The sequence below is a fragment of the Spea bombifrons genome, chromosome 5 (genome assembly GCF_027358695.1).
Source record: "Spea bombifrons isolate aSpeBom1 chromosome 5, aSpeBom1.2.pri, whole genome shotgun sequence".
In the NCBI taxonomy this organism is placed as follows: domain Eukaryota; kingdom Metazoa; phylum Chordata; class Amphibia; order Anura; family Pelobatidae; genus Spea; species Spea bombifrons.
This window is the reverse complement of record NC_071091.1, coordinates 31,238,461-31,371,378: the sequence shown is the minus strand read 5'-3', so window position 1 is coordinate 31,371,378 and position 132,918 is coordinate 31,238,461. Positions and strand designations below refer to the sequence as shown.

The window sequence follows — 132,918 nt, the reverse complement described above, 5'->3', positions numbered from 1 at the left end:
CAGAGTCAAAAACATATAAAAAATACATAGAAATCTTAATATATGCACCCCAGAAGAGTGAAGGAAAAAGATGTGTGATAGAACTATTCAAATATGTAAATGGATTAAATAAAGTCCAAGAGAGAAGCACTTTTAATAAAAAGAGGATTGCCATAGCTTACAGGCAGTTAGAGGGTAAGAAAATTACAGTATATTTTACAGGAAGGGTATTAGATATATGGAAGCATAAAAGCTTGGGATATATATATTAACAAAAACAGTAAGGTGGTTGTGATGTCATTCCCCTGCTCATTCCCACATAACTTCGGGAGCCTACATATGATGTATACTTGTAAGTGTCATGTTATAGGGACACCATTATGTCTAACTAAAGGGACGCGCTATAATGCCTATCATGGTTGAGTGTCCCCTTTCATTTTTCGTGTGTGCCCCCTTAAAAATGCAAGCAAAGATTCATGCCTCGTTCCTCACGCCAGCTTCTAGGCTTGGCTGAGATGTGCTCACATTTATCCTGCTAAGCTATAGCGCCTTCTGACTTCTGTCAAGCCTGCCTAGTCATCCCCATGCCTGCCTCAAGAGAGTTGGATTACTGGCAGGAGAACAGGGCCAAGGTGATGCATTCCTCTGGAGCTGCAGCTTTTCCTAAAGATAAGTGATTTTTTTCTACAGGTCAATGCATGTTATACTGCTTACAGGGTAATTTAATGCAATGTATTCTTCATAGGTGCATGGGGCATTTGAGTGTCTCTTTAATGTTGTCACAATGTTGTGAAATAGTGCTACCAATTCCACATAAATAAACTTACTGGCTCCCAAGCTGGTGGAGGGGGGTCCAGCCATGAAGTTATTCCATCTGTTGACAAGCAAGTATGTGCAGGAGGGGGACACTAGAAGAAGGCACTTTAGAAACAGCTTGAAATCATAGGCTGCCCTTCAGTGGAAATTGTTATTTTAATAGACTGGCAGTCAGTAGGAAACTGGTACCATAAAATGCACTTCAATATTTCTGGTCCCTTTATGTGATTTATGGATGCTATATGATGGACCTCAATTATATCTTAAAATTATTGGCCATACTGTTGATTTTTACAGAGCATATATTCTTTATTGGCTTACTAAGAAGGTAGCTGGTCAGTAATCCTTCTTCAAAGCTCGGTTTATATATTGTTTTGCCAACTACTTTACGTGATGAAGGCAGACATTTGTGCTATAATTCAAACCAGCTGTTTGGCTTGATGACTGCCTTTGCCCTATATAACATCAATCATTCACAAGCAATTCTGCAAATGACAAGCAAGGGTGATATTTCCTGAAAGCATTAAGAGAGTTAGCTTCCAAAACTGACGGGTTCCACACAAGTATCATATACAAAGTTATTTTGAATACACTTACATAGGGCCATAACTAGGTCTCTCAGCACCTAAAGCAGGCTTGAGGGTTCTGCTTAATGTTGATGTCACATCTGCTTTGGGATGACGAAAGAAGCAGGGGCTTTGCAGTTGGGCAGTTCAAGAGGTGCCTGGTGCAGCTACCCATCTTGCCCCATGGAAGTTGTGGTCCTGCACTTACATTTGTCATAGGAACAGATATGTTTACCTGACTGTGGTGACAAGGCAAACTAAAGTTTATACTTTGTGGCAGCAACAACGTTACTTTTAATCAATTGTGTAGACTACTCACCGTGTTAGATTATTCATTTTTTTCTGAACAAGACCCCCTAAAATAAACTTTTATATTTCAACCACATTTCTTTTGTGGTCCTTTTTCACTCATCATAGTAAATGTAAAAATCCAAGCTGTTAAATGTCCCCATGTATTTTCACCCCCTTCATAATCTTAATTTTAGATTTATGGGGAAAAATGTCTTTTGAAGCAGTCGGAAAGAAAATTATTTTTACGTTACCATTTTTTTTAAAACTCATTTTATTTTATTTTTTCATATTTTTCATAGTGATTAGAAAGCTGGGCTCCAATGACTTGCATGGTTGAATGCAGTATATGGAGCCAGAGTTCTCAGGAGGGTCTGGAGAGACCCTCATCAAAACTTTTTCAACTCTTTCATTTTTTGAAAACTATCGCTATCGAGGCATTTCAGCATCACCATTAAAGTTTAGGAGGTGATCGTGGTTTGCCTCCTAAACTCTTTTTAAACGGGCGTCTGCCGCTATACGCTATTGACGATCACAGTGTTGCTGAATGCCATTTGGGTACAGAAGGCCAGTCAATTGTCACTAACTGGATGTCACTAGCGCATGACGTGCCCGGACCGGCAATTGTCATTAAGGGGTTAATATTTACTAGGAAAACTTGTTTTCTATAGGGTAGTCTTATATTCAGGTTTTTTCTTTTTTTCTACATTAATATTCAAATTTAGTAAGGAATAACTCCCACAGGTTGTTGGACCCATCAAACATAACCATCCCATGATGATGAATGGATGAATCATGACACATTTTCACTGCAGAGGACAGGAGCTGATGCCAAAGATCTAGAGGGTCCTTCCAAACAGAACAACAAAAACCAAAAGAACCCACATTGGACCCTTGTGTGCGAGATCTTCTGTTGCTTTTTGGTTGTTATATCTATTGTACCATAGTATATTCATTTTATTGATAAAGTTTTCATAGCACTCATTGATAGTGGGAAATCACCTCTACACTTATTCAGTTATTTAATTGACACTGACCTCACTCTTGTTTGTTTGAGGTGTTTTAGTAGGTGCTCATCCATAGGTTGAGCCCATAATAAAACCTACCAGTAGGTCACATACTGACCAAGTCACATACTGATTTGTCCCCTCACACACGAACATATTTAAACACACACTAATATACCCAAAGACTCACATACTAACATAGCCAAACACACAGACATGCACTAACATACCTAGACACACAGACTAACTAACGTACACCGACAGACACACGTACATACATACATACATAGACACACATTAACATACCCAGACAGACACACTTAAATACATACATATAAAGACACACACACAACTTACCTGTGAAGCCTCAGCCCGTCTTTCATGTAGCTCGCCTGGGAAGCTGCCATGCTACTCCCGCTGGGTCAAGCAATGCAACGTTACATAAGCCTGCGCAACAGTGTTCCCTCTAAGCTGTGCGCTTGTGAGCGGGCACAAAGCTTTCAAAGGGAGCGCACATGTCAAAAAATTGTGCGCACAACCAGTAGCGTACCTAGCGGGGGGGGCTTGAGTGGGGCGGTCCGCTACTGGTTGTGCGCACAATTTTCTGACATGTGCGCTCCCTTTGAAAGCTTTGTGCGTGCTCACAAGCACCCCTCAAGAGACGGACAGTAATGTTCCACGCTAGAGGAGCAGGGTCGGTTGGGGAGATCATGGATCTCCCTCTAACCGGCTTACAAACAATCATGGGAGCGGGAGGTCTGTCAATGCAGACCTCCGATCCTGCTCCCTTGCGATGCGTGCGGCAACTGATGCTGTGCGTCGGGATTTGATGTCATATCCCAGCGCACAATACTGAAGCCAAGCCCACCGCCTTCACTGACTGTACCGGAAGGACAAGACACAGAAGAAGAAGAATGAAGAGGAGGAGGAAAAGTGACAGTGACAGAGAAAAGGTAGGAAAACATTCAGTGAAGGTGGATTAGTAAGTGTGTGAGAGTGATGGGTGCTGTAGTTTATGCTGAATGTTTGTGATTGAGGGCATGTGTGATAGCATGGATGTGTAAGTGGGGGGGATAGCATGGCATAGGGAGGCTGTAATCACATTTCTATCATGCCCAGGTTCCAGCATGTACTACCTGCCTAGGCATGATAGGAGTGTGATTGCTGTTAGCAATAATATATATATATATAATATTGTTGTTGATTTTTTTGTCCAATTTTGTTGTGTTAACCACACTTTATATTAATATATATATGATTGCTAACAGCAATCACACTCCTATCATGCCCAGGCAACCAGAACATGCTAGAACCTGGGCATGATAGGAGTGTGATTGCTGTTAACAATTATATATATATATATATATATTGTTATTGATTTTTTTCTCTAATTTTGGTGTGTTACTTACTTTTAATAAAAGTGTTTTTTTGTGGGGTGTCATTTTCGGTTTTGGTCCAGTGAATGCTATATTTTTGGTTGCGGTCCAGAATTTTCATTTCAGTGCATCCCTAATATATTCTAGGTCTGACACTGAAGTGGTAGGCCTACACCACATCAATGTTTGGCTTAGTCTATAGTGATAGGGGTTATGCTACATTATTGTCAATGGCTGGCTCAATGTATGTGCCTCTGTATACAGTGATAGGTGTTAAGCTGTAACCCCGTCAATGTTTGCCTCAGTATATAATGATAGTTCTGCTGTACCACACCCAATGTTTGCCTCAGTATATAATGATAGCAGTTATGCTGTACCACCGTCAATGTTTGCCTCAGTATATAATGATAGTTATGCTGTGCCACAGTCAATGTTTGCCTCAGTATATAATGATAGCAGTTATGCTGTACCACCACCAATGTTTGCCTCAGTATATAATGATAACAGTTATGCTGCACCACCGTGAATGTTTGTCTCAGTATATAGTCATAGGTGTTATGCTGTACCCCTCTCAATGTTTGACTAATGATAGATGTCATGCAGTTTAAAAGTGTGTGTGTGTGGGGGGGCCACATACAGGATCCACCCCAGGTGCCAAATACTCCAGGTGCGCCCCTGCGCACAACAGTTTTTCCCAATTAATAATTTACATATGCAGTGAGAATTTTACCTTTAAAAAAAATTACAGTAAGTAATACTGTTGTGTAACTAATACTATATTATCACACTATAATGTAGTTGTATTAATATTAACCATGAGCATGCTATACCAAAAATATAGAATAACAATTTAAATTTAACATTTGCAGAAGCATATTGTGCGCACAAAATTTTGGCTCTGGGAAAATGTTTGCACAAGAGACATTTTCTCTGCACACCACCTAAGAAAAAATAGAGGGAACATTGCCACTAAACCCTGCCTCCTCCTGGAAATTAGGGTGATAAATAGGTGAGTCCAGGTCAGGATTTAGCTCTTTATCCCTACTCCCAGAGCATGCCTCTGTCTCTCTCTTGGGAGGGCAATTTGGTTGGTAGTTCACTAGTACAATAGTTACCACTGTAGATCTCATGCAAGTGGCAATTCTATGTCCCGTGGACTTCATTTGGCCCGTGGGCGACATGTTGTGTTCTGCATTATAAGAAGCTTGTTTAAATTATACTGTTGAAATCATTTTGCTACTTATTGTGCATACTGATGCTGATTCAATGAATGCACTATTGCAATCTCTTCTCTAATCCCTGCATTCACCGTGAGCTCCTCCCTGCTTCTGTGCATATAGTCACACACAGAGAGAAGGAGGGGGTAGGGAAAGACTGCTGAATGTAAGAGGTGATGATGGAGACCGTATATCTGCAAGGTTTATGCAGCATCATAATCCAAGGCCTTCTGCTTATCCTGAGCACTGTAAATGTAAGAGGGGGTTTTGTGCCGGTGACCCCATGCCAGGCACCTCTGCAGTGGGAAGGCAGGATTGTAGTATATGATCATAATACAGGCATAAGCACTAGAGCTTTAATCACTTATGATTCCAAACTGCAACGTATCCGGACCTTGGATGAAAGAAGGAGCTTGGTACCCTGCAAGAGGTAGGTTTGATTAGACATTTAGCTCATGAAAGCTGAGTTGTGCATTTTCTACCAATACATTTTAGATTTATTTGATAACCCTATGCTGTGTCATGGAACTGATCACTATTCCCTTAGGAACTAAGCAACAAACCAGTTAAAATGATGACTGCCATTTGTTCTGGGCATAATCACCCTGTGAATTCTCCTGACCGATATATGACCGTACTATGAGTTCTCATTTCTTTAACCCTTCTTGTTTTGCATGTATCAGGTGCTTAATAACTAAATGATTGTTGTACTGTGTTTACCAATTCACTTAAACAAGACAAAATTCACAAGTTTAGTGTTTGGCAGGATTACCAGACTTCAGAAGACGTTTTACTGGTGTGAGCCTTGGAGATCTAAGGGTCGGTATAGTTTGTTTAATTAATAAAAGCATGAAAGGCAGCTGTTTTGGGCCTTCAATGGTTTAAGGGGCCACTTAGAGATTGGAGAAAGACATACAAGAGTGGCGCAGATTCTTCATCAAGCTTCTATAACTGCATAGCGCTGATTTTTTGGGCACTGCACAACCGTCCCGCTTTTGAAGCACAAATGTCAATCACAGCTTTCACATTGTGTGCACTGCAGTTGTGTGCCAGGCTTGGAGGTTCGCTTTCAATGTATAACAAGGAGTTATAAAAACTGCCAGGTGCTGCTCCCCGGCCCCGGCCCCAGCCCTGGCCCTAACCACGCCCATATCCATCTTTAATCATGACTCAACAGTGGTGTCCCATTTGGATATTTGAAATGTTGGGGAGTATGTAACTGTAAAGTATTCTTTTTTTGTGAACATAAATTTGGTTAGGTTATACATAATTACTTACTCTATCATTCATGTTAAATAAGATAATTAGGGATGTTTACAAGAGGATGGGAGCCACAAGCATAATTTCTTTAAGATAAAGATAGGCCCTGGCCAAAGCCCATCTGCAGAGAGAAAACCCAAGAGTTACATCTCAGACTCTGCGGGCCTCAGTTAGCGTGTTATATGTTACAGTTCAGGATAGTACAATTAGAAAAAGACTGAACAAGCATGGTTTGTTTGGAGAAAACCCTCGTCTCTATAAAAAAGAACATAGCAGCATGACTTAAGTTTGCAAAGTCGCATCTGAACACACTATATAAGACTTTTGGTACAATGTCCTTTGGACAGACAAGATCAGAGTTGAGGTGTTTGGCCATAATGCACAGCGCCACGATTGGGCTTGTTTTGCAGCCACTGGACCTGGGAACAATGCAATCATTGAGTCGACCATAAACTACGTATACCAAAGTATCCTAGAGTCAAATGTGTGGCCATCTGTCCTACTGCACATATACATATTAAAATCCAAGAAATTAAATACACTCACGGGACTTCCAAGAGAGGGAAAAAATCCAATCGTTATTCACGAATTACACTGACTTTTCGGGCTCTAACCAAGACCCATTGATGCCATTGATGTGACAACACTGAAGAAATGACTCTCTGCTACAATGTAAAGTAGTGAGTATACAGCCTGTGTAACAGTGTAAATTTGCCGTCCCTTCAAAATAACTCAACACACAGCCATTAATGTCTAAACCTTGGCAACAAAAGTGAGTACACCCCTAAGTGGAAATGTCCAAATTTGGCCCAATTAGCCATTTTCTCTCCCCGGTGTCATGTGATTTGTTAGTGTTACAAGGTCTCGTGATAGAATGGGGAGCAGGTGTGTTAAATTTGCAGAGCTTTATTTAGAGTTTAATCGTCTCTCAAAAGAAAATAAACAATCCCCTTTAAGAGAAACTACAGAGAAGCTTACAAATATTACAAATTTAATTAATGCTCACCATATGTCTAAAATAAAGGAAAATCTTAAAAAATTAAACCAACAGTGGTATTATAAGAATAATAAAACAGATAGATTTCTTACAGCAAAACTAAAGAAAAAAGTAGCCTCTCAACGTATTTATAAAATAATAGATGAGGGTAAGTCTTTTTATAAACCACAGGATATAGGGGTGGTTTTTAGAAAATTCTATCAAGCTTTATATAATATCCCAGATCAGACAGAAAGTACCACTATATATAATTATTTAAAGAAATCAAATATGCCTAAACTCTCTAAGGAACAGTTAGAAGAATTAAATTGTCCAATTAATCCAGAAGAGGTGAGACAGATAATTGATAAACTGAAGAAGAATGTAGCCCCTGGCCCAGATGGATTTACGAATTTGTTTTTTAAAATATTAAAGGAGAAACTGGCCCAGAGGCTAAGTAGGATCTATAATTCAATAGGAAATCAGACTTACTTTCCACGGGAAATGATGCAAGCAAATATAGTTCCCATTCTAAAACAGGATAAGGATCCGGAAAAGATCTCCAATTATAGACCAATTTCCCTGACTAATACGGACACAAAAATATTTGCATCAGTGTTAGCAGCTAGATTAAAAAATATAATTCCCTTTCTAGTACATAAAGACCAGGTGGGTTTTGTTGATGGAAGATTTTCTAGTAGTAATATAAGACGATTGATCCATATTCAGGATATTAATCAAAAGAGTGGTGAATACATGATGACTATGTTTTTAGACGCTGAGAAAGCTTTTGATAGGGTTAACTGGAAATTTATGAAAGCATCATTGGAAGAATATGGATTTATTGGTGATATACTAGACAAGATAATGGCTCTGTATGTCTCCCCTACTGCTAGAATTATTAGTCAGGGAATATCATCCCAATGGTTCTCGATCAAGAACGGAACTAGGCAAGGGTGCCCATTATCTCCCCTTCTATATATTCTTTCTTTGGAGCCACTTGCTCAAAATATAAGAGATCATCCCTTTATTAGAGGCTGTTTAAATGAGGGTAAGGAAGGGAAAATAATGCTATATGCCGATGACATTGTGATTACGGTTCAGGACCCAGTTAGGTCAGTTGAATATTTACTAAAAGAAATAAAAACGTATAGCAATATCTCAAATTATAAATTGAATATATCAAAAACGAGTGCAATTTTGGGAAATTTACCAGACCCTATTATCCAGACCCTAAGAAATGATTATACATTTGAGTGGGTAACTAAAGAAATAATATATTTAGGGATAAAAATAACAGTAAACCCTAATAAACTATTAGAAACCAATTTTAAATCCCTATTAGCTTATACCTCAGCTACCTTAAGGTCTTGGGCAAATTTAGAGATCTCTTGGTGGGGAAGGCTAAATACTCTTAAATCTTATATCCTTCCTAAATGGCTATATTTGTTTAGATCGGTTCCTCTCTCGTTTTCTAAGTTATGGCTAAAAGAGATACAAAGGGTTTTTACCAAATTTATATGGGGGGACAAACCCCCGAGAATATCTATGAAGTCATTGAAGAAAAATATAGCTCAGGGTGGAATAGCTTTTCCGGACATTAAAAAATATCATGATGCAGCAATGATCTATCACTGTTCAAAATGGCTAATAGATACAACTAAAGATGAGGCATGGTATAAAACAGAGTCTTTAATATTAAAAACGAAAGACTTAAGTTTTTTATTGTCGTCTAACTCCCAAATACAAAATGCTGAAACTAATTTAATATTATCAAATTTGTTGAAATTTTGGAAAGGCTATAGAAAATCAAAAAAGTTAGGCTGCGTTATGTTACCAACTGCTTCCTTACAGTTTCTCCAGATGAATATTAGGGATCTGGATATAACCAATTGGTATGCAAAGGGTCTAAAGAAATACAACCAGCTGGTTCGAAAAAATAAGGTTAGACCTTTTGAGGAGCTAATAGAAGAATTTAATCTACCTTGGCAAGATAGTTTTACTTACTTACGTATCAAGAATTATATAGAGTCCCAGAAGAGATTATACAACGAGACCAATGGTAGGATAATATCTTTGATGGAACAGGAAATAAGCATAAGAAAAGTGATCCAAAGTAAGTTATGTGAGGAAGAGGATACTCGAGAAAAACCAAGAGCATATGTAAAATGGCAAAATGATATAGGACAACAAATTGACTGGGAGGAGTGGTGTAGACCATTCTCCCAGTTAAGAAAAAATATACACTGTTTAAGCTTGATCGAACTACAATATAAAATAATGAATAGATGGCATTTAGTCCCAGAAAGGTTGAATAAGATGTTTCCTCGGGTCTCTAATTTATGCTGGAGATGTAATCAGGGGAAGGGATCTTATGTCCATATATGGTGGAGCTGTTATAAACTTGATAAATTTTGGCTTATGGTTAGTTCAGTTTTTGATCTGTTAGAGATCACTGGAATACATTTTTCAATGGAGAGCTTTATTCTCCATTTACTATGGAAGAATGAAAATAATATACAAAAATACTTAGCTTTTCATATTTTAATGGCAGCCAAAATTCTTTTGGCTCGTAATTGGAAAAATCAAGAAGTTCCATACTGGGAAAAACTGAAATTTCAAATAAACTTTCAATTACAGATGGAAAAGGGTCTTTTGGAAGGTAAACAAGAATTAATAGCTTCTCAGGCATTGAATAAATGGTCTTTGGTGTTTTCTAAGGATATATTAGAATAAATTTTGCCCTTGAGCGTTCTTTTCTGTGAGTAAGAGTAATAGATAGCCCCTGGAATCTTGAATTTTTGTTTTTCTGGATTTTCCTGTGTATGGCGATTTCCAACATGTTTGTATATTGACTATAGAACGGTATGTTTATATATTTTCCTTTTTGTCTTGTCTCTATGTGATGTTATTGTAATATGTTGATATGTATAAGTGACGTGGATTTTTTTGTTAAAAAGAACAATAAAAAAAAAGGAGGAAAAAAAAAAAAGAATGGGGAGCAGGTGTGTTAAATTTGGTGCTATTGCTCTCACACTGGTCACTGGAAGTTCAACATGGCACCTCATGGCAAAGAACTCTCTGAGGATCTGAAAAAAAGAATTGTTGCTCTACATAAAGATGGCCTATGCTATCAGAAGTTTGCCAAGACCCTGAAACTGAGCTTCAGCACGGTGGGCAAGACTATACAGTGGTTTCACAGGACAGGTTCCACTCAGAGCAGGCCTCGCCATGGTCGACCAAAGAAGTTGAGTGCACGTGCTTAGCGTCATATCCAGAGGTTGTCTTTGGGGAAATAGACGTATGACTGTTGACTGCCAGCATTGCTGCAGAGGTTGAAGGGGTCAGCCTTTCAGTGCTCAGACTATACGCCGCACACTGCATCAAAGTGGTCTGCATGGCTGTCGTCCCAGAAGGAAGCCTCTTCTAAAGATGATGCACAAGAAAGCCCGCTAACAGTTTGCTGAAGACAAGCAGACTAAGGACATGGATTACTGGAACCATGTCCTGTGGTCCAATGAGACTAAGATAAACGTATTTGGTTCAGATGGTGTCAAGCGTGTGTGGCAGCAACCAGGTGAGGAATTCAAAGACAACTGTGTCTTGCCTACAGTCAAGCATGGTGTTGGGATCGTCATGGTCTGGGCCTGCATAAGTGCTGCCAGCACTGAGGAGCTACAGTTCATTGAGGGAACCATGAATGCCAACATGTACTGTGACATACTGAAGCAGAGCCTGATCCCCTCCCTTCGGAGACCGGGCCGCAGAGCAGTATTCCAACATGATAAGGACCCTAAACACACCTCCAAGACGACCACTGTGTTGCTAAAGAAGCTGAGGGTAAAGGTGATGGACTGGCCAAGCATGTCTCCAGACCTAAACCCTATTGAGCATCTGTGGGGCATCCTCAAATGGAAGGGGGGAGCGCAAAGTCTCTAACATCCACCAGCTCCGTGATGTTGTCATGGAGGAGTGAAGGAGGACTCCAGTGGCAACCTGGTGAACTCCATGCACAAGAGGGTTAAGGCAGTGCTGGAAAATAATGTTGGCCACACAAAATATTGACACTTTGAGCATTTCCACTTAGGGGTGTACTCACATTTGTTGCCAATGTGTTAGACATTAATGTCTATGTGTTGAGTTATTTTGAGGGGACAGTACATTTACACTGTTATACAGGCTGTACACTCACTACTTTACATTGTAGCAGAGTGTCATTTCTTCATTGTTGTCACATGAAAAGATATATAAAATATTTACAAAAATGTGAGGGGTGTACTCCCTTTTTTGAGATACTGTATGTATTAGAAACTTACCATGTATGGATCTCATGGTAGCAGCCATCTTCCTTTTCTCAGAATCCACATTAAGTTATTTCTTCCCTATTGTTTAGTTCCACTTTAGCAACCTTTGGAATGGGAGAACGAGGAAAAGGATATGATTTGAAGACAGGACATTCATTAGATAAGCTAGTTTTGCCACCATTTGTTAAGCTGTTAAGAGTGAAGGATTTCCTTTAAATATATAAATATTTATACTGGATTTGAAAAGGCCACCTTATAGATTAAAGTCATTGGCACACCAAAACCTGAAACAATAAACATAGGCGAGTTAACAAAGAGAATGCCCCCAAAACACAAAACATGTAAATATATACAACAAAAACCAAACAAGTTGGCCAAGTTATCCGGGTACCAGGGCCAAACACCAAATGTTCAGTTTTCTTCATTCCTGAATGTGCTTAACATTTTATTCTTGCAAGGATGATTATTTATTTTGCCAGGAATCCTTTGACCAAAACAGTGTCCATGTCCAATACTCAAATAAAAACAAGTAAAAAGGAATTATATAAAGTATCTTTAGTGTGGGAATGAAGAGGATGTCAAGTGGGTATCCCCTCCAAGATCAGGCAGAGACCAGACTGTCTGGATTCCTAGGATAATTTCTTAAAAGGGTTTGGGAGGATGAAGTGAGGTTGCTAAAAATAAATAAATAAGTGCACCATGGAAAAAAATTACAAAGATTTAGAAAATCACCCAGTTCAATAAAAGGACACTCTTCCTAAATTAATGTGGTTGATATATCAAGGAAAATTGGCCTATATCCTCTACTTCCTAAGAACTAAGAAGAAGACCTGCTATTATGTTCCTGAAACCACAGAACAAAATCATATCCTGATATATTAATCTTGAAATATTCACATAATTTAATATAAAACATGATGAGAAGTGATTGCTCTGGCACAACAAAACTAGAGCATTTTCATATTTTCTGTCTTTGAAAATGACAGAGCTCTAACAGGGCTTCCTGAATTTGATTAGCCTCACGAGAAGTCATCAGTGGTGCTCACCTAAATACCATAGAGCTTGGGGTGGGAAATTTTTAAAACAGGACCCAAAGCCAATTTCTGATGGGTGGAACAGCATCCTGCCACATAATCATAGATTAGCTCCTACTCGTCACTTTTAGCTTTCAGCAATGCTGCCTAAATCCTAAATGACCATTTGGGGTAAACATTAGAAGCACATTCCCAAAGGTAATTTAAAAATAGCTATTAGTTTAGGGCAGCATACTTCAAAGATGCATTATCATCCCAATGAGAAGAATAATCAGTTTCCGTTTAGGAAACAGTAACCTCTAGGGTACCCTTGTCTCCATAACTTCAGTCCCTTAGCCTGGTGCCCTGGGCTTATACTGAAGGTAGGCTGCAAAAGATAACAAATATGACATAGTACAAACTGGTGTGACTAGATACATTGTATTATTTTCAAAATGTCGCAAAGAATATTAAGCAAAACATAACACACAAAAAACATGTAGCGCTCAGACTGTTGAATAAAATAAAACCTATTAGACTTTACTTTAAGAAAACAATTAAGCAAATCATACTTATCTTAAAAGTATAGTTTGCAGAATTCTGGCCTTACTTATTTGCTGATGATGACTTTCATCTGCAGACATATCACTAGTCTTCACTGCAGATCCTCGTTTAACTAGTGGGGGACCAAATCTGCTTTTTGGACGCAGCCAACAAATCAATAACAGTACTCTCTAGTATGTTAAGCAAAGAAAGCATACAGTGGGGCAAAAAAGTATTTAGTCAGCCACCAATTGTGCAAGTTCTCCCACTTAAAAAGATGAGAGAGGCCTGTAATTTTCACCATAGGTACACTTCAACTATGAGAGACAGAATGGGGGGAAAGAATACAGGAAATCACATTTGGTCACCTACAAACAAGCAAGATATCTGGCTCTCACAGACCTGTAACATCTTCTTTAAGAGTCTCCTCTGTCCTCCACTCGTTACCTGTATTAATGGCACCTGTTTGAACTTGTTATCAGTATAAAAGATACCTGTCCACAACCTCAAACAGTTACACTCCAAACCCCACTATGGCCAAGACCAAAGAGCTGTCGAAGGACACCAGAAACAAAATTGTAGACCTGCACCAGGCTGGGAAAACTGACTCTGCAATAGGTAAGCAGCTTGGTGTGAAGGAATCAGCTGTGGGAGCAATTATTCGAAAATGGAAGACATACAGGACCACTGATAATCTCCCTCGATCTGGGGCTCCACGCAGGATCTCACCCCGTGGTGTCAAAATGATCACAAGAACGGTGAGCAAAAATCCCAGAACCAACACGGGGGGGCCTAGTGAATGACCTGCAGAGAGCTGGGACCAAAGTAACAAAGGCTACCATCAGTAACACACTACGGCACCAGGGACTCAAATCATGCAGTGCCAGGCGTGTCCCCCAGTACATGTCCGGGCCCGTCTGAAGTTTGCTAGAGAGCATGTGGATGATCCAGAAGAGGATTGGGCGAATGTCATATGGTCAGATGAAACCAAGGTAGAACTTTTTGGTATTTTTTTTTGTCATTGCCAACAAAGGGTATATAACAAAGCATTGATATGAACTTTTGTTATTGACCAAATACTTATTTTCCACCATAATTTGCAAATAAATTCTTTAAAAATCAGACACTGTGATTTATGGACTTTGTTGTCTCATTCTGTCTCTCATAGTTGAAGTGTACCTATGGTGAAAATTACAGGCCTCTCTCATCTTTGTAAGTGGGAGAACTTGCACAATTGGTGGCTGACTAAATACTTTTTTGCCCCACTGTATCTTGTCATTTCTTATTTCCTTTGAAAGTTCAATGGCGTAAAAAAAAACAAACCAGAAGCTGTTTTAGTACCTATTGCAACAACAACATCAGTGCCTGTTGTGTCACATAACAACTAAGTGTTTACAGCAAAATCTATGAATAGAACAACATTTTACTTCATTAAAGCATTACTTTTTGAAAGGATTTACACATTGACCATACCAGGAATTATGTTTTCAATGCAGGATTTACAAAAAAGTGAAATTCAACCGAGTAGCTGGAACTGCATCCTTAACATTACTTGATATATAATAGTATAAAATGTACTTCATGCGCCTGTATAAGACATTCAAACTGAATGCCTGTGCATTTATGAATTCGGATATCTATAGCAATAATGTATTTATATAACACCTTTGCAGTTAATGTATATTAAGGAACACATCTCGCCGTCAGCTTGTTCATGATTAAAAGTTTGTCCCTAAGACCTTATATATGTGTATTGAAATATTACATCCATATGAAATGTATTCAACAAAAACACTTTTGTGACTTTTGGTACATTTAGGGCAAAATAAATATTTCACCGACAAGTTCATCCTTCTGTTCTTTTTCCCATCTGCATTTTTTTACATCGGGTGCTGACGTGTCACATGAACCTTGGTAGAGCGCTATACAATTCCCTCTGTGCCCTGCTGAAATAGTTTGGATAAATGGACAAAACCCAGATGCCTAAATTCATGTAATAATACCAAACCGTTAAATGCTTGCTTAGAAATACGATTATATTGAATTTTTTGCAAAAGCTAATTTATTCCAATTCCTATAAATCAGTTTAACCTTTCCAAAAAAGGGAAATAATGCAATTAATAGAAACGCATAGGGAAACTATTTCTGTACTCCATTCCTTAACTTTCAAATTAAAGCCAAACATGGATAGCAAAATGGTTTTGTCATGTAACAGCAAACTACCTTCTAAACTTGGTTAACCCTGCGTGCACACAAGCTGAACAACTGATTATTATAAAGAACATTAACAACATCTATGAGCCTTAAAAATGATCATTTATTAATATATGTATTTTGGAAAATGAACTGGTGAGTGCTTTTTAAAAAAAAAAAAAATAATAATTCTGAATTCTGAAAATGAATTTCCTGAAAGATCCATAGGGTTTAGGTAGTAAAGGTAATTAGTTTGGGATAGGGTTATTTTGATGAACATTTAAAGTGAAAATGATAATTTTGTGGTCCACTTTAGCCAATTAGACTATTAGTGAATGAATAAAAGGTTTCATGGGGTATCAGTTTCTGTGTCTCTCTCTTTATATTGTTACGTCCGGGCCTTCAACTCCTTTATCCACAGATTTGGCTGAGAATTTGTGCATCGGTATACACATAGTTTTTATTTTAAGTATCCCCAGGTAAGCACGTTCGGTGAAGCAAATATGGGGGGAGATAGGTCAATATGGGTGATTTGAAAGGTTTTCAGATTTAACAGTAATTAAATGTGTAAATGTGTTACCCTAGGGTATACGAATACATCTACCTGTACAAAGAGGCTGTGATGTTTAAGATTGAGCATGTTACACAATCCTGCTCAAAAAAGACTTTGACCGAACCATGGGATCCTTATGATATACCTGAAAACTCAACGTTTGAAGATCACTTTTACATTGGTGGCCCTGGTGACCAAATCACAGTTCAGGAATGGTCTGACCGAAAACCAGCCAGAAAATGTAAGTATCCACTATTATCATTGTTAGCTTAATTTAAATCCATAAATCTATTTAAACTCACCAATAATTCCTTAAAGTGATACATATGCAATTATCCCTAGAAAAAAGAAGCCCAACTACAATAATCCGCAAGAAATGTCATAAGTAATAAGTCATAAGTAATATACAGTATACAAGAAACAAGGCTACAACAATCCTGGTATTTTCCTGATAAATGAAAACTTTAAAAAAAAAACCTCTGTCATTACCAAAAGTGGAACTCGGATGAAAAAAGCGCATATGTTGGTGATCTTAGCTTTGGGAACAGAACGTTCCTTAGTTACGAGTTGTGATTTACAAGTTGCTACCGTAAACAGAGTCTGTTCATGTACTTCTAAAGGCTGTTGACCCATGGGTATACCTTAATGTTACAGTTACGGCTGCTGTGAAATCTCATATACTGAAAGGCAGGCAGTATGGATCCCATGGGGTCTTCATTGTGAGGAGGTCCATATGTTATTCAGAATAACGGGCAGATAGAAAAAAGTTCATGAAGATCCTCTCTATAATACTTAATATGTTTTTTTAGATTCTATTTCCTTTGGTACAAAGTATAAATTAATAAAAGTTGGGAAGTTGGTTGTATTGTCCATCTATTAAAAAGTTTGGAAATTTAGGCAACACTTTTACGTAACAAGATGGGTCATTAAATGAATAAATAACATTGCAGACAAGCTTTTCCTACCACTATCAAAATCTCTATCGGTCCATCCATACTTTACTAAGCATCATTCAAAAACCCTTAAATCAAGCCCACATGACTTAAGTGTATGATGAAAATACAACTACTCAGAAGGATACTATAATTATAAATTAAAATATTGAGAGCTTTTTATGGTAAAAAAACAGTAATAATTACAGGAAAAATCATATACAGATATGTATATGCTTGTGTGTGTAAAGGAATAATAAAGGTTACAGGAGACCTTCATTTAGATGGAGAAATTGTTGATATAAATATCTTTGGTCATAATTTGCTTCTTTCATCTTCATCATCAATAGGCTATAGCTCACAACATCTACACATTATTTTCCTTGTTACAGCTGAAACATGGGTTGGAATTTATACAGACAAGGATTGCTACCCAGTGCAAGAAATCTACACAAAGAATGGCTCCATGACAGCGTCTACACGTTTCTTCGATATACAGTTAGGTATAAAGGATCCCTCTGTGTTCAATCCACCAGACATCTGCCATATGGCACATCCCATATCCCTGGGGGATGACTGTTAAATCCGACAACTGCCTTCCTGCAAATATATATACATATTAAAAAGCTTATTATAAATATCAGATTTTCAATGATAAATAATGTCCAAATTAATGAGTTGCTTACCTTTTGGAGCTCTCCACAACTTTGAGACCTGCCATGGTATTGAGTTATTGTCCCATTTAAAAAATAGACTTTTGCTGAATATGAAGATCATGTGTTAAAATTATACTCTCAAGTAAGTAACTAATCTGCAAGGGCACAAATCCAAAAAAAACTAAAACTATTGCTAACTGCTCAACTGCATGCATGAATATTTGCTGATGTTTGCAGATATTTGTTCTGATGTCTGTTTACCACCGGCATACATTAATTATCTACTCTGTACATACTGTTCAGAGTATTTAATTAAGGTCCGCAATGTACATCTATCTATCTATCTATCTATCTATCTATCCCTCCCTCTCTTTTATCTATCCGTCTTTAAATAAAAATAGACAATCAAATATGAGTGTAAATGGAAATCGTGTGAAATAACTACTTACCACCATCTGAGGAATACATGCTGTGTGACATCCATAGCAGATTTGCTAATAACGTTTGTGTTGTACCATTATAGAATAAAAACAATGTAATCATAGTACAACATGGAAGTAGTTAAGTCAAGTAGCAAAACAATATAAAACGATATTTAAAAATGTTTAATTAAACAATACACAAATCACTGTAACTCAATATCAACATTTAAAAAGCAAGTGTGATACACCATGGTATCTTTATATTAGGCCACTATAGAAATAGGAATACATTAGTTTTCAGCAGTGTTCAGGGTAAGCATGTTCATCAGTGCTGTACAATACAACAATATTGTACCAACAGTTTAGAAGTAGGTACAAGAAAGTGTTGACAGCTAGACCTCCTAATCCACACGATGCTGGGCAAAACCAGTGGTGTAATCTGGTTTAGGTTGATTATACCTATGGCAGCAGGTCTGGGGGGGCTGCCTCTTTATGGCCCATTTACACTATGGTGACTATGGAGACTCTGAAGAGCTTTGTACCTGGTGCTGTGCATCTTCATGAGCTCAATAGAATCTACTGTGTCTTTTATAAGACTTTTAAATATTTGGTTGTGGTTATACCATCTTGTTTCTTCCATTAACTAATAGTAAACAAACACATGATACCTTTCACACCATTTGAACAAGTAGCTGGTTGACTTTGTATGACTTTAAGTTTCTAAAATACTTAATCATATTGTATGTTACTTACTAAAAGAAAATTATACAAATGCATCTACACCATGTTTTATTTTTCTAATTTAATGTAGAATATTAACTTATTGAACCTATAATGCACAATGATAAAAAAACAACAACTCTATAACTGTGTGAATTATTAGTGACAAAACAATGTACTTTGGAACCCATGCAAAGAACCTAGCTCAATAAATGATTCAATATTTCATTATTCTTGTTTTATTTATGGATGTTATGGAGCTACAATTACATGTGAATTAGTTTTTATGGTAAATACTAAAATATGTGTGTATCCCATCCTGGGATGACCCTAATTAAAGTGTGGCCATCCCAGAATGCCTCTATAGCTTCAATCCAGGTCACCACAATAAAAGCTGAAATTGCTTATCAACTGCATGAACATGTTCCTGCTAGGTTATGTGAAGGCGAAAGAATTGCTGGCTGTTGTCACATGATTGCATACACACAATGGGAGTGGAAAGTTTTTGAAGAGGTCTTATTACCATAGAAACCAATGGTATGTCTCCCCTGATAATATAATCGTAAGCCTTTTTTTCAAACTTTACACCAGAATGACTTTTTAATCATACACCACCCACAGCACTGCTTACTCTTCACCATATTACACCACACTTTATCAAGTTACCATGGGGATGCCGGGCATGAGACTGCACAGTGGCTGAGAACCCATTCCTCTTACATTACCAAAAGATCCCCAGTGACTATGGTTTACGATTTACCCCCATTACCCATTTAGTTTTGCTCCCATCAATCAATATGCACTCATTTTGTTAATTAAAAAAATATAATACTATTGAAAAATATAAAACGTTTGTTATATTAAATAATTGATATTGCCTGCATTCACACAAGCAAAACAGAGATTCAGTGTACAATTGTAATACATTACTTTTTGTCAGTCCTGTTTTATTTAATTCTCACTTTCTGAAGAAACAAATCTGTAGATCGCATTGCATTCAGACGAAGCCCTCTGTTAGCAATTACAGTGAGCTGCGATTTCTATACAGCAGTAAATTTACTTTAATAACCAAAAACTGTTAAGCACCATGAAGTAGCAGCATGAAGATTTGACCTGAGTGCTTAGACAAGCAATTTATCTACCATTTTGAGAAGAATGTAACATTTAAATGGATTTTAGGTATCATCTTTTGAGAAATACAGCAAAACTAGGTTTGCATGCGGGTTTTAAACTAGAAAAGACAAAGCTCAGCACAATTTTTGATATATTATTACACAGTGTTTTCTGGGTTTGTGACATTCAAAGCCTGTTTCTATAAAAGTCTGGGAGTAATTTACATTACATGCTTATATGTTATAAAAGGAACAGTGTTCAATTCCTAGCTCCATTATCCAAAACCAAGATCCCTTACTTAACATACATATAGAGGTATTGTTGTGTGTATTGGCACCCCTATAAGATACACTATATGGACAAATGCATTGGGACACCTGACCATTAATACCAGTGGTGTAACTACAGAGGTCACAACTGCGAAGGGGCTCATGCGTCTGTGGGCATGTGAGCATGAATGTCTATACATTATATGTGAGCATGATTGTCTATGTATAAGTGTATTTGAGCATCAATGTTTATGTATAAGTGTGTGAGCACGGATGTCTATGTATAAGTGTGTATGAGTTTGGATGTGTAAGTGTGTGTGAGCATGGATGTGTGAGTAGTGTAAGAGGGAGTGTGTGTTAGAAAGAATGGGTATGTGTGTGTTAGTGAGTATGAGTAAGTGTGTGTTAGGATGTGTAATTTGTGTGAGTTTGCATATGTGTGTCTAAGTGTAGGTTGGCAGGGACAAGGGGCAAAGAAGGCACAGACAAGTTGTTTGGGGGCAATGATGGCACAGACAAGCTGGTTGAGGGCAATGATGGCACAGACCAGCAAATGGAGCAAATATAGCACAGATAAACTGTTTGGGGGCACTGACACGCTGGGGCAAATATGGTGCAGACAGGCTGTTTGGGGTTAGGATAGCAATGGTAAGCTGCTTGGGGCAAAGGTGGCAAGCACAGACTACTTAGGACAAAGGTGTCACTTTGGGACATGTTAGGTGAAGTTGGGGGGCCCCAGGGAAAAGGGCTCTGTGGGAGCCAGTCAGGTTCACCCGTGCAAGCTTCAAAGACGGACACTGATTGGACAATTTATATTTGAGTAAATCCTACAAGATATATATATTAGTTTGTACTTGAAGAGCAACACTGTTTCTTCCTTTGTTCCTTGGATCCACAGAGTATCTTTTGGTAGGTGCTATTTCAGGGTATCTGTCAGTGAATAATATTGCACTGTTCTGATAATTGTTTTTCCGTTATATGTATTTCATAGCCACACGTACAGCAGAAAGTTGGCCATGAAGTCTATGTCATCACACAAGACTCTGATTTCTAAGAAAACTAGCCTAATCTTGCCAGGCCTTTAATGATGAAAAGATTTGTTACATCTAACCATAGAATAACAGAAAATTACAGTCACACAAAACAACTTGATTTAATGTGTTGGAAATCAATACTGAGTAAGCTGGATTTCCCTCGTGGTGAAAAAGTCTACAGTTCAAATACATGTAAGCAGAACTTTTACAATCTTTGATTTTCTTGGGTGGTGTGAGTGGTTGATGCGGTAACCCGACTGGAAAACTGTGGTTTTCCAACAATAGCTAATATTTACACATTTTGCTTTTTCTGGTTGTTTCCAGACATTTTATAAACTCTTACACAAAATAAGTATGGCATTTTCCTCAGAACACCCTATTTTTTCTTTTTGGGTACACCTATAAACAATTTTTTTAAATGTAGATCAACAGATTTATTAAATATGCAAAAGTTTTTTTTACCTAGTTTTATGAGGAAAAAACAAATAATTTGAAAATGTATGTTGTTTGTATGTATTTTCCTTGATGATATAAAACTACAATTTGTTAAATAAGACTTCCCATTCTATCTGAGACATCCAAGGTCCCAGACGATTATGCGTCTTTAAGTTTAAATCTTACTTGTTGGCCCAATAAGGTGTGAACTTCAACTAAAGACTCTTGGGCCAATACTACGAAATACATTTTTTTCTTTCTTGAATAAGACTAAATTTAGCTAGCACATACACAACTAAAGCCTTATATAGAAGACCATGTTCCAAGTGTATCTTGCAAGATGTGATGTGCTCAGTATCTTCATACAGGATGCTATGGCATCTAATAAAACATGTTTTTCTTTTCTTTGGAAAATACTATTAGAACTTATACTTTAAAGAAAACGTTATAAAAATAGGTTGATGTTACTGTGATGTGTATTTTATTTCTGCATGTTCCTGGGCTCCATATACTACCACCACCAATAGGTTGTAATTACAAGCTTAATAACTGTAACATTTACCTACTTCTAGAATTCAGAGCCTTCTAAAGAGTGAATCGTATTGACAAGGTCCTCTAATAGCGAGTACACCAGGCAAAACCATATACCATTCAGAAAAGGTCTAACATTTTACAGAACCCACTTTGTAGTAATTAATTGGCTTGGGGTTTTCTCACTGGATACATATTTTGGCCTTTCTTTTGCATGTCTGTAAATGCCACTTACAGTGTTATGCACTGCCACCTACAATACCAAATAGTTACTGACAACACACACTAGCTTCCACTATACTGTTTTTAGGAGGGAGAAACAAGAATGGGGCTCGTTTGAAAATACCCAACATTTTTTATGTTAAAGCGCTGATCTAAGCAGGTTTTCAGGAAACTTGTTGATCAAAATTCCCGTCCTGAGAACATACCCATAAGTAGGAATCTCAGTGCCTTGGACAATCACATATATTCCAACATTGCTGTGATATCTCTGTGCTCCACATCAATGAGTTATTAGGTGACATTGTTGATTTGCTTGTCCCCTATATTTTTGAGGAACATAGCTAATATAAACATTTGTAAATATATTTTGTAAAGTGTACTAATCTTTATTATAAGACAGGCTTTAGTGACTAAGGGAGTAAAGCAGTATGTTATGGCAACAGAAGAGCTTAGTAACTGCTTTATCGACGTTTTAAAGCTAAATTAAAGACACCCACTTACCTTCAACGTAAAATACACTGTTGAATATGATTCATTGTTAACCAGTGTCACGCCCTAGAGCCATTTAACTGCCCTTAAGTCTTTAAGATAATGTTACTGGCATTATATCACGGTTAGTCCTTTATGCCGAAAAAAGGTTTGGTTGTAAGTATATTCCGTGCATTGTCAGGTAATCTAACTGATACAAAACCTGTGGACGGTGACACTGGATACCATGTCGATTTGGCAGATTTTCCTTTCATCTTGAAACAAAGGCCATTTTCATTACATTTAAGTTTTGCAATGAGCATAAACAAAAGTCAAGGTTAGACTTTTAAGGTTGGAGTATATTTGCCTCAACCCGTATTTAGTCATGGCCAATTGTATGTCTGTTTTTCTAGAGCTACAGCTAAAAAGACAGTAGAGGTAAACATTCTTTATACTCTCACTCATAGTTGCTTGGTACCCTCAAGTAAATGCTGAGAGTCATTCTACTTTCTGGAAAACTATGAAATGGATAGTTAAATGGATATTTTTGTGTGTGTGAATTAGCAGTTAAGAATGAATCAGTAAACAATAGAAGAAAGGGAAAAGTGGTGACCGGTGAAATGGTGGGGTTGCAACATATCTTGGACCAGTAAAAGAGAGAGACTACAGCATTGACTACGTTTTCTCTGTTCACTTCTCCATCATCTCTTTTTCTTCCTTTGCTTCTCAGCTAAAGCATACCCCGAGAATTGGATGAGAGTTAAATCTGTAGAGTGGAGGAATGAGGGAGAGGGAAATAAAGAAGAAAAATGTAGACAAGGATAAATAGGAAAATAAAATTACAGAATGAAAGAGTGGAAAGGATACTGAAAAAATAGCTGATGAGCCTACATTTTTTCTGGCTATCCACAGACGCTATTATATCTTAAGTTAGTATTTCAGCATTTAACCCATTTCAAGAAAATATTTTCTAATAAAAATAAGTTTCCTTTTAAGATGGCTCTTCTTCCTGTTCCACATTTTACACGCTTTCATTTCTTGCTACATTTTGTGTGTGTTTTTATACATTATAGATTGTATTAGTATTGTGCAACTAAAAATTGAACACACATTTGCATGGACACAAGCAGACACCACAGGATACAGAATAGGTATAAGTAAAACAATTTAATCACAGTCTTCATGCCACAATGTAACAGCAAAACATGTGATCAACTGAAATTGGCCATAAGGCTTGTAACTATATTTATGTGGTTTCTGACCGCTTCTGAGAAATATGTTCAACATTAGTAAACGGAAATTTTGGATGGTTTGCAAGCCAATTGTCTTTCCCTTACCTTGGCTTAACCCCTATAAGATTGGAATAATAAAGGGAAGCAGTGAGTGATGCACACAACCACATTTGTGTGGACTAAACTGTGGTAAACTGAAAGGAAACCCTGTGGATGCCAAAACACAGAGGGTCACACAGAATTTTCGGATCCAAACAAATATGATTAAATAAAGTTCTCACAGAAGGAGGGGGCATCATCAGTATGGGCTTTAATGTGCAGTGTTGACTTAAACTGCCACAACTCTGTATGTTCTATGTATAAATTTCACATCCACCATCACATAATGAGCACTCACCCCACACATTCTTCAGCCTAGCAAGGATTGGGGCCCCTAAGCTAAGCGGACAGGGATTTAGATGATCGTAACAGAGAGGAGGCTCAGGTGTAGGAAGGTAACGTTCGGTACTTAGTGTAGTAGACAATGCACAGACAGATCCAGAAACTTGTATAGGTAAGCTACACGCTAGAGTCAATGATTGGTGATCCAAAATACCAGCGAATAATGCAGCCAGGTTCGGTACACTAAATGGGTAGCCATACAAGCCAGAGGTTGGTACACAGCGCAGGTAGTCAGACAAGCCAGGTGTGGTACACAGGTAGGGCAATGCAGGATCAGAATCACTAGGCAGAAGAGTAGTCAGGCAAGCCAAGGATCAATAACAGCAAACACGAATTCCAAGTTCAATATACAGAACAACAGGGTACCTGTGCTGAACAGTTCTGTATTTTAAAATTGGGCACCCAGCAAGCTCCACCTTCAGCCAAGTGTCATGGGCGCGCCTCCTGCTGATCGCCAAGGCCTGAAGTGTTTCCTCACATATGTTTACAATGCACCCCTCCCTAGTCATGGCATCGAGTTCTTAATGATTTTTCAATAGTTGGAGTGGTTTGAGAGCCTGAGGTTGAGGCCATTCTTAAATGGCTGACAATTTCTGACAATCCCAGAAGCGGATACCTGAGAGACCTTGAATGGACACTTCTGCAACTTGGCATATAAATGATTTTGACGTAACCGCTAAAGGATGACAAACAATTACAAATTATAGAGCTATATCACGCAAAGTGAGAATACAATAATCAGGAATCAGGAGCCAGGAGAGAAGTCAGATAAATCCAGGTCATACGCAGGAACATAAAATAACGCACTTGGATGCTGGAAAAGGCACAAGGGCAAAGAAGAAATGGGACTATGGGTAAATATGGTAATTGTGAGGCAGTCCGTTAGACATTAACTAAGTCAGTCTTGACACAGGGAATACAAGACAGCTGACCTGACATTTTCACTGTCCTTACACAAGCCTGTCCACACACACACATGTATACACACACCATCTTACAAACACACACTGCTCTTACGCCCCTTTCTCCCCATCTCTTACGTTCCTCATCTTTTATCTTTCATCTTCCATCATCTTCCTTCATCTTCCATCATCTTCCATCCAGTTGTGGGAGCGTGAGGTCTGTCCATAGTGATTAGGGAGCATAGAAGCCGAGGTCTAAAGTTACAGGGGAATTGTGATCCCCCCAAGCAGCCCTGCTCATCAGGCGCTGGGGAGATCAATATCTTGCAGCTGCCTCGGCACAGCCCTGATGACCGGCCCAGGGGAGACAGCCTCTCCACTCGCCTCCTCCATTATAGATCTGCTACTGTTTTAGGGGCTTTGAGGTGAATCACTTTGCTGGCAGCAATGTGATTCACCATGAGGCCCCAGAATATGGGGCCCTTGGGCAACTGCCCAGTGTGCCTAAACGTTAAGATGGCACTGTGCCATTTGGTACTGCAGCTGGAGGGGGGGTTCAAAACTCGGAAGGGGGGGCAAGGAATATCAGTTATTATTATTATTGCTCCCCTGCCCCCCCTGTAGTGATGCCTACATCTATAACATATTAGTTGATAGGTATCGAAACAGTTTGGTGAGCCATAAAGCGTACTTATTCATACTTTACCATAGTACAAAAGCATACATTATTTTTTTTAATGCGCAAACTAACCTTTACTTCCAGACCCTGGAAACAAAAAATCTCTTATTTATTGCCTGGTTCACCTTTTCCAGGAATACAGTCTATTTTTTTTCCACCTTATGTTCTTCTGTAACTTCTTTATGCAAAATTATATTGCCCTTAGGACTTGCGTGAAACATTTTCACTGTTACAGATGTTGCAGGATGGATCTGACAGGAAACATAACTAAATGGAAGAACTAGGTATGATGCTTTAAACATGGCACTAGTGTTCAACACCTGTGACTTAAACAAAGAGGACACTAGAGTTTCAATTAAGTTAGAACGCATCAAACGAACAGTGAGAAAATAGTATATTGCTGTCCTAAACAAGCCCGGCCACCAGTACAGACAGAACTGATGAAACAAATTGTCTCCTGGGACATCTTCCTTTTGACAAGCAGAAGGAAAAGTTGGATAGTGCTGCCTCCAAAACAGGTCAGCCATGTAAAAAGAACGACAAAGCAATCTTTCCAATAAAAATATTTATCTAAGATGCTTCCTGAAATGTTCCTTTCTTTCCATAGCAGCTGGTATACATGCTGTTCTAAGGTTTTCCATCACCTTATAAGGATAAGCTGAGAACAAACACTCCATTAGATGTTTCAGGTAATCCTCTAGGTTCCATTTTCACAATTAACAGTTGTTCGCAATTGTTTATAACGTTGGTTGCAAATTGAGAATAGGATATAATGACGATACAATATCCTCATGAAAAAAATGGGTAACTTTATAGATCAATCAACTAAATTCTGAGATAATAAGATTTTTATGTTGTATCTCCATTGTTAATAGGGCCCTTGGGAGTTTCCCACTCCTGAAAGAATCTTCTTGCTCTACCCTTCCCACCACCGTCGCAATTTCTCCCCACTAAATCTAAGCTCCCATCCTCCTACTTAACATGCTCCTCTATAAGGAGAAAACATTTGTTCAAAAAGTGCATCTCCCAACGGCTAGGGAATGCTATTACACCAGATTATATATATATACACTCTCCCGTGCGCCAAGGGAAATCATTTATTTTAACACCGACACACCCCACTGGGCATAAGAACCCTAGCATACCACTGCACACAACCTTTACTGAACCTTGCCTCATAGTGATGAAAGATGATGGTGTGAGCTGCTTCGCAAGTTGTATCATATACAGTAAGTGCATGCCACTTAAGCCAAGTCAGTTGAGTTAAGGGTTAGCAACTTCAATTTTTTGTGAATGACCCTTCACGCGCACACACCACTTACAAATGACACTGTTCTTTTTGCATGATCACTATTTTATTCACTGAACAGTCTAGTAGATGGAAATGTTCTAGCATGGACCCTCTACAATTTGGTAAGTCATTACCTATGCAACATTATATCTTATTATTTCAAGGCAGATCTTAAACAAATAGTAAGCATTATATGAAATTGCATTGAATGTTTTTTCACTATTGTTGCCTTTGTCACATTTCCGTGAAACAGATGGAGTTGACAACTGTAGACATAAAATTAGCATTTATTCACCCTGGTGTTTGAAGCATGCCATAGATGTACCATCTATTTTAAATGAAGCGGTAATAACGCTTTAAAGTTCCACATACATTATGGCTATTTTAAACACAGGACATATATTAAAAACCAAGTATCAATCGTGCCTTTCTTATTTTCTTAATAGCTTTGATTTTACGATTTAACTCTTTTTTTATTCTTCATCAAGATAGAATACTTTTAACAGAAATTAAGGTAAATGTGTATTCTCACAAGGAACTTGTTAAATACTGCATTTTTTCATATATACTGACTTCATGACCCACCATTAACTTTGGGTGTTTTGATCAACTAATCTTCAGAGCTGAATTTTATCAGCTGTTGGTCTGTTGTTGGCGTTTTTGGATTTAGAACATAATATAGTGTCTGTCTATAAATCATCAAGTTGTGCATGTGACATCAGCTGCAAATTTAGAATTAAAAAGCTAGATTCTCAAGGGGTAATAGAGAATGTAGTGCATTAGTATTCAGACCAGTGCATTCTATAGCAGGGAAATTATGCCTTAATTTTAGTACATATAAATAGAATTTTATGGCATTTTTAAATGTTCAGACAAACCTTATAACTATATTAAAATGTAGTATTTTAGTAAATGTTTTGGAACAAATGGTTGAAGGTTTTCCCATTCATGTAGCTATGATTTATGGGTAGCCAGTGAACCACAAAAATACGTCAAGAGCAACTTATCCTCATCACTTCTTAATAAAAATGCAGTGACAATGCATTACAGCGAGGAAGAAAAAACATACTACATGCATGTTCTAATTTATGTTGCATTTATTAGTTTATACATGTATACATTAGTTTATACACTTAGTAAGGTTTTTGTACCATCTGTACAGACTGCAGGAGATGTAGAGATACCAGCTTTTTTTTCTTCTGCTGTGCTAGAACTGTATGAGAAGAACTAGAATCAGCCCATGAAGTGTAGGCTTCTTCTAGTAGTACTGAAGCATGTCAATAGTGTTAAAGAAACTTTACCCAATGTGCTGTAGCTTATCAGCCTCATTCCTTAATGTAGTCTGCCCATTTTTCTGATGTAAGGGGTTTAAATCCCTATAAATCTTTGGTCCTATAGTATAGCTTTATGTCTAATCCCATGCCTGTTTAATTTCCCTCACTATATTAGCCTCCGTCACTTCTGCTGGGAGACTGTTTCATCCACCATCCTCTCACTAAAGTAGAACTTCCTTACGTTATCTAAACCTCTGATCCTGTAGTTTTAGTCCATGACCCCTTGTTCTAACATTGCTCCTCCTTGACTGTTGTAGCCTCGACCTCCGGACTAGGCTTATCCCCCCTTTAACCCCCAATAATGACAACACACAATTACAGTTGGAAAAGAAAAGGCTACAGCCAATGTTTATTAGAGTCATTGTCACACCAAAACCTCATACATTAAACATAGGTGTGTTAACAAGACCGATGACTCAAACCCCATTAAGCTTGCCAAGTACTCCAGGTACCAGAGACAAATACCACATAGGGAAGGGACGTACTTGGATGCCCACCTAGACCTGAGGTCCCCAGCACTGACAGGTAACAACCTCCCACCGGTTGTTACCAACAGTTCTCTTCCCACCATATTAACCCCCTGGATACCTGGCAAGCTGCCGCCCAGTAGACTGTGACATACTCCACAAACTCACAGAGCTAGAAATTATTGGGGGAGGGAGACGCAACCAAAACATTGTCTCCCAAGCCCGGGAAACCAATAGCTTAAATAATCTACCCCCAGCTTCCCCCCTCCAAAATACCTGCCAAAAAGCATACTCCTCCTCTACACAACAGTCAAGGCCTACTATAGCCAATTCTGGCCCCTCCGTGGGCATCATTCAAATAAGCTTGCCTTTAAGTATTTAAATGTTTCTATTGCGCCCCCCCCAAGCTATACTTATACTTATGAAGATCTGTTAATCTTTCCTGATAAATTCTGTCCTGCAAAGCACTTACCATTTTTGGAACTCTCTTCTGAACTTTCTCCAATGTATCAATATCCTTCTGGAAATGGGGTCTTGTCTAATGGGGGCTTAAAGAAAAAAAATAAAGACTTCCCCAACCAATAACGAGATTAACACATTCTTTTGTTGAAGAAAAAGTTTGTCCACAGCTTTATTATAACAATGAATAACATAATAAACATACCATTGTCCAAACAGCAAACTGTAACAATGCCACCCCTTATACATTCCACCATCATACCAATAACACATAGACAATGACACCACAGATGAATTAACATAACAATAAACCATCCCACACCTAAAAAGTGCTAATAACTTCTCCAAAACCGAAAAGTAGGGGCATACCACGACACCCCTAGACCCCCTAGGTTCTGAGCCTCAGGCCTGCTCAAAACCTACCACACCAACCAACAACACCAATTATTTAACCGTATCCAACAGAAAAATACCAAAAGCTTCGAGAGGGAGGGACAAAAACAGGTCTGCAGAACTAAGTTAATAATGACAGTCCCTAAAATCACTGCTCTATATTTAGAGACTAAACCCCGCCTATACCAACCTCATCCAATCACCAACCTCACACCTAAAGCCCTTATCCTAGCTCTGTCAAGACCCCTTCTGCTAAGCTGCGCTGCTCTATGGGCTACAACAGAACCGTACACTATACATTAGGTGAGGCCTGACCACCTCCATCTATCTGCTACTAATGCCTCTCCCTATGCAACCCAGAATCCTGCTTGCTTTTTCCAATGCTTTGTTGCATTTGCTGCTTACCTTTAAGTAAGTCCTTCTCTTCCTTTGTAACTGACAGAACAGTGACCCCAATGCAATATTCCATTCAGAATGTCTACTGTGTTAAAGACATTTGTATCATCTGCAAAAAACCCAAACCATACCATTAAGACCTTTTGTAATATTGCTAATAAAAATATTCAAAAGTATGGTCCCAATGTTGATACCTGAGGTTCTTCCTCCAAATATAGGCCATTAACTACAACCTTCTGCATCCTATTACTCAACCATTGCCTTATCTACTCAACTATTCTTACATCCAAACCCAAAGACTGCAATTTATTTATAAGTCTGGGGGACAGTGCTGAATGCCTCACTGAAATCTGGATAGGCTATATCAACAGCTCCATCCAGGTCCATTATCTTAGTTATCCCGTTAAAAATATATAAATTAAGTCAGTTTGACAGGATCTTCCTATAGTAAACCCATGCAGTATTATACAAACCATTTACTTCTGGCAGATGACAGGAACATACAGCCCCATGGAGCCGGACTGAATTTCCCCTATATCATAGATTTATGAGTAAAAAAAAGGTTCCCACAGTGTACGGACAGCCAAAGAGGTGCATCAGTAGCAGTAGTAGTGTTAGGGCACTGGGTCTGGGCAGGCAGACACTGGAAGATCATAGGAATATGCAGCCCCATGGAGCAGGACAGAATTTCCCCAATAGTATATGTTATACATATTATATTGTCACCAATATTTATTGCCACATATCAATAATAATTATGTGATTATAAAACCAATTAACTTGTCCACAAATTACAGGTTTGACTAGTAGCTTAAATGGGCAACTGTTTGAATCAACTAAACTCTACTCAGGAACAGGGGAAAATGTCTGCTGCAGACCCTGTAATACCCTACAGTAGTCACTACAGCTTCTCCACTCCACCCCACAACAGTACATTTTCTGCACTAAAATAAACTATTACTCTTGGTAGGTGAGCAATGAGCATTAATCTCAGCTTCTGGTAAACCAACTATCACTGTCTTACACTCCAACTCTCATCAATCTGTAACTGCTGCTACTGACAAGGTAAAACCTTTACTTTTCCTCTCACTGATTTATGGGCCTAGAAAGTTTTGTCCTCTAAAGTGACTACAAATTGAAGAGGGTGTTTTATCTCTGGATAAGTAAAAAATAAATAGTTTGAGTAAGTAAAGTGCCAGGAAACAGATGATCAAAAACACACACCAGGAAAGACTCTGCCACACCAACACCCAAACACACCAGGGCAGACTCTGACACACCGACATCCAAGCACACACACTAGGACAGGCTCTACCAGGTTCTTCAAATATTAACCCTTTAAAGTGCATTACACAGATTTGTTTGTGGAGACACATTAATGTTGGAAACCAATTTAACTCATGTAACACTGGATAAGAAATCAAAAAATGGCATACCTTGTGTATGTATCTGCACCTGTCTACCTAGAATTCCTAGAGCATGCTGTAAATGTTTCACTCTTAAAACTCAGATCAAGATCGTTATAGGTATGCCCAAACCAGCATTAGTCTATTTTTTTGTCATTACATTGCACAGGATGGGTTCTTTTCACTAAGAAGTCAAGTGGTCAGTTTGGTTGAGTTGCATGATTCCAGCCTTAAATAGAGGTAGTTTCAGACGAAGACATGCAAGTTCAATTATATTTACATATTGATGAGATTTAACAATGCTGAAACAATTGATGTTAGTAAGCCTAAACCTAACCCAGTTGGGTTAAGAGTTGAATGACTCAATTTTTATTCAGTTAAAATTAGGGAAGGAAGGGGTACAATCACCCTTAAAGTCATGGACCACCAAAAGGCAAAAACTGGGGACTTTGTGGTCCACTAATGCTCTCCTCTGTGGCACACATATCTTGTTCCATGTTTTCAGAAAGACCTGGAAAGAGGAGAGGGGAAAAACAAATTAAAAAAAAAGGGGTAAAGGGACGATTCGCAGTGGGTAAGCCTCAGAGCCTCAGCTAGCCGAACAAAAGACATCAGCCGTAGATCAGATCCATGAAATTGCCGCAGGGGACATCCTGAACTTCTCCAGCCACGGCCCCCAGGTGAGAAGAAAATGATGGGACTTGTCATGCAGGTAAGCCGTGATTTTTTCCATCTTCAGCATATGCCAAATTTTAGCTTCAACGGCGGGTATCTCAGGAGTGCCCGACTTCCACACTTGGGCAATGGTAAGACAGACCGCTGTGCAAACTCGAAATATGAGACGGTGTGCTGGTTTAGTCAGAGCGTCCGAGGGATAGCATCTACAGAGAAAAACTCTGACACTTTAATATTTGAGCTCCTGCTGTTCTGGCAGTGTTTGTGGTTGCTAAACTCACACGATTGAGTAAGAGGATTTAGCACCTGTGAGATATTATCAGCTTCAAATTTTTGCTCAGTAGTGTGCTCCATTGTATAGCAGTACTAATAAATATGGTATTAGTGTTTGTCTGTAAAACAAAACATATTACAGTTTTGCAAACCATTGTGAGAAGTGTGGGCATATGGTGACCAGACCCTGGTACCAGGGCCAGCCCAAGACATAGTGCCGCCTGAGGTGAAGTTTGAAATGCCGCCCCCCCCGCCAACGCCCCCCCTGTTCATTATCTACCCTTCCTCTCCCTACCTTCTCATTATCTACCCCACTTTGTACTTCACTTACCTTCCAGCAGTCTTGCGTGGAGTCTCCCTGCTCTGCCGCGGTGCGCACTGCTTCACTGCTGAGTGCCGGAAAAGATATCATATTCCGGCGCTCAGCATTATAATCCGGCACCGAGATCGAGCTAGAGGGCTCGCAGAGGAGAGGGGCACCGAGCGGGTACTGACAACTTGATACGCAAAAACTAGTCGGCGCCCCTCTCCCCTCTGCTTCAAAAAAAAGGCGATTGGGGCAGCAAAGGGCCACCTCTTCAAAAGTGCCGTCTGGGGCAATTGCTCCACTCTGCTCCCGGCCCTGCCTGGTACCATGTGATCAGGCCCATGAGTCCCTATTGGAAGAACAGAAGGCCAGAGAGGAGACTACTCAGCCACTGAGTAACTTTTCACACAAGTGCAACAAGTGAGTGGTCATTACCTGCGGTCCTACATATTTCCATCACATCTTCCAGTCAGTGTTCAGTTGTTTGATGCCTTTACTCCAGCATTTTATTACTAATGCCTTTGCTCTGTTAAAAACTTTGCTGTACGTTTAGACTTTCACCACTGGCTCATCTCATGTTATCGCTGCTTGTCACATACCTCGAATCTACTGTTTCATTTACCCACTCCTAGATCTACATTTCCGGTACTGACATTTTATTGCCATAATTCTTTTTTTTTGTCTGTTCCCTTGTTTTTTTTATAAACCATGGACTGTATTTGATGTTCATGTCTAAGTGGTTCCTTCATTACTGAATATTCTGGTTATCAACCCAGCGGCAGCCCTGTGCCCTTGCGTTCCAGAACCCCAACCCCTTACACAATGTTATATGATTATATGGTAATAACGCAGTTACTCGCACAGTGTGCTGATGTGTCATGTGATTAGTAGAGTTAGATGTATAGAGTATATTTTGATTGTAAAATGTGTATTAGAGTGAGTGTGTATGGTTGTGTGTGTTTGAGTGAGTGTATATGTGTCTTTTTTAGAGTGTTTGTATGCGTTATAGGCAGTCTAAGTGTAAGTGTGTCTGTGCTAATGTGTATGTTATGGGGGAGTTGAAGCAAGGGGCTAGGAAGCCACTCAACTGTACATGGGCACTGGGCCAGAACCTAACCTATCTGCAAGGTAAGGTAGTGAATGGTGAACATACTTATTATTATCTGAAGCAAAAAAAAAAGATAAGACAGACTCTTTTCTAATTGACTGGTGTTCAAACAGTGACACCTAGTGAAAGCTGAGCATTTGTAAAATGACCCAAAGTAGTTGTTTAATACAGTTCTAAACACTAAAATAACATTCTTAATGAATACAATTGCATTAAATGAACCAATACATACATGATAGAAACCAATAAGATGTGCAACCATCTTCATTTTTTGTTAAATTATATCTGACCTTTTGTTAAATTGCTAATTGTTGTTGATTGGTTCAGGCAGCCTTAGCGAGGGTGGGGTGAGGACAAGGGACTTCAATATAAGAAATATTGTTACGGGAGATATAGATTGATAGATTGCTACAGGAGTTAAACTTTTAAACTCAATATCTCTGTATGAACTACTCTGATTGTCAAACAAAAAGCAGAAGCTATAGGACATTTTAATGAATGAATATAGCTATGCTAAAATTTGATAAGCAACAGGTCCCTTAAATGCTTCATTTTTCCATTTTTACAAAAATGATCACATTTCATAATATTTTATCTATAGAGCAGAACAAAGCTTTATGATGGGCATTGTATGAGTGCCACGAAGGTGCACAAGGATATTCACTCTTCAGTTTCCTCCCTCCTGGCACCCAATGGGTTCCTGGATGGTCCGCTTGGGGTAGGTAGAGCTTTTTTTAATTTCATTTTCAAACAATACTCCTCCATCCCAATGGCTCGAGCATGTCTGGCACAATCACATAGATGACGTTAAACCCTCATCTCAAATGAGTAGGAAACAGGTGTGGAATGAGGGAAGGCGATTGTAAACCTACTCCCTGGTTTATAGTTTCATTGTCTTTTACATGTTTTAATTTTTAAATGTTTCTTTAAATATGTATTTGTACGCCCTCACCTGCCTCACACAAAATGTAAAGCTTCATGTACTCACAAACAACTTGTTTATTAATGAATATGTTTTTTGGAAACGTTAGCATTAAGGAATGTGTGACTTAAGTTGAGTCTGGTCAATCACGTTAACCCAATAATTTATAATAACATTAAACAAGGGAGAGTCCAACCATCAAATCTATCATGCAGGAAGCTCTAAATTATCCCTGAATGTAAACCAAAGAAGTCAAAACCAAAAATATGTTTGCTTACAGGAAAACCACAATTGAATTTTTTGTGACAAATTGATACTGTTCTGGAAACCGTTTCTTGTGTGGATATATATGAAAAACAAATGTGTTGCAGTGAATATGTTTTTACTACATTAGGGATTTTTACATGTAGATAATTTTAAAATATATCTATGGTAATTTTAGTAAAATGGACCAGATTTTTCACTAAAGTTCGAATATCTGGTTTTGTTTATGCAAAAGTGCTGATATATTTGTGTTTTGAGTAAGAGTAATAGTAGATAATATATAAACGATACAATATATCAAAGTGTTTGATTTCTAAATAAAGTCTCAGCATCCAGCAAATAAGGGGTTAGCAGATTTATTAACATATTAACTAGTTGTTATATACAACTTTAAAATTTTAAAAATGTAATTCATATTTTATTACAAAATGTAATGGGATATATATATATATATATATATATAACCCATTACATTTTGTAATAATATATATATATATATATTCTATGAGTTAACATATTAGGACAAAATAACATCATCTGTTCCTTAGCAGGTCTAAAAATTAGGTAAATACAACACATGGCATATTACACCATGTAATGATTTATGCAACAAATAATGAAGCCAAAATGGAGAAGTCATGTGTGAAAATGTGCTTCCATAGAAATGAAGATGTTAAGTAGCAGACATGTTCTGCTAATTATATGCCCTTGATTAACTGATCATCAGCATGTGTGACCACCTCTAAAAAAGATGAAGTTTGCTGATCTTGAGCATTCAGGTATGTGTGAGAGAGTGTTAATGAGAGTGAAATTTAATTTCCCAATGGAAAACCAAAAGCACAGGAAACTGAAAATATTGTATCCTACACTTAAAGCCAATTGTTTAATCTGCCAGGTTTTTGTGCAGACTATCCAGAAATCTTTAATGATGAAAGTGTCTTTCCTGTATAGTCAGAGTAACCAGAGTTACCAATATGACATTTTATTCTGATTTCTGAGAAAGAGAGTCACTTGAGGCAAAGGTTATTCACACAAAAGGATGCTCTAACCAAAATCCACATGCATTACTTTAATGGCAAGAATTTTGTGGTATATTTGATATTCTGGTTGAATTTTACTTTGTGTAAACAATCCTATTTCATCATGTGGCTTTCTAGTTCAGAATTATTCAATTTTCTTTAAGAAACCAAAACACACTAAACCACATCAGAGATCAGTTGCAGAAGACCACAACTTTAAAAATGCGCAATAGACATGATGGGGTCAAGGATGAATACAACAGGTGGGAAATCTTGTCACAAAGACTCTTTCCAAAGCCTACACTGACTGATTTATATAAATCACTGTTGTGTTTTGAAGAATGAGCCTTGTGTGAGTCTCTAGTGATCCCGTTTGCACTGCGTGCTTTGTGGCCCTGATCTCAACATTATCAAGTCTGTCTGGGATTACATGAAGGGAGAGAAGCAACTGAGGCTGCCTAAATCCAAAGAGGAACTGTGGTAAGTTCCCCAAGATGGTTGGAACAACCTAACTACCGAGTTCCTTAAAAACCTATGTGCGTAGAAAGATTGATGCTGTTTGTATGGCAAAGGGTGGTCACGTCAAATGTTAAGTTGATTTTCAGTCCATCGCCACAAGTATATATGGCCCATTTGTTTTCGGGTAACACATTTTGTTCCATGCCCATTCAATTCAGCCAACAATTCGGGGGCATTTTTTATTCGGGAACAAAGCTCTTTGCCCAGTGCCCACACTGAGCGTGTGAGTGAATGTGGGCCTACAAATTTCAGACAAAAATTCTAAAATTCTGAGCTTTTTGCGCTTTTTTGGGACTTGTTACAAATTAGAAAATTAGAAAATTTACCAAATCTACTGTATATGTGTGTGTTGAATCCTACTCTAAAAGCCAATTGTTAAATCTGAAAGGCGATTGTGGGCAGACAATTCTGAATTATTTCTAAACTGGAACATGTGACTGTGTATATTTTAATTTCTCAGTTGGATTTACAGTTGGATGTATATAAATCACTGTTGTGTTTTGAAGAATGAGCCTTGTGTAAATCTCTAATGATCCTATTTAGAAAGCCTGCTTCGTCTCACACATGACCTCCTATCAGTTTGAGGTGTGTCATAAGGACTGGGGTCACTGAACTCAAATTCTTATCCCCTTCGTATAACCCCAATTTTAAAACATTTTTACATTACATTATATGTAACTATGCCTAATACTGTATGTCACGGAAGCCTCTGTACCATGGGCTCCTGGAGGGGACTGAGTGATAGCCTCCTTCCTACAGACTATGGGCTCAGGTATAGAGTGCCACGTTTCCCAAAGTACAAGAGACTCTTAAGACTGTGGAGCTTGGACACAGATTTTGGGCACCTGCATTTTGGGAGGGGGTTTATGTGTGTGGTGTTACTCTCCATCGGGTCAGTAGTTACAGGACAGAGACCTCCATGGCCAGTATGTGTACCTGAATTTGATATCTAGCAAGTTTCAGCCAGAAGTAAGGGAAACGCCCGTGGTTACCATCCTCCGCACAGATTACAATAGCGACCCCCTACTGGGCTGAGGTGGGCTGAGTGCAAATACTGACCCGTGTGCAAAGGAGGACCTGATGAAGAACTTTGTGTGGTTTGTTGTGTCTATTGTATGTAAATTACTCCTTGTACTATTTAAATACCCCTGTGTTTCCAAATAAACTGAGTCCTGTTTTCACCTCAACATTAGTGTTGTCTGATGCTTGGGGTGGGCTGCTATGATCCTTTATTGTCCTTTTTAGGACAATAGCCACACTGTGTAGCTAAGCTTCGGCTAGCCACAGTGCCAGCGCAGCTCCGATGCAATGGCGTCCCCCCCTTCTCTCTACAACGGTGGTTCTGTCTGGTGGTGAAGGGGTTAATTGTTAGTGTCCCAGCAGGAGGAAGCAACATTTGGCAGGAGTACCCAGTCGGGGTACAGGGCGTCCCGTCACACTGTAAGCTCTAGAGGGCAAGAACCCTTTATATGTTCTTTGGTCTATGTTTAACCCCTTGTTGACAATTGACGTCACGGAAATACATACCATTAACAATTGACGTGCCTGGCACATCATGAGGTTAAACAGGTTTAGAAGTGATCAAAGATCACTTTCTTCTCCCAAACGGTATTGCTGGAATGCCTCAATGTCAAGCATTTGAAAAACCTTGGGAAGTCTAGTTTCCAAAAAAAAGGGGAAAGTTTAATTGGCCAGCTTCAAAGATGTCCCAAATAGGACATTGGATAGAATGAACACATGTCAAAATTCTAATTTGAAAAATGTTCAGCTCCTAAATGTGGTCTTTTAGCCCCCAAATAACCTGACATGAGATGTTGATGAACACATATTGGGGTGTTTGGCAGTGAAACACACCAGGAGATGTAAATTCATACCTAAAGTAGAAAAAAAACCACAGTAAAATATTACTGCAAAATTTGACAGACAAAGGCTGGTGGTAAAATGTTTGCATGGAAAGAGTTAAAATGCATTTAAGATACCCTGGGGTGTCTAGTTTTCAAAAATATATGATTTGATTGGGTAAATTAAAATGCCTGGCTTTAAAGATGTCCCAATTAACTCATTTGGGCAGTATGACCCAAATGCCAAAATGAAAAAAAAGAAAGAAATAAAAAAGCACACCTCCCAAATGTGGCCATTTAGCCCTCAAACAACCTGACAAATCCATGCTTAAGTGGTATCACCATACTCAGGAGATGATGCTGAAAACATATTTGGGTGTCCAGTGACATACCAAAACATACCAAAAGCATAATCATATCATAAGTATAATGTGTATGTAAAAAAAAATGCAAAAAAATACTACCACAAAGCTTGACAAAAGCTGGTAGTTGAATAAGTGCATGGAAAGAGCATTTAAAATACACTGGGCTGTCTAGTTTTCAAGCATGGTTTTATGTGGGAAAAGTGAATTAGTGTAATAGGTGAAAGGTACAGGCAGTGGCGGAACTACCGGGGTCGCGACTGCGACCGGGCCCTGGAGTTCTGCCAGTCAGGGGGGTCCAAGGGGTGGCGAGTGGTCGTTTTCTGTAACCGCTCGGCGCCCTTCTGTCGCCTCTCCTCCCTGCCGCCACCCGCCTCAGCGCTGCCCCAACTGCAGTGGTGGGAGCATGAGGCATCTGTCTTGGATGTCGTCGCTGAGCGCCGGCATATGGCGTCATATGCCGGCGTTCAGCTGTGAAGCCGTGTGCACTGCGGCAGATTAATGGCTTAGGATAATAGGGCTTAGAGTTCATAGAAGAGTGGGTTGTTATAAGTTTTTTTTATAATTTTTTAATGGCTTACTAATTTATTTCAGTTTTTGAGATGGTGACAAAATGTTACATTTCATTATGATTTTTATTTAATTAATCACAGGCATATCACTTTTTGGGTGTTTTTAAACATTTTGAAATAATGGAATCATTATATACAAAATGCTTATCTTTACAGCAAGTTCAATACTATTTTTGTTTGGGCCCTTTTAAAGGGGTTGAGTGATGGCCGCATGGAGGTTTACTGAGGGGTTTTCAATTTGTATTATCCCGAGCATAAAAACATAAGAGAAAAACTGAACAATGTTTGAGGTTCTTACAGCAAAAAAATGGATATTTCCTTCTACTCAGAACCCAATACTGGCCAAGCAACATGGAAGCTATATTTATTTCTACAAAGGCTAGATGACTATCTTTTGGCTTCCCTTTCTTATTTTTAAATAGGCCAAAAATTATCCTGTCTGTGCACTCCATGACCGGAACTGTTCATTCTGTATTATGCTTCCTTTATTGATTTCACTGTATTTTAAACTTACTCTTCCATCAAACTGCTTGTAAAACTGAACATTTATTTGTAAGCATTGAATTCTACATAAAAGCACTGACATACCATACTTCAAAGAATTGACATTCATATTAAAATGTTTCCGAGCAATGCTACCTAAATGTCCACTATACTCAAGCAATATCCTTTGATGGATTAATAGTAGCTAATAAAAATATATCCAATGACACTTATTAGCGTTTCCTCTACACTGTAAAAATGTGAAACCTCCATTGTTTACTGTGCATTGTAAATAAAAGTTAAACTTTTTATTTTCTGCATATACAGAGAAGATTTCTCAGCACAGGTGGTTCTAACATACAGGTTCTGAATGGCTGCAAGACAAGGGATCTGTCATGCCACTGGGACGCGCTGCTGGCAGATAGACTGCTGCCAGCTTTCCCGGAGGTGCCAAGCGGTGTGTACCCACCCACTGTGCGTTCCAGGTCATTTGCGCATTCCTGCCTACAGGGCAACACTATAGGCGCGCTGGTGACGCGCAGCAGGAGATGCACCCATGTTGTGCGTCTGGAGGCAGGTAAGCTGGGCCCTAGGTCAAAAAATCTGGAACTGCTCAGCACAAGTACCCTTGTGTGGTCCTGCTGTGGATTTGTGTAAGCAGTTTTTGATCCTTGGCTTGCCTGACTATTCTCCCGACTAGTGATTCTGCAACATATCTGGCTTGTCTGACTACCTGCCCAGTAAACTGACCTCTGGCTTGTCTGACTACCCATATTGCGTATGGACCTGGGCTCTGTCTGACCATCCATTATGTATTAATCATTGGTGCTCTGCATTACTTGCCTACAACTTCTGCGCTGCCTAAAACACTCAGTGCTGAATATTATCTGCCTAAACCTGAACCTCTTCGCTATTGGGATTGTCTAAGCATCCATGTCCTCTTAGCTTGGGACCCAACTCTTTGCAAGATGAATTAGGGCTAAAGAACTTCTGTGGTGAGTGCTTTTTGGCCACCAAGACACGTTCTGTAGTAAAATTAGTTTTACCAGTACCTGCAGCCTTCTCCTGGGAACCAGCACCTTCAGGGGTTCCAGGTATGAGTTCTATATTTGCAGCAGGGCTTAGGACTGAACCTCTGCTTCCTATATGAACAACAGTTCCTATCTGCCAAAATTACATGCTGAAGACAATTACATGCTGTTTTGGGTTGTGTGATGAGGCATGAAGTGGTCAGACCATTACAAAAAAGGGCATGGTTGGAGGAGGCCCATGGCCCACCTTATAAGAAGGGATACCCCACAGTAGACAGAAATGGAAGTAAGCCATGTGCAGGGCCAGATTAACCTAGGGGCTGATGGAGCTGCAGCTCCAGGCCCCTACCTCAAAATAGGCCCACAGACCAACTTTCAAATCTGCCGCCCGGTCGCAAAGTTAAAAGCAGCCGTCGTGCGGCTGTAAGACCGCTTTGAACTCCGTGGCTGGGCTGCCGCTTTGAAGACGTGGCGTTCGAGGAGGCGGGGCTCACAGAAGAGTTCCTGGTGACAAGAAGAGGATCTTCACATCGGAGAGCAGGAAAAAAGAAGAAAAAATGTAAGTATTACCAAAAAATTAGGGGACCCATATTCAAGGGAGGGGGTGGCTGGGTTTTGGCAATACAAAATCAATATAAACAGAAGTGGAATGTGACTGGGGGGAATGAATGTTTGTAAATGAGTGTGTGTGATAGCATGGATGTGTAAGTGTAGGGGGGTAGCATGGCATAGAGACCAAACTCACATTCCTATCATGCTCAGGTTCCAGCATGTACTGGCTGCCTGTGCATCATAGGAGTGTGATTGCTGTTAGCAATATATATATATATATATATATATATATATATATATTAATATTGTTATTTATTTTTTCTGTCCAATTTTGGCGTGTTACTTACTTTTAATAAAGGTGTGGTTACATATATATATGTTTTTTTGGTCTAATTTTAGTGTGTAATTGCTAAACATTAATCAATAGTAAAGGGGGCCTGTCTGGGACATCAATACACAAGGGGCAACAATACAAAAGGGGCAGTTAATATTTTGTATGCTTCAGTGTGGCAGAGCCTGTCCTGATGTGTTTGTGTTTGGTGTCGGTGTGGCAGAGCCTGTCCCGGTGTGTATGTTTGGGTGTCAATGTGGCAGAGCCTGTCCTGGTGTGTGTGTGTCTGGATGTCGGTGTGACAGAGCCTGTCCTGGTGTGTGGGGGGAGTCAAAGTGGCAGAGCCTGTCCTGGTGTGTGTGTTTGGGTGTCTGTGTGGCAGAGTTTGTCCTGGTGTATGTGTGTGTATTTGGGCGTCTGTGTGGCAGAGCCTGTTTTGGTGTGTGTATTTGGGCGTCTGTGTAGCAGAGCCTGTCACACTGTGTATGTGTTTGGGTGTCGGTGTGGCAGAGCCTCTCCTGGTGTGTGTGTTTGGCAGTCAGTTGTAAGAACGGATTTCATTATTCCCGTTGATGTCACAGTCCTTCCCCCATAAGAGAGGATCTTTTGCATAAACATACTGGCAGACCACTTTGCACCATGAACTGCGTGCATTTAAAAAATAAATAAATTATGTATCTGGGATGAGGTATTCATTGGATGATGTTTTGATTCCGTTATGTCTAATGTATTTAATTTATTAGGGCTTTTTAACACTTTTGCTTTCTGGCATTTGAATACAAATAATGTGATAAAAAGAATGTTTTTTTATCAACCACGAGATACAATATATGGGGCTGGTCTCCAAATGTTTCCAGGGCTGTTTTTCATTCCCAGTCCGGCCCTGGTATATACCTAATTTTTAGACCTCATAAGGAACAGGTGACTACACCCCAGGAAGTCAGAAGCACCAGCAGCGGAGGTTACCAGACAGGATGATCCAGGTCCTCTGCAGCGCTGCGGGGGATCATAGCGAGTGTCATAGTCAGACCTCTATTGGAAATCTGATTGTTAGATGACCCCGATTATAAGACGAGGGTTATTTTTCAGAGAATTTGTTCTGAAAAAAACCTTGTCTTATAATCAAGCAAATACGGTAAATGTAATGTAACAAAATCTCAATCACTCAGACAGCAGTGACCTTTCAGCCCAGGCGTTAGGGAGAGACAGCACTAGTTTGATGCTGTTCTGAACACGAATGTTAGTCAGAAAAAAAGCAAGGTTGGTGAGAACATACTAAAATCTGGAAATCCCCATTTAAATTGATGTTGGTAGTTTCCGTATGGCACTGCCAGTTCAGGAAATCTGCGCTGCTGAATCACATCAATAATACAGAAAAAATAATGTGCTTGAAGACTTGCATCAGTACATCTTACATCTGAATACATATTTCATAATTATTATTGAAAGATAACACAAATATTAAAGAAGAATGCCGATATCCTTTTTTATTGGAATAGTTATTATGTAAGTATGTCGAAATTAAGGAAAAGGAAATTACACAAAGGTTTGCATGCTTAGTTCCAGCTTTTCCTAGTGAGAAAACCCTATAATAAATCCATTGTTTGCTACACTTCAGTGCACCATTCCAATCAGTGTTCCAAAAGAATAGATTTGCAAGATGCAGGGAATTTTCAGTGGGTGAATACTCAAATGAAACATAAAGGTAAATGATGAAGTTACTATTTATAGAGGTTTAAACAAAATTGTAATAAAGTAATAAAAGAAATAACAGAAGTTCTTCATGAGAATGTGTTTATTTTCTGAAATGCTAACAAAGTGTATATTATTTTTAAAAAAATATTAATTTCATATATTATTATGTATTGTATGCAATACACATTTACATTATTACTCATTTATCAATATGGGCATGGCAAATTCTTTAAAATGTAAATTGTTACCAGCAGTGGTGAGTAATTAAATGGTTTAAAAAAAATGAAGCCCCCCAAAATTACATAAAATCATAGTTTAACAAATTACAGACAAAAATCTTTGCAAAATTCAGTCATCTCCTCCTTTATTTTAAATAAAGGCAAGTCATTGTCACGCTTCTATCACATTTTTGCAGAGAGCAGCTTTGATTGTTCCAACAATTCCATCTTGGCAATGGCTGAGAGATGAACTTCATCAGGACCATCTGCTATGCGGAGAGTTCGAACAGCCGCGTACCTGCAAAACATTCATGCTGATGAAGAATATTTGGACACTGTTCTCTTATAAAATTAGACAAACTGCTGACAAAAATGCAAATTTGCACTCCAGAAAATATATTATTGCCACTGCTACTGCATATCAGGAATGGAATGGTATATCTTTGTTACATTTTTGTAACAAATATTAATTAACGCAACAGTAATATGACATAGAACTGGTTTTCCTGACTGGGACATCACAAATCTCTGATGAGTTGAATGTTCTAGCCATATTTCCTATGGAAACAGAATGTTAAATTTTGAACATATTTGTCTAATCATTTAAAGAATAAAAATACTCATTTTATACTGACATGCACAACACAGTATTTTTTATTTTATTACAACTCTAAATCCAATTTTTTATGACAATTGGCCACTTGAAACAGGCCACCTTTGCATCTGTGCTGCTTGTCTTTGGCAAGTATTGTCCAGAAGTACAGAAACTCTTTGCACTTTAATTATGCATGTATATAAATTGAACTTACTATTGCTCAGTATGGAGAGAAACACTGACTTAGATTTACTTAATACAATCTGTATTGCAGATTATCGTATGTGTGAAGATTGTTTGTTGTGTATTACTGGTGGAATTATTGTATAAACAACTTAGTTTGAACAGGAAAATAAATATCAATTATGAAAATGTAAATTAATAGCAAAGTATGCACAGTGACACCTGATGATCATAAAGTAAATACTTCTACTTACATAAATGCCAGAGGATAGTCTTGGGAAACCCCCGCTCCTCCGAAAACTTGGATTGCACGGTCTGCAACCTCACATGCCATTCTTGGAGCAACTACCTTGATCATAGCAATCTGCAAAGACCATTACATTTTTTCTCAGTTTTGCAATAATGTATAGAAATCATGCAGAATTGTGTTAATTTAGCTACAGTATGTAAGGAGATGAAAGCTCTTATACTATTTAAATCTTGGTTAAAGCCTAAATAAATCTGTAGCCACTATAGGATGGTTAACGCATTGGTTAAGCAGGTGAGTTTCTGGGTTTCAACAAACTGGCTGCAAAAGTAATTCAGACACTACGGGACCATCTGTGTGACAAATTTGTTTTTATAGGAGAAGTATGGGTTGAGACAAAAGGAATGGGTTGATGTCTTAAAAAAACTAACACCTATTGAAATGATGCTTATCTGAACGTGTGGAAGTTGAATTGGCTACCATTTTAACCATAAATCATGGATCTGCAAAACCTGAGGAGAATTGGAGGCCCAAGACAAATACTATGGTCTGGCAGTTTTATAAAAATCTACTTATTCCACCAAGAGCAATGAATTCTAAACCTTCAAAAAACTGTTTTAGAAGACAAGACAGTGGGGAGAAAGCTGTATCTCGCAAGTCGCTATCACATTCCACATACATTTACTAAATACGTATTGTTCTCCACTGTGTAATATGTTACTGCACTATTATTTAAAATAATAAAGAAACATCTTCTTTTCATTTGTTTGTACCAGCATCCTTCTTACACCATAAAACCATTTGGTTCACTGTTATGTGTGTGTTAGTGGACATACTATTTGGCAGAAATTAGCCAAAGGATTTTGCTAACAGTACCAAGTATTTGTCTGGTAGGTACCCAAATATTAGTGATTGTTTAAAGTACCTCTTTCCTGGCCCGTGCACTCCCAACCGTGTCTATGGCTTTGGCTGCTCTGAGAGTGAGCAATCTGGCCTGTTCAATAGCAATGCGGCTTTCAGCAATCCAGTGCGCGACCACTTCCTGCGTGGAAAAAAACATTCGCTCCAAACATGTTTACTTCACTGTGTTCTTGTGTACAGTAGTTTCGAAGTTTGAATGTTAACAACAGCAGAATAAATAACCAAATGGCTAAATTTGGTTGTCTCAGCCTTATCTTTCCATAATCTTAAAAAGATGTTGGAAGATAACTATCTACTAAACAAAATCAATCACAATCATCAAATGAGAAAGCTGGAATGTTTAAAGGGACGGTCTAATGTCTCTGACACCCCTATTATAGAAAAATGCACATTAAAGTCTTCTGAGTTATTCAATATATTTTCTTCCAAAATTAAAAAAATAAAAAAATTTACCCACCCAAAATTTGCAGCCATAAAATCAATAAAATCAATTGAAGTATGTCCTGTCACTGATTGGCACCATAAGCAGAAAATCAATGGGAAGAATTTACACATGCGCACTGGAGCTGACTGGAGGTGAGTAAATCTTGTGCAGGAAGATGCATTCGGCTGAATGCATCTCCTGCAGGGCACTTAGCTGGAGTTGGGGAAAAGGGGCAAATGCATTCGGGGGGAGGGATTCTGCAGAATCCCCACATGCATTTGCAAAATGGACCACATAAACATTTTAAGGGACCACACACACACACCTATCATATGCATTAAAGTTTAAATGCAGGCTGGAATATCTTTTTAAAGGTCGTAACAAATATTTATGCTTACTGGGGTATAACGAAACTACGATTTATTTGTACATAAACATAAAAGAAACTTGATAGCCTTATTCCAATCCCTTGTATTAACCACTTTTGCTGGGAGGATGTTCCATTTATCTACCAGCCTCTCTATATGAATTCCAATTGTTAACGTGTTTACAAAAGAAAGTCTACCATCCAGGGCAATGTGAATGGATAGTAAGTTGCATTTCCTACTATTTACCAGTATCCCATTTACTATTGTCCACCAGTTGTATTTTTTTTTTTTTTGCTTACATGTTGGTAGAGTTTTTTCCCAAATGTCTTCCTACTGGCAGCTCTGGCACACATTAGCTGGAGGGCAGTTTCAGCTGCACCTATGGTCCTCATACAGTGGTGTATACGACCAGGGCCCAGACGCCCCTGTGCTATCTCAAACCCTCTTCCTTCACCTAAAAAAAAAAATATTAAGTTGACCACATTTTTGTCATACTATTTTTTTTATCTTCTAAGAATTTTATGAGCTGGGTAGAACTTGTGTTGTTTTTATGTTTTTCAGAGATAACACTAGCAATTACCCAGGTAGAAATAATAATATGTAATTAGTTCATGAAAAGTCTATTCCAAAGAAGCCTAGATTGGATGCAGCTTGTATGACAAGACAACATTTTCTCTGTTAAATACTACTTGATGGGGAAGGCGACTAAATCCTAAATAGTCTTCTTTATAAACCATGGACCAATGAAACTATAAAGTGATTTTGTTAAAATCTACAGAACCCCTATGCTGGTCATCATGCTCATAGAACACGACTGAGGTTTTCAAAGTGAGGAACATTTGGTTCTTGATGAAACACCTTACAAGTAAACATATCAGTCACCTGGATTCCCTCACTTTAATTCAGCTAGGTTGGATGGTGGCTTAAGCTGTCCCCATTATCTTTTCTTTCACACAACTGATCAGATGTTTTAGGGATTCTGAAATGAATGAAAGCCTACTTATACATACCCAGTATTAAATTAGAAACAGGAACTCTAACATCATTGAAGTGCACCTCAAAATGTCCTCCATGAGGGGTATCTGAAAACAAAATGCGTAACTATTTGTGCATATAAACAATTGAAAAAAACTAAATAGTAGATCATGAAATAAATCATGGTTATAATAATCACGTAACATTATATATAGTTATTTCATTCCGTTGGATAGAAGGCAGCCCCGAGAAATACATGTGTTATACCCAATTCTTCAGGTATGCAGGTCAATCCTACTGTATGCATACTACTAATAATAAACTATATAATAAACAGTCACTATACTATATTCACTATATTCATTTTTACTTCAGGAAAAAACAACAGACTAGATTGGCAAATGGTTAATATCTACCATTATATATTGTTATTAATAAAAATATATAGGCATACCAATTAATTATGCCTACCTTCATATCCGAAAACTTTCAGGGCCCTCACAACTTCTACACCTTTAGAGTCCATGGGTACTATAATCATACTATGCTGCTTGTACCTTCAATAAAATAGAATTGCAATAAAAGGTTGTTTTCAGTGACAGAGTTTTAATTATTAGCAAGGATATACAGTATGAATCTTAAATTAACAGAAAGCATTAGCAAATGGTTGCTGAGAATCGTGGGGGCGAGGACACTTAAAAGTTCTTCTTACCGAGATAAGGCTGAGTTTTCAGTTTTCCCCATTACAATTGCTACTTTACAATTTGGATTGCCAGCACCTGGAAATATAGAAAGAAAAGGAATTATTATGGAAAGGGAAGTACAATATTCTTTTGTTAATGCATATGACAGCCGAGTGGGACCTTTAAAAGGCATATCATGGGGCACAGTGGCATATAGGGGGTATAAGGCATTTCTGAGGCAGATGTGCATAAGGGGGGGGCAGGTTGGAAAATAGAAGGAAATAAAACCAAAATATTTTTCTCAATCATAGCTTTTATATATAAAAAAAATAATTTACATGAATTAACATTTACTGGTAAAACTTTTTTCCTATAGGGTCGTCTTATATTAAGGCTTTTTCTTTTTTTCTTAAATTAATATTCAGATTTGGGGGGTCGTCTTATAATCGAGCAAATACGGTATATTATTTTTCCCTATATGTATTTGCGCCCCAATCATGTGTTTATTGGCATATTTACACCCTGAGGAAGAGTGTCTTCTTGGACTGCTGCAGTCATTTGGGAAGTACAATTGAATTATATTATTATTACCTTTCACTTTTTGGTTTTCAATAGTTTCCTCTTTTCATATGTTGGCTCAATAAAAAGTATCAACTTCAACTAAAGACTCTAGTCAAGGCTTCTAAGTCATCCTAGACAAATTAGATAAAAACAGGATGCCTTGTGTCTGGTGAACTTCTAGGGACTTTATCACATTGATAATTTTTGGTAGGAAACAAGTAGCAGGAAAAATACAGACGCCCAAAACATGACATATTTTTTCTTTTTTTGTATTATGTCAGTTAGCACACATTGCAAAATAGCTGTAAAAACAAATAATGAAAGGAAATATAGATAATAAAGATATGTAGTAGATGCATTAATATGTTGTTCACATGAATTCACACACCATGTTTAAGTTGTTTCACATAGAGAAATACCTTGTGTTCTAGTGGATTAGAAAAATGTATATTTGCATGGGTTTTTCTTATTTTCTGTTTTTTTTTCTGATTTACTGGCAGCATATTCAATGTTGACTATTGTTGTGTTGACCACAGCTGTCTGTTGCCTTTTTTAGCAGGACCTCAGACATCAAGAGGTGGTACTGGCCTGAGCTGATGCACTGTGCACTGTCTAGAGCGCAGCGTTTTTGTCATACTTCTCAACTTGGTCAGGCCTATCTGCCAGCGGCCCCTATGACTGCTAGAAAATGTATACAATGCAAATGGGTTGTGCACTCAACACACCTAAAGTGCATTTAATAAACTTTATTAGGGTGAGAAGCGCAGACAGTTTTTGTTTTTTGAATAAATGCATGGCACCTTTATATGCAGGGTTGCTAAGATATGAAATACAAAAGAAATATATAATATAATGCAATATGTAGTGTATATATATATATACACACACACATACACTGTATATATAATATAAAGGTGCCAATTATTATCATATACACTTTAGGTGTACTGAGTGCACAACCCATTTGCTTTCTGGTTGATGCACCAGAGAGGGGCTGCAGCTATTGTGATTAAGGGAGCAATGCACACATCCAGATTTTGCAATTGTATGGTCACAAATCAGGTTCTGTGTATGTGCAAAACAGGGTGAAACAGATGCATTATCTGTGTGAATCTGAGATTTTTAGAGGCATGTCTTAAATTTTGTATTAAAAAAACTGTATTGCGAAAATACTTGTATTGCAAGTATATTTACACTTTGAGAGTATATGCTTGATATGTTTGACAGCTAGAAGTCAAGTCCATTTGTTAAAAAAACATAATTATCCCCTTGATGACCATTGACGGTCCGAGCATGTCATGCACTAACATCCAGTTAGTGACAATTGACGTGCCAGGACCGTCATGGCTTTAAATGGGTGCAGAAAGCAATCTGCTTTCGCTTTCTGCACCCAAACGGTGTTGCTGTAATGCCTCGATGACAAGGCATTCAGCAACACGGAGATCGGCATCAGCGACCAATTTTGGCCTCTCACCAGAGTGTCAATGTCCTGTCTGTATGGACCGCTGTATGGCGGCAGACACAAGTTTTAAGAGAGTTTAGGAGGGGATTGTTGATGGTGATAGCGAGGCATTCAGTGACAATGAACACCCACCCCAAGGTGTTCTGTGACCAATCCAGAGGGCGGTCACAAAGGCCACTGCGAGATGTTGCCACTCACAAGAAGGAGGCGCGTCCTTTAAAAAAAAAAAATACAACGTAGTTTCAGTTTCAATCTTAGCTGTATTTGTTTTGGTAGCTTGACATTTTTCTGGCTGTTTCATCCTCTTCCAATATTAATACAAGTGTTCACATTTTTTTTTTTACTTCTAAAGAATCATACAGACATACAGTAAGTATCATATTTGACGTGGAATTTCCTAAGAAGAAAACAAAATTATTCTGCTTTTATTTCCAGCAAGTTGGTCTGTGAACTTTGGTGTATGTCTGACTCATCCTTGTCTAGGGGAAAAAATATATAAAAAGCTGCCAATAATAAAGGGAGAGGTCTTGGATTCTTAACCAAACCTTTTGCATCATTTTAATCTGAGGCATAGAAGATTCTGTGAATATGGAAATTGAGGCTGCTTCGGAAATAAGGTTGGTGTCCTCCTCTTATGCTATACTATGCTTGTTTTAAATACAATTGTAAATGCACAAACTCTTTTGCAAAGTAATTCCTAAACATTTACTTATGTTGCTGCCCCACTCGTACTGTACACAGTAGCTTGAGAATGAGAAGCGAAATCCCTTTTGTGCTAATTCTTTTGACAATTTAAAACAAATTGAACGGACAGTAAATGGTTTAGGAAACCAGCCAACAAACATTCATTTAGTTGGAACACATACAATAAAGTTCTACTGTCTGTGACTTTATTATTAACATTGTTCCATTTCTTTCTTTTGAGAGTACCGTAATTAACAATGTCAAACGGGACAGAAGAAAACTCTTTAGAGCTGTCCACGATTGTACAAGTCCAGAAAAGCTTGAGCCAGTCTTACCCTCTACAAACCCGGATCCTTTTTTTAAATCCGGATTTATACAGTAAATAAATCAAAATACACATATTGCCTTTTAAGGTGCTGTTTACACAAAAAATATAAAAACAAAAAAATAGTTAAGAAGCATTTTTGGTTTCTATGATAACCTGCCTGTACCGGTATTATTGTAAAATGCCAGGTGTTCCAAGGAATAAAGTATGAATGGAGCAACATTTGATATTATTCTATGATTATATATTATCATCATATTCTGCAGCACAGGACATAAAAAGTAATGAATAACATAACAATTAGACTCATAGAAACAGGTGGTAAGGGGGGGCTCTACTCAAAGGAGTTTACAATCTAGAAGGGGTTAGGGTATTAAGTGCTACTCTTAGGGACAGACCAGATACACTTATATAAGTATTGTCCAAAGGCAGGACAAAGACTAAGAAAGGTGAGCTCAAAGAAGGTGGAGGAAGGGTATTGTTAAATTAAATAATTATTTCTGGGAATTGTTTAAGCATTCACCAGTACTAGGGAATATGTTTCTAATACTATTTCATTTCATTCAGCAGAGTAAATGGAATAATACCATCAATACAGAGGCTCCTTAGTTATGCGTTTACAATGCCTCTTTATGAACAAAATACTTTATTTAATTTTTTATTGCATTAATGTGCTAACTTCTTTGGAATTAAAATACATACATTTTTCTCCACAATTTAATAACATGTATCATCTAGAATTATTCAAACAAGGCCCTTTTAACCTTATACTGCAATCAGTTTTTCAAAGCATGATATACCAAATGCAATATGTAAATAATTTTGGCTTAATAATAATAATTTTATGTATTCACCTCCGCTAAATCGGCTCCCATCACTGTCAGAAAGTTATGTAAATATCCACGGTTATCTGTCTAAGCCTGTATAAATATTTTTCTATTGCGAAAGAAACTGGAACACTGACAGAAGAATATTTCTAAAAGATGGTTTACATTTTTACCGTTGGTGGACACAGCACAACTCTTTGGCCGGCGTTTATGAACTGATAAGCCGCGCCTAGCATTATCTGCATTTTACATTGATACAGACTTCCTAGAACCTCACAGGAGTAGGCAAAGAACCAACAAATATATATTCCAGTTTGATCATTGCACAACTTCCACTTACTTTGTTGGGTGTGTAAAGTGTGTAAAGTGGTCTGGGTAAATCTAATCCATATAAAATAGGCTTTGTGATTGAGAAGGTTTTTACAGGGCAGTCTTTCACATGCACAAAAAGAGGCAGCTGCGCTGGGCCCACAATGCCTTGGGACACAATGGAGCTATCCCCTGGGCCCCTTCGACAGTCTCCATAGTCTGGTGGAGGTCCATACTCCTGCTGGTGTAGAACCCTCCCAACGCTTCCTCGTTTACACCCTTTGCACTGGGATCCAACGTTGTGTCCCATGCCCAGCAGCAGCCCAGTAGCTACACAGAGCGCTACTTTGGTAAAATTGGGCCAACAGGGAGCTTGCCCTAGGTGCCATTTAAATACGGCTCTGGTCTTTTGTACTGGGAGCCAGAAACATTTGGTATGATGTCCATTCTATGGTAAAATGAAGCTATAAGTATCCAACAACAGTTTTGCGTTTCTATGATCTGTGCTAATATACTATATTGATAAAAATTATAAAGGAAGTCAGAGCAATCAAAACTATTTTATTGTAGTAAAATTATTTATCTTGATTTTGTTATGTAATAAATGATTAGACCACCAATATTCTGCCACAGTAAATGTCATTCAAAATCTAGATTGTGCCAAACAGACTTATTTTCTTTAATTGTATGTCACAATTATTACACCGCTTATTTAGGACAATATGAATATTACATGAAATAGGTAATTGTATGACAATTTCTCATTCTTCAACATAGCGAGCTAGTAGTAAGATGAATTATTTGTTTTTTCCTATTCAAAAGGAACATGTCTACCCAGACAAATATAACTTTAACAGCATCGACTGAGAACTATGATGACTACGCAGACACAACATTTGATTATAACAATTACGAAGAGCGTTGCGAAAAAAGTGATGTCCGAATGTTTGCCCAGATTTTTCTTCCTGCCTTCTACAGTGTGGCGTTCGTGCTTGGAACGGCAGGCAATTCCTTGGTTGTCGCTATCTATGCATGTCACAAGAAAACGAAAACCAAGACTGATGTTTACATTTTGAACTTGGCAATAGCGGATTTGTTGCTACTCTTTACTCTTCCCTTCTGGGCAGTGGATTCTGCCGTAGGGTGGCTATTTGGAACAGGAATGTGCAAGATAACCTCAGCGTTGTACACTGTAAATTTTGGCTCTGGTATGCAATTCTTGGCCTGCATTAGTCTGGATAGATACTTTACTGTAAACAAAGCGTCAAGTCATCGAAATTTTGCAAAAAGGTGCCGGGCAATTTGCCTCTTTGTCTGGGCCACTTCCATTTTGTTGAGTATCCCAGATTTCTACTTTAGCACTGTGAAAGAACACAATGGTAGACGCACATGTCTTCCAGAATACCCCAAGGACTCTGTAAAGGTGATGACAGTCCTAATCCAGATTCTGGATATAGTATTTTGTTTTGTGTTGCCTTTTTTTATTATGTTATACTGTTACTCTGCAATGGCCAAAGTATTACTAAAAAAAGACAATATCAAGAGATCAAGGTCTCTAAAGGTTTTATTATCTGTGGTGGCAATCTTTCTTATAACTCAGTTACCATACAATATAATTAAGTTCTGGAGAGCAATTGATTTAATATATGCCCTTATTACAATATGCAACACTAGTAGGACCATTGACATAATGATCCAGGTGACTAAAAGCATTGCTTTGTTTCACTGCTGTCTTAATCCAGTACTATATGCCTTTATGGGGGCAACATTTCAATCCTATATTACCAAAACTATCAAAAAGTGTGGTTTTTGGCAAAAACAAACATCAAGTGCTGAAGAGTATTCCATGCACTCAGAAAATCATGTGGAAGAAACAATTAGTCTCTCTCTCTAGCAATGCATGGGACTTTATACAGGACAGACGATGTTTGAGATATTATCTTAAACATTATGAAGATGGAACCTTTTAAAAAGCTCACATTATAAGTTAACAAGCAGATGTAGCTGGGGCAAGTATTTAAAGGGGCGGCCTAAATGAAGGCTTGGGTTGACATATTCCAGGAGGTAGGAAGCAATGGTACCATAAATTTTATGGCTGGTGCACAGCTTAACTCAGTATTTCACATTGGAGATGAGAGACATCCTTACAAAATTATGTGGATTGTCTCATAAACCAAAAAGATCTAAAAGTAAACATTAGCTTCCTCCAAGCACATGAACTGTCCCACCAATCTCATTTCTACACTCAGACTTGCTCCTCTAGCTGATCCCCAGGCTCTCCTCACACTGCATATCCTTTGTTAAAAGTAATAGTACATAACTTTATGCCCCCACACTTCACTGTGGAAGTGTGCTATGGAGCTGTACTATCTAGGCATAGATCACTGCAATGCACAAGGGCCAGGAGATCTCTCATCTTATTGGGTAATCAGCTCCCTAGTTAACAGAATGTTTTTTTCTGACATTGGGAAAATGTGTTCCAGAGCAAAGGACACAAGGTTTAGGAAAGAGGAGGGAAATAGGAAGAACAGAAGGTGAGAGTGCATAAGAAAGATGGAGATGAAAAGGGCAGCAACATGGAAGACTAGTGAGATTGATAATGGAGTAGGTCAATGACAAGTATATAAAACATGCATATTTTAATATTGCTAGAGGTCACACCATGATTGGCATGAACCATTGCAATGGAAAGTGGTCTTATAAGGACACTTCCCTTAGCTATGCTCATATAGTTTATATATCCTATAGTATAATTTATCAAGTATATTGTATACATGGTATTTACACAAACCAACTGGATATACAGTCTGTATTCAAGCACTAAACATTGTAGCACATTTATAAACACAAAACATCTTTATCTAATTGTTCACAAGTTTGTTTTATCAAAGGAGAAAATACAATCTTAACTGCGTGTGTCCCAATCCATTTACAATTTTACTCATTCAAGAAAATCGTATGCATGTTTTCTGATTTGTTTTTTTTTCTTAAGATTAAATAAAGTAAAAAAAACTGTCATTTGCATGTGTGTGTGTTGGAAAAAAAAATCTTCCCCATTGTACTGGTAGCATTTAACGAAACTAACGATGTTTATAAAAAAAATAATATATATATATATATATATATATATATATATATATATATATACATACATACATACATACATATATATTATATATTATACACAGTATATATAAAATAAAGTACACCCTCTTTAAATTCTACGGTTTTACATATCAGAATATAATGGCAATCAATCCAAAGGACATCGTTCCAAAAGTCTTGTGATTTGTTCAGATACAAGTTTGCAAACCTTGCTGCCATGCTCTTTTTTGAGAGAAGAGGCTTTCTCCTGGCAACGCTTCCATACTTGTTCAGTCTTTTTCTAATTGTACTTTCATGAACGTTAACATTAACATGCTAACTGAGGGCTGTAGAGTCTGAGATGTAACTCCTGGGTTTTCTTTGCAATTTCCCTGCATTGCACGGTCTGACCTTGAAGTGAATTTGCCGAGAGGGTGTACTTTCTTTTTCACGTGACTGTATATATTAGGCAAAAAGGCATTCTGTGATGCCGTGCAGAACAAAGACAGCATAAAAAGTGCATACAGGCATAACACGTAAAGTCAATATCACAAACAGTATACATACAAACATCAAAAACACTCATACATAATATATATGGTACTGTGATAGTAGAACAGCCCCAAGAGTCAAGCATACACTGACAAAATGCAGTATATAATACATAGATGCATCATAAACGCTGCAGGTACAGAGCTGTAAAGGAATCCCCCTTCAGCTTTCCGCGATTCAACAGGAACTGGGGGTGGCACGAAAACATGCCAAATGTATAAAGACTATTCTGAGGAATCCCTTAATGCATTAGGATGAAAAAGAAAAAAACCCACATCTTTACAAGTATACAAGTAACAGCTGCCATATGCATTAAGGTGCATATAAGGAGTGAAGTGTACCTTAAAATGTGATTGGCCAGTTTTAAATGTTTTTTTCTAATCTTTTTAACCAATGACACTTTAACACCTTCACATCTAGAAGGGCATGCTTTATATCCAATACTGACAACCTAGATAAAGTCCTGGGCTACTGCGTCAGCTTGAAAACAATAGTAAAATACTATCCCCACAGTAGGAAGCCGGTACCTTCTGCATGTTGCGGACCCTAAACCTTTCATACAATGAAAAACATAACTTAATAGTTTTGGCTTTGCATTGGTTGAGGGCCCCTATAAAAAAAATCTACTCAGAAATCACCTTATACCCTTTAATAGCTTTGATTTATACATATTTAGCCCAGTTTACAGTAAACGCTACATTTATTTTACTGCTCTAAAATGTCAGCATCAAAATGCTAGATGTGTCTGTAATAGCTATATTTTTGCCCTACTGTTCTAGCCGCTTGCAAGGGATATCACATCCCAGTGTGATGGAGCAAGCGAGAAAAGCTTTTTTAAAAAATGCTTGAATCTTTCTCACCTCGTAAAAGAAGTTAGAAGTGAGGTGCTGTCTAGAGGATACCTTAAATCCTCTGTGACAGATACTCACAACTCTAGCCGAAATCAACATTATTTTACATGACTGGACCCGAGATGGACTGGGAAAATAAGAAACACAACCTCAGCTGCAAGAAGTTGACTGTAATACTAAAATGTAGGTGATATGACGCATACATATACACACTGGCTAATAAGATTGTGTTTAAATAGTATCTCACAAGAACTGAAGGCATTAGGGTTTATTCACTAAAGGCAGAGCTTGAAGGACAGTTTGCGGGAGAGTTGTCATTTCAACCCTGTCACTTCACTATTTATCATGACGGGGCGAACGCTGCTTCAGCGTGAAGAGCTGAGCTGCCACTGTATAATGTATAACCTCTTCAGGCCCGGCGTTTGCAAACTGCGTCTTCCCTTGAAGACTGCAGTTTTTTTAAAAAAATATTTAAATCCTGTGCTCGTGATTCTCTGCAAAGCGAGGGGGAGTGGCTGCTACGGATCGCTGGGGACACCCAGCGGTCAGTAGCAGCCGCATCATCGATGACGTACCTGGTACGTCCCGGTCTGCAAGGGGATAATTTAACTATACATGATACAGCAGAAGCCTATCATATATTATAGTGAAAGGAAGGGGCTGAGACATAGAGTTAGTCTCATGCAAACCCTCATGTTAACTATGCTTTCGGTGAATAAACCTCTTTGTCTTTTGGGGAACAGAAATCCTTACACTGTCATTACAAGTGACCTTTTCAGGTGTGGGTATATTCACTCACCACTGCTCCACCACTTTTTCCCGCTGATCACGTAGCTGTCGTGGTCACGTTGTATTCTGCATTCCATGTTGGTGGCATCACTGGAAGCTACATCAGGCTCTAGCATAAAGAAGGTTAATGTTAGCTTAAGTGTTAAATTCTAGTTTACACGTTGAAGTCCAATACTGACAACCTAGATAAACTCCTGGGCTACTGCATTAGCTGGAAAGCAAGAGTAAAATATTATCCCATCAGTAGGAAGACGGTTCCTGCTCCATATTGTGCTCCGTTAATACCAGTTAGTAAATTCAAATATAGAAGAAAACAGGTTTGGCACTTACTTTCAATAATCTATCAGTCTGTGATAAAAAAAAACTAACAGCACTGAAACATTGTGGAAGGTGTTTCTCAGCTACACAAAAGTTGTATGTGTTTTGCACACAAGGCGCTTAATCATAAGTTTCTTGTGTAGTGTATAGTTTTTGTGTAGCTGAGATACACCTTCCACAATGTTACAGTGCTGTTTTTGGTTTTGGTTTTTATCATCAACTAATGGATTATTTGATGGAATAAAGCAAAAAGTGAGTGCCAGACACCCTTTTCTTTCAATACTACCAACTCTCTGAGGTTTTGTTCACTATCCAGAGACTTGCTTTTGAACTCAGCAGTCCAAATGATTATTTACCGTAGGAACAGTACAGAGGTAGTGATATCAAATACAAAACATACATTCAATAAAAGGCATTTGGCCTTTTCAATAACAGTTAAAGTGATACTACAATGTCCCTAACATACCATGTAAAGGAGAACGCAATAAAGAATTGTCTTAGCTTGGGTTAGTATTTTTACACTGCAATATAGTCTGGAATATCTAACATTATTTTAATAATGGCACTGTATACACTGAAACATACATGCTGTAGATATATGAGATGGTATGCAACAGTTGGCAAGGACAGAGCCTGATCACATCTCCCACTGTGGCGTATGTAATTTGGCAGGAAAAAATAAATTAACTCAAATTGGTAGACAACAAATAAAACAAAAAGTACAAAAAATGTCCTAGTGTACAAAATGTAAATTGCTCTTCTATCTAAAGGCGAGTTAGAGTTGATGATGCAGGGTGAGGCACGTTTACTGAAATATACTTTAAAAATATTTGATCCTTTATCAGTTGTACCTGCATCATTCTGACATTCACTAAAAAATGCAAATATACCATGTATAAAAAACTTAAAGCTAGAAACCAGAACTGGGCTCACCTGTCATACAGAAACAAGACTGAATTTCCCCAGAAAGGAGAGGCTCGAGCCACTGCTTCTTCTGTTCCTTTGTACCATACATATGAAGGACCTCCATGTTTCCAGTGTCTGAATAAATATAAGAAAATATTTATGACCACTTACTCAAAATTAAAACCCAAATAAACCGGTTTTATGTATAGTATAAGGTGCCCCTTTAGTTTAATAACTTATACAAATAAGGCCAAGGGCAGTACCTGAGGTACAAACACCAATGGAATGCTAGTGAAGGGCATACAAATAAGTATGCACATTAAGGCCCCGGGGGGGATTTTGGTACTTAGTGGTATTATGTCCTTTGAGGAAAACTTGTATCGTCACAAATAATTAGGAAGAACAAGAAAAAGTGTTCTTCCACAATAAGCAAATAAAATGTATTTAAGCGGTATTGCAAAGACATCTTGAAATGTAAAATGCATGTAAAAAATAACCATTTATATTATGTATTGATTTTTTGGTCTTTTTTTGAGCAAATAATGTTATGTCACAAAAAAGTCTCACTATATTAGTAATAGGTATTGAGCACAAACTCACAGGGAAAAATAATTACAAATGTGCATTGCAACACTTAATGTGGACATTATTACCTGGCGCTTGGCAATTAAATATTTCAGGAGCAAAAAACAATTTCCCTGTTTCTTCTGCAATGAATGCATAGTCAGTCTGGCTTAGGCCGCTGACAGCCGGCAGGAAAAGGTTCCATAATCCCTCATCTTTAGCCTTTTCCTACCGACACAAAGATAAAATTATAAAATCAATTTTGTGAACGTACTTACATTGCAGCATATATAACTGGTTTCTCCAAAAGAGTTGCTCAGTAATGAATGAGGCAGTATTTTTTTTAATCATTCTTTTTTTTTACCCTATGCATTATCATGTTTTCATACAGTGATTCCATTAATGCACTCTACACATTAATCATCCATACAACACTTGTATAATATTATACAGAAATGCACATAGCCCATCATCCCCAGAGTAGTAAGAGTAGTACTGATACAGACAATAGGCAAGCAGAAGGCAGTGTGGACAGCCCTGGTGATTCCACTCTAGATTATGAGAGATTATTGGACTCGGTTTACCTTCAGCTTCTCAATCACTGATGGTTTCTTCCATCTCAGAGGCGAGTTTTCATTTTTGATGTAATATTCCAAAACCTCCTGAAAACATGCCAAAGCAGGTTCACTAAGTGAAGTGAAATTCTACTAATAATGATTTTATTTTAACATCAAACAGCACTTTAAGTTGTATCTGCGATGCTATTTTATATAATTCCCCAAGAAGGCACCCTTTAGGTGTCAGAAGTTTATGTTAACTGCACCAAACCAGTTGTATTTCTCGTACATTAAAGAAACTATTTTGAAAGCAAAAAATGAATTTATCACCATTATAATAATATTGTAAAATGGACTGTAATTTCTCATCTCTTCCCACTGACCTCCTGAGCTGGATACACATGCTGTTGCATGAAGTTCTTCACATGCTGCAACACCCTTCGACCTTTGGTACTCTGTAAGAACAACTCTCCTGACATGCTGGGGTCTTCGTTGGCTGTATGGTTCCCTCTGAAAATATATACATTATATATATATATATATATATATCATAGACTTAAAAAAAAGACACTATACTTTGCGTGAAAAAACTCTCCATATGCTCTAAAGAACATAGAACTAAAATCAAAATGGCCATTCAAACGCACATAACTCAATAACTCAAATAAAAATAATAGAATACTACCGTTTCGCTAATTTAAGCCCATGTTCTGCCATTGGTTTTATCACCTCAGCAAAAGTGCTGGCATTTTCTGCACTGGCATTCCCAATAAGATATCGTGCATAGATGCCCTGTGTTAAACAAAAAGAGCAGTTACTTGCTTAATTACATATAAATGTTTGAGCTATTTTGTCCATTATTTCCTTAAACTGATAATCTAGCAGTGACTAGTTGAGCTAGCCTAGTCTAACCCAACCCCATAAGGCCATTTTAGTTTATCAAAACATGTGGCTTAAATCTACATTATACCTTTACCTGGGATATTCCCGCTAATTTAAAAAAGGTAAGTGCAAGAAAGAAGTTCCAGTCTGGGATTGGCAAAGGGATATTTCGACAACGACTGTAGATGTTCATCAAATCCTCAAAGGCTGGCATTCCTGCCGAACAGTAAATACACTAATGTAACCATGTTGTCTTCTTGGACATCTACCTTTAGATCATCAGTAAAAACAAAAACAAAAAAAAACACAAAAAAAAGAAAATACATTTATATGTACCTTTTATTTCGCCTAAGCTTTTGTCACTTTGATTACCAAATAACATAACATTGGCAGGCAAAAAATAGGTTGACAAGAAGTAAGCCAAATCTGACATAGAATGGCCAATTGTTGACAGTTCCCAGTCCAGGACAGCAATCACACGAGTCTAAAACATTGAAAAAGGCAATGATTAGGTATGGAAGGATAACATGACTCATGTCATATTACAAAAAGCATGCATGTTTCAGAACGTGTGCCTCTTAGACTACATCTGAAACTGACTACAGTTTTGGAATACAGAGCATAGTACATGAGCAGACTGGGCAATATTAAGTAAAGTTGAAGTGCCCATGGACTAGGAGTGCAGAGAATACCATCACAAACAACAACATTAAATGAGCTTATTATATATTTCTGATATGGCAAATAACAGAGATATGGGTTGAGCAACACACCTCTGTTGGGTGAAAGATTATGTTATCAATTCTGAAATCCCCATGGATCAAACACTCTTCATTATCGTTGCTTGGCAAGTTGTCCATTAACCACTGGGCCAGCTGGTCCATCGCTGGAATATCAGAATGCGCAGCCCTTTCATATTGCTTTTTCCAGGTAACTACCTGTGAAACATATAATACTGTTTAATGATTAAAGCAGGCAAGATATACAGTATTGTGCAGTTGTGAAAAATGATGTAATGTAAGGATGCTTTCAAAATAGACATGTTAATAGTTTTTTTTATCATTTAACAAAATGCAAATCGAGTGGACAGAAGAAAAATCTAAATCAATATTTAGTGTGGCAATCATTTGGCTACAAAACAGAATCATTTCTTCTTGATACATTGGCACTTCATGTAATCCTAGACAAACTCGAAGATGTTGAGATCAGGGCTCGGTGGGTGCCATATCATCGCTTCAAGGACTCCTTGTAGCTTTTTATGCTGAAGATAGCTTTTAATGAATAATGCTTTATGTTTGGGATTATTATTATCCAGAATAAACGTGGAGCTAATTAGATGCCTCCCTGCATTTCCTTGGCCAACAGATGTGTCTATGGTCCGCAATATGTGGGCCTCTTCAAAAGAGCTTGGACAGAACATCTAGAAACCCCTGTGTTCCTTGAAATGTCTGCCTGTGAGAGCCCTTGCTGATGCAGTATAACGATCTTGTGTCTTGTTGCTTTGCTCCGTCTTACAAAACAGTCGACTAGACTAGACTGACTGTAGAGCCTGTTCAAACCTCAGGGTCGCAGGTTCAAATCCTGGCAGGGTCAACTCAGGCCTTCATCCTTCTGAGGTGAATAAACAAGCACCATTGATTGGGCAATAACAACATCTATTACTCAGCTGCTGATTAGGTTAATTATGGGCGCGTTGGGAGAAAGGTGCATTATAAATACCAGTTAACTGGCTTCAGCAACTTTACCCTAGTGAGTTTGGCTGTTCCTCACCCAGTTTTGGAAAGCAATCAAAATAAAATTGTGCTAGTAAATTAAAAAAAAAAAAAAAACTTCTAATGGAACAAAGTGCCATTTTTATTACCGCTACCATTAATCATAGTAGAGGCAGTAACAACCACTCCTAAGACCTGGTACCCTGTTCTGTCATTACTGAAAACCCCTTTCATTTAACACCGTAATACAACATCATCAGATTCATAAAAAAATAGATTCTCTCTAAAATATGTGTTTCTGGGTTCTAAATATTAACAATGGCTTATGTCTGCTCTAGAGAACTCAATTTACCCAAAGGTCGGTTGTACAGGATTCACCATATACCTCAAACGGTTTTACTATATAGAAGCAATACTTTTATAATTTGTGCTTCTACGCAGAATTGTAACACTTTGTCCATTGGAAATACAAAAATAAAAACAGGAAACCAATGGCTGGTAAAAAGAGAGCGTAATCCAGCGGCAGTTGCGTAGCTATTGCTTCCAATATCCTCCTCCAGCAATGACTGAATGCCCACCTCGAGGGTTTTCAGAACTTTACCTGTCTCTTGCAATATCCTTTGCCTCTGCCATATTCAGTAAGTTTCAATGCACGTATGTCAAATGAATGGAGACAAGCCAGGGTTTCGACGAGAGCCACATACAATGCACCTCTCTCAGCAGGACTGGCTTCTGGAAGAGTTATATCTCTGAAAATGCGGCCCTGGCAAGAAAAAATAAATAAATAAATTATATATATATTATATATATATATATATATTGGCGTTCATGACTTCACATTTCACTAATATATCAGGTATAGAGACTTGAACAATGGACTCTGTGCTGCTAATTATCTTATCTCCATGTCTGATAATCGGGAATTCAACCACGGATCTGTTCCAGCACTGGATTTGAGATGTTTCCTGTAATAGCACTAGCGAGCCTAAATGGGAGGGTCTTTAGGGCAAGTTATTCAAGTGATTCTTGGCTGAGCTACCTTTGCTCCATTTTTCATTGTTTATGGAATGATAAGATCTTAACTGTTTTAAAAGGCTCATTATATTTTTACCAGAAAGAATAGAAAGAAAATTAGACAAACCTGCACATGCTCCATCACATAGAATTCAGTTCCAACCACTGATACATCGTTACAGTACAGCAGGGGCTTCGGGACAGGAAAGCCAGCTGCGAACAATGCCTTCTCAACCTGATATTCACGGTCAACCTAATATTATCCAGAAATAGTAATACTTATATAAAAACACATAAGACAAACACACACACATAAGCATATATATCTATACATGTGTATCTCAAGGTGATCTGAATGTATAATGTATCAGTATAGCACCGTCAACAGTGGATCGTAAAGTTCTCGAGCATATCTGTAAAGTGCACTTTACCCTGTGAGCTCCAGGCAGAAGCGGACCATGAGGTTTCTTCCTGAGAACATATTTATTTGAGCCCTTCTTAATGAAATATGTTGCATTAGATTGACCGGATCTGCAAAAGAAAAAATGCATTGTGTTGTCAGTTTTACATATACTGAAAATGTTCAAATCATTGATACACCGTTTCCGTCACCGATTATACCGTCGCCTTCTGCTGGAGTGTTAGTTTACCTAGTACTGTTGTTTTTCCCTTAATATGCAATTAAAAACTTCTTCTATTTACTCATTGTAATAAAAGCAACAAGTGATGTTTTTTTTTTCTTGTGTACTAGCGATCGCATTATGTGCATCATATACAAGCATGGGGCCAATTCAAAGCCCATCCCTGATAGGGTTGCGCTATAAGTTTAGTGTAAGATATATATAATATATAATAATGATTTTATGGACAATTGAAGAGAAAAAAAAATGTAGAATTATTTTCCATTATAAAACTTTAGTTTGCTGTCCTCATTTTAGACAGTGAAATGTTTTTTGTTTTTTTTTTACACATATTAAAAATATTGTGCCGTATCAGACCCCAGCCCATGAATGGGGTTATAAAAATGTCTCCCTCCACCCACCAGCCATAGGCTAGGGCAGTGAGGGATAAAAAAATAAAAAGCGCATGAAGGGTCCAAAAGCGGTATTGGGTTTTTTAAATGTTTATTATTATTGAATATAAGGGTCCACAAGCGGTACTTGATGCAGTGACCAAAATCATTCCCACATCCTGAGCACCCCTGTGGATTTAATCAGGAGTCTCTAAGCCTTAAGGCCAGAGGACCACAATTTCCCTCTCACGGGTACTCATAAAATGTGTTTGTTACATAATTTAATTTAAATACACATTTCTGCACACCCAGAAAACATTCTAAAACCATAGAAAAGGAGCGAGGTCATGGGAAGGAATAACGGCAGAGGGATTTGGGTCCATAAGAGGGACACCTGGGAAGTATGCAAGATACTGTAAAAATTACACCTGATTTTGAACTAAAACTCAAAATATATCCTTAGTTATGCCCTGTCAATTGTTTGCTGGGGTTCATGGGAATTGTAGTTTCTTAATGTCAATACCGAGCTGTCATGAATGCTGTAGCTATGGAATGCTATAAGCTGTCAGGGGCCACTCTCACCTGTACTGTCGGACCGTCAGCCCAGCGGACGGTTCCGCGCCGTAACCTGGTAGGTGCCTGCGCAGGTACTCGTCTAAACTACGTTCATCAAGTTTGTGGTTACTTCGCACTGCGCTGGTGTCCAGCTCCTCTTCCGCCATTTCTCTTCACTACAGACGTTGAGATCAAAGTACGATGTTTATAGTCAATCTCAACCTTTCACACATTTTTTTGTCAATCATTGTGCCACTCAATAAAGTTCATTTTTTTTTAAAAAAAAGGCATACGCATGCGTAAAGGATACAACCCGAACATTGACGTAAATAGAAGGTTAATGCGCCATCTTTGATAACGGCAAATGTTTTATTAGAGCGCTGTACACATTTTCAGGTTCCGCGGCAGTCTTCGTTGCCGTGTAGCTGAGAGGTTGCAATGACAGCGACACAGGAAGTAATTTGTGTTGATTGAAAATGAAAAGACTGATTATTTACAGGGTTCAGTCCCTCCTCTTCCTGAGTGCAGACGTGTCTCAATGCTGCCGCAGGAAAGGGTTAGCTGGACCGTTTCCATCCCATCAGTAACTGGCAGCAGTCTACCTGTAAATTAAAAGCTGACAGTCTCAATAGACGGCTTAGTGTAGTCTGCTACGATCTCTCTGTAGACATCCCACCAGAGGCAGATCGGCTTACTCATCCAGTCACACCCTTCCTTCCGTGTTCTCTTACAGCGCTCGGTGTACCATATTGTCGGCTGGCTGAACGGGCATGGCTTCTGCCGGTGTGGGGGTGGAGGAGCTGCAGGCTCGGATCCGGGATCTGGAGGATGAGCTGAGAAGGGTGAAAGGCAATGATCCCCACGAGATCCACAGGACCAAGATTGATAAGATGAGCGCTGAAGTGGTGGATTCAAACCCCTACAGGTGTATATTCCTTGTCGCTTGAATGGGTGGCATCGGTGGCGCTTAAAACTAATAAATGGATATTGATGCATTAGCCCAAAGTGCACTGTTTAATCTACATTGATCTCATTTATTGGGCCAACACACAAAATATTTGTGACATTGTGATTGTAACCTCTGATCTGAGCAAATGTAAACAGAGGTTCTAGTACTTTACGTGTAAACCACCCCATATTTATATTGTACGTCGCTGCGTAGTATGTTGGCTCGTAATAAATAAAGGCGAGCGTTGATTTCAACCTAGTTTTCTTTCTCTGTGTTTTCAGTCGCTTGATGGCTTTGAAACGAATGGGGATAGTGGATGATTACGAGGTGAGGTTGCCCGATTAACAGATAGACGTACGTAGTTTTTACAGGACTAGGCAGTGTTCTTTAGAACACCTCAAATCTGACGATCTACAGCAGGGGTGTCCAAGCTGTGGCCCTCCAGCTGCTGCAGGACTACATCTCCCATACTCCTCAGCCAGCCCCTTAGCTGAAAGAGCATTATGGGAGATGTAGTCCTGCAGCAACTGGAGGGCCGCAGTTTGGACACCCCTGATCTACAGGGTCCGATCCGGAATCGGCATGAAGTCCGAAAATACGAGCAAACGGTGATAACTGCGACACTATGATTCTTATTGTAAATGACAGAAATGTGACTACCATATGCTGCTGCACATAACTAATGTGTGCAAGTAATCACAAACAGATAGAAATGTTAAGAGCATATGTTTTAAATGTCAAAATAATCAATAAGATTTGATTATATTTAAGAAAATGATTATATTAAGTAGAACAGGTGCTTGAGGTAGGTGACATGCCACTGACAGATCTAAAACTAAATAGCGATTGTAAATATATGTAATATATATATCTTTTAGAATTTGGGTAATGTCTCCTGATGTAAACGATGTGAATACCTGTGTTCTCATAAACCCATATTACCTTTTGTGACAGAAAATCCGCTCGTTCGCTGTAGCCGTAGTGGGAGTTGGCGGCGTGGGCAGCGTGACCGCTGAAATGCTGACAAGATGTGGCATTGGTAAGGTAATACATGATTTTTATCAACAAATATCCATTTAAGAAAATAATTGCTGTGAGATTGGGCACTTTACCTGTGTGGGAAACATACAGTTTTTGTGTTATAGAATGTCCTTGTTTCATGCTTTTTATGCTTCAGTTACCGGTAAATTCCTCTTCTTTAAAAAAAAAAATAAATACATTCCATTTTGGGCTTTTTTTTATATGGTTTGTAATTTATGATGATTTGTTCATTATTTTCAGTAGCCAGTCCCTAATGACATTTATAATGGTTTTGTTGAATTGATTAGTAAATCCGCATTGATGCTGACTTTATGATTGATCTACTCGGATCACTCTTATCGGTGTGTATGCCACCTGCTAGAGATGGTCACGTTTGGTCCCAGCCAACTGAGAGCAGAGACATAGTAAACCCATTTGGTAATGAAGGATATGACTGAGCCTTTTATTTAAGTATGAGATAACGATTCTGTTGGAGAGAGAACTCCAATATCTCCGCTCGCCGTGACTCACGAGAGACCTCCGCTGTGATTCTTCTCGTTCCAGCTGCTGCTGTTTGATTACGACAAGGTGGAACTGGCCAACATGAACCGATTGTTCTTCCAACCACACCAGGCAGGACTTAGTAAAGTGGAGGCTGCCGAGCATACGTTACGGTAACCTGCGTTATATGGGCTTTACCTGCTTACTGATCTTTCATTTTAGACATGTTTATTGTAGTAATCCGTTTGCTATGTTTTAGGATTGTTCAGAGGTTGTATCGGGCATTACCAATGTTAAAGCAGTAAACTAGCATGGCAACTTTGCTTTTCTCATTTGTGTTCTGTTACCTTGTGTCTTCATAGGAATATAAACCCTGATGTCCAGTTTGAAGTGCACAATTACAACATAACGACAGTAGACAACTTCCAGCATTTTATGGACAGGATAAGGTAATGCTCCCCTTTGCCTATATATATGTATATGTGTGTATGTATATGTGTGTATATATATATATATATATATATATATATATATAACAATAAAAATAAAGATCCCCATCCTGTGATTGGTTTGTAAATAAAAGCTTCTTCTAATTTAATGGATTTTCTCTGGATGAGTAAATATTTAATATATTGTAATGTTATTACAGGAAATATGCAAGCCAAAGTGTTTAACAAGTTTTTTTTGTTTGTTTAGTTTATTATGTACACCAATTCGGAACATGCAGAATCCTAAAAACTCAAACAGACATGATGTTTGGAAATAACTCCATTATTTTAATGCATTTAATATTTAAATCCTCTATTTTTCGTTGATGAAGCTGCCTGTGACTTTCCACAGTCCCTTTTAATATTCTACTTGAGCTGTGTTTTTATTTTTACGTTTCGATTATGAGAGTATGAAGTGTAACATTGTCCCTTTTGTTCATTTTTGTTTTTTCTTTACTTTAGCAAAGGTGGATTAAAAGAGGGTCAACCTGTGGATCTTGTGCTTAGTTGTGTGGACAACTTTGAAGCCCGGATGGCAATAAACACTGTGAGTGTAATTTCATTAGCGGAAAGTCCAAATGCTTTGTGAAGGTAATGGACTGTGATACCACCATTACTATGTATGGGTTCATTGCTGCTTTTGAGATCCTGATATTTCCAATATGTATGAACCAAAAGATTTAGGTACAATGTTGACGTTATTAAAAAATAACCTAATATTATTAGCAGACACCAGAATCACGTTCACAGGTATCAAGATTGGGGCTTTTTCTCTGCTTGGTCCTCACCTATGAAGACTAACATAATGTAATGCAATGGGTTCAGGCCAAGCGATTCTAAAAAGTGTTTCATAGAGTGCAGAAAGGCTGGAGTATTGACTTCTAAAGTAATAGAAAGGGCATGTAAAAAGACGTGACTGTTTTGTTTCTTTAAATATTATTTTGGTGATTAAATGGTACATCCTTCCGGTGTGTGAGTGATACTCCACTAGCAAGTCAACACATCCTTCGATCGCTTTAGCTCCTTTGATTACTTTAGAAAGGAGCGGTTAACAACCGTACTATAGTATATGTATTACTGATTGTATCTTCCATATGTTTCCCTTCAAAGGCATGTAATGAACTTGGACAAGTCTGGATGGAATCGGGAGTCAGCGAAAATGCGGTGTCCGGACACATTCAGCTTATTAAACCAGGAGAAACGGCCTGCTTTGCGGTACTTATCCCAGCTTGATGTTTATGTAGTAGGACATAGGGTATGAAATTGCGTGAGCATCACTGTTACGTTGCTTTAAGATTGATCCTCACCCTTTGAAAGTTATGGAGTTAAATGTCTTTGGATTTGCTGTTTCCCTGTTAAACCAAGACGCCCTTCAGGCTATGATGATTTTGTGGGAATGGCTGTAGCTTGGGAATTTAATTATTTCTTAGCTCTGCAAGCTGTATTAACTTATTAACCTGTTCAAGCACCCTACTATAAAATGTTTGTGCCATTGGCCTTTGCTTATATCTGCCGTGTTTCCCTGTGTCACTGTGTATAACTTAGTGTGACAATAAGCTTGGGCATCAGAGCCACACCTAGTATAAAGTTTTATGGATTGCCAGGTTTGGCACCCTAAAATACAACTTCAGGTGCTAAAAAAAAAAATACCTATAAATTTTTAATGTGTAACTTTTTTCCTATCTGTTTCACCCATACATAATATTTACGGTGCATGTTCAAGAATAGACAAATATTATAGATCAGGAAAGTATATTTGTATTATATTTTATGTATTTACCTTTGTTTCACAGTGTGCTCCTCCTCTGGTGGTCGCGGCCAACATTGATGAGAAGACTCTGAAGCGGGAGGGCGTTTGTGCAGCCAGCTTGCCCACTACTATGGGAGTTGTAGCTGGTTTACTTGTCCAGAATGTTCTCAAGTAAGTAACATATTCCACGCACGAAGCAGCCCTAGTTTTCTACAAAATACGCTTGATGTATGCATAGGTTTCTATTCTTACACCCACCCGTGCATTCTGTAGATTACGTCAGGGGATTGGAAGTCAATTCCATTTGTCTTTCAGGTATCTCTTACACTTTGGCACAGTTAGCTTCTATCTGGGGTACAACGCAATGCAAGATTTCTTCCCTACTATGGCTATGAAACCTAACCCACACTGTGATGACAAATACTGCCAGACTCAGCAGTCTGAGTACAAGGTAATCCGATGACGGTTTTTGGGTATTCTGTTAAATATGTTCTATGTGTATACTTTTCTAGGCGATCAGAATAACATTGGAGGGGCTTGACACCGTAACTTGATCAAACGAACCCATCTCTATGGGTTTCTTACATTGGGAACATCAGCAGGCAAGCCTTTTTGTTGGCTTGATTACTTTTTTTTGTGCTCCTACTGAAATTCAATATTATACATTACACTTTCTTAGCAAAACCATTATTTTCTAACTCACAACACGGCAAATTTTAATTCAGCGAAAAGAGGCAGAAAAGCCCAAACCAGAAGTGGTGGCAGAAGAAAAAGAAGAAGAAATAGTGCATGAGGACAACGACTGGGGTAAGACATATTGCCTAAATGAAACCGCAAGATATCTGGTTGATATGGAATGTGCAAAACTTGGTAACGTGAATATGTTGAGCTACATTAAGCAATGCATTGTGCATGGTTACGGTTCATAACCATCTCATGGTTCCATTATACTACATACTGAGCCAATATATTTCCCTTTCCTCACTACTTTTACACCTAAATAATGTATTTGCAAACAAAAGCAATATGTTGAGTACAACATTTTTAACCATTCACATTGGTTGTTTTGATTTGCCTTCCTTAGGTATTGAGCTGGTTTCAGAGGTGTCAGAAGAAGAGTTAAAAGCTGCTACTGGGCCAGTCCCAGAGCTGCCAGAAGGAATCACTGTGGCATATACCATTCCAATAAAGGTACAATGGGCAGAATTACTGTAATAAGATGTTTCTGTTGGCTGAAAGCTCAATGTTAAAAGATACGCCAATGAAAAAGTGGGCTGTGTGGTTCCAGTTTCAGAACACTGGATTCCAGTATAAATAAAGGAATATAAGTATTTCACCTTTTTTCTTGTATTAAGACATCTTGCATGTTAGAATATAGATAGTATGAGTGAATAGAAAAATAGAATTTGATGGCAGATAAGAACAATTTGGCCCATATAAATGTCCCTTTGCCATTTCTTTTTAAGGTCACAAGTACCTTTTCTGTGCTTGCTCAGGAGGAGTTCTAACTTTCTCTCCTCTGTTTCTAATATATCTGTAAATAGCTGGTTTTATCCTTAATGTGTAAATGTTCATATGCATTTAGGTGCCAAAAATGTGTATATACTAAAAATAATTTATCAGATATATTGTGCAGAGCATGGTACGCATATGCAATACAAATGACAGCTTATCGTCCGATAAAATATAAATGGAACAAATTGTATCATTTAACTTGACATACTTTTATTTGCATACTCAGACGGCATATATGTTATGAATATAACTTAAATTAAGTCATTTTTTAAATGTCTACACTAATAGTATTGCAGATAAGCAGAAAAATACAATCTAAGTCTAATAATTTGTTGCGTGAGTCCAAAAGTTGATGGATATTTAATTTCATTCATTCAGTTGTTACCCCTTTTACACTATATGCAAATATGAATTGTGAAATCCTGCATTCTGTTTACAGGAACCCACGGCTGGTGTTACGGTGGAGGAGTCGGAGCAGAGCCTGGAGGAACTTATGGCCCAAATGAAGAGCATGTAGAAGGCCGTTAAAGCCTATGGTTGTGGGTTCTATTTGCTTAGAGAAAAGGCTTGCAATCGATTTTCACCAAATAAATCGGTGTTCTACTTTAGCTAATTTGTCATGTAACTACACTTGGTTGTGCTTGTACATTATTAAGGACTAATAAAATTATTAAATATATATTTAAACCATGGTATTTATGTACATGCAGCTGTTTTGGAATTTTGAAATTAAATTATCAAAAAGTGACATAATTAGGCAACGAGCCAAATTCCTGTTTCTCTGCAAATCTATCTGCGTTATTCTGGCCTTTGTGCACTAATGCAAAAGGATGGGAGCCACTGGGACAGCTTCTCCCGCGTTCCACCTATCGGCGGAAGTAAAGAAACATCAGTAAAGTAAGAAGGAAAAAATAATAATAATTTGAAAAAAAGAGAGAAAAAAAAATTATCCAGGGGTAGGTTGGATCACCATGAACAGCGGTTCCTGATGCAGAGGACTGCCTTGTAATAGGAACAGCCATTTACCCTCATTTCAAGTAAAAAAATAAGAAAAAAAATGTAAAAAGTGTGCCAACTATCTAACTATAGATCAGCGGGCTAGCACACTGAAAAAATCCCTGCTGTCCTTATGCCACAACCAGCCACCACCCCCACACACCTGAAATGGGATGTCATCCTTTTTGCTTTTTCTCGTGCACCTGCTTTTGTGGATTACAACTCCCATCACCCTCAGCAACGGACATTATTAATACGGCTCCATTTGCCAGGGATTGGTGACCAATTGGTTGCATGATAAGTGTCTAAATGCTCCTTGTGAAATACTCTGGTTTGTCATTTTGAGCTGGGGGGCAGCCAAACAGTCTCAAATGAGACATAGGCATCGCAAAATTTGAAACTTTGGAAAAGGGAACCAGCGTGTTCCATGATGTGCCTTGTACCTTCCAAAAAACTTTTTTTTTAAAAAAAACATGTTTTTCTTCCTTCAAATTAAGGATACTTACAATAAGATATTTTGTGGTGTTTTGGTATAACTGGTTTGAGGACCATTTTCATGGTAAAATACAGAAAAACTTTAATTTTTTTTTTTAATTTTAATGTGTGATTTATACTAAATGTTAGACTATACATCAAAAATGGTATCCAAATAAGTTCTATCTGTCCTTGAAAAATAATATTTCATTTGTATGCACAAAAAAATTAAAAAGGAGAATCATGGTTAAGGAAACTGTAAAAATGCTGAAAAAGGGGTTAATGGTAAAGTATGTATTTTTGGAGTTTTTCTAAATAAAACACTTGGAAAATATTGAATTAAAAAAAGAAAATCAATTTAATGTTTTATAAAATAATACTTTTGTATTAATATATTCTTATTTTCAAGCACAGACTTAAAATATATACATAATATCTGTTGGATAAACTATACAAATAAATATGATTACATATTTCTATAAATTATTTTAGAATATCTATAAAATGTTACTGGATAGAGGACAGGTTTATTATGTTTTTGGAAGTTTCAAAATATATATTTTTTTATTTGGAGCATAAACATATTTTGATTCACTACACCCTCCAATACTGTTAAATTCAGAGACAAATAATGGGGCACATTAACCTCCTTCTTCAGATCAATTAACACAGTCAGATCATGAAGATTTTAGAGTGGGTTTAAAACGACCACAAGATATATTTTCGGGTCATTACTCAGGGAATGCACCAGCTGGTAGAGTATTTCGGAGGCTATAGGTGTCCCCGCCACTAGAAGAATGACCAGATGGGGCTTTCACACCCAAGACCGATGTTTCTGTTTCTTTAATTTCCATAGCTCTTTTATACAGCTCTGCAGCCCTCTCAAAGTCTCCTTCTTCATACCTGTTAAAATATGATTGAGTCATGTTTCACAAACTGGAGGTGCTATCTCATTATGTACCATTGTTTAACAGCTTTTGCTTATGACATAACACACATGCATGTACACAAGCTATAAAAAATAAGTAAGGAAAGTAATAATTCTAATAATAGTAATATTTTTTTAATTATGTTTTTGCCAAGATGTGATAAAAAAATAATAAATATCAAATAATAAGTAACACTAAATATATACCGTATTTGCTCGATTATAAGACGAGGTTTTTTTCAGAGCAAATGCTCTGAAAAATACCCCTCGTCTTATAATCGAGGTCGTCTTCTAATCAGACCTCAAAATGTCCGCTGGGGCCATGCTACTTACCGGCTTTGGTCGCGAGCAGCAGGAGAGCAAGAAGCTAGCAGCGTGTCACATAACTCTGCCTCCCCCCTCCTTCCTCTGGGGGCGGGGCCAGAGAAGTTGCACGCACAGCCGGGCCCCTGCAGAAGTCTTCGAGTGGGAGATCTGCAGTTCAGGTAAGGGGGTGGGGGAGGGTTTTTGTGATTAATGTGTGAAGTATGTGTGATTAATGGAATGAGTGAGTATTTAAATGTTTGTGAATGAGTGTGTGTTAGTATGGATGTGTAAAGGTGGTGGTAGCATGGCATAGGGAGGCTGTACTCACACTCCTATCATCCTCAGGTTCCAGCATGTACTGGCTGCCTTGGCTTGATAGGAGTGTGATTGCTGTTAGCAGTTTATATATATATATAACTCCAGAAATGCCCTTTAACCCCCTATAGGCCACTCTGCCCCATGATATGCCTTTTAACCCCCTATATGCCACTCTGGCATATAGGGGATTAAAAGGCATATCATGGGGCAGAGTGGCATATAGGAGGGTATAAGACATTTCTGGAGGCAGAGTGGCATATAGAGGGTTAAAAGGCACATCATGGGGCAGAGTGGCAAATAGGGGGTATAAGGCATTTCTGGGGGCAGAGTGGCAACCCTGGGGGCAGATGTGCATAACTGGGGGGGCAGGTTGGCAAATAAAAGGAAATAAAAAAATATATTTTTTTCTCAATCATAGCTTTTATTAAATATGAAAATATTGTTTACATGAATTAATATTTACTAGTAAAACTTTTTTTCCTATAGGGTAGTCTTATATTCAGGCTTTTTGTTTTTTTCCTAAATTAATATTTAGATTTTGGGGGGTCGTCTTATAATCAGGGTCGTCTTATAATCGAGCAAATATGGTAAATTATTTTTTCCAATACACAAAGCATTTTTCTTTCAGATTATTAAAATAAATGTGGCATTCAACAATTGGTACTGATTATATCTAGAAGGATTTTCAACTCATGAAAGCCGCAAGGAAGCCAATAATCTGACGACCCTTCTTTCCACCAGTTGTATTGACATTGACACATGGAACGTAAGGACAAGATAGACATAAACTGGACAGAGACGACTGATGACAGCTGTACTGCGGACATGAAGAGAATTACGCATCCCACGCACAGCGAGTAGGCTTCCTGTTGTCCAAGCAGGCACAGAAAGCACTGGTAGGATGGGAGGCGCACGGCCCTAGGATCATCACAGCATCATTAAGAACCAAGAAGAAGATGATCAAGGTGAACCTTGTCCAGGAAACCAGATCAACCATGTCTGCATTAGCAAGAAGTTCAGAAGATCCCTGCACATCATTAGAGTTAGAAGAGGAGCAGATGTGTTGTCCGACCATCACCTGAAGCTGAAAGAACTGGAAAGACACATCTGACAGAAGAAATGTACAATGTCAGCTTTCTGAAAGACTCCAAGACCAAAGAAGACTTTGGACTGATGACAAAGAGCAAGTTTGACAAGTGCTCGAGTCAAGAAACACCAACTGAAAGAGTGAATCACAGCAGAGACCATGACCAAGATAGAAGACAGAAAGAAGATAAAGTAGCACTCAACAACAGCAGAACTAAAGCAGCAAAGGCCAAGGCCAAAGAAGAATATGTTGAAGCCCACAGAGCCCAAGCGAGACTATGTGGACGGGCTGGAAGAAGAAGCGGAGCAGTGGCAACATGACACCACCAAGCAGCAAATCAGAACTTGCCACCAAAGACAAGCAGTGAAAGACCATCACAGGAATAGAACCACAGATGTGCAGAGCACTCTGAGGAACACCTGAATAGGCCAGCTCCACCAAATCCACCAGACATTGACCCAGCCAATGAGGATCTCTCGTTCAACTGTGACAAGCTAACGAGATATGAGATCAGGAAAGCCATCACCCTGATGAAGAACGGGAAGGTGGCTGGATCTGATGACAATCCAGCAGAGGCCCTGAAAGCAGACCTAGATGTTTCAGTGGAAACCCCATTTAAGATGATATGGGAAGAAGAGTTTCCAGCAGACTAGTAGGAGGGATACCTTATCAAATCTCCAAGAAAGAAGAACTCTGTAACTGTGCCAACTACAGAGGAATCATATTTCTGTTGGTGCCAGGGAAGGTTTTCAACCAGGTCCTAATAGAGAGAATGAAAGAGGCTGCAGATCCACAGCTTCTAGGTGAGCAGGCAGGCTTCAGACAGAACAGATCATGCATGTACCCGATAGCAACGCTACGCATCATAGTCGAGTAGTCCTTGGAGTGGCACTCCTCATTGTATATCAACTTTGTTGACTACGAGAATGTGCTTGACAGTGTGGCTCAAGAGACCATCTGGAAGCTCCCTTGACACTACAGCCTCCCAGCCAAGTTGGTCAACCTGATCAAGAACTCATATGACGGAACATCATGCAGAGTGATCCACGGAGGGCAGAGCTCATAGCTTCCAGGTGCAAACCAGAGTAAATTAAAATAAAGCTTTTAATTGAATATATTAAATTGCTATCTGTTGCATAATATAAGGGTTAATTTGATCGTGTATGTAAGTATGTATGTGACCTGAGATATCAGCTATGGATGGATTGTTTTTATTAAAACTCCTTTTATATACAATCATTGCATCAATTCCTCTGTTCATTGTTCGACCTGGAGGTTGTTCCAAAGTGTTTATACGTGGTGCCGCAAGGGTGGATCCATTATTCTCTATTTTTTTTAGCTTTACTTTTTTACACTAAACACATGTGTTTTCTTATACTTTTATATTTTAGTATTTTCTATGGTGGATTTTTGGAGGAATCTCCTATTTACACATAATTTATGTGTTCTTTTCTGAAGAAGTGCAATGTTTATTATTTTTGCACATTGGGTGTTTTTCACCTTTAAATGTGTCGGTTTGCGCAGGGTCATTTGTATATTTTGTTTGTTTGGCAGGTTTTCTTGTGCCTTACTATGACCCTAGCCGCTAATCCTAGTACATTTTAAATTAAATTACAGGTAATTCATTATTTCTCTTATGGCCTCCTCTCATTTTCTGTATTTGCTAGCTGGAGTAAGACAAGGATGCTTGTTGTCACCCTTTCTCTTAACCATCGATTGGATTATGAAGACATCCACTAGCAATCTTGGAAATTAAATCCAGTGGACATTGTTGGCCCAGCTTCATAGAAGATCAGAGAAGATCCATGTAGCAATGACCAACCATGAATCAGATTGGTCTCATCATCCACAACAGCAAGACAAGATCCTCAAGATAAACTCCATTGGCAACATCCCAGTCACACTGAATGGAAGACCCCCTTGGAAAGTGCATTCCTTCACCTACCTGGGCAGCATCATCCATCAGCAAGGTGGCATTAATGCAGATTATGACACAAGGATTGGCAAAGCAAGAGTGGCCTTCTTAAAGCTCAAGAACATCTGGAGCTCCAGAGAGCTGTCTTTGGCAACAAACATTGGACTGTTCCACTCCAACTTGAAGTCAGTCCCACTGTATGGAGCTGAAACCTGGAGGACAACCAAAACAGCCAACAGGAAGGTCCAGACGTTTATCAACAGCTGCCTCCAGATCCACTGGCCAGACACCATCAGCAACACCAATCTGTGGGCGAGAACTTGTCAACTCCCAGAAGAGGAAGAATCGGGAAAAGAAGATGGGGCTGGATAGGGCACGCTCTATGCAATCAGCCAACCAACATCACCATCCAGGCACTGAAGTGGAACCCTCAAGGCAAAAAGGTTGTGCTAGAAATAGAAATGGCGACAAGACCTCCAGGCTGACATCAAAAAGGTGGGCTACATCTGGAAGCATCTAGACAGAATGGCCCAGGACAGAAGACTTTGGAGCTCTGTAGTTGGTGAACATCAAATATGTGCCAATACTGTAAATATTTCCTAAATACATTTTGTGTGTTACAAAAGGAACACTGTTTAGGTTCCTAAATATGTATTTATTAATAAATGATTTAAAAGGAAAGAAGAAAACATTTATCTGGTGTTGCATTCTGATAAGTGCTCAGTTTTAGTTTAGTTGCTTGTGAGCTACCTCAAGATGAGAAAGTTAGATAATATGCCATTGTTATTTGGTCAGTAAACTTAACAATTGATCATTAAGCATTGAACTTCCAGTTTACTTTGTAGTTTTTACTGAAATGTCCTGAAATTACATTTTTTTATAAGATACCCAAAAAATGATAATTTCAGAGCCTTGAGCAGACAAAACTGGTCTCTTTGTACCTTTTAAAAAAAAAAAACAGGAAAATGTCTTTGTATAGATTTCTCAAAGACAGAAATAGAGACAGCAGACCCAAATGTTCATATACATGTACTTAAAATATGCTAAAACATATTTAGAAGCAACACACTAAAAGAAGTATGAATGTTATTCTTACCGTAAGACAGCTAAATTTTTTAGTGTTTCTCCAACTCTTGGATGCATTCGACCCAAGCTATCTTCATAAATCTTCATGGCACGCTCATACAGCGGTAAGGCATCTGCTTGTTTTTTCTGTACAGAACAAAGCAAAATGTAAACGTTTGTCACAATGCCAAAATTGGTTTCCCTTTACAGGACATGTACGGAAACATATAGAACAAAATAAAATGGCTGGATGTCCAAGACCACACATTAGCATGATCTAGTCAAGATAGGAGCATTAGCTCCAACAAAGGTGTATCATATAATACAGTACATTCATCCAGAAAAGAAAAATGGAAATCAAACATGTTGATCCAGATCATTATATAGAGAAGTCATGAAAATATAACAGGCCTTGAGTCTGCTCCAACTTCCACTGCAACCATACCCTGTCACTTGTGTTCTTAATAGAATATTCCAATAGGACAAAAACATACAAACAAAAAAAAGGAAGTGGTCACTGACGTGTTTTGTCCATGTTGCTGGACTTAGTCATAGACTATTTTTGGGTGGATTTTTTCTTCTCTTGTTTGTTTGATCTATTTGATGGCCTGAGGCAGCGTACCCAGATGGCAACAACTATTATTGTAGTGGGGTTGCTATACTCCATTATATGCCAGGAATAGGCATAAATTGAAATTTCCATAGAAAAGGCTCTGGTAAAAAAAAAAATTCTTAGAAGCTAAATCAAAGACAACTTCCCAAAGTTTTAGGGGACTATGTTTCCACACTCTTTCTAACAGGTGTCCGATGCTGTAGGGTTCATTAAGTAAAGTCTGGATAGGGTAAAGGACCATCTTCATAACAATTTTTTTCTTAATAACCAGCAGATCTTAATACTTTAGAAAGGGCGAATAGGGTACTATCCCATGTCTCACGATAAAGGGTCATGTCTATAGTGTTGCCCTAAGTATAATGTTCTGAAATGTGGATATGACTCTATATGAGATGGTGCCTGTCCATATAAAGTCTCTATTGCTGAAGAAGGTTGTTTTGTACCGGCAATTTGTTAATGCAAATTTTATACACAGATTCCAATATGCATTATTTTGGTTACTGGAGTTCTAAAATATGGCTGTGGTCTTCATTGCACACTTAAGAATACTTTCTTTACATGCTAAGTACCACTCCCATTAAAGTCAATGGAAGTAGAGTCAGCCAAGGCCATATATGCCAGTTGAACATCGACTGCTTAATTGCATGCAGTAGTACACATGGAAATGCATTAAAAAATTGATTTCAACATGCATTTTACATTACAATAAGGCTGGAGTGGTTCTTTAAATTTATTTATTGTCCATTGTTAACATAAAAGGGGTTTCTCATACCATTTGGCAATACAGTACTGCAAGGTTCACCAAGGCAGTGGCAACACTGGGATGCTTTGGTCCAAACGACTTCTGACGAATGTCCACTGCCAGCTCATAAAGAGGAACAGCCTTGTCGAGTTTTCCCTAAAAACAATGCAAACATTAGAGTTGGTTAACAGCATACACAACAACAGCAGCAATTTTAGGTAAAATAGAGGCAAAGTAGAAAATGTCATGAAGCTTAATTAGGATTTCTGACTTTATGACACAAACTTTGTATCAGTTTTCAGCAAGGGAAACATCTGTTATAACTATTGTAAAGTGGCTAATACTAGTAATGGGTTTTGAATGGCCCATGATATAGATCCATGTTGCCTAATCTTGACCGAACCCAAAATTAAAAATCAAGCTATTAAAATGGGGGAGTATTTGCTAATGTTTGAGTTCAACATATATTACATGCCATGTCCCTTGCGAAAAAATTACTGCAGTTTTTCTGAAGTAATACTGCAGTTTTTTGGACATGAAAAAACTGCAATACTGCACTTTTACTGCAGTATTACTGCACATTTACTGCAGTTTTACTGCATTTGTACTTCACTGTACTGCATTTTTACTGCAGTTATTTTTGTACGGAAGTACAAATGCAATAAAGCTGTGGTACATTGAAGTACAACTGTAGGTTTGCAATATGAAAAAAAAAGTGCAGTAAATGTGCAGTAAAACTGCAGTACAGTGAAGTACAAATGCAGTAAAACTGCAGTAAATGTGCAGTAATACTGCAGTAAAAGTGCAGTATTGCAGTTTTTTCATGTCCAAAAAACTGCAGTAATTTTTTCATAAGGGAAGTGTCTTTGGATGAAGATTACATATTCAGCCCACATTTTCTGCCCTTGTCTTAGATTCTTATAAAGTCATATGATTTTCTTGGTTCTCCTACTGTTTATGCCTGGTATTTAGACAAAAATGATTTTTATGGAGCTGGGCATTATGCTTTATAATGTATACCTCATCATTTTACAAGATGTGTTGAATAAAAAGGTAAACAATGAACATACTTTTCTTTTGTACAGCACAGCCAGATGCTTGACAGTGTAGGCCAAGGATGGGTGATCAGGAGACAGGGCTCTCCTCCGGATGTCTAGTGCTCGCTCATACAGTTCCTCTGCCTTGTCATAGTGCTTCTTTTCATTATAAAGAGCAGCCAGATTGTTGAGGGATTGGGCGCAATCAGGATGATCTGGACCCAGAACCCGCTCCCTCATTTCCAGTGAGCGTTGAAGGAACATTTCCGCTGTTCTTCACACACAGTAGGAGGGAGGACAAAAAGCTGTATTACATTTCATTATTTAACTAGGGTGCCAGTCAAATTGGTTTTAATGAAAACCTACGATGCACTTAACAACACAGCTACTCAGTACATCCTATCCGTCATGTTCTAATACATCCCCATATATCACTGTAGTCCTCTCTTCTATCCTAACAAAGTCTATTTTCTTTTTTATTTTCCTGAAAGGAGAAATCATTTGTTGTTTTCTTTAAAAAAAATTGCTTTAACTAAAAAATACAGTGCTGTATACAGTAATGTAGGTTGACAAAGTTATGTTTCATTTTGTTCCAATTAACTTTGATTTGCAGACCTGGGCACTGCCATCATTGCCATGTGATTATTTTGAGCAAATTCCATGCTCAAACACCATACTAAGCCGATTCTTCAAAGCTATGCTACTGAAGTCTATTATTCCATTGACTTTCATTAGTAAGAGTGTTAGACTTAATAATTAAGACTGTGCCATTCAATTATTTACTAAAAGGCAGTGTGATAAGAAGTCTAGGTGTTTGTAAAAATAAAAATAAAAAATAAACAAAAAAACAAGAAACAATACTTACTCCAGGTTATTCTGCAAGTAGTAAAGCACCCCAAGTTCATTTAGTGTCCGAGCATTATCAGGGGTATCTTTGCCTAATGTGAGCTCTTCTAATTGCAGAGCTCGGCGGCGCAGGAGAGCAAACTCATACTGAAACAGAAAGACAGCACCAACATTAAACAGAACATTCCTCCAATGAAACTGAATTAAAGCTCAATATCACTTCTAACATCCTATCATCACTTTGCATTCCTTAACCCCTTTGCGACTGATGATGTACCAGATTCTTACACCCGCAAACTGTGAAAAAATGTTTTTTTTTTTTTAAAAATATTAATAATAACGTCTCACATATATGAAAATGGTTTCAAAACAAAGCCTTTCTTGTCTCTAAAACACAATATATAATTTGTGTGGGTAAACCAATTGAGAAATTAAGGTTAAAAAAGACGTATAAAAAAAACAAAATACCAAAACATCTATCAATGTTGCCATAACAAAGTGACTGCATGGGTGTTTATAAAGGTGAACACAGAACAGCATACCTTAATGGAAACCTGAATTGATAACTATGTTTCAAAACAACTTATTTTGCGCTAGTGTATCATGTAGAAACATAGGATTTGACGGCAGTTAAGAACTATTCAGCCCATTTTATCTGATGTAAAGACTGTTCCATTTAGATTATGGCCTCACACATCACATCTCCCCTCTTCCTTTTCCTCCAAGCTGTACATATTGAGCTTGACATCTAAGGAACATATAAAGGGACACACCTGCTTTAACTCAGTAGAGATCCCATAGTTATGTTGGGAATGCTAGTACACACTGACCACTTGATTAAAAAATTAGACATGTTGTGCATCTGTTACAGCTGAGGACTTACAACCCCCTTACCATACTGCCTTTTCTCCTTGCAGCTTTCTGTCGTATCTTTAGAGACTTTTTCCTCAGCTGTTCAGCTTGTTCAAACCTATTAAAGAACAATCAAATAATATTTTCAATTAGAGTAAAATCTAGCTCAAAAATATCAGCAGACACGTAACCAACGTTAACCCTTGGGAGATGTGCCTCCCCATTTATGTCATACATCTACCTAGCAAGAGATCCAGGGGCAATTGTACCACTCTGTAAGGGGAATTGTCACTTTCATGCGTGTATGTATATATATATATATATATATATATATATATATATATATATATATGAAGCTAAATACATGGTATTAATATGGGTTCAAGCGGTCTAAAGGGGTTTTAAAGAGGAATCCCATGGTGCAGGAGGACTCTTCATTCCTGGACTTCGGCACCAGGATGGGACAAAGTCTTAGGCATTTATACCATTTCAAAACCAGTCCACGCATTTCTCCTGCGGCATGAGTACATGATTACCGTATTTCCCAAACGTAAAAGACTCTCCTATGGACGCATCTTAATTTTGGGGCCCGAACTTTTTTGAAAAAATACATAAAGTTATTGAACTGGCTGCCTGAGCATGAAATGAGTGTGATTGATGTTAGCTGCTAGCAATTGTTAGCAATCACACTCCTATCATGCTCAGGCAGCCAGTACATGCACATCACTTTCAGCCTCCCTGTACCCCCTACACATGCATCCATGCTATCACACACACATATATTCATTAATTTACTCCCCTACCCGTACCTGAACTGCAGATCTTCTGGTGCCGCTCGCAGACTTCCATGGGGGGCGCTGTTTCCCTCTGCGTTGCTCGAACAGGAACAGGAACAGACCAGAGTCATGTGATGTGATGTACATTCACGTGACTCCACTGGGTTCCTGTGTCACCTCGACGGAACAAGTGACGCTGCTGAGCAACACAGAGGTAAGCAGCAGGTCCCCTTTCCATCTCCTTTCCAGTTAAAAAAAATCTACCACCACTGTATAAGATGCACCCGTTTTTAGACCCCACATTTTTCTAAAAAAAAAGTGCGTCTTATCCATGGGGAAATACGGTAAGTAGCTTCTTGAAATCTTACTTGTTCTGTTTTTGATAGAGCACCGCTAGTGCATTGAGCTCCCTCGCCACTCTGAGGTGTTCACTGCCATAAGCATTTTCAGTGATTTCTAGAGCCTGTTTGTACAACTGCTCAGCATTTCCAAACTTCTTGGACTGCAAGTAGACTCCCGCTAACTGATGCAGTGACTGGGCTACACTCGGATGATCAGGGTCTAATGCCGTTTCTCGAATCTCCAAGGAGCGCTGTAGAGGAATCACCGCCTAAAGGATGGGGAAAGAGTGAGGATACAGTGGATTTTAATACTGTTGTATTTTTTTTAATAAAAGTTCTTTATGTTTGTTATTTTGTTTTAGGAAGATGTCATAGTTCCAGCCAGCGTAACTTCCTTTCGGAAATAAATGAATAGAATTAACATTAGAAGGAACGAGGGAGAGTAGCTACAAAAAAAAAATTATAAATATTTTTGCTAATTTAGTCATAGTTACTTAACTAAATTATTTTTTTACATTATTTACCTTTAATGAGTGCATATACTTTCTTCTTGTTGTAAAATGTGTCATTAAAGAGTTTTGAGTAATATAATTACGAATAGTGGCCTTAAGAATTGTAATTTAACTCAATATTCATTACCAATTGGTCTTCAGCATGGACAGATCTGAAATTGTGAAGTTTCAAATATTGGACTGAACAAATCAATGTGGGCTTCTTTTTCTCACGTACACAGCACACACACATATTAATTTGAATGTGCAAGCTGCAGTCAACTCACCTGGCCCAAAAGACCCAAGTCTTTGAGAAACTGTCCAAGTGTTTCATAAAGGTCTGCAAGACGAGTCATACTCTCCTCTCCTTCACAGCTCTTCTCATACTGTTTCAATGCGTCAAAATATTCAGTGGCCATTGAGATTTTGTCCTTCCCCACAAGCTGCCAGTAGCTGAGCAATTCAGCAAAATGCCCCCTAAAAAGCAATTAAATATTATATAATAGGATATCACAACAAAATTGTTATTGGACTTTCAAGAAATTAATACAAGTTAATATACACTCACTGGGCACTTTATTAGGTACACCTGTTCAATTGCTTGGTAACACAACTCAATGAATAAAGGCATGTAGACGTGGTCAAGACATCTTGCTGAAGTTCAAACCGAGCATCAGAATTATGTGACTTTAAGTGACTTTGAACATGGCATGGTTGTTGGTGCCAGACGGGCTGGTCTGAGTATTTCAGAAACTGCTGGTCTACTGGGATTTTCACACACAACCATCTCTAGGGTTTAGAGAGAATGGTCCGAAAAAAAGAAAATATCCAGTGAGCGGCAGTTGTGTGGATGAAAATCCCTTGTTGATGTCAGAGGAGAATGGGCAGATTGGTTTGAGATAACAGAAAGGCAACAGTAATGCAAATAACCACTTGTTACAACCAAGGTCTGCAGAATACCATCTCTGAACGTCGAACCTTGAAGCAGGTGGGCTACAGCAGCAGAAGACCGCACCGAGTGCCACTCCTGTCAGCTGATAACAGGAAACTGAGGCTACAATTCACACAGGTTCACCACTAGAAGAATGTTGCCTGGTCTGATGAGTCTCGATAACAGCTGCTAAATTCAGATGGCAGGGTCAGACTTTGGCGTAAACAACATGAAATCATGGATCCATCCTGCCTTGTATCAATGGTTCAGGCTGGTGGTGGTGAAATGGTGTGTGGGGGGGGTATTTTCTTGGCACGCATTGGGCCCCTTAGTAACAATTGAGCATCAGCCTAACTGGGTATTGTTGCTGACCATCTCCATCTCTTTATGACCACAGTGTACCCATATTCTGATGGCTACTTCCAGCAGGATAATGCACCATGTCACAAAGCTCACACCATCTCAAACTAGTTTCTTGAACATGACAATGAGTTCACTGTGCTCCAATGGCCTCCACAGTCACCAGATCTCAATCCAATAGCGCACATCTCAGATGTGGTGGAACGGTAGAGTTGCATCATGAATGTGCAGCTGACAAATATGAAGCAACTGCGTGATGCCATCATGTTCATATGGACCCAAATCTCTAAAGAATGTTTTCAGCACTTTGTAGAAAGAATGCTACGAAGACTGAAGGCAGTTCTAAAGGCAAAAGAGGGTCCAACCCGGTACTAGCAAGGTGTACCTAATAAAGTGGTCAGTTAGTGTATATATATATATATATATATATATATATATCTATGTGTGAAGCACTCACCGTTTGTAAAGATTCTGTGCCACGAAAAGGTTCATGAGACATCTCTGCAGTTTTTGCTTTTCTCCCTGCTGCTGGAAGAGCCAGGTGAGTTCATCGGCACTTCTCCACGTCACCCTGTCTTGACTGGTATGATAACAAGAGTGAATGGCAGATGGGCAAATAGAAAATATTGCCCTTTGCACACATGTAATGAAACCCAGATACAAACTGCATGCTTCGGCAGTCCCGGTTGTATATGGCCATGCTTTTCATGAACTGGTTAAATTAAGCAGACTAAATAACAATTTGGACCATCTATTGTTAAGGTACTCAATCTTTTGTCTATACTTTAATGTGCACTGACTAGCTGACAGCTTACCATGGACAACTTCCATCTAAGATCCAGAAAGCAAAAGAGCAAAACACAAAATGATATGGTTATTTCTTGAACATTAAAAATCTATATTAGACTTGTGCTAATGTTGTTTTTGGCCCACTCATTTTCAGATAATGAATTCCGTTTCTTACCCGTCTGTTCGGATAAAATTGGGGCGGCTTTTTACATTTGGAAATTAACTTAAAAAATGGCTGTATTGGCCCAAAAGCAGTTGGAGGTATTGGTCAAAGGTCATAACTTTTATTTGGTTAACACAAGAGGTAGAATCACATTTGCTTTTGGGGCCTCAGAGGTCTCTTGTTAAGATAAAATCAATAATAAATACACCAGGTTAATATAAAAGCACAACATGCAATTCAAAATACAGCATTGTCTCCCTGTACTGTACCTTAACTCTGCTGCGAAGTGCTGTATAAGTTTCTCTCTGTATTCAGACACAATATTCTGACCGCCTTGCATGTACTCCATTCTGACAGCTTCCCAGGCCTGGAGATGAAATTTGGTTTAAGAAGGTCACAGTCCTACACGCCATTCATTTCTTACTACAGACATTTGCTTGCCAAAGTATTGCAAAACAACACAAAAGGTTGTGTTAACTACAAAGGTAGACAAATATAGCAGCATTGAGAACAAACATCTGTTAAGAGGCAATAAGATTGAAAGGACAGTCTGCAGTGCAGTTGCAGTTTCACCTCCCTGACATCACTTCCCATTACAAAGGGCCAACCACAAAAAGCTTCCACGTCAAGAACAGTTGGTTGGAGCTGTATAAAGCATATTTTAATTACTTTCTTGAGTTCTTGAAAGTCGACTCACTTATTGAACTAAGCATTATGCCAGGCCAGCTCCATGCAGAGGAGTTTATCTGGGTTTCCCTTTGTAATGCATACTGAATTCAGGGAGTTAATTCTCCTGCCAATTGCCCCTTTAGTGGATAAACTCCAAAGAGTTCAAGGAACCGTTAAAAGCTGTGGACATGGCAGTGCATGACACTACAGTATACTTGAAGGTACGAAAGACATGGGGGCAGAGAAGTTGCACGGGAACAATTTTGGTGACCTAGAAGATAGCAAATATCAATAAGCTGGGTCATCCTATCATGCAATATGTGTACGTCTTCAATGATTTATAGTTAGTGAATTTTATTTAGTGGAGATGTACTAGAGGATAAAATGTTACCTGTAGATGTTGAAACTGAAGAAGACCACAGCTGTACCCTAGTAAAGCCATCTTATTCATATGGTAGACCAAAAATGTTAGGACGGGCCATGTCAGCCCAGGGCAGAGATCCATCAGCTCGCACTCACTAACTCCATTGTGACTGACACTGATCAAGCACAGTACCTGCAGCAAAGACACACATTAGGGTTCTCTTGCTTCTTCTAAGTGACCAGTGAATCTTACAAAAGTTCAATGTGTTGAATTGAATTTGATTTTATTATATTCCATTCAGCATATATTCCTCGGCAAAGCCTTGGTCTTACCTCTCTCATGAGATCCTTGTCACTGGCACTAGGCATGAACTCCTGCACACAGCGCAGGGCAAGTCTGTACAATGACACCGTATCCTGACATTGCATACAAAGTTGTAAAACATCTGCAATGTTTCCGGTGCTCCCGGCCCTGCTTAAATCCAAAATCAGATGAGGCAGACATGTTTAGTAAGGACAGCAGCGTGAATTAATGTTTTAGGGTTCCTCATTTCTTTCAAAATAAATTAAAAACAAACATTGAAACAAACTGGTCAGTGGGAGAATCGCAAGCATACGTTTGCAGCACTTTTCTAAAGCCCAAATTTTCTTAAGTAGCAAAGAAATGGACCAGTGGATAGCATCCTACATGGTCTGTAAATCTTATACATGTTTCAAACAAAAATACTTAGTCCTAAAAGAATGCCAGTATACGCAGAGATAACACAGAAGTTTTCTTGAAGGGACAACACAGTCATCATATGCACTTTAATGGAGCTGCTCCTTCTCCTAAAGGTAATAAACTATTACTACAAAGTAAGTATAAATAAAAAAAAATTATATCTACCACATTGTATATATGAAATGTTGTTCTCAATTCAAAGAAGTCCTGTACTATTATATGGTGCACTAATACAACAAGGTAATAATAACTCTTGAGTCTTACCAGATGAGTATCTTAGCAAGTAAGGTCACATACAAGGCATTGCAGGTTGTGGCAGACCTACAGTGTCTTTCCAGCTTCCTCTCCTAGAATTCAAAATAAGGAAATAAAATCAATGTATACACAGATAACATACAAACGTGTATGGGAGGATAACAAGTAAGATCCTGTGTATTCTACACAGGATCCATCTATAAAATATGAGTTTAACAACAATGGGTTGTCCTTAAACCCATTAATGACAACGCATTGTTAGCCAGTACATGTACGGCCTTTGTCATTGAGGGGTTAAAATACGATTTTGGGGGATTTTCCCTCTCTTATTATTCATACATTTTGTGCACATTTGAGAAACTGCTTCAATGTTTGCCTCCATTATTCCTCTCTTTATATTCAGGACATTCCTAAATAATCCCTCTCCAGCAGCTGCATTGGATTCAGTACAAGTAGAAAGAAATGTACCTGTTCTTTGGTCAATTCAATATTTGCCCCGTTGCATTCCATACTAATGAGGGATTTCACATCTTTTGAATTAAGAGGATCTAAGTGAAGAGTAGGCCACAATCTGGTAAAAAGAATAACAAACACTCAGTTACATTGACCAGTTTATTTGTCTTCACAATCAATGTTAGTGCTCTACAGACCAGATAACCCAGCTGTTCCAGTGGTTTTGTAAATCATACAGTATGCCCAGGTTCCAACTTATGAAGTCCTCTACATTACCGGATCGTTGATGGACCAAGAGCCAGAGCGTTGGTGATTATGGCAGCATAAAGTCATATGTCCAGATTTACAAAATGGTTTTACAATTATGAGCTAGCATTGTCCCAAACCTCAGACGCTGTGGTCCATTCGCTTTAGGGAAAAAATACACCTCTGATATACAACAAATATTTCATTTTATAACAAATGTTGAATTTCCCAAAGCTGGGTAGTTTCACCAAGTTATATAAAATACACAGTATTTTCAAAATGCATGAATACATTTAGGCTTTGCCAGTACTCACCTCCATGTCTGAGGACAGGTTTCAACATTGACAGAGACAATTACACGCACATTCACTGGTAACGGATCAATCAGCCATTTCATATGTTTTTCAGATTGCTGAACAAAAAAAATTAAAAAGTATTAGTTAATATCAGAAACAAGAACAGTCAAATCTTAATTTGCAAACTTCTGCCTGATGTTTGCGGCACCAAAGTCTTTTTTTTAAGACGTTATTTTGTTCCTGCAAGAATTGTTAAAAAAAGAATAGTATTCCTTACAGACAATTTTGACAGTGCCTCTTCTTTGACAAAGAAGTCATGAATTGTCACATGACATCAGAAGCACTTACCTGTATCTGATCAATAGAGTCTATAATAATGATGATGTTTCCCTGGTAACGGATAGAAAGTTTTTCAAGCCAATGTGGAAATTCTTCCAAAAACTTTCCAGGATCCATTGAAAATGATGACACTGACCAGGAATGCTGCATGAGCTGTGATGAAATAAACAGAAAATTCTAGGGTTATTTATATAAAAAGGGGTGATTCTGGCATAATTTTATATCCATATTAACCGAGGCAATATTTATATTCTAATGGATGTTGTTCCAAAAGCATTAAGGCCACAATGGTGTTGCACTCCCAACGGGTGTGTATGCGGCTCCTTCCTTCCCTCCCAGGCCAAAGCTGGGTGGCTGGATCTTCCACGGTCCCCCCTAATAAGAAGACCCACTGAAGTCTTCATGGAGGAGTTGTGGCCAAAAAGGCCCAGCCTCCCCAGCAAAAAGCAGCGTCTTCTGGGACACATCTTCACTGTGGCATTTCCGGTGAACCAAGTAACCATATAAACAAGTTAACATATGTGCACAAAAAAAAACAAAAAGTGTGCAATGTGCAGCCCCAGCGCATGGCTGGTTAAGAATACATAATTCCCCACCACCACCCATAGGCCGAGGCGAAGTGTGAGAGTAAAAATGAAAATAGCCCGAGGCGTTAAAAATGTAAAATAAGCAGGTGTAAGGGTTGAGCTATGGTGCTCTTATCAACCCAATCAGTGAAGTTAGGCAGGGCTCCTGCAAAACCACATCACATGAGTGCCCTGGTTGGTGGACAAAAATGGGGGCTCCAAAACCTGATCGGCCTTAAGGCCAGAGAACCAATCTTTCCCTCTCCCACAGGTACTTGATCTTAGACAAAAGTTCAAAAAGCTAGAGAACTAGTATTCTAGCAAACCTAAAAAGAACATCAATGGTTATTTAGGAATGGCTGACATGAAAAATGGCACAGTGAAAGGTGTTCTACGTTCACATTTGGTCAGGCAGCACCATCTTTCCGAAGTTGTGTCCCAAGTGACTTTGGTGGAAACTTTTTATAGATTCCCCGTAGCTAACATACGAATTGCTAATGCTGCAAAGGAACCCAGTGAATTTGGCTCCAGCCTAATCGTTTTCTGTGAATGAGAATTCAAGTTTTTCAATTTATCACTTTGAGATAATTAAATCAATTATTGCATTACAATATTTGTCACTGTCCATCTGAAAAAGGGACATCTGAGATCCCAAAAATGTATGTAGATTTAGAGATTTTTCTATGTTGGCCCAATAAAAGGTATCAACTTCAACTAATACAGTTATATCCAGTTTTCTCATTACATATAACAGGCTGTATGTGTGTGTAGCGGGTGAATAAACACTGCTCAAGATGCTGCAAGATGGTGAAATCACCAGATTTAAATCAAAACACCTTTATCCATTTGGGTCTGAGTTGTGATATTGCCAGGTGAGATTTGGCAGTGTTTTTTTTGTTTTTTTTGCATTAATGTTATTTTATTTTATTTTTTTGCATTAATGTTATTGTAGAGTCTTATACCCTATAACCCCCTTTGACTAAACATATCACCTGTTGTATTTAATGCATCTCGACTTGCAAAGCTCTGCATATCTAAAAGTTTTATTCAGAGCACAAGTATCGTACAAGAAAAGTGACCTACCTTGAGAGTCAGTCTTTTTATTATAAGTGCCGGCTCAGAACTGGTTGTCAAGGGTCTTCCAACAAAATGATACAATATCAATGTGTTTGGTGAATGTTTCTGCTGAAGTTGGATCCTACAAAAAAGAATAACCATTACAATACTGTCTATCTAATTAGGGCTTCCATACAAGAGCAGAATGATTACTTGTGTACAGTTTCAAAGTTTAAAATAGAGGTGCAAATACAAAAAACTCAGATAGTATATTAAACTAATATTATACTAATATTATATACACACTATATTAAATATTGAAAGCCAAACTATCCATAAACTAATATTATACTAATATTATATACATAAAGCAAAACTATCTATTCAGCATTTTTTAACAATCCAAAGCAATACCTATATATTAGACAATATAATACAGTAATACAGTAGTTACGTTTTTCTAGTTACCATAAATCATCATGTAATTATTTGAGATATATGTGCTAGATTATGATGATAAGGAGAACTGGAGCGGGTCATTTTGAAAACCATTGCAGTATGTATTTCAGCATTTTAAATCATTTACATTCAGGCTCTTTAGCTAACAAGTAATTAACATAGCATCTCAATCTAAAATCTCTAATGCGTTCATAAATATTGCCTGGATATTCATGTTAACGCTGTACGTCCTTTATTCCAACGCACAAGACTTACATTGCTATGTAGACTCATGATTTATGTTGTTAGGTAGTGTAGTTTCACTGTGAACATTTAAAGAATGTACACAACAAGATCAGATGGTTCAATAAGTTGGATATGTAACACTATTTAAATTCTATTGGGTACTGCACAAATTTTGTCTGCATACATTATATGAAAAGCACATACTGAATCCATCTGAAGGCAAAATTCCAAAATAGAGCATAATAAAACATACCACTTTGACAGAAGAAGTGATTTCCCAGATCCTGGACCTCCAGAAATAAGAAGTGGTGGAATGGGTGCTGGAGCCGCAACCAAGTCATTCAAACGATCAAAATACTAGTAGAGAAAATATAGAAAAAATAACATTGATTTTCAGTCTCCCAGTAGACTTGTTGGTACACTGTACGATAAACACATGAGGTATTTTTCCTTTATATAAACATGCATGTGCATATTTACATTTATACCAACTAAAAAAATAGGTTAACTGAAGTCAAAGGGGTAAATAATGGACTTAAGTACTTTGCCATTGAGATGTGCATCAGCACCATATTTAGGTTGGGCACTGTCCGAACCCTGACCCAGAGCACCTCTTCCAGCCACCCTCCCCAGGACCTACTTTCTGAGGCCGTTGTCTCCTCTGCCTCAGAAGGAAGTGCAGTCCATGGCACAAAATCTTATAATAGAGAACAGCGGAGCACTGGGGAGCAAGATTCTTTAACATGAAAAACAGCCCCAGTATGCCATTAATGTAGAGTCCTGGACTTTTTAAGTGCAATATTATTTAATGTGAATTGCAGCAGGCATGTGACACCCCATACTGCTGGCCTTTCCGTCACTCACCTTCTGGAACCCCAGCTCACAAGTAGATTGAGATGCTTGCTGGAAACGTTCCATCTGCTCCTGCTCGTCATGCACATCCCAAAGAAGATCGCCAAAGTCCTCATCTTCTTTAACTGCTGGGTCATCTTTCGCATCAGGGTCAGAAATCTCACCACCCAACAGATCCTAAATGAATAAACTTGTGTCACAACTTTGAGCTAGAGAGACATTAAAGCATTACGTCTGGCGCTTTCTGTAAAACTTAAATAATTAGATTGGTAAGTTGAATTTGGTGCCTTAGATTAATAACCTATTTCATGTTCTTCACTTAAAATGCTACTGTTCTCAGCTAATCTGCTAATCATGAGGGACATTGTCCATTAAAGTGCCAACACAAGATAGTTACATAGATATAAATACTGCAGAGAGTCCTATATATTTCTGATATGTAGAAACAAAACGTCAGTGTAGATAAAACTCCATGGAGCAGAATAATGATATCAATACTGGGGTTAATTACATGACACACTGTAAAGTGGAAACCTGTTTGGGACCGATTTGATTGCTGACAACATCTCACAAAACAATCACTACCAAGATCAACAAATGAGTGAATTATTGATGATGAATTAAAGTGGGTCTACTTCTAGACCACACAAAACCAATTCGATGTCTACAATGTAATCCAGTGACATGTTTCACAATCGCCTATTCAATAACTATGCTAGGTTATACACCAAGCCTGCGTACTCTTAATGATCTTAACATAATTTCTAACTGGGGACAGCAAAATCTCTATTGAAGGAAACCAGTGTTGGCATCAAAGCTCGGGAAAGCAATTGGTGTCTACAGGGCATTTACATAAATGTACAAGAAACAGTTATTACCTGTCTGATGACTTGCTCCACTTGGCAATAAGTTTTATGTGCTCCTTCCTCTGGATCTCCCCAATGATCAATAGTCTGAAACATAAGAAAGGCAGACACTCGTCACATTATAGGTCACTCTTAATTAGATACAATAGTTTGGAACTCAAGTTGTAGGGATGGGCACAGGCACCAATGGTCCACAAAACATAAGACCAAGGTTTTTACAGCATTAGAAAACAGTTTTTATTTGCCATCAAATTATATGTTTCTACATTCTAACTAATGGATTGGTATTGTCCTCACCTTTGTTCTGTTTGACTTGTTTGGATCTTGCTCCAGTAGCTGCTGGACACAGTCAACGGCAAGAGTGCCGCCCCCCATCTTGTGATAAATGATGCGAGGCTTTGCTTCAGTGTTCCTCAGGAATGCTTCCTTACAATCCTCCCAGAGACCGCTACATTCCAGATTATAAAGTCTGTTAGTGAAATGTATGCTCCCAAAAACACACATTTTATATATATATATATATATATATATATATATATATATATATAGATATCACATGTAAAAGAAATGGCTCAAAGGTTGACTTTCATTCAGTTTAAAGAATGAATCATTTATCTGACCTCTGTCTCGTGTGAATGCTGTTTCTATTGGAAACACTGCAACAACCCACCCCAGGTAATGAAACTGGAACAATTAGCAGATCCGTTCATTAAATGATAGAATTCCCCTCTGATCTCAATTGCATTCTATTCTACTATGTTTTAGTGTACACCCATTTAAAACTAGTACACCCCTTTGAACACAATCCGTTATCACTCAAAGAAAGTTCAAAAATACAAGCCAATTTCCCCAAATCCCAGAAGCATTTGAAAAAATAAATTCAACTTCTTCGAAAAGAGCTAGTTATTTCTTTTAGTTTAGAGGGACATTATAATAAGTTTATTTAGTATATATAGTAAATTAGTCTCATCCCCTCATACTAATGAGTATAAATTGCACTTACTCTGCTCAATTACGTGGTCTTTTTGTTCTTCATTTTTTAATATAAAGAAGAAAAAAAGGTCAAGGAACCACTTAACTTAGAGCAAGCTATCTCAGCTCCTCCGTATGAGGAGTTCCACAATGAGATAGTATGCCTAATCCCATACCCCATCCAAAGACCTGCCTGGGAAGGTCACACAGGCTCTTTTGTCCACTACTATTTTGTATATTTAGCAAGCCCAGAGTTGTAATGATTGAAAATTCTGAACAACTGATACTTTGGCCACAACCAGCTGAGAACTACCTGCTGGGTTCAGCTAAACTGGCTCCCCACAAGCCTTAATTGTGCAGCTGCTCTTGGAAGTAGTTTAGCCATTTGTGGTGCCCCAACAGCTTCAACTGTAATCATCTACAGGCTTTGTGGTGGACATTTCACAAAATGTTGGCTGTTACTGATAAAATGCCTTTAGGGCTTGTGGACTCTTTAGTGTTCCTAGCCTTTCCAGTCCAAGAGTATCTGCTGAACAAGAAGACCAAGTACCTGGGTAAGGGGGAAGCCAAAAATAAAATTACTAAGGAACTCTTTTCAATTTCCCATTTCTTGACAGGCATGTAGTGGCGTTCACATTCTTCAGGGAAGTAAACAACTTGAAAGAAATAACCCAATGTCTCACATACTCTCTGAAGTTTGGGAGCATATTCCTACAAGAAAAAAAGACAAAATACATAACAAAAAGTGAAAAATAAATCAAATACCGAATGTATGTATTTATTATAGGGAAGTGAAAGCACCTTTAAAGCTATAACTTATATCCGCCTTTCTTTTCTTTAAAGAGAAGGGATACTCCAGCCATCATAACCACTTTAAAGCATTTGATGAGTGTCCCCAAAAACAAATTATTGCAAATGCATGAAGAGGTTGATTAGAATCCCCCTCCCTGCTTTGTAGGATTTATGTTTAGATGAAAAGCAAATAAATCTGAAAAGAAAAATGCAGCCTGGTCCTCACCCTCAGGAAGATGTCTACTTCTGCTTGTGTGTCTTTTGTGTTCATCAGGTAACATCGTACAGTGTTGCTCCACAGTGCCTGAGAGAACAGCGGTGTAACCTGTAACAAACTGGTGACCGCTGCATCCCAGTCATCTACAGATATAAATGAGATAACATGTATAGTGAAGGACCACAATAACCAAACTCTGTGATAAACGGAAATGTTGGTACATTAAACCTGACATGGATTATTTATGATGTCCGCATCTGTAATTGTATTTTTTACACACGCCTTCTTTTTTAGATATGTAAGCTCTGTTTGTGGTCCAAATTGCTACAATTCATGGCTGTGTTGCATCTACCCAATCTTCTGAATAAGAAGCAATGTTTCATGTTGTTAACAACTTAAGAAGTAGAATTCTTACTGATTAGGTTTAAAAGCTTTCCTTGTAACTTGTGTATGACTTTTGTGTCTTTTTTACCACAAAGTTAGGAAAAAAACTCCCCCGATATCACACAATACTGTATGGATAACTTGTGATAGCATGTACGGGCTTTGTCATTAAGGGGTTAAATGAATTAGCTATGAAACAGGTAATAGTCCAGAGACTGTCTGTCTCTTAGCTTACCTCTGTTCACATTAGCAAACGGTCCTTCAACATCAATTGAACTGTGAGCAAACTCTGGTCCACGGAAAGACTGCTGTAGCTGCATCATGCTGCCCATAGAAGGCTCGCTCCCCAAGGCTCCACCGGTCCAAAAGTCACATTGGGTCCCAGGAACTACCGGTATATACAGGGGAACAAGTACAAGTTGTAATTCAATAGCTACACCTCAGGGGGCATTTATTTGGAGGTTACACTGGTTATAAAGAAGGTTGCAAAGCTGGTCATCAAAAGTAATTAACATGTGATATTATGGAAAATGTTACATTTCCTGTCTAAGTAGATAGAACTTGGGGCAGCTCAAATACAACTAGACTATGAACCTGGATAATTTTTTATCACGTAAACAATCGATCCAGGTTAATCTAATTTGAAACTAATTTGTCATCAATGGTGACTCAGCAATGAAAATTATTTTAGTAGGCCTTATGAAGTAGAAGTTTGCTAATCACTTCAAAAGAAGCATAAGGTGTTCTAGTGTCACCACATGTATTTCCTGTAAACCACATAAACACTTAGAGATCCTTGCCAACATGCAAACTCAACCAACACAGTGAAAGTGTCCCCTACATATTTAATGCAAACCACGCCAAACACTAGATCCCTTGTACCATGTGGAAGATGAAGCGAGCAATAAATGTCATCGGTGTGTGTCTGCAGCCAAACATCTGTCAGGTTATTTAAAAAGAAGAGCAAAACTGGGCCTGAGAACCTTTTCATTGGGTTTTGACTGCAATCATGACATCCTAGGTAGGCCATCACTGCACCATTATATAAATGGGAAATTTTCCTCAATACAGCCTATAATTCTGGGTTCTTCCAGTCTCACTTACCAGTTACTTCAGTGCCATTGTCATCCGAATCTGACTCTCCTGGATCAAACATCTGGATACCCTGGGCCTGCAGCCTCTGAAATTTAGCCTCAAGTTCTCGTTTTGCCCTCAGCAAGTCCTGGATCTCCTTTTCTTTAGTTTCCCTGAAAATCTGATTATTATTCACACAAGTTAATTAAGCAACTTGGTGGACCACTTGAGATATGTCCATTCATAAAACAGAGATACCAAATTGAGTAGCCAGTTAAACAGACAATAAAATGAATGCATTACAATAGAACATACATGAATGAACCTAATTCAGCAGTGAAAGGATGATGGATTACGTAAACAGGAGAACTGAGTTTTATCAAATCCCAATTTAACATGTTGTCTACCTTGCACATCTAGGTAGCCAAATGACATGACTTCCAATCCGGGATTTCACGGGGTGAAACAGACTCAGCCTAGCATTGGATGAATCAAGTGCCAATAAATTAAAGCCACGTGCTAAGAGGAATTGCTAGGCTATGACTGTGGACCTCCTTTAAAAGGCCAAGACTTGCAAGTTAAGGAGAAACACAGCTCAGATCGTTATTTTACATTCAATTGGGATTTAGTAAAACAGCATTCACCTAAATGTAAAATTATTTCAGATACCTGATTCAGCACTAAAAAATGTAATATTATAAACAGCACTGTACATGTTTTATTCTTCAACGATTCATGGTGAATGCTTACCTTAAACTGTCTCTTTACTTTGTCCCTGTCGTGTTCAAAAGTGGCAGCTCTTTCCATGGCCTGGTATTTAGTTTCGACTGCACTCTCTTTCTCTCTCAGTATCTTCTGGTACGTTTTCTGCAGGGCCTAAATAAATACATTTTTAAAGGAACCAATTAGCAAACATTTAGTTAAAATGGATTAATCCCTACTTTCAATGTAGGTATGGATGAGTGGCACCTTATAGAGACAAGTCTTGCAGATATGAGCTAAAACTACTGTACGGGACCCATTTTGGGGGATTTGGGTATTACTCTTGTTTTATACAAATGTATCAGAAGCAAACCGCCTCAATACAGTCATGTATTTTACACACCTGCAACTCTGCTCTCAATCTTTTGTTCTCCTCATCTAGTTTCACCTCCTTCTTCTGCATGGCGGCAATCTCATTGTTCTTGCTGACCCTGAAGATCTCATACTCCTTCTTCAGCCTTTCATATTCAGCAGCATATTCAAGGTCTACAGAGGCTGTGGATTTGAAGCTAGCACCGATGACTCTTGGAGCACGTCTAAAAGAACTTCTCAGGAGTCGTGCTTTGGGCTTCACTTCTACTGGAATCTCACAAGCTTCACCTCCACCTCCACCATACGTGTCCTCAATGACCTCTCCTGGGTTCACCAGGGATGATGCCGTCCCCATGATGGTAAGGCTAGGACACCAACCTAAACATTATCTACAATTCTGCAAAACACCAAAACAGAGTTTTCAGACAACACAATTATTAATAACATCAGACCAAATGTAGGAATCCACATATTACAAAATTACCAAAACTGGCACGTTTAGCACATTAAGCACTCAAGAAACATGAGATTTTCACTATTTTATATCAGTTTTGGGTGGAGCTGGACAGTTTCTCTTACAATTAATCAAGCATGTAAAGTTAAAGTGTATTTAATTATTTACCGTAAATATTCACTTAGAGAATTTTAGGTAAAATTAAGTTTTTTCCATAGTTCTGCACATTTCCAAAACATTTTTCTGGTTTGTTCTAAGCCTAAGCCGAAGTTTAGGTACTGAATCATTTATTTTATTGGTCCTTAACAAAATTCCTGATGTTAAATTTTGGAAGTATTTAATGCAATCGGTCACTTAAGACATTTTCGGCATATGTGTGCGGTAAGAAGAGGTTGAAGTAATGGAGTAAATAGTATGGATTTGGAACCCAGGAACACTAATGGCTTCAAGTTTAATGAATACATTTATAGGAGCTCTGGTGGGTTCACACATGTTAATTCGTAAGAGTAAATAGCATGGGCATGTAGCAGTAGGTGTTTAAGTAAGAAATGTAGGTGATAAACTATGAATTGGAGACTGCTGTTTCCGAAAAGAACACCATTCAGGTATATTGTATGGGTGTAAGTAGCCTGCGGTGTTGAATAAATTCGATCTTAAAAGAGCAGAGGGATATGTTCTGCTTCCGGAAGTTATATTTACTACTGGTTTTTTTTTGACTATAAGAGAATTCAATTGGGGTTATGCATAAATACAATTTTTAAAAAGCGATTCTTATGCAGAGGTTGGAAAAAAACAATCCTATTGCCATAGCAACATCTGGAATGGTCCAATCAGAAGGTGCATTCCACAGTGTTACTATGGTGATAAGACCACTTTTCCAACTTTGAACCTGAATTGCTCCTTTTCTAGAACCACAATGGTCATACAATGACCATAAATAAAATATCTCAGTAGTGCATTTTATAAAGCCTTAGAGAAAAGTTAGCAATGATGTTAATCTCTGATTACAACTACAGAGATGAACTGTTATTCATACCCAGATTGTAACTGGTTCTAAAAATATACATTAAGTGAAATCACATCAAAATATCACTATATACTAATGCACATATACACACTATATATATATATATATATATATATATATATATATATATATATATATATATATATATATAATGAAAGTGATTGTTACTCCAACTTTTAACTCAATAGGAGGTTCTTTCTCACCCTCTGAGCAGCATCTTTGGTAAGTTCAGCAGACAGGACCCCTATGATGACCCGATCGCTATTCCCGATGCTACCTCTTCATATTTGAGTGACTTGTGCCGAAACTCCCCAACCAGACACACTCAGTACCGGATATGCAGCCTGGAGTCAGCCGGGGAGGGGGGAGTAGGAGGAGGACTGCGATTGGGAAGATGGGAAAGCAGAGAGGGGGAGCTCGGACACGTGAGAAGCAGAGGGACGTGGATTGTGGAATGATCACGCCTTAACGCTCTGGCTGAGCATGATAGGAGTTTCTCTACAACACCTAGAGCACCAACAGTTGCCTCCTTTGGTGTTCGATCACGCTCAGCGGGCGCAATGGTCAGAACTGAAAGAACTGGCCAATATCTCGCTGGCTGATGGTTTAGCACCGTGGTGTTATGTATAACAGAGTGGGGTTTCCATTCGTGAGAATAAGTGACCTGTGAAATGTGTGAATATATAAACATGTCGTTGCTATGGAAACAGGATGCATTTGTAAATCACCAGTGTTAATAAGGTAGTCAGATCTCATTAAAAATGACATGTGAAGCTTGACGGTACTGATATTGATTTTTATTTTTAGAGGACACAAGGTATCGCACCAACTTGCTACATCATCAACATCAATATACAGACATTAATATTTACTAACATATATGCAAATATTGTTGCTGGGTTTGATACATGTTGTGCATGTAAAAGCACGCATAATGGGGTTATATATAAGGAGCAACTTGCATTATTCTACAGAAAAACAAAATCATCTACCACTCAAATGATTGTAGATGTATTTATTGTGCACATGGTTGTCAGCTAGAATCTTTATTGCCACAATCTCTTTCTGAAATCTGAAAATAGAAACCTGCAGCACCTACATCCCCATACATTCCAAACACTAATTCGAATTTCCACACCAAATTAATGCGGTCTTATTACAGCAGCAATGGGATCTTCAAATCACTGATTGCCAGGGTAATACATTCTGCACATTTTGAAGCAGAATTGCTCTTTCTAAATCAACCTCGAACTGCCTGCTCAAAGAGATGAACGTTTGTTGTCACCTTCCAGTTGTCAGGAGGCGGTGAGACCCCCAGCAACAGCAAACACCGCTTTCGGTTGGTGGATTGTTTTGTGTGTGTGTGTAAGATTTAATAAAGTTTTAGGTTACAAAAAAGTGTGACCAAAGCCGATTCAGTTGATTGGATAGGACGGAAGAGGTGTGGCTATGGCTGACAGATTCCGGCTTGGTTGCTATGGTACAGAGGTAGCGGCCTTGGCGACGAGTGTGCTGTGAGGAGACTGTTGGGGTTCTTTGCACCCTAGTAAGTCATATCGTCTGTGGCACAGATATCGCGGAAGGATGGCCATGTTGCAGATCAAGGATGGGGAATACACGGCTACCATCTACAGACTGGTGAGAACGAATATGGTAGCGACATGCATAGCTGATTGTGAATGCGAAATTGGGGAGAAGATAAAAGATTGTAACCTATACGTGACGGAGACTGCAGTACTGCAGTACTGACTTACGACAAATAAAAGAATTCAGAGCAGCACCACAGTGTTGGACAGTTTGAAATTTTTTTTAAAATAAATAATCAAAACATTAGATAAAGTGTGTAAGGACATTTTTAATTTACATTACTGAGAAAGCGGTAGATAAGTGGATCAATCTCCCTGCAGAAGTGGTAGATGTTAACACTGTTAGCATATGGCTATCCTGAATCTAAGATGAGACCAAGGACCGATTAACTTTGATTCATTAAAGCAGACAAAGCAAATGGGAAGACTAGATGTGCCGAATGGTTCGTATCTGCTGTCAAATTCTGTGTCTGTCATTTACATCAAGTTAATGTACATTTACTTATTAAATGACTGATCTGATGTGACATTGTGGTCTGACCTGTGGTCAGGTTTGAATAATTGACTTGAGTGAGAGGACAACATGAATAAAGATAGTAGGGAAAACCGTAGAGCCAGAAAACATATTTAAAAAAGAAATTTGAAGACTTTCTTTTACGGGCGAAGGTGAATCAAGTCATATTTTGAATCAAGTCACTATATGGATAGAAATGGATATTAAGAAATATACGTATGTTCCCTTTCCCAGTCCCTTTTCCTAATTGTTAAACTTTTTTGTCATTAAAAAGTAATGTTGTATGTTAAAGCTACCATATTACATGTTTTAAATGTAATAACTACTCGACATAGGATGTATTACGTTGTGAGTATGTCTCTAGTGGCTAAATGTTCGTTTGCCATAACAATTCACAAGCAGCAAGCATTCTATTTGAGACTGAAAGCAGGATTCTGATACAGTTTCCGTCAAAGCATCATGGGATGTCGATAAAAATTGCCATGAATGCTCTGGCTTTGCCTGTGCTGGAGGAAGATTTAACGTCAGAGTCACAAAGTATTGATGTGAAAACACGAAACAGTAAAATGACCAATTACCGGTACTTCAGTGACAGTCTGTTGCAAATACGAACGATATCGCATTATTTTGTCTTTATATTATTACCTTGCAGATAAAAGAGGCAAGATACGGAGAAGCGATACAAATACTCAGCCATGAACTTCAGAAACAATACAGGGTAATTGAATGTTATTCATAAGAAGTAGTTCTGACATGTAACTGAGAAGTATTGTGTCTTGAAGGGCATATTTTACATTATTATATATCATTATATATATATCTGTATCGAACACACCATTTACTACACATGGGGTTGTATATTTTCCACATATTAAGACTGGCAATTAAAGTGCTTAACAATGTACTTAATGTACTTAATTTAAATTTGCTAAATTTGCTACGTCTTTGCCAAATAACAGAAAGCAAAGCCATGCTTATTTTTTTATTATTCTGGCAGGGGCTATCAAAGAGTACCTGCATTCAGATATCCCAGTATACAAAGGACAGTTGGCTACTATGCGCATTCCGACAAAAAACCTCTTATCTTTAGATAAGTTGGCCTGAGTATAGCTAGGAATGATGAATTTTACACTTTAATACCTCATGTTATTTACTTTGGTGAGGTTAACCATCTAACATTATTATGACCCGCATGTTAATATGATGTTGTTATTGTTCTAGTCGAGGGCTGGCCTGTCCCTTCTTGGTTACTGTTATTATCAGATGCAAGACTTTGCCAACGCAGCTGACTGCTATGAACAGCTTACTCAAATTAGCCCTGAAGTTGAGGAATACAAACTATACTATGCCCAGTCTTTATACAAGGCATGTATGTATCCCGAAGCCATGAAAGCAACATTTCAATTGGACAGCCCTGCATATCAGAGTAAGGTAAGGAACGTAATACTCAACTTACATAGGTGATTATGTTCATGGAAAAGTGAGTCCACAGAAAATAGTATGTTTTGGTTTTGTATAGCACCTTTTAAAAGACAGCACGAAAGGCAATAAATAAATTCCTTAGTTGTAATGTTACAAAATACTAAAATATATGTAATGATTCTTTTTGTTACATTATATATGTTTTGTATGTGTTACAGATGCTAAAATTACAAGCGTCTATAAAGTATGCAGAAGAGGACCTTTCAGGAGCAAAGGTAAGTGATTGGTCTATTATTATATGCCAATAAAGGTTATGTTTTTATTTGATTTTACTTTGGCTTCATATAGTAGGTTGATAAGTATTCAATTCCTTTATTTTCAGTTAGGTAGCACTATAAATTATATAATCTGTGCCCTCCACAAATATTGGCACCGTTGGTAAATATGAGCAAAGATGGATGAGAAAGTGATCTTTATTGTTTAACCCGTTAATTTTTTTTCTTCAGACAATACACAAAAATACTCTTCTCTCATGGTTATCAAACTATTGCAAACACAACACAGGTTTACCCAAAATAAAAATTGTTGAAATATATGTGTGCCACAATTATTGACACCCTTTTAGTCAATACTTTGTGTTACCTCCCTTTGCCAAGATAACAGCCCTGAGTTGTCTCCTATAATGCCTGATGAGTTTGGATAAAGAATCTCTTCAGAGCCTTCAAATTTCTAGGCCATTGCAAGTGGAATCCTCTTCAGTCAGGGGACTGAGATGGCAATGTAAACCATTTTTGTGTTGATTTTGTTTGTTGAAATCCAACCACTGCCCATTGTTTATTACTAAAAGGTTGTTTTGGTTTCATCTGACCAGAGAAACTGATCCCATTTGAAGTTTCAGTAGTGTCTGGCAAACGGAAATTTGTTTTTGGATGAAAGTATAGGCTTTTTTTCTTGAAACCCTTTCAAACAACCCGTGGTGACGTAGGTGACGTCAGATTGTAGTTTTTGGAGACTTTCTTACCCCTAACTTCTGTGATTCTCCAGTTGTGATCCTGAGATCTTTAGCCACTCGAACCATCCTCTTCACAGTGTGTTGAGACAATATAGACACACATCCTCTACCAGGTTAACTCATAACATTTCCAGTTGACTGGAACTTCTTGCCCTGATGGTGGAAATGGGCATTTTCAATTCTTTTGCTATTTTCTTATAGCCACTTCCCATTTTAAGAAGCTCAACAACCTCTTGCCGCACATCAAAGCTATATTACTTGGTCTTAACCATTGCGATGAATGACTAAGGGAATTTGGCCTATGTGTTACCGAATATTTATACCCCTGTGATATAGGAAGTCACAATTTTCTTTTCCTAGTCACACAAGTGTACTAAAATGTAAAATATCAAAGGGAATATACTTAAACTATATTTTTCTCACATGAATTCATAGGAGTGCCAGTGATTGTGCCACACATACATTTAACTATTTTAATTTTTTGGTGATGTTTGGTGATGTTTTCTTCAAACAAAACACAAAAATAATCTGCTCTCATGGATATCAAACAATTGCAAACACAACGTTTGCAATTGTTTGATATCCATGAGAGCAGAGTATTTTTGTGTTTTGTTTGAAGAAAACATCAAAAGATTAAACAATAAAGATATTTTTTACACCCTTCTTTGCTCATAATTACCAATTGTGCCAATAATTGTTGATGTATATATGTGTGTGTATTTATATATATATCCCCAAATGTATCCAATTTGATGCATATGATAGCTTAGTGTCACATTTAATACTCTCTCTTTAAGAGTATGACCTATAATCAAAGGCAGCCTGTATTTGGGTATTTATTATGTTATTATGTATAGATTTACAGCACTAACTTGCATTTGTTTATTGGCACCCTGTAGAGTATGGTAGAGCAGATACCATCTGATGATCCAGACAGCGATATTAACTTGGGATGTTTACTGTACAAAGAAGGACAATATGAAGAAGCATGCAAAAAGTTCATTACTGCAATGCAAGTCGTGGGTTACAAACAAGGTAAAAAAAATGTTCCAGAAGCATTAGAATTCAGCCTCTTTCTTGGTTTCCAAGAGCTGTGAGTAGTGCATTGGGGAATGCATCCGGGGCATTCTGGGTACATGTATAACCCATTCAGTGGCAAAGACTTGGTTTACAGTCTATGCATTTGTCTAGCATGTTTGGGTCTGAAGGATATATTATGTGGATAAGATGACCCTGATTATAAGACAACCCCCTAAACTTTGGATCTTAATGAAGGAATAAAAAGGAAAAGGCCTCATATAAGACAACCCTGTTGGCGTTTCTCCCACTTATCTCTCTAACACTCTCATTCACTATCTCTCTCTCTGTCAATGTTTACGTACCTTCCTCACCGACCCATTCTGTGTCTCTGACTGCAGCTTCACTTCTTCTCTTGCCTCTTCTTGTTCTTCTATCTTCTTTCTTTGTCCGCTTCTCCTCGATATCAGCTCTGTTATCCATGTACTTTCGGAAAATGGGTGGTGAATGAGAGTGTTAGAGAGTGTGAGACTGCATGAGTGAGGGTGAGTGTCATGCCCCTAGGCTCAGTTGGCTGTGTGGCGGTACCGCAGATCTGAGGCCTGAATTAAAAACGACCTCAATTATAAGAGTGATTTTTTTCTGAATAAACCCTTGCCTTAAAATCAAGCAAATACAGTACTACAGTTCAGACGTTGCCAACAAGTAGTTCTCATCTGAAACGTATTTACAATTCTTATGATGTCCAGCACTTATCCTAAAAGAAAATAGCATCGTAATAGCTAGCTAAGCATCATAAGAGTTGTAGTTCTCCAACAGGTATAGAGCTATCTAATGCTGCCTAACCACAATGCACAACATGGTCTGCTTTTTAAAGTCCACTTTAGTCATTATGTTTGTAACAGTTGTCCTTTTAAGCATTTTAGCAATTGTACATCCTATGTAGCCCGATTGAAACGCAGAATAATCTATTTGTAATTCTGATTTTTCTTGTTCATTTCTTCCTTGACAGACTTATCTTACAACATTGCCTTGTGTTACTATAGCATGAAGCAGTATGCACCTGCTTTAAAACATATTGCAGATATTATTGAACGAGGAATCCGAGAGCACCCAGGTGAGTCAACATCACATTATTTTTGGTTTTCCCCCCGTTCATCAAATTGATATGAAAAGTATTCAAGCATCACTTGAAATAATTAAAAATACATATGCAGTTACACTGCTTTACCATGGGTCAAAATGACCAATATGTACCCTGTTTTTAGCTCTGTAGGAATAGAATTAGTGTACGTAGAATAGTTTGTATTTAACCCCTTGATAACAATTGACGTGCCAGGCACAATAAAAAATCTAACACAAGGAAAAGCACCTGGTCTCAAGCAGTAATTTACCCTATACTGAAAACCGATAAAGATCCAAATTATGTTGTAAATTATAGACCTATCTCTGATTTATATTGATAAACATTGATATCAAAATATTTTCAAAAATACCAGTATTAGCGGGAAGATTACAAGAAGTTATGTCAGATATGATCTACCAAGACCAATCAGGTTTTATATCTGGCGGATCCGGTAGCAATAATACCCACAAAATATTTAATCTTATCGTTAAGATAAATTATGATAATTTTTTTTTAGCTCTTGATGCAGAAAAGGGCTTTGATAGGGTAGATTGGAGATATATATGACAGCGGTCTTAGATGCTTTTGGCCGGAAGGTCATGTGATGCCGACGCTCTGTAATAGAAGCCCCAAAGGAAGTGGCGGCGGCAGCAGCGCAGGTTGTATGCAGCGCTGCGGGGGATCTGGATCTAAGCCTTGTAGTCAGAAGATGACCTCGAATATAAGACGATGGTTATTTTTCAGAGCATTTGCTCTGAAAAAAACCTTGTCTTATAATCGAGGAAATACGGTATATGTCTGGGCTAACAAAAAACTGAGATTTGTAGTAAATGTTTTGAACAAGAAAATTGAACATGGGGGACTTGGATATCCAGACATTATCAAATTGCATCAAGCTTCTTTATTCACACAGTTTCTCACCTGGGATGTAAAATGTAATCTAAAAATGGGGTGGTATGCTTGTGAACAAGCTGATTGTAAAATTAGTAATCCTGTTAATTTCTATTGGATTAGTCCAAAGATAGTAAAAATTCCATTATAATCAACGTAATCCTGTAATCAGTTTAATAAACAATATGTGTGCATTTAGGAAAATCAAGTTCAGAGTTTTATTACTACCCCATTAGAGGTTTTAAAAGTTTTACAGCCCAGACCCTAAATCTTGCATATCTCTATGAGAATAATATTGCTTTAACCTTCCCAGATATCCAACTAAAATATAAATACTCTTACTTATTTTAGAGGATTAAAAATTACTTGAGACCATTCTTTATTAGATGAGTTTATTGACAAACAATTTAATCAGAAATTGATGCGCAAATGAACCTCTTAAATTGCATTAGCAAGAAAGATAAGACTATTTCAATGATTGATTAAATGGGGAAACAGTATAAGCAAAACCTCTAGGTATGTGGTTTCAATCTTGTTCTGATATGAAGAAAGCTATCCACTGTGTCAATTTACTAGAACATTTCTTGAAACTCCTTAATCGCTGGTATATGGTCCCCTCTCAGGTCAGTACATTTTATCCCCTGGTATCTAAGTCCTGCCGCAGATGCCATAAACACAAAGGTTCCATATTCAATATTGCAATAAACTACAAAAAATAAGAATAGCATAACATGTCTTTAAACCTATGTTTCAGTTAGATTTTTCTCTTAAACTTCAATTTTTTTTTCATCTTGATCTTGTTTTTAAAAGACAGATAACAATTATATCTGGCTGTTAATGTTTTATTAGCAACTGAAATTGCAATAGACAGAGATTGGAGAGATGTTGTTATATCATCTAAATTTTAAACCCAATTTTATTTTCCCTATAATGTCATAGAACCATAAATAGACCATTTGTGTGTAATATATATATATATATATATATATATATATATATATATATATATATATATATATATCTTGTTATCATGGCACCTGTCAGTTGGTGGGATATGTTAGGTAGCAAGTGAACATTTCATGTTGGGTAAAGCATATGGGTAAGCATAAGGGTCTGAGCGACTTTGACAAGGGCCAAAGTGTGATGCAGCTCTTGTGGGGTGTTCCCGATCCGCAGTGGTCTGTACCTTATAAAAATTGGTCCAAGGAAGGAAAAGCGGTGAACAGTCATGAAGCAACAGTCATGGGCTGCCAAGGCTCATTGATGCATGTGGGGGGTTAAGACTGGCCCCTGTGGTCAAATACAACAGACGAGCTACTGTAGCTCAAATTGCTCTAAAAGTTAATGCAGGTTCTGATGGAAAGTTGTCAGAATAGATATAGAAATATATTTATATTTTGTAATAAATGTAATTAAAAAAAGCGATCTTTTTAACCCGAGAAAATCTTCTCAAAAGTCGGGGGTCGTCTTATACGCCGGGTACTAAAACTTACCGAGCTGGAGATTCCCCACGAAGCCACGAATCTCTAGGGGAGGGGCGAGCGGAGAAGCCGCCTCCCCTGGGCCGGTCTTCAGGGCCACGCCGAGGTAGGTGCAAGATCGTGATCTCCCCAACTAGCCCTGATCACCGGGCCCCGATGAGCAGGGCTGGTTGGGAAGATCATGACCTCCCTCTAACTAGCCCAACATTAGGGAGCTCGAGGTCTGACACTTCAGACCTCGGCTTCCGTGCTCCCTAATCACTACGCGCCGGCTATTGATGCCGAGCGCGGGGATGACGTCATGTCCCGGCGCTCGGCATCAATTGCCGGCGCGTAGTGATGAGGGAGCAGTAAAGCAGAGATCTGAAATGACTGACCTCACGCTCCCACAACTGAATGGAAGAAAGAAGATGAGAAAGGTAAGAGATGGGGAGAAAGGGGTGTGAGTGCACTGTATGTGTATATATGTTGGTGTGAGATGGTCAGTGTATGTGTATGGTCAGGTGTGTGTAAGAGCAGTGTAGGTATTTGTGTGTTTGTAAGCTGGTGTGTGTATATATATATATATATATACACCGTATATGTGTGTATATATATATACATACATGTGTGTGTGTAAAGGCAGGGGTGTGTGGTGAGGGCAGTGTATAAATGTGTATGTATGGACAGGCGTATGTTAGTATGTATATATATATATATATATATATATATGTGTATATGTGTGTGTGTGTGTGTGTGTGTGTGTGTGTGTAAGGGCAGTGTATGTATGTATGTATATGTCTGTGTATGTGTATGGACATGTGTGTGTAAGGGCAGTGTATGTGTATATGTGTGTTTGTAAGCTGGTGTGTACGTGTATATGTGTGTGGATGGGCATATGTTAGGGAGAGCTGACCCACCCAATCCAATCAGGCTTTGTATTCAACAACCAGCCAATCACCGGTAAGGTACATTGCTTGCCGTGATTGGCTGGTTGTTGTATACTGGGTAGAGGGGTAGTCTTATACGTTGAGTATAGCCCAAACTCTATATTTCTAACTGGAAAAGTTGGGGGTCGTCTTATATGCCCAGTCACCTCGCCCTGCTTGTTTTATACAGGTATAACTCATTCAACCATGCAAGTCAATAGAACCCAACTTAATGACCACAATATGATTAGTAAAATAAATAAAAAAAAGAAGAAACATTTTTTAAAAAGCCAAAGAATATTAAAAAAAAAGCTTATTTCAATGAGCAAAATTACATTAACAAAAAATCCTGACATGGAAAGAGTTAAAATACCAGCATTTGAAGTACCCTTGGGTGTCTAGTTTTCAAAAGTATTTGGTTTGATGGGGTAAATAGACGGCTTCAAAGATCTCTCAATGAACATATGGGTGAAGGATGACCAACCTGAAATGAGCATGTACCAAATGTGGCCTTTTAGCCTCTTAACAACCTGACAAACCCATTCATGTATTCACGAGATGTTGCTGAACACATATTGGGGTATTGTTTGGCTGTGATATTTACCAGAAGCTGTAAAATCACACCACAAAATTTGACAATGGCTGTTAGTGGAATTAGTGCATTGGAAGAGTTAAAGTAGTAGCTTTTGAAATACATTAGTTTTCAAACATATATGGTTTGATGGGGATACATTTAACTGACCGGATTCAAAGGTGTTCCAAATAGGACATTGGGGCAGAATGACCAGATTTAAGAAAATGGTTTTGAAATAGCAATGTGCTACTTGTACTTATTCACCTATAAACTCAAATACTGCAAAAACGTTACATCGTCATAAGGGAGACAAAATAATTTAAAAAACAGCGGTACCCTTAAGGGTTTAACCTTGGAAAAACACAATACATTTTATGGGCAATGGTGATTAGATCCTAGTTTGTTAAGTCCATGTAGTACTGGAAAGGCAGTGTGCTGTAATTGATGAAAATCCTGTGTATTAGATCAGCATGAATTATACTCTTATTAGGCAAAGCAACTGATCATAGCCAGTAGTGAAGCAGGTAGATCAACTGGCAGGACACAGTAGGCTGGAGTGAATTTTGGAGATTAATCTATCACGAGTAATAGGACAGCAATCTTTACATGAACTTCAGTAGAAAGAGTAGAAAAATAGCAGTGTTATATAAAACCATATTTATTAATGGAGATAAAATAGATCATCATTATTTTTTAAAATTATTATTTTATTTAATTTCTCAATTGCAATCCATGCAATAATTCCTATTGAGTTGCTTGTTATAGATTTATCTCTTGCATTGGAAGTGTGTATGTTATGTTACTGTTTGCAACAGGATTCCTAGCTTCTTGCTTCCATAGTAAACTTTGTTTCACTTATTTTAATATAAATCTGTGGTGCAAAGATCTATACAAATTGAGGCTTGTGCGGAAAAGAAAATTACATTTTTGGTTTCTTTTGATTTAGAGCTTGGTGTTGGCATGACCACAGAAGGCATTGATGTCCGAAGTGTTGGAAACACCCTGGTGCTACATGACACAGCGCTTATTGAAGCATTTAATCTCAAAGCCGCTATCGAATACCAGTTAAAAAATTGTAAGAATTGTCAACCCATCATTAAGTATAAAAATATATTTGGCTTAAGTTATATACTGGAAGATACTGATTTCAATAGTATGCCCAACATCAGATCGACAATTAAAGCAGCACTATGCACTTACTAACTTAGTTAACATGAAACTATAAAAATATAACCATTTTTAGTTTGCTTATAGTGCTACAGATATCTAATTAAAGCACACTGCCGTTACAGTTTCTGGTGCACATAAAGAAATCCATTTATATTACACCTATAATTCATTTTATAACAAAAGGCTTTTGAACCACGTTTTTTATATATACAGGGAATTATGAGAATTTTTAACATTAACTGATCTAGTAACTTGCTGTTGCAGTCTATCACTGATTTATTATGTGATAAGTGTTTTTTATATTGCTCTTAGATGAAGCTGCACAAGAAGCTCTGACAGATATGCCACCGAGATCGGAAGAGGTAAGTCATACGGCATTTGCCCAGTGCCCTTTTAAAAGGAGCCAGACAGTTTTTTATTTGTGTACAGTGACAGTGTAGTCCTTGAATATGAGAGCTTTATATCCTATTCATGTTGACTCCCATGCCCTGAGCTCACAGTGAGAGTCTAATTTACTTATGTGCAGTGATACATTTTACGAGGTGGCCATTTCACATCCATAAAGGTGACCCCAACACTTTCTTACAAAGCATTTTATAAATGGCAATGTTTTGCTTTTCTGTTTTGTTTCATTCAACTATAGGAACTTGACCCAGTTACTCTTCACAATCAAGCTTTGATGAACATGGATGCAAAACCCACTGAAGGCTTTGAGAAACTACAGTTTTTGCTGCAGCAGAATCCGTTCCCCCCAGAAACATTTGGAAACCTCTTACTACTCTACTGCAAATATGAGGTATTTCAATTGTAACTTGACATTTTGAAATTCATTATGTGTCCGACCGTGATTGAGACCAGGGGAGGGCTTGCACCTTCTGGCCTAGGTGCAGGTAAAGCCAAATTGCCTCCCAGGTAACTAACATATTTACATAACACTTACACACTCATGCTAACACACACATACTCTCACACTAACACACATACTTATGCTAACACGTACACATTCATGCTAACACACAAATATATACACTTTCATGCTAACACACTCCCTCTCACATACACACACTTACACATTAATGTAACACACACTCCCTCTCACACACTTGCAAATACATAGTCATGCTAATTCTCACTCCTTCCCACACCCCTTTACCTCACCTGTAGCTTTCTTTTCTTGCTTTTACTGCAGGTCATACATTCTCGCTTCCTCTGGTGGCCCGGTCCACACCACAGGTGTCGACACTAGAATTTGAATACAAGAGACTACTGAGACAGTTTAATGAGAGAATGTTTTTTAGTGTTTTAAGTACATAGCCTTTATGTCTTTTCACATAGGGAGACGCTACCCTATTAAGGGAATCTGATATCACCCATCATTTTAGTATTTTGAATGAATTACTAATACAGGATACACTTTAGAATCCATTTATTTAGTTATTGATTTGATTGTTCTGGGATTCAGTTCCTTTCTGTGTCCTAAAGCGTTTATGACATTAGATTTCTGTTTTTATATGTGCTTTTCCTATGGCCTAACAGAGCTCAGAGCTGGTAAAATCTTAGCAATATCTGAAATGTTGAGAAATTTTTTTCCCTCCATTGTTAACAGAAGACAGATTATATGTATGTCAATATTATTAATGCTGTGCTCTGTTTTCTCCACAGTACTTTGATCTTGCAGCAGACGTGCTTGCTGAGAATGCTCATCTGACTTACAAATTTCTCACACCAGTAAGTTTTTCTTGAACATATAATCGAAATAATATATAAAAAAATATAATTTGATTAAAAACACAATCAATAAATGTTGAATTATTTCCTCATGTTAACTAAAAAATAGCCTTTGAGGTAAAAGGAAAAATCATTGACCCACTTGAGGTACGAGCTATGTTGGTAGGCCTGCCCCATGTGTGTATCTTGTATTGGACCTAAAATGCTGTGCCTTGGAACATGTTAGGAAACGTGAAATTGTGCACCTGCATTATAGAGCAAATTTACACAGTTTTGCTCAAAAAATGAGTCAGTGATGGGAATGGCTGGCATCTTCTGGCCCAGGGAGCATGTAAGGCAGCCCCATAAGCCCCTTGCCACTCATTAATTAATAATATACACACTGTCACACATATTTACACTCTAACACACATATGCTACACATACATACTTATACTAACACACACTTACACATACACAATCATTCTAATACACACTCATGACATAAACAACCATTCAAAAGTTTGGAGTAGCCCAGAAGTTTGCTTATATTTGACAGAAAAACAAATAACATCAGATGGATCAGAAATACAGTGTAGACAATGTTAATGTTGTAAATGATTATTGTAGCTGGAAACAGCTGATTTATAACTGTATATCTTTATAGGCGTACAAAGGCCCTTTATCATCAACCATCACTCCTGTGCCAATGGCACATTGTGTTAGCGAATCCAATTTTAAGTTTAAAAGGCTAATTGATCATTAGAAAACCCTTTTGCCGATATGTTACCACAGCTAGAAATGTCATTATTTTCCATGAAAACAGCTATGGTAGTGTACAGATTTATGAATGGTACATATTTATGCTAGCATGCTAACACACACAGACACATTCATGCTAATAGACACAACCATACTAGCACACACTTACACATACACACCCCCTCTAACACACACATATACAATCACCCGAACATACATACATACTCACTCACTCACTCCTTCCTTCTCTCTCTCACTACTTTCCTCACTCCCATGCCCTCTGTCTTTGACTCTTTCCCTGACTTCCTTTCTCTCTTCCTCTCCCTCTTTCTTTCTTTCTTTCTTTCTTTCTTTCTTTCTTTCCTTTCCAACTCCTTTTTCAAGAGTTTTGGAGCACCCTACCCCTGAGACAGTGGTATAACTCACTGGTTAATGAGTCTGTGATTTGTCTGCTGTTTTTTAAACTCACATACTTTCACATCCACTGCGTCCAATTGTGTGTAAGTTTTTTGTGAATGCTAATTCTGGCGTGCTTTAGTGAATTTGCGAGTGGGTCTTTTGTCCAATTTGTGACTTGGCTAAAAAATTGATTGCAATTTTAGCCAAACCACAAGCACTCACAGTTTAAAAAAAAAATTGGGAATTTTTCTAATACATTTTAACACTATGCATGACTGTAAAATATGTTGTTTTAATGTGTTTTTCAGTATCTATATGATTTTCTGGATGCCCTGATAACATGCCAGACAGCTCCAGATGAGGTATGCTGTATTTCCGTTACATCTTATGACTATATAGCTGCGTCAAAGATATTGCACAAAATATGTCCAGACTAAGAAAACAGCCTAGCTTTTCAGAATATGGTAGTGATGTATATTATTTATTGCAAAATACTAATTATTAATATTACCACTATGATGTTTTATTTTTTTTGTAAACCTCCTAAACTCTGTTCAAACACAAAACATCTATATAACGTGTATTTTTTGTGATTTATGTCATTTCAAGGCACAAATTTGCTGACCCTGTTTTGTACTTTCATATAATAGCTCACATTTTATTCTCTATAGGCTTTCCTTAAGCTTGACGAACTAGCAGGGATGCTCACTGAACAACTAAGAAAATTAACAAAACAGGTATTATTATGATGTATCAATTTCTATAGCACCATCATATTCCACAGCTCTGTACAATGGGTACACAGAGCAAGTAGTGCATCACTTAACAATATAGACTTACGGAAAAAAAGGTAAGGGGTCCTTGCTGAAATGATTATCAGTCGATTAATTTGCAACAATCCATGTTTCAACATTGGCAACATTATCTGGTACGCATTTGAAATGCAGGTTTCTTTTAACTTCAAATAAATGGGGGGCTTCAAAATCAAACACAATTTTATGAAACTCTAACCAACAATGACCAGCTGGTAAAAGTTTCACGGAATCTGTTTGGTGAACTGGAGGTTAGGATAACTTTGCAGCATCATGCTGCTATTTTTCGCGTGGATCTTCTATTTGGTTGAGCACAATATATTGCTTACAAAGTGGCTGAAAAAGAGAATCAATATCATATAATGTACCGTTAAACCGAGTTACCTGTAGATCCAGGTAATCGTATCCCATATATTATTATATAAAAAAAATATGTGTGTTACAAAAATGCCTTCAAAATGTATCGCTATCTTCCTTATGTATTAAGTGAAACAAATCATTAATGGCTACCCTCCGGAAGCTTACATTGTTTCACTTTGCCTCTCCCTTATTTTTATCTCCAGACGATTCTTTGTCCCGTAGGCTTTAGGTCTCATTTTTATAGTGCAATTTATATATATATATAGATAGCTAGATAGATATATGATATATATTATCTATGACTTGACTGCTTATCTGGTAGGGGCAGACGTCTCGAGGACCAAAAAAGTTGGGTCCATAACCTATTAACTATGGAAGACAATTTACAAAGCTTTTTTTTTTTGTAATAAAGCCATCCTTTTTTCAGGTGCAAGAGGCAAGGCACAACCGAGATGATGAGGCTGTTAAGAAAGCTGTAAATGAATACGATGAAGCACTTGATAAGTGAGAATAATACTCTGATTTTTCTGTATATTTCAGACTGGTAAATTCTCTTAAATAAATGACTAATCAATCAGTAGTAATACTTTTGTACTTGTAAAATCTACCATACGGTAATGTCAATATTCCTCTGCAGATTGAGCAATTCTCGTCATTTCCAGGTCTAATTTGTGCCTAAAAAACTGTAAACGATCCTCAGACTAATGTACAGTTTTTTTTTAAAACCTGTCTATTTGCCCATATAATCTAGTGTGTGTATATATATATATATATATATATATATATATATATATATATATTTTTCCACCAGGAAACTTTCTGTTTTGTCACCAAATTTGTTTGCAATCTACTCCAAATTAGCTTCCAGAATGTTAGATCTAGCCTAATGTAATTTGTTATTAAAGTATAGTAAACAGAAGCAAACTGATCATCCTACACAAAATCTGTTTTAGTATCGTAATACAGTAGTAGTGTTCACAGTGATAAAATTATATGAAAAAAGCTTGGCAAACTGAAATGCTAAATATTATTACCTTAATACCAATTTTTTTTATTTCAGCTGCAGATCATATTTTTTATGCGTTATTAATAAAATAAAAACATGGATCTTATTTGCTGATAATATAGATAGCAGTATTTTGATTATTTATTTTTGGAGTTTCAGCTATATCACTGGCATCTCTCGTATACATTGATAGGTATATCCCTGTTTTGATGGCTCAGGCGAAAATTTACTGGAATATGGAGAACTACCAGATGGTGGAAAAGATTTTCCGGAAATCGGTTGAGTTTTGCAATGAGCATGATGTCTGGAAACTGAATGTGGCTCATGTCCTGTTCATGCAAGAAAACAAATACAAGGAAGCCATTGGATTTTATGAACCAATTGTCAAAAAACACTATGACAACGTAAGTAAATTTCATATTCATTCTTTTTGGAAGTGATGTGTCACATTACAGATATTTATGTTTATAAGTTTTATTCAAAATAATACATTAAAATTTGACTGCTTACCAACTGTGTGTTGGGGGAAACCAGGACAACTTTAGCCCTTGCTGCCAAGAAACCTACCGTATGGTTTTCAGACAAAAATACAGTTCTCGAGGATTTAAATACGGCTGGTCAGATGTTGGGATAGCTGGAAAAATTAAGGCAGTAATCTATTCAGATTCCCAACTATGGGGGTGGGCATTTACAACAGAATACCATTAGTCCAGTCACTAGCTTACCCAAACTACTTAGATTAGTTTCAGTGTATTATTTGTTCAATGGCAGCTTCATCTATGCCATCATGTATCTATTTAGAAAAAAAACATATGACTTCTCTGTAGTATCTACACTGGTTTCTACAAGTTCTCAACTACTGAGAAATCTTGATGCATTTCCACCAAGCTAACTTGGGGGAAGCAGGTATATGCAAGAACAGTGTATATGTAATAACAAGTACCCTTATCTCTGAATTGTGCATTTGTAGGCTGCTACATATATACTTGATTTTGTAACATAAAATTCCATAAAGCTTGAATTATTGTTTTAGATATTGGGCTTTGCCGCTAAAAATGATCAGTTAAAAATAGTCATTTCTTAACTCACCCTTCCAAGTCTAGATTAGAAGTGTGTATAATTTATTTATAATTATTACTGTAAAATATATACATTTCTATCAATTGAGTGAGTAAACCAAGCCAGGAAGTGTAAGATTTTGCAAGTGTTTTAGGCTTTCTTTGTAAATGTACAGAAATACATCACAAAGATTTATACAAATATTCAATGTTTTTCAAAAAGCATGATGACCAAGTATTTATTTCTGGCCTATGAAATTGTTGGTGGGGAAGCTGTAAAAAAATATAAGAACCAATATAGTAAGTATCCAGTTTAATTGTAGCTATAGCCCTATTATGATTGTGAACTTATTTGGCCAGGCCTCTCCAATGTTTTAAAAGTGTTAAAAGTGATGTTGTAAATAGTAGTCTCTTACACAGTACAAAGCTATCCCGCAAATATATATATTTGTGAAAATCAGACAACATAGGCTGTTTAACAAGGGTTAAATAGCACAGTAGAGAATACAGATGATCTGTGAACAAAACGTGGAGGAGACCGTGAACAAAAAGTGGAGGAAAAATGAAAATTCTTTAGGCACTGATGCGTCCATGGAGCGGCTGTTTGCTAACATGCCATTTACTGTTAAATAGTGAAAGTGGCTGCATGCTTCTAGCTGATCTATTACAGCTCAACAGGTCAGCGTGCAGGAATGAACAGATCCCCGCTAACATGTCATTTACTGTTAAATAGTGAAAGTGGCTGCAGGCTTCCAGCTGATCTATTACAACTCAACAGATCAGTGTGCAGGAATGAACTGATCCCCGCTAACATGTCATTTACTGTTAAATAGTGAAAGTGGCTGCATGCTTCCAGCTGATCTATTACAGCTCAACAGGTCAGCGTGCAGGAATGAACTGATCCCCGCTAACATGTCATTTACTGTTAAATAGTGAAAGTGGCTGCATGCTTCCAGCTGATCTATTACAGCTCAACAGGTCAGCGTGCAGGAATGAACGGATCCCCGCTAACATGTCATTTACTGTTAAATAGTGAAAGTGGCTGCATGCTTCCAGCTGATCTATTACAACTCAACAGATCAGTGTGCAGGAATGAACTGATCCCCGCTAACATGTCATTTACTGTTAAATAGTGAAAGTGGCTGCATGCTTCCAGCTGATCTATTACAGCTGAACAGGTTAGCATGCAGAAATGAACTGATCCCAGCTAACATGTCATTTATTGTTAAATAGTGAAAGTGGCTGCATGCTTCCAGCTGATCTATTACAACTCAACAGGTCAGCGTGCAGGAATGAACGGATCCCCGCTAACATGTGATGTACTGTTAAATAGTGAAAGTGGCTGCATGCTTCCAGCTGATCTATTACAGCTCAACAGGTCAGCATGCAGGAATGAATTTATCCCCGCTAACATGCAGGGGTCAGTAACTGTGACCCATACAAATGAAGAACACACAAAGCTGGAGAAAATAATGTTAATTCATGTTTTTCTTTTTGCTAATAAGATGGGCAGATGATCTTTTCTGAACTACGACTCCAATCACCCTTAGCCATGCTTATGGCATGGGTGAGGGGAGACATAATCCATAAAAGTGGTGCAAAAAGGGTGGTTTTCATTTTGTTTTTGCATTTACACCATATATTATGTGATAGGATATGCAAATTAGTTGTTTATGAAAAGCTTATAAGCTGTTTATAAGTCTTTTAAAGCTAACTATAGATTAACTACAGAAGAAAATGGCCCAGGCACCAAAGTAGAAAAAATGTGTCCAAAACCCCGACACTTAAATGGTAAATACATAAAAAATTACAGTAATGACATTGTTGTAACGTCTTAATCATTATTTTTCTCCTGTGCTTCATAGCTGGGACAGTGTAACATTGAGGGATGCCCTTGCAGGAGAAAAGTTTCGGTAAAAAAAAGAGAATGTGCCAATATTCCTTTAATTTCCCCTTTTCTGGTATTGCATGGAGTTGGCATTGTGTTTGTGACACAAGAATGTTCTCACAGTGTTTGTCTGTCCACTGAGCTTCTGTATCATTTAGTCCTAAATACCTGGCTTTTGTACAGTTTTTTCTCCCCAGCCCATACTACTACTGCTAGGGTCTGTCCACCAAGGACCCACAATATCCCTGTTATTTAACTATTTATTAAGCGCTTTAACATAGGCTTTTGTTTCTCCAAACATTCCTTAGTTCAATCAGTGTTAGTTAATCCTTTATTCTTTCAAAAATGTAAGGGTTACAAGTTAAATTCCACCTGACATCAAGTTCACCTTAACGTGCATGTTGCTTATGTACAGGTGACATATCTAAGTATTAAAATTTTCTATTTACTTATTTATATAGCACCATCATATCTCACAGCAAGACATATAATTTGGATTTATAATAAAAGGGGTCCAAGCATGCCCGGGAAGTGGAAAACAAAATTGACTCCAACATACATTACTTTGGGATTGGGCTGGGGTGTTTCTTTGAACATACAATTTGGCAAAATCTGGCCTGTAACATTCATACTATTTAGTATAATTAAATGTATTTATTAAAATGATTACAGACGTATACTAGAACGAGCAACCATTTTGCTTGAGTAGATACTGTATGAGTCCAGTGTCTGCTGGTATACAACCTGTACAACTGGTGCTTCCACTAATGAACTTGCCTCCCATTTCCCCAGTCCATACACCAAGGATGCCGGAACCAATCAGCTTCCACTTAGGGAACTAAATGTAGATGAATAATCACTTTAACCTATAGTGGGTAGTTAAACCACTTTCACAGGCATACACAGTAAATGGTTCTTTAAACTCTATTACATAGGTTTATAAAATAGTTTCTTGTAGGCATGGGTTGAGGAGATGAGAGAGGACTGACACTGCTTCACTTTGAACTTTTAAGCTACAGTATCTCACAAAAGTGAGAACACCCCTCACAGTTTTTTAAATAATATATTATTATACCTTTTCATGTGACAACACTGCAGAAATGACACTCTGCTACAATGTAAAGAAGTGAGTGTACAGCCTGTATAACAGTGTAAATTTGCTGTCCCCTCAAATATAACTCAACACACAGCCATTAATGTCTAAACCTTGCAACAAAAGTGAGTACACTCCCTATGTGGAAATGTCCAAATTGGGCCCAGTTAGACATTTTCCCTCCATGGTGTCATGTGACTCGTTAGGGTTACAAGGTCTCAGGTGTGTCTCACATTGGTCACTGGAAGTTCAACATGGCACCTCATGGCAAAGAACTCTCTGAGGATCTGAAAAAATTAATTGTTGTTCTACATAAAGATGGCTTAGAAGATTGCCAAGACCCTGAAACTGAGCTGCAGCACGGTGGGCAAGACCATACAGCGGTTTCACAGAACAGGTTCCACACAGAACAGGCCTCGCCATGGTCGACCAAAGAAGTTGAGTGCACGTGCTCAGCGTCATATCCAGAGGTTCATGAAGTCATTTCTTCAGTGTTTTCACATGAAAAGATATAATAAAATATAATAAAACTGTAGGTATCTCCAAAACAATTACACTGATTGTTCAAACAAGTATGCGCTATAGGTTCTTTCCAGAAAAATAATTTCAAAACCGTAACAACAGTTCCCATTTAAGTATATTGAAACACAAAGCGTAGGATTTGAGAATGAAAAGGCTCAGATGAAGCCCGGCTTTGTGATCGATGTGTAATTGGTAGGTAGAGAAGAGTGAGGAGTACTAAAGTTTACAATTATTCTTATACAATAATAAAACTAAATAAAAATAGTAATAATAATCACTGACATCATCAGAGGGTCTCTTGACCTTAGGGCCTCTCTCGAAACTAAGTAAAATAAATCTAAAAAGTGAAAACATTTAAAAATATTTTTAAAAGAAGTGTTTAATAAAACAGCCCCATGGATTATAAATCATGTTTCTTTCAAATATTTGGTGTATCCTGTATTCAGGTACATGTTTTTTTATTCCAAAAAAATACAGAATGGCACATCTAAAATGCACCTTATTATTGCTATTTTAAAAATGCTTAAATTTATTGTAAATTGTAAAGCTCCAATACAGACCTTAGCACAGTTTAAAAAGCATTTTCTCATGAGCTTAATGGAAACACATGTTCTGATTAACAAGTAATTATTTAAATGAACTTAAACTAGTTAAATGTCAGTAGAGCCTTTTGTGTTCAGCTTTACTTTTTTGGGGTTCATGGCATGCATGAGTGTGCTTAGAAAATGTTTCATTCTCCTAACAATTCCCAGCCTCCAGGAGTTACCACAACTTCAGCTCCCTTTGATTTCAAAGTAGTCTTCACTTAGCACAGGGGCGTCCAACCTGCGGCCCTCCAGCTGCTGCAGGACTACATCTCCCATACTCCTCAGCCAGCCCCTTAGCTGAAAGATCATTGTGGGAGATGTAGTCCTGCAGCAGCTGGAGGGCAGCAGATTGGATGCCCCTGATTTAGGAGAACATCACAGAGGAACTGGAAGGAAAGCTAAATGGAATCTGCTACGGTCCTAAGTAGGTTCATTGGTAAACACCCGGAGAAAAGTTTTATCTCAGGGCTCGTCTTTGGCCAACGTTTTCCTTTTGGGCTCTAGTACAGAGCGTTATTCACTTCTTAGACAATCAAAGTTGTATATATGTATGGCATTTTTGCATCCACTAGCCTCCTGGGTTTCCCAAGACCTGCATGACATCTATTACCAACTTAGTGTTTGTTTTAAGAAAGATTAATCATATCGGTTTTCTTTTATTTGTTCCAATTGGTTTACAAATCCTGTGAATTGTATTGTTTTGTAATAAACAATTCTCTTTTTGTCCCTCTTTTAGATCTTGAATGTTAGTGCCATTGTCCTTGCAAATCTGTGTGTTTCCTACATTATGACTAACCAAAACGAAGAGGTAGGTATGCTTGAGTCAACCCATATGTGTTCTATACATGTAAAAGCCCATGAAGCTAACATTACTGCTTCAATACTGTAATTTAAAGGAAAAAATTATTTTTTATATGTGATTTTGGAGTCCATTGTGCATGGACATTTTACTGCATTCACGTTGGATTATGCATTTCTTAGTTGTATTGCATTATTTTGTCTCATTTTCTCTTTAGGCAGAAGAACTCATGAGGAAGATTGAGAAAGAAGAGGAACAGGTAGCCTACGATTACCCGGATAAAAAAATCTACCACCTTTGTATAGTAAATCTGGTCATTGGGTAAGTCTTTCAGAATACTTTTTCTGTGCAAAAATATATGAGGAGGAAACCAAGATTGCCAGGCAAAGTTTCTAGAAAAGGAATTTTCTGAACTCTTATGCCACGTGATTTCTACATGCTGTCAAACCATACAGGAAAGCAGGTAAACCGGTGGCATGGCACAATATTGGCCAATGTTCCTTTGGCGTGTTGAGTCACACATGAGGACCACCTTCTTATAAGGACCAAAACACTGACGTGGAGGAGATGTCAGGTCTGACTCTCACTCCTTCACACCTTACCCAGCAATACATTGCAATCACCTTCAGTCTGGCTAAAACCCCTGTGTCTTATTCCGAATTACTTTTTTTTCTGCAAACAGAAGATTCTACATTCTGCCACATATGGCTTGTGTAAAGCAATGATATTTTTGGTCTCATTTTCTTTTGAATTGTAACCTCCCAAAAGGGCATTAACATTTTAATCTACATTATAGCGATGTCCACCTAGTGAAGCTTACTGATTAAATGTAACATATATACCACTGAACCTAATCCCCCCAAAAAAGCTCTAATAAGATGGTGACATAATCAATGAAAATGTATTTCTTACTGAAATGGAATTAACCAGTCTGCTGATTCTTTTTTGAATAGAACTCTTTACTGCGCTAAAGGCAACTATGAGTTTGGCATCTCGCGAGTTATTAAAAGCTTGGAGCCGTATAATAAAAAGGCAAGTATAGTTATAAACTGCTCGTTCGGGTTTCGCAGATTTATCAACTAAACATACGTAACCTACCTTGTATAAGATGTTTGTAATCAAATAGTTCTAGTTCTTCTTAACTATGTTTAACCTTTTAACAATATTCATTTTTTTCCCAGCTTGGGACAGATACCTGGTTTTATGCAAAAAGGTGCTTTCTTTCTTTGCTTGAAAACATGTCCAAGCATATGATCATGTTACGGGACACCGTCATCTATGAATGTATACAGTTTTTGGAACACTGTGAAAGTAAGTCAAAATCACATTGCCATATAATACAACTTTTGTATGTATGTTACCCTTTGAGTGATGGGGTCAGGACACATTTTTGTAGTTTTGCTATAGTTAGATTTAGCAGTTCACACTATCTGCATTTGATCACATGATATAATGGTATAAATGAAAAAAGCAAAACAAAACATATATCCCAAACCACACTCCAGTATCCCAGCGATAAATGCACATTAAATTACTTGCATTTATTTTACTGCAGCTTCCCCTTCCCCCTATGTGGTACAAGGTATGCCTTGCAAGGGTGACTTCACAAAAATGTAAAGGTGCATATGATGCCTGGAGGATGCCTGAATCCATATAAAGTAACTAAAGCTAAAAAAAAATCTTTAAAACATGTATACTGTGTGTGTGTGCGTGTGTATATATATATATATAGAGAGAGAGAGAGGTACATACATGTAGATAGCACACAAAGCCCACATAGTACATAATAAATCACTCAGTAGGCACACAAATAAGAAGGGATTACATCTCATACCTATGCTAAAGACACAAATAGGTATTTGCACAAATGAGCTAAGCTTTTTACACCTCTTCTTTAATTGGCTACACAATTTATTTAATATATTTTTGTTAGCGAGAGGAACGTTTAAGTATGGAGGCACCTGTGATGTGGATTCATGTTTTTTTTCCCAGCATCCTTGGCAGCCGATCTCACAAAAGAGCAGCTTTAACTTTTTTTTTACACAATAGGTTTCCATGGGAGTAAGCAATCAAATTAGGCTGCCTGCTCTGTGGAGCGGTCGCTGACTAAAGGGAGCAATCAGATTTTTTCTTTAAGTTGTTTTTCTTTACGTTGCAAAAAATGACCAATCAGCAGCAATTGGGGAGATGTGCAAATATGAAATACTGTTGCGGTTTATGAAGCAAAAACACTATTGTATACTAAACTACAGGCTCATGTGTTTTTTGTTTGTTTTATTTTGACCAGTTTACGGTAAAAGCATTCCAGCTATGATTGAGCAGCCATTGGAAGAAGAAAGAATGCATATTGGGAAGAATACGGTTACTTATGAGTCTAGACAGCTGAAAGCATTAATCTATGAGATTGCTTCTTGGAACATTTAAAATATCTCAGACTACAGTTGAGCAGATGGTGCTTTAATCTGAGGAAACTTAAAACACAGTTACATTTAGGTTAGCAATAATGAAAAAATATTGCAACTCTGTACATATTTCAGATGAATCCCCAGATAAAGGTTAATTCTGGTTACCCAAAATCACATCCCTAGATGTATCAATTAATATTTTTACTGTTGTATCTATGAAGTACTGTTGTATATATGAAATATTAAAAATATTTTGTTTTAACAGATATATATTCTTGAAATGTGTTTTCTCCCTGCATAATGCAGAAAAGCATAATATAATGACATTATATACACATCAAAAAATTAATGTCCACTAGGAACACATTGCATGACTTGTCTTCAACACAAGATAGCAGGTGTGGAAATGTTTGGCTGAGAATGCTGTTCTGAAAGAGGTTTTCCAGAATGAAATAATCACTTGAATTAGGTTATTAATTACAAATTCTAAACTGTTGAATTGAAGCATTTATTTTCAATCTTATTTAATTTAACATAATGTAACCCAATACATCATTGATAACCAAAAACGATTAACGAAACTAGAAAGGTCAGTCAGCAATTAAACTAATATATATATCATATCATATCATACATTTAAATAAAATAGTTTAGTTAATCAAATTAATACCTAGCTGTTAACACCTGTTAACATGCTCTCAGCACATGGTGCTCTAGCAGCCAAAGAACAAATACATGTGCCACTAGCACACTAACCTGCTAGATAGGCTAACTGGCTGGTACATAACATTTAAAAGGGCTTAGGGGCCTCTGCGTGATACAGGGATACATAGAGAATGACGATTTCTAGTTTAAAGTGTCAGTTATGTCAAAGAACATTTGAAATTACTCCTTTAAGACAAAATGATTTCCCCCCCTTCTGTCTCAATCAAGCCCCCACTGACCATAAGGCAAATCCCCAGTGTGGCTGCCTGCTTGATAGATGTGTCCACAAGGTCCAAAATTCTAGGTGGCTTATGTAAGATGCATGTAATTTATCATCCCCATTCAGTTCCTGCTTTCAACCCAGACAACCTTCCTACTGTTAACTGAAACCTGCCATAATAATATATGTGGGGATGAATCTTCAAATAACAATTAGTCCATGAAAATTCTGATTCTCATATTGTCTGTTCTAGAATGCAGTATCAAGATTTTCAAACGTCATATTCATTCATTCTTGTAATTTTGTACAAGAATGTACTATCCACTAGTACGCTTACCGAGCCATAACTACGGCTCTTGTCATCTGGGACAGGGTGGAGAGCTTGCCCCACACTGATATCACATCAACTTCTGGTTTAAGCTATTCTATATTTCATCCATCTATTCTCTAATTCAGAATTTGTCAATGTACTCTGGGGATGTTTAACATAAGGAAAAGGGGTGCTAAACAGCTTTAAAAGATCATTTTGTTTGAAACTAAATTATTTGGGAATACTTGTCGAAGATATTGATATAAGGTATACATGGCCAGGTTTACCTATGATATCCCCACAAGTGTTCACCTCTGCATTAACAGCCCTCTAAGCTTAGTGCTATGACATTATATCTCATTGGTTAAACATAGAAACGCAGCATTTGGAAGAGTGTAACATGAACCCTGCCATCGGTTTTGCCAGGACACTCCAAAGCTCTTTTAATAACCTAAGGTATCACAAAGTAGAACTTCTTCCTCTGTGAACACACATGCTTCATGTGTCTCATTGTTTCTCCTTTCTAAATGAGGTCTCTCCACCTCTTAAAGACATGCAGTCGGGTAAGGGAGAAGGTTAATGGCACCTGGGGCAAGATTTATTTGGCACCCCTCCACACACACATCCAGGCCCCTGTCCCATCTCACAACTAACACACAATCACTCTAACACCATACTATAACACACAATCTAACACCATTAACATCTATACTAAAACCTATACATTGTCACCATATGCTAGCATACACACTCACTCTTACACCATATATTAACACACACTCTCTTAACTTTCGTAAACTGCTCTCTCGCAATCAGCTCGCACACAGCAGTGAAATGGTTAAAAAAATACAAACAGTGAAGGGGAAAAAGTCGTCTTTTAGACTTTTATAAGTGATGTTTCAACCTCTGGAACATTCTATTGGTTGCTATGCTGACTGCTTTTCACGCTTTGCACCAAAGTTACTTTTTATAAAAAAAATTCTTACACCCAGTTGTCAATGACCCTTAGCTCACTCATGCCAAAAGAAGTTAGTTTTGTGGTCTGCATATAATAAACCTACATGTTATCCTATTCTCTGCTGCACAGGGCCAGTCCTAAACCAAGTGGTGCCCCAGGCAAGAATACCCCCCCATTACTTTGCATAAATAAAAATATGCTTAAGGACTATCAGGGCTGAGCAGTGAAGAGACTGTACAGAGTAGGGGGCAGAGCAGTTGTTTTCTATGCAGGGGCGTGCTGAGTACAGATGGTACATCACACCCGGACACAAATATTTGCTCTGCCCTCTACTTTGTACAGGTTCTTCTCTGCTCAATGCTCTGCTCCCTGCATGTCACTCTGTGCACCTCCTTTCTGGCTCACACCATACATTACCACACATTCTAACATCATACACTGACACACACCCTAACACCATACATTGACATCCCACACAGTCTGACACTGTACATTCATACCCCACCACACACACACAAACACTGTACACTAACACACACACTCACTCTAACTCTTTATACTGACACACAAAGTCTATCACTGTACACTAACACAAATACCATACAATTCATTCTAAGACACACTAATTCTAACATTGTACACTAATTCTAACATTGTACACTGACACACAAACACGCAAGTTATTTCTAACAGTATGCATTGCTACCCCCCCTGCGTACACACTAATTCTAACACTGTACACTGACATACACAGTCTAACCCTATACAATGACACCCCACATAGTGTATCACTGTACACGTGTATATATACACACATACCCTGCGAGGAGCCTTTCTTCATAGCAGCTCTGGTGCCCCCCAAATTCAAGTGCCCCACTGGCTCAGGCTGCACATGACGCTGCATGAAACAATAAATAAAAATAAAAATGTTCTAATTTATATTACTACACACAGAATAAATGTGACATATATGTATGTTTCTTTATGAAATATGTTTATGTAACAAAAATTCCTTTTATGGTCAGATTTTGCTTGTCTTTTGAGCAAACAAATAAATAGGACTGAAAATCTTCCAAAATAGCACATCTGAGAAAAGCATGACAAAAGGAGGAAGAACTGAATTTGTGATAATTTGGTGGTAAAAGTAAACACAATGTACAATTCCAAGACCAATTAAGACGTCTAAGTGCACAGCTGCATTTTGGAACAGTTAGTACCCAGCTCAGAGCGCTCAATGGCATGAACAGTAGGTCCCTTCACTCATCATCTGGGCAGTTTTGTTCTGCCAAGAAAATGTGTTGACCTTCTGCAGACGGAATGTCATATCCTGGAAACAAGCAGCTGGGTAAGGATAAAGCTAAAATCCTACCTGTATAAAAAAGACACAAAAACCTAACAGCAAAAAAAAATAAAATCTAAAAAAATGCTCTCTTAATAATTGCAAGCTGTCACCCAATACTCATCAATTGTCCACTGTTCCTCTTTCCTCCCCTGATGGCCCTTTTTCTTTGAGCTGAGAAAGGTTAGTGGGTCACAGTATTCTATGTAAAAACATGCTTTTCAAAATGGACAAAGTGAGTGAACAAAAACACTAAAATCTAAATCAAATGAATATTCGGTGTTCTACTTGCACAAAGTTAGAGATTTTGTAGGCATATAGTTAGGTGTATGATTAAAGAATTATACCAAACATGTACTAATGATCAGCAATTTAATATGTAGACACAGATGCAATAATTAACAGAAACAGAAACAGCTGTGTAGATGGGATAAAACTGGGCGAGTAATAGCCAAACTCAGGTGAGGTTGCTGAAGACAGTTTAATGTCAAAAGTCATACATTGTGGCGAGACGGAGCACAGCAACAAGACATAAGGTACACCATCAGCAAGGTCTCTCCCAGGCAGAAATTTTAAGGTAGACAGGAATTTCTAGATGCTCTGGAGTCAAAATTTGAAAATGTGGCTGTAGCAGAAGACACTTGGACACCCTGCTCTCCAGATGCTCCATCCCAGGGACTCTTACCATGGTTTCCAATTTACCAGCATTGAATTTTGTTTGAAAACCCAAGTTAACTTATCCTATACACATATGAAGGTTTCCTACAAGTATACAGCCTTTTTTATTATCATAGCTTCCAGAATGACCATACAAATCCTGTTTGTATAATTTTTTTGGAATACCAGATGACAATCCAGCTGGTCGGAGAAAATAATTTGTCGGATTCCGAACATTTTCATAGTCACAGTTTAAATTTATTTGAAGACTAAATTAAATAATGTCTCATGCTCCCTGCCAATCCTAAGAATGAATGTGAAGCCTCCATGCACCATATGGTGACAGTGGGTGGGGAGCTCTGAGCTCTCAAACTAAATAGGCTTTTGACTCTTTAATGATATGTCTAGCCTGGATCTAGACAATGTTTCAGGAACTGCTGAGTGAGCATTTCTTCAACCAAGAGATTAGAGGTTTCTATGGCAACTGCATCCCTTTGTGAAAGATCGGATTTAAGCTGACAAATACTTGGTGTTTCATGAAAATCCTTGGGAAAGTAACACAATCTAGTATAGATTTAAATGTATATATTTTATTTAATTGAAAAGCAGACGTTTTCTTATTGTTCGACAACTGATAATAATAATCCAGAACATTGATTTGTATATTTGCACGCTTTTGTGAGCTTTGAGAGGAAACCTTGATTGCTTCTGCATTGGGAAACCTAATTTGTGTATGTATGACTGGCATATGAACAATATAACAGTATGCTTCTATGGATAGCATATTTTACCCTTAATAAAAACATATGCAATACTGTGTTTATTCTAAAAATGACCTAGAATGTATTCCTTATGTATGGTTGTGTAATCTGAGTACATCAACCTTTCTAATAATGGAATCGAATCTCTGTGCTATGACACCAGGGCCGGCCCTACAATGGAGCCGACTGGGGCAATTGCCCCAGGCGGCACTTTAGAAGGGGCGGCACTTTGCGGCACGTGGCGTCAATTTCCGGCGCTCAGCATTACAAACCGGCACCGTGGCAGAGCAGGGAGACTCGCCGGCAGGACTCTTTAAAGGTAAGTACCGGGGGGGTTATTGAATAATGGCGTCAGCGAAGTTTAAAATGCCGACGCACCCCCCCCCCGCGCCCCAGGCGGCGGTAAGTCTTCGGCCGGCCCTGTATGACACATTCAGTGTTAACAGTTATTTGACATAATTCCACCTACAACAGTTTCATTTTTGTAAATCAACCTGGTGTTACCCTAGAAAATTAATATATTAATAAAAAAATAGAGAGCTGTCATAAATACGCAATCATCTGAATATTTGTAAGTATATCAATATCAATCAATAGTTAGAAATGTATCCTTAAAGTGTTGTCTTGAATCATAATTCCAGAGCTCCCCAATGCGACAGCAGAGGCTGTTTGGACTAATTCAGCATCGAGCAGGCCACAGACACAAAGACATGGCATAGATGGCCTTAAGGAAGGGCTTCCCCTTCCCTGACTTTGTTCGTGTTAGAGGGCAGTTACAGACACTACCCACATTGTGGTGGAGAATATTTTACTACATTTGTTGGGTACCCTGGAAAATAAACTCAAGGACTCTGTGGAGAGGAAGTTCTTCTCCTATTACTCCTTTTGTATGTTTTTTTCTAGGAACTCACATGGAGGGTCCCATTTAAAAGGTTTGGTGCCTATTGTGTTACATTAAGGACCCTTTGTAGTTTCCTAGGAACTGTCTGATCTTCCACTTGCACAAAGACTATTCCATCATTGACAGTCCTCCAGAAGGCGATTAATCCCTAGTCTTCACTCTCCTGGTCCCCTCAGCCCTTGGACTTTTGTCATATACCCTTCAACCCTACCACACATCCCCCCAGACCCCCAGGTGCGATTTCTACCACTTACTGTTCTTGTTGTGTGTCATGATTTCTTTTGCATCGTTGTATTCTGTTGACTGATTCTACACAAATGCTATGTTTGTATATATTTGGTTATGCTGTCGTTTGTGTTCTGACCTTAAAACAAAATTAACTGGAAGTTGTCTTGAATAACTTCACTTTCTTCACCCTATAGCCCTTGAAAGTCACAGTAAGAAGCAGCTTACACACGTAGCAGGTGTTTGCCAGAGGACTCAGAGGGCATTCACAGAACTGAACATTGTTATAATACACAGAACTCGCGTATTCAAACTGTACACAATTTACTTTCAGATGGGTAATTATCATTTTATTGTGAGATTCCAGTAGATATTCAAGTGAGATTTTCCACCTGCTTTAAGTCTACCTGGAATTCCTTACACCTGCTGTTAATCCACCAGAGAAATCAGTAACTGTAGTTTATTTGCCTTAACTAATGGATTCTACGCTCCAGGGAGTAATTACTTCACTCCAAGCTCATGATAGTCTCTTAAATTCAAGAATCCTTAACCCATTACAACACTGAATGTTGTTTTAGCCCTTTGGGTTTCTGTCATTTTAAGGCTGAATTGAAACCTTAGTTCATGGGCAACTGCAAGAGGGGGCACTAGTCTGCTCCAAATTCCCTGACATGACCATACATTGGAAGGAATAAGCACTTAGTATGGCACTAGGTGGTCTTCCTGAAATTAGTCCTATTTCTGTCTTCCTCCATCTTTTGAATGGTGCCAGTCCTCCTCTGTCAGGAGCTCAATTATGTTAAGGTCAGCACGGTTTGGGGCATTAGTAAGTTAGTTAGTGAATCCCCATTTTTTTATAGGAGAATATTTTTTTCCAGCTATCCTTAAGTTAACATTTAGCAGCCAAAAGAAATCTTAAAATTCTACCTCTTAAGACATAAGCATATAGCTCTTCCCACCACAAGATACATTTTTAAGAAATAAACATGTTTCCAAATGTTGTATTAATGGTTTGGGATATTCAATTTCTTCCACCACCATCAAGGAAAATGTAGCCAATTGGAAGACTTTAGAGCACAATGGATGTCTGATATGCCTTATAACTGGCCTATATCGACTAAGGAGGTCTATGTCTACGCAGCAGCCTCTTTAATCTTTGCCATCCCTACACTGCACACTGTGACATCATATCCTAGCATTCAGCACAGAGGACACGCAGTGCACGAAACAAGAGACTCCTAGTAGTAGGTCATAGGAAGCAGACCATTGGCGATCACGTACATAACGAGCAGCATTTCAGCTTTCCACCACCTGCCCTCAGCACTTAACTCTGATCCCATCTCCTCTATGATGTTAGCTGCAATATAAACTCTTATCCAGAAGATAAAAGCTCTACCCTGATAACCCTCCCCGAATATGAGAGTTACAGAGGAAATTACATGTAATTGTTTATAAACCCTTCTCTATGTGTTTCTACAGCCAATTAATTTCCTTCTCTACACTACACACACTTACACATACTAACACACACAATTATGCTGAAACACATTTACACACTCTTGCTAACACACACTCCCTCTCACACACATTTATACATATACATTCATGCTCACACACACTTATACATACACCCTCACTCTAGCATACATACACCCTCCATCTCTTTCCTTCTTACTCCCCTCACCCCCCACCTTGCCTGCAGCTT

At 38.0% G+C, this 132,918-nt stretch overlaps 6 protein-coding genes across 8 annotated transcripts; 4 read left to right on the top strand and 2 right to left on the bottom strand.

Moving 5' to 3' along the window:
- Positions 1-5,387: 5,387 nt before the first annotated feature.
- EPDR1 (ependymin related 1) lies at positions 5,388-17,866 on the top strand. The gene is made up of 3 exons (XM_053468026.1): positions 5,388-5,679; positions 16,124-16,332; positions 17,416-17,866. The coding sequence occupies exons 1-3, from the start codon at positions 5,426-5,428 to the stop codon at positions 17,604-17,606; spliced, it is 654 nt and encodes a 217-aa protein (XP_053324001.1). The 5' UTR covers positions 5,388-5,425; the 3' UTR covers positions 17,607-17,866.
- A 26,338-nt stretch (positions 17,867-44,204) lies between these two features.
- Positions 44,205-65,949, bottom strand: ACAD11 (acyl-CoA dehydrogenase family member 11). Of its 2 annotated transcripts, none has more exons than XM_053466274.1 (20): positions 65,453-65,949; positions 64,290-64,389; positions 63,986-64,111; positions 63,446-63,607; positions 61,906-62,070; positions 61,469-61,616; positions 61,227-61,348; positions 60,936-61,042; positions 60,634-60,760; positions 60,278-60,355; positions 59,783-59,921; positions 59,157-59,264; positions 57,916-58,014; positions 48,491-48,557; positions 48,250-48,335; positions 47,814-47,885; positions 47,103-47,257; positions 46,016-46,132; positions 45,098-45,207; positions 44,205-44,363 (listed from the first exon to the last, which is right to left on the bottom strand). In XM_053466274.1, exons 1-20 carry the CDS (start codon positions 65,590-65,592, stop codon positions 44,249-44,251), a joined length of 2,343 nt encoding a protein of 780 aa, XP_053322249.1. In that variant the 5' UTR covers positions 65,593-65,949; the 3' UTR covers positions 44,205-44,248. The 2 variants fall into 2 exon arrangements, with proteins under 2 accessions (XP_053322249.1, XP_053322248.1); XM_053466273.1 differs by having other exon boundaries at positions 61,227-61,352; positions 61,470-61,616.
- ACKR4 (atypical chemokine receptor 4) lies at positions 50,985-55,595 on the top strand. The gene is made up of 2 exons (XM_053466278.1): positions 50,985-51,101; positions 53,452-55,595. Exons 1-2 carry the CDS (start codon positions 51,073-51,075, stop codon positions 54,521-54,523), a joined length of 1,101 nt encoding a protein of 366 aa, XP_053322253.1. The 5' UTR covers positions 50,985-51,072; the 3' UTR covers positions 54,524-55,595.
- Positions 65,950-65,972: 23 nt separating the features above from the next.
- Positions 65,973-72,327, top strand: UBA5 (ubiquitin like modifier activating enzyme 5). 2 transcript variants are annotated; one of them, XM_053466276.1, is made up of 12 exons: positions 65,973-66,350; positions 66,656-66,701; positions 67,329-67,418; positions 67,959-68,068; positions 68,258-68,344; positions 68,846-68,930; positions 69,494-69,598; positions 70,177-70,304; positions 70,449-70,584; positions 70,859-70,940; positions 71,218-71,324; positions 72,088-72,327. In XM_053466276.1, the coding sequence occupies exons 1-12, from the start codon at positions 66,196-66,198 to the stop codon at positions 72,163-72,165; spliced, it is 1,209 nt and encodes a 402-aa protein (XP_053322251.1). In that variant the 5' UTR covers positions 65,973-66,195; the 3' UTR covers positions 72,166-72,327. The 2 variants fall into 2 exon arrangements, with proteins under 2 accessions (XP_053322251.1, XP_053322252.1); XM_053466277.1 differs by lacking the exons at positions 65,973-66,350; positions 66,656-66,701 and having other exon boundaries at positions 67,335-67,413.
- Positions 72,328-73,458: 1,131 nt separating this feature from the next.
- Positions 73,459-100,273, bottom strand: NPHP3 (nephrocystin 3). Its single transcript, XM_053467942.1, has 28 exons — positions 100,242-100,273; positions 98,589-98,954; positions 98,234-98,359; positions 97,514-97,664; positions 96,645-96,797; positions 96,035-96,168; positions 95,567-95,727; positions 94,342-94,492; positions 94,057-94,131; positions 93,191-93,355; positions 92,580-92,683; positions 91,670-91,784; positions 90,030-90,173; positions 89,700-89,797; positions 89,155-89,257; positions 88,696-88,778; positions 88,044-88,182; positions 87,739-87,903; positions 86,948-87,045; positions 86,184-86,306; positions 84,723-84,912; positions 83,972-84,213; positions 82,870-82,945; positions 81,995-82,122; positions 81,163-81,403; positions 80,123-80,248; positions 78,769-78,884; positions 73,459-74,021 (listed from the first exon to the last, which is right to left on the bottom strand). The coding sequence occupies exons 2-28, from the start codon at positions 98,910-98,912 to the stop codon at positions 73,850-73,852; spliced, it is 3,903 nt and encodes a 1,300-aa protein (XP_053323917.1). The 5' UTR covers positions 98,913-98,954; positions 100,242-100,273; the 3' UTR covers positions 73,459-73,849.
- A 1,230-nt stretch (positions 100,274-101,503) lies between these two features.
- On the top strand, positions 101,504-125,403 carry LOC128497589 (tetratricopeptide repeat protein 30A). Its single transcript, XM_053467709.1, has 19 exons — positions 101,504-101,676; positions 102,791-102,856; positions 103,360-103,569; positions 103,779-103,835; positions 105,472-105,607; positions 106,602-106,706; positions 111,516-111,644; positions 112,052-112,101; positions 112,383-112,535; positions 113,402-113,467; positions 114,916-114,969; positions 115,279-115,344; positions 116,207-116,283; positions 116,979-117,189; positions 122,670-122,741; positions 122,950-123,053; positions 123,686-123,764; positions 123,914-124,043; positions 125,020-125,403. Exons 1-19 carry the CDS (start codon positions 101,623-101,625, stop codon positions 125,154-125,156), a joined length of 1,956 nt encoding a protein of 651 aa, XP_053323684.1. The 5' UTR covers positions 101,504-101,622; the 3' UTR covers positions 125,157-125,403.
- Positions 125,404-132,918: the final 7,515 nt, after the last annotated feature.

Bases quoted from the DNA above. Each gene is read 5' to 3' on its own strand.
- UBA5 (XM_053466276.1), top strand. From the start codon at position 66,196: ATGGCTTCTGCCGGTGTGGGGGTGGAGGAGCTGCAGGCTCGGATCCGG. The intron at 67,419-67,958 runs GTAATACATGAT...TTCTCGTTCCAG, and splicing joins CAAGATGTGGCATTGGTAAG to CTGCTGCTGTTTGATTACGA. The intron at 68,069-68,257 runs GTAACCTGCGTT...GTGTCTTCATAG, and splicing joins GCTGCCGAGCATACGTTACG to GAATATAAACCCTGATGTCC.
- LOC128497589 (XM_053467709.1), top strand. From the start codon at position 101,623: ATGGCCATGTTGCAGATCAAGGATGGGGAATACACGGCTACCATCTAC. The intron at 103,836-105,471 runs GTAAGTGATTGG...GGCACCCTGTAG, and splicing joins AGGACCTTTCAGGAGCAAAG to AGTATGGTAGAGCAGATACC. The intron at 123,765-123,913 runs GCAAGTATAGTT...TTTTTTTCCCAG, and splicing joins TGGAGCCGTATAATAAAAAG to CTTGGGACAGATACCTGGTT.
- NPHP3 (XM_053467942.1), bottom strand. From the start codon at position 98,912: ATGGGGACGGCATCATCCCTGGTGAACCCAGGAGAGGTCATTGAGGAC. The intron at 88,183-88,695 runs GTAAGACTCAAG...GGATTTAAGCAG, and splicing joins CTTGCTAAGATACTCATCTG to GGCCGGGAGCACCGGAAACA. The intron at 81,404-81,994 runs GTAAGTATTGTT...CTGTGTGTGAAG, and splicing joins TACTTGCAGAATAACCTGGA to AACAGCGGAAATGTTCCTTC.
- EPDR1 (XM_053468026.1), top strand. From the start codon at position 5,426: ATGATGGAGACCGTATATCTGCAAGGTTTATGCAGCATCATAATCCAA. The intron at 5,680-16,123 runs GTAGGTTTGATT...GTGTTACCCTAG, and splicing joins AGCTTGGTACCCTGCAAGAG to GGTATACGAATACATCTACC. The intron at 16,333-17,415 runs GTAAGTATCCAC...TCCTTGTTACAG, and splicing joins CCGAAAACCAGCCAGAAAAT to CTGAAACATGGGTTGGAATT.
- ACAD11 (XM_053466273.1), bottom strand. From the start codon at position 65,592: ATGGCGGAAGAGGAGCTGGACACCAGCGCAGTGCGAAGTAACCACAAA. The intron at 62,071-63,445 runs GTAAAGTTCTGA...TATGTTTCACAG, and splicing joins AAGGATATTGCAAGAGACAG to GTAGTTACCTGGAAAAAGCA. The intron at 60,761-60,935 runs GTAGTATTCTAT...ATATATTTTCAG, and splicing joins GGGCTTAAATTAGCGAAACG to AGGGAACCATACAGCCAACG.
- ACKR4 (XM_053466278.1), top strand. From the start codon at position 51,073: ATGGAAATTGAGGCTGCTTCGGAAATAAG. The intron at 51,102-53,451 runs GTTGGTGTCCTC...CCTATTCAAAAG, and splicing joins GAGGCTGCTTCGGAAATAAG to GAACATGTCTACCCAGACAA.